Source organism: Schistocerca cancellata, chromosome 5 (genome assembly GCF_023864275.1).
Source record: "Schistocerca cancellata isolate TAMUIC-IGC-003103 chromosome 5, iqSchCanc2.1, whole genome shotgun sequence".
NCBI classification, from domain to species: Eukaryota; Metazoa; Arthropoda; class Insecta; order Orthoptera; family Acrididae; genus Schistocerca; species Schistocerca cancellata.
Genome location: NC_064630.1, coordinates 825,206,961 through 825,351,139, shown reverse-complemented (window position 1 = coordinate 825,351,139; position 144,179 = coordinate 825,206,961). Strand labels below are relative to the sequence as shown.

At 42.7% G+C, this 144,179-nt stretch overlaps 1 protein-coding gene across 1 annotated transcript; it reads right to left on the bottom strand.

The window, feature by feature from the left end:
* Nucleotides 1-23,590: 23,590 nt before the first annotated feature.
* LOC126188820 (axoneme-associated protein mst101(2)-like) lies at nucleotides 23,591-96,625 on the bottom strand. The gene is made up of 4 exons (XM_049930433.1): nucleotides 96,526-96,625; nucleotides 84,498-84,584; nucleotides 67,387-67,466; nucleotides 23,591-25,288 (listed from the first exon to the last, which is right to left on the bottom strand). Exons 1-4 carry the CDS (start codon nucleotides 96,623-96,625, stop codon nucleotides 23,591-23,593), a joined length of 1,965 nt encoding a protein of 654 aa, XP_049786390.1.
* Nucleotides 96,626-144,179: the final 47,554 nt, after the last annotated feature.

The window sequence follows — 144,179 nt, the reverse complement described above, 5'->3', positions numbered from 1 at the left end:
TGAAATGAACTAAAGTATTTGAAGAAAAAGCATTCTATCTCATGAACTATTCTATCTTTCTGCCCATTTCTTATTTGAAATAGGCAAATGTTGCAAAAGAGATACAGATGATCATTATGATAGACTGGGAAATGATTCAGCCATAGAGAAGCCAATATTGTAGCCCCCTGCTAGTTGTAGCTAAAGCTGGGACAAGTGTTAAGATTGTTATTTTATTAATTTTCCTCACTACAATACCAGCCTGTTAGAATCCAACCAGAAAACTTAGATCAACAAATACAGTGGATCCAAGGGATCATATACTTAATTTACATCAATTTGAGTCATGTTGGCAGATACTACTAGATGGACCCTCTCTAAAGCAACCTGTTTTTAATTTTTGTAGGTCATAGCTACCAGTTTAGAATGACACCATATACTCTTGACATGAGTGGTGGTGTGTTTATACCAGCACTAGACTATATATTAGGCCCAGAATTACTGGAAAGAATTATTTAATTTGTGGACAATTTGTTGGCTGCCACACAAACTTCGGAAGAGCACATGGAGATGGTAGAGAAATTAATTTCAGTAGTAAGATGTTATGGGAAATTTGAAAAATCTTATCTGGTAAAGAGGGAATAAATTTCTTGGGCACATTACGATGCCCCAGGATGTCCTAACTGATGAAACAAAAATACAACCCATTCATAGCTTCCCCGTATCCCTGACAAAGAGACAATTAAAAGTATCTTTAGATTTAGGCAACTTCTGTAATCATTTCATTCCAAATTAATTATTAAATGCAGAACCTTTACTAAACTTATGATGAAATGTATAGTATCTGTTTGATCTTTCTGAAAGTAGATTGGCATACTTATTACACAAAGATGTACTAGAGAATACACAATAGTTGTGCCATCTAGATATGTCTCAGGATTTTTTGCTTGACAACTGATGCTTCATTTACCAGATTGGGAGCTTGTTTCTTCCAAATCAGAGGTATTCATGGCAGATGAACTCTGTACAATACCATCTGCTAATGGGCCCACACAGCCACTGAATTGGAAGTTCTCAAAATTGTGTGCACTTTCAGGAACTTTCATCACTGTTTTGTTGGTAATTGCACCATAGTATATTAACAACCTTTAAGTTTTTGTCCTTGATTGGAAATTACTTCATGCATGTTCATTTCAATTCAAGAATACAATTTTCAAATAGTTCACATAAAGGGGGAGAACAGTGAAGTAGGTATTATTGTGTGTGCATGAAGGAATGTCCAGTAACTTGGGATCTAAGGAACAAAGTATGACATATGATGTCTTACTGATGTAAGACAACATTTATCATCTGCATTATACATCTACAGTGACATGTGTAATTCCAAGATGGAGAATCCAGGTGGAGAGAAATCAGAACACAATTTACACTTAACTGACTTGAGGCACTAGTTGTTGTTGTAGTTGTTGTTGTTGTTGTTGTTGTCTTCAGTCCTGAGACAGGTTTGATGCAGCTCTCCATGCTACTCTATCCTGTGCAAGCTTCATCTCCCAGTACCTACTGCAACCTACATCCTTCTGAATGTACATGGTGTATTCATCTCTTGGTCTCCCTCTACGATTTTTACCCTTACGGTGCCCTCCAATGCTAAATTTGTGATCCCTTGATGCCTCAAAACATGTCCTACCAACCGATCCCTTCTTCTGGTCAACTGTTGCCACAAACTTGTCTTCTCCCCAATCCTATTCAATACTTCCTCATTAGTCATGTGATCTACCCATCTAATCTTCAGCATTATTCTGTACCACCACATTCCGAAAGATTCTATTCTCTTCTTGTCCAAACTGGTTATTGTCGATGTTTCACTTCCATACATAGCTACACTCCATACAAATACTTTCAGAAAAGACTTCCTGACACTTAAATCTATACTTGATGTTAACAAATTTCTCTTCTTCAGAAACGATTTCCTTGCCATTGCCAGTCTACATTTTATATCCTCTCTACTTCGGCCATCATCAGTTATTTTACTCCCTAAATAGCAAAACTCCTTTAATACTTTAAGTGTCTCATTTCCTAATCTAATTCCCTCAGCATCACCCGAATTAATTTGACTACATTCCATTTTCTTTTGTTTCCTTTATTGCTTGCTCAATATACAGATTGAATAGCATCGGGGAGAGGCTACAACCCTGTCTTACTCCCTTCCCAACCACTGCTTCCCTTTCATGTCCCTCGACTCTTACAACTGCCATCTGGTTTCTGTACAAATTGTAGATAGCCTTTCGCTCCCTGTATTTTAACCCTGCCACCTTCAGAATTTGAAAGAGAGTATTCCAGTTAACATTGTCAAAAGCTTTCTCTAAGTCTACAAATGCTAAAAACGTAGGTTTGCCTTTTCTTAATCTTTCTTCTTAGATAAGTCGTAAGGTTAGTATTGCCTCACGTGTTCCAACATTTCTACGGAATCCAAACTGATCTTCCCCGAGGTCTGCTTGTACCAGTTTTTCCATTCGTCTGTAAAGAATTCGTGTTTGTATTTTGCAGCTGTGACTTATTTAACTGATAGTTCAGTAATTTTCACATCTGTCGACACCTGCTTTCTTTGGGATTGGAGTTATTATATTCTTCTTGAAGTCTGATGGTATTTTGCCTGTATTGTACGTCTTGCTCACCAGATGGTAGAGTTTTGTCATGACTGGCTCTCCCAAGGCAGTCAGTAGTTCCAATGGCGTGTTGTCTACTCCAGGGGCCTTGTTTCGACTCAGGTCTTTCAGTGCTCTGTCAAACTCTTCATGCAGTATCGTATCTCCCATTTTGTCTTCATCTACATCCTCTTCCATTTCCATAATATTGTCCTCAAGTACATTGCCCTTGTATAAACCCTCTATATACTCCTTCCACCTTTCTGCCTTCTCTTCTTTGCTTAGAACTGGGTTGCCATCTGAGCTGTTGATATTCATACAAGTGGTTCTCTTCTCTCCAAAGGTCTCTTTAATTTCCCTGTAGGCAGTATCTATCTTACCCCTAGTGAGACAAGCCTCTACATCCTTACATTTGTCCTCTAGCCACCCCTGCTTAGCCATTTTGCACTTCCTGTCGATTTTATTTTTGAGACGTTTGTCTTCCTTTTTGCCTGATTCATTTACTGCATTTTTATATTTCCTCCTTTCATCAATTAAATTCAATATTTCTTCTGTTACCCAAGGATTTCTATTAGCCTTCATCTTTTTACCTACTTGACCCTCTGCTGCCTTCACTACTTCATCCCTCAGAGCTACCCATTCTTTTTCTACTGTATTTCTTTCCCACATTCCTGTCAAATGTATTAGCTCATTTAACACCTTCACTCCCTCCTCGGAAGTTTGGAGTCGGCTTCGACGGTTCTCAGGCGCGCCTAGTTTCTCCCCGGTCTCTGGGCTCACTGTCGCGCATGATACATTCGTGGACCCCGTCGCAATTTCTAACTCGTTGGGTCAGCACTTTGCTGCGATTTCGAGCTCTTCCAATTACCCGCCAGCGTTTCTCCCGAAGAAACGTGCAGCGGAAGTGCGACCTCTAGCTTTCTCCTCTCAAAATCGCGAAAGCTATAATACTGTTTTCTCCATACGGGAACTCCAACATGCCCTCTCTTCTTCTCGCTCCTCCGCCCCAGGACCGGATGGTATCCACGTCCAAATGTTGCTGCATTTATCAACCCATAGTCTGCATTACCTCCTTCGCCTTTATAATCGAATTTGGACCGACAGTACTTTTCCCAGACGATGGCGGGAAGCTATCGTCGTTCCCGTTCCGAAACCTGGAAAGGACAGACATCTCCCCTCTAGCTATCGCCCCATTTCTCTCACGAGTAGTGTCTGTAAGGTTTTGGAGCGTATAGTGAATTACCGTCTAGCGTGGTGGCTGGAGTCCCGCAGTCTTTTAACACCTGCCCGATGCGAATTCCGAAAGCATCGTTCTGCCGTTGACCATCTTGTTGCTCTCTCCACTTATATCATGAATAATTTTCTCCGGAAACGCCAAATAGTAGCAATATTTTTTGATCTGGAGAGAGTATACGATACCTGTTGGAGGACAGGTATCCTCCGCACACTGTTCTCTTGGGGCTTTCGAGGTCGGCTGCCCCTTTTTCTTCCCGAATTTATGGCAGAGTGCGTATTTAGAGTGCGGGTGAACACTATTCTCTCCCGTACTTTCTCCTAAGAAAACGGGGTACCCCAGGGCTCCGTGCTGATTGTTGTACTGTTTTCCATTGCCATCAATCCAATTATGGATTGTCTCCTTCCTGATGTCTCGGGCTCCCTCTTTGTGGACGATTTTGCGATCTACTACAGCTCTCAACGGACCAGCCTTCTTGAACGACGTCTTCAAGGTTGTCTCGATCGCTTCCACTCTTGGAGCATCGAAACCGGCTTCCGCTTTTCTCCCAGTAAGACCGTTTGTATTAATTTTTGGCGACGAAAGGAGTTTCTTCCACCCTCCTTACATCTAGGACCTGTCAACCTTCCGTTTTCGGACGTCGCTAAATTCTTGGGTCTTATGTTTGACAGAAAACTGTGCTGGTCCTCCCACGTTTCCTATCTTTCGGCTCGCTGTCTGCGATCCCTCAACACCCTCCGTGTCCTGAATGGTACCTCCTGGGGAGCGGACAGAGTGGTTCTTCTCCGCCTCTATCGCACCTTAGTGCGCTCGAAATTGGACTATGGAAGCATAGTCTACTCCTCTGCTCGCCGTCTATTCTTCGGCGTCTCGACTCTATCCACCACCGTGGCTTACGTTTAGTGTCTGGAGCTTTTTACACCAGTCCTGTGGAAAGCCTTTATGCTGAGACTGCTGAACCTCCGCTGTCAAATGGGCGAGCAGTCCTTCTGAGCCGTTATGCCAGCCATCTGTCTTCCATGCCTGCTAATCCAGCCCATGACATATTTTTCGACGCCTCCTTTGATGTAGGGTATGCAGGCCGCCCCTCCTCCCTACTACCCCCGGGAGTCCGCTTCCGTCAACTGCTCCATTCTCTTTCCTTCCGCTTTCCTAAAACCTTCCTGACAACTTGGGGTACAGCATCGCCTTGGCTCCGTCCCCGGATCTGCCTGCTCCGTGACCTTTGTCGAACTCCCAAGGATAGTACCCCTACACTTGTTTATCGTCGGGCATTTGCTGCTCTATGTGCACAAATGACGGAAGCCACATTTATTTACACCGATGGCTCGAAAACATTGTTAGGTGTAGGGAGTGCCTATGTTGTTGGCGACACCCCAAATCACTTTCGGCTTCCCGACCAGTGTTCGGTCTATACTGCGGAGCTTTACGCTGTTCTCCGGGCTGTCCACTACATCTGCCGCCATCAGTGGATACAGTACGTTATCTGCTCCGATTCTCTCAGCTCTCTCCTCAGTCTCCAAGCTCTTTACCCTGTGCACCCTCTGGTCCACCGGATTCAGGACTGTCTGCGCTTCCTCCACCTGGAGGGCGTCTCGGTGGCGTTCCTCTGGCTCCCGGGACACGTTGGTATCTGCGGAAATGAGGTGGCCGATATTGCAGCCAAGGCTGCAGTCTCTCTTCTTCGGCCAGCTATTGCATAGATTCCCGTCGCCGATCTACGGCGCGTTTTATGTCGTCGTGTTGTTCATTTATGGCACGCGCACTGGTCGACACTTCTCCAAAATAAATTGCGGGATGTGAAAACTCTTCCTTGTACTTGGACCTCTTCCTCCCGTACGCGTCCTCGGGAGGAGGTAATTTTAACTAGACTCCGGATAGGGCACTGTCTTTTTAGCCATAGACATCTTTTAAGCGGTGATCCTCCCCCACTCTGTCCCCACTGCTCTGTTGTGGACGGTAAGACACCTTTTGAGTGCCCCTATTTTACTCCATTACGCGCCCGTCTACAGCTGTCGCCTGATATATAGTCAATTTTAGCAGATGACACGCGATCGGCCGATAGCGTTCTAGAGTTCATTCGTGCCAGTGAAATGTCGTCAGTTATTTGAAGTTCTTTTTGGGACAACCAACCCCCTTCTGTAGTGAATTTTTAAGCCTTCCTTCTGCTTTTAGTTTCTCCAATTTTATGACTGTTGTTCCCATTGCTGCTAGTTTCCATTTTCGTTTTTTTACTGTTTCCTAAGTCATAGACCGGGCGCTAATGACCCTAGCAGTTTTGCTCCCTAAAACCATAAAAAAAAAAGGCACTCATAGTAATTTAAAGTTTGGTGATCATGTTGTCACTGAATGCTAAACATGGCTTGTAGGTCGACTGGGTTCGATAGCCCATGTCACACACCAGCTGAACGACACGAACTGACATTGGGTCTGCTTTGTCAATTTGAGGGCAGCAAAAACAAGTGAAGGTGTTCTAGTGCTCAGTTTCTGTGAGACAATGTCATTGCCCCAGAGGATTATGGGCATTAAACTCCCCAATAACAGGAAGGGGCCAGGGAGTTGTAACACTAACTCAAATGGCTCGTGATAATGAAAAGGTTCACCTGGGGGTAGAGAGACATTACGTACTGTCATCCAAACTTACAGGTAGACACTAATGGCTGTGGCCTCTAGTGTAGTAGTAAGTGGCACTCACTTTCTGAAAATATCAGAATGTGTGAGGGTACAGGCCCCACTGGATGCTCTCTTCAGAGTAACACAATTTTTACAGTGGGGTTAATAGTTTTACAGAGCAGGCATCCTGGAGCTTGTTTACAAAGAAGCCATTAAGTGACGGAGTTCACTCAAATGGCAATAGTACCCATTACAGTTCCATGGAATGAGTGTTAGTGTCAGGTCTGAGAAAGTGGTGAACAGAAGGGATGGGTGTGATTACCAGGTAGTGGTCCACCTGAATGCACAATACATTGTCAATGTGCATAGGCTAGATTGCTGCAGGGCTGGGAAGCAGAAAATTTGAAGCCTCAGAAAGTAGCTTATCTTTCTGCTTATCCTTCTGAGACTGATTTCTGTGAAGATTTCCCCATTTTATCTCCCAGAAGAAGAGCATACTTTCCTTTGGCCATCTGCCTGTGGCGGCTGTGTCTTGTCTTGTGAGGTTGCCACCTTCACAGGTGTCAGTCAAGCAGTAGGTGCCTGTCCACTATGGGGTACTGGGACTCTGGGCAACAGCTACTGTGCCAGGTGGCCTCTGACACAGCAGAGTGGCACTCATGGGGAGAGCCTCTGATGAGAGTGGCACAGGGATAGATAATGTAACTGACATTCCCTCCCCCAAAATGTGGTACAGTCACTGGAATACGACCATGACAAGGTGTCATCCAAGACCTTATCATGTGAGGTGTGGACATCAGTCACAAAATTTGAAGCCATATTAGTCAGGTAAAGTCTTCAAAACTTTTCCTTGCATCTTGGTAAGACAAGTGATCAATGTTTTATGCTCTCAAATTTTCCTCTCCCTCTCGAACACTGACCATTACGGTGAATGAGGAGGGTGCAGTACTGGACAGTTCAAACACTGAGGGTTTGTCACAATGGTTGCCCTCATGGGGGACACATCCACATGCCCTACCAAACCTTTGGCACTTAAAACATTGTATTGGAGGTTGAATACAAGGCCTGACATCACACCTTCAAACTGTGACCATAGCCTTCTCAGGTAAAATGGTCCCACTGAAGGAAAGGATAAAAGCTCCAGTGTCCTTTATTATCCTCCGGTCCCTTCTGGATGTGGCGAACAAAATGGGCTCTGTGCCATGCCAGATTAGTATGCAGCTCATCAATTTATAGCATTAGGTCCCAATGGAAGTCAACATACAGAATTCTATTCAGGTTATTACGAGGAGAAATTGCGACTGGTATCTCTCTTAACTTGAAACAGGCCCTTGACTGTTTGGCAGGTGATGTTTTGATCAGCAAAGGTCCATTTCTCATCTTCTCTATTGCTGCAGCCTCTCCAAACCAATCTTCAATATTTTCAATGAAAAAGATTGGCCTCATCACAGGGATAGAGCTGCCATCAGTTTGGGAACAAACTGAGAACTCGGCATGTTGTCCACTTCCATTTCTCCTTGCTTTGCTCTTGTCTTGAGGCATGGTCAATGATGGACATCCTGTACGATTGTAAAATTATGTATTAAAATCACTGTTAGTGATTGGCGAGAGAGTCACGTTTGCACAGACACCATTAAGTTAGATTCATTCATTGCAGATCATCTGCCCCAATACTGCTCAATGCAGTCAGAGGCTCTCCCCAGGAGTGGCAGACTGCCGAGGCAAAGCCACCTGGCACAGTAGCTGTTGCCCAGAGTCCCAGTACTCTGAAGGGGACAGGCACAGGCACCTACTCCTAGGCTGACATGTGGAGTTCACAGCTCAGACATCTGCAGTGCAATCTGTGTTATCAGGGAGCTACCATTGAGGGGGTACATGACAACCCAACGACGATGGAGTGGCTACCGTGCTGGATTTTGGGTGCAGAGGTAGATCCACTTGATTGGTATGTGCAAAAGACAACAATGCACAGTGGAGAGGTAATGCACCACAGTAAGGCATCCTTCCCCAAATGGCCTGCACATCGGTAAAATTTGGAAAGTGGATGTCAAACCCAAAAAGGTGACCAACCAAAGAATGTGAGGGGGAAAAGTGATAAAAGTGAAAAAGTGAAACATTCAAAAGTCTGAAGAATAATCGCATGCCAAAGGTAAAAAGCTTAAAACAAAATGAAGAAACTTGTAGTAGCCGCCTTTTGTGACAGCCAGGGAAGGGCTGTGGGTCTGACACTGATGATTAGTGAATTGTATAACAGACCTAAATATTCACCTAGAGCTAGTGCTGTTAGTGTAGTACAGTATTATATTTGAGAGCTGTGTTGAAATCATATGTAGTAGTTTAGTGTTCTTTGTGTACGTATCATGTGATTCAAAATCTATTAATGTAAGCCTTACAGTGAATCGGTTATTCTACCATTTTATCACAGTGTCCTTCCCCCTGGCAGATCAAAATGAGAGAGTAATCCAGAATGTTTTGCCAATACTGAGTTCATTACAAACTGTAAATGAATGACCTTCAAAATAGCAAAAACAAAAAATTATTTTAATTACCATCATTCTTTCTCCAATTATCTGTATACAACTTCCAGAATCTTGGAATTCCGTATTTGAATTTCTTTTTAATTTCATTAGGCAAACCTGAAAATGTAAATAGACATACCAATAATTATCAACAACACTCAGAGCTTAATTATGCTTTGTGCCAGACAGACATAAAAAGAAACAAAAGGTGACAAATACTTCAAATACAGAGTTCCCCCATTAGCAAAACAGAGTTGTAGCAGACAAGATACGTACAAATTAATTCAACCAGAATTTCATACTAGTCAGTCCATTCACCAGTTATGAAAATTTGTTCAGAGCAGTAAAAGTGCAAGTGATCTGTATTAAATAAATGAACGAGTAGTCAGTGATCTGGTATAAAACCTTTCATTTAAAAAGTTACCCTCTGTGATTACTTGTCACCTGAAGCAACAACAAAAATTGTCACGTACACCAACTGGGGAATGCATATCAATCCTAGATACCACTGACACTAACAGGACATTAACAAACACAGCTTTTATATTAATACTATTGTCATATCATCATCATCCTCCTCCTCCACTTTGTAACACTGAGACTCGCTTAAGTTTACATTTGGTGGGTGGTGGTGGTGGTTTGTCACAATTGACACACATTTGTCCTTCGGTCAGTGACAATGCCTCAGTTTTGCTGGAGCTACTGTCAACCACCAGTGCTTTGTGAATGTAGTCGCCTTTGCTTGGCAGTACAATAGTGTGCATAGCTGTAAGGAATGAGTGATTTTTGTAATGGTACATTGTAACCAATAAGGGAAGGTAATGTTTGTGCAACTACCTTAGACATAATCTCATTAATCACAGCAGCATAAGATGAATGTGGACAAATGCTGTGAGGTAGGTGAGTGAGGCAGCAGCACCCAGTGCACAAGATCCAACGAGTCAAACATGTGAACAGCTTTACAGAGAAGCCTTAGTGTTGCTATTGCTCTGTTGAAGGCTATCATTCAGATTTTTTAAAAACTGTCCAAAGCATTCCAAACTACAAGAACTTTACTTGTGCTGGACTTTTTTCTTTCATTTTTTTGTGGGTTTAGGGTGCACAACCACAGTGGTCATTAGCGCCCAGACGAAATTATAAATGCACTGCGAGGCACAATGTGAAAACAGCTACTAAAAATGACAACATTATAAAAGGCACATTAACAGGCAAGGGATTAAAAGAAAACGGCACAAACAAATGTCCTTAGACAGGTTTGTCTAAGAGCGGTGAGCCTCCACCTGGACAGGGAACGTGTACAGGAATGTGGCCTCAAGGAGTTTTTGTGCCTGAAAGTTGCTCTCAATTTCCAACAACAAGGCACCTTTATGCATCCTGGTACAAGACTTGACAGGTCCGGCTATGGCATCTACGCCCTTCTGAATAATGAAAGGGTTGACAGGTGAAAAATCCTTTCCGTCCTCAGGTCTAGAAACTACGAGGAACTTTGGGCAGGCAGTAGTACTTTCGTCACTGCTTCTCCGATGGTGCAATCCTTCCTTGTGGGGACCCTCTGAGGATGCTCCCGCCTTAGGTGAATGTTTACACCACAGGTCACACCTCCCGAGAAACGAAGAGACCAATCGGCATGGTCGGAAGGTGTCAGCTCGGGCAATCACCCCTCCCTGGGCCTGGCCTTTACCAGGGGGTATGCACAAGCCCTACTTCTCTACCCAGGGCAGAGAATTACTGTATTTACTCGAATCTAAGCCGCACTCGAATCTAAGCCGCACCTGAAAAATGAGACTCGAATTCCGAGTCTCAAGTTTCAGGTGCGGCTTAGATTCAGGAATTTTTTTTTTTCCTTTATTTCAAGGGGAGAGAAAAGTTTTAGGCCGCACCTCCAAATCGAAACAAAGTTGGTCCATTGTAATATGAGACACAATTTAGGTCGAATGAAAGACGATACAGCTACAGTAGTTTGGTTCGAGTCGTAAGCTTAGCAATTAAGCTTTACCAGGTAGCCGTTGTTATGTGTCAGGCGCTCAGTCCGTACTTATACGGGTACCCTTCCTTTTTCACGTGCATCGTCTGGTTTGAATCGATTGCTTATTTTGCTTTGATCTGATAAGTGCTGTTTTCTTTGTTATAGGTGTTGACGTCACTCTAAGCTGAAAATGCATTACTGTACTGTGTCATGCATTGTTTGTCGCATTTTGATAGTGCGTGTTTACGGCCTGTCGCCGCTCGCGACATGACTTGCTTTTGTGCTACCGCCGCTTAAAAAAAAAAAGGAATCGTCTCATTAGTGAAACAATGGCAAGAGACTGCTATTTGTTGTTACTTACACTGCTGCTTTATTTGATAATGATCAACAAGAACCAAATAATAGGCTGCGTATGATAGATGATGTTCTGAACGAGAGTTTAGCGAAAATTTTTCTCCGTTTGATGTACTAAAGAAGCGGCTGCAAGGATTTTCAAATTCTGCAGTGAAATTTGTCATCTTACATTTAAAATCTAGTCAGTTGCCGTGCTTCATTTCTGACTATCACTATTCAGCATAAGAATAATATGAATATAAACAAGACACGATACGTACATCTTCCGCGTTTGCTGTTGTCTCACTCTAGTTTCGTAGTTTATTAGGCAGACAGGATTTAAATGAGATAGCAGCAAACACGAAAGAATACATGGCAAAATGTTTATATTCGTATTATTCTTATGGTGAAGAGAATACTGCATGTGATTCACATTTCATCAGGTTCCTATTAGCAACCATCTCTTCTCACAGGTAGGAAAAAACTTGGAACGTAGAGTTGGCCATATTGACAAACATCCCTAACAGTCTTGCCAGTCGGATTTTCATAGTACATTGAAGTTCTGCTACATTCGAAGATGAACAATACGGAATTTGTATTTACTTCGTTGGATAATGTATGAAAATGCAGTGGTCGAAACTCGGGGCAGAGAAAAAAAAAGCTTGTCTTCTACCTTTTTTAAATTTATTTACTGATGCAGAGGTTTTGGCGCAAGTATTTATTTTTGTGCCCACAAAGCATGCCTGTGTAGTGCTACATATATTCGACGGCAGAAGTTAGTTGTGGCAGCACCTACCAACATTTTTCAGAACTTCCGCTTGCTTTGCACTTGATTCTAAGCCGCAGGCGCTTTTTTGGATTAGAAAAACCGGAAAAAAAGTGCAGCTTAGATTCGAGTAAATATGGTACACTTTACCCCGTCACCGGATACGCGTGCGAACACATGGGTCGGCCTTCAGGAATGCGCAGGGAGGGAAGAGGAATAGGAAAAAAAGGGAGAGAAAGGACAGACTGTCTCAAAAACTGAGGCGGAGACTATAGGGAGGACAAGAAGAAGAAGAAGAAGAAGGAGGCAAGGTAAAAAGTAAGGAAGACAGTGTGAGAGGGAGAAGGACAAAGGAAGGAAGAAACCAGAATAAGTGAAAGAACAAAATGACCACAAATGTAAGTAGTTGAACCGTCCATCTCCGGATGCAGGCACAAACTACCCCCTTGAGGGGGAGGGACTCCTTTTAGTTGCCTCCTACGACAGGCAGGAATACCTTGGGCCTATTCTTACCCCTTACCCATATCTAAATATATCATTGAAATACACTGCCTTAAGACAACTTTGGTGAAGTTATGTGTTGCACGACATATACCTATTAATGGAATTAGGGGTGTAGACTGGTCAGAAGTTTTGTTATTTTTCATGTATGTAAACTGATAGGGATGGACACCACACTTGTTCAAGACAGAATAGTACTTGCAGCCTCTGCACAACTCACAGCACAGTGCCTGCAGAGCATTACATTATTCTGTGCTACAGCATCCTGTCTTGAAGATGTGTGGCAGGCCAGTCAATTTTAGAACTGTCATTCAACTGTACAACGGAGTTCATGTAATGTCAGATCAGATGTATGAACATTGGTTAAAATCGCTGTATGCAAGGTAACGTAGCTTAAACAAAGGTGCAATTGCAATATATCTCTGTTCACAAGACATTTTTTATTCTCTCTCTCTCTCTCTCTCTCTCTCTCTCTCTCTCTCTCTCTCTCTCTCTCTCTCTCTCTCTCTCTCTCTCTCTCTCACACACACACACACACACACACACACACACACACACACACACACACACACACACACACACACAAATGTACCCCTCCCATGATTACTACTTAGCAGTGAGATCTAGCTTGTCCTCCTCACCTCATTTCTGATCATCATAATAAAAATTTAATAGCATGCTGCACCCTACTTTCTTCTAGAGCTCAATGATGTTCCTGCCCTGAACCAGGTAACAGGCTGTATTCATTCGTTTGCACAACAATAATGGAATTATCCAAAGTGCTGCCTTCCCCTCTTCCTTGATTCTGTTTATCCCCTCCAACAGAACTAATTTTTTTCTACCTCAATCTGAGCTTAAACGACAGAAAGCTTTTATCTTTGCCATTAGTTCTGTGATCTTCGTGTCGTTTATGCATAAGCCCTTAGCCAGTCTCACTGGGAGCCTCTTCTCCTGTCCTAATACAGTTCCCCCTGCGTCTGAAAGAGTTCTGTAGTCGTGTCGTCCAAAAAGTCAGGTCTTAGGTTACAGTTGGTTTCTCAGAACACCCACAAATGAGTTGCAGGTAGAAACACAATTTGCTATGATACACAGGATCAAAAATGGGGAAACGTTCTTTTATTTGACGAAACTGTATGATATAGGTCAAGGAAATCAGTCATTGTAAGGTCCTCATACTGAGAAACGCATTTAATCATCCAATGTAGTAATTGAAATATGAGAGAATAAATATCTTATGGGGCAAACAAATGATCCAAAAAGATTTCTTATAGTCACAGGATGGCAGAGGCACATTCAGGAAGTGACCAAATTTTCTTTTCTTTCAATCACAGAGAATTCTCCTCTGGGTTGTTCATTGATGTAACCAAAGCATTTGATTTGGTTAATAACCAGATATTGTTTCAGAAATTAGGCACATATTGAAACTAAGGAGTATGTAACCAATGCTTTGAATCATACTATCAAACAAGATGCAGGTGGTTGAAGTCTCTTCCACTAGCAGAAAAAGGACTTGCTCCAACAATGCCCTCATTTCCTTGTGATGTGCCAGCAGATTCTGTTCTGGATCCACTTTTTTCTGCTTTTTACTAATGGGCTCCATTGAACCTCCCTAAAACTTCTGCTGTGCTATTTGCTGATATAAATCTGTTGTTCAATGGCACATCAACGCAACAAATGAACGGAATATCAGATAAGTCGGCTGCTTTCCTGACTTCAACGAAGGAAGCGACTGCGTCAGTCCCAATGGACAAAAGGAGACAGCTAAAGGCATGTGATAAAATGACTAAAAAATAGCATACAAAAATGGAGGCCAAAAACTAAAAATTAAATGGCCTTTGCCATATTGCTTTGGTAGACAAAAAATAAAATGCAGTCGACCACCCACAAGGCATTCGCTAAAACGGCTGTAAATCAGATGGCAAACCAGAGCTGGAATGTCAATTGGTAAAAACACATTCCCGCAGGAAGTGGTGGACAGTTAAAATTTGGGCACAATGTGTACAAATTGATGGGGCAGCACCACTGAGCAAATGACAATGACTAGAAAGGCAGTGCCCAATATGCAGCCGAGTTAAAACAATCTCCTCCTGGTGAGAGGGCCGAGAGGAGGTCATCCAAGGTGGTGGGAGAGGCTTAATAAGCCTAAGGTTATTCCCGTGAGGGAGGACCATTGGTGATGCAGTCTGTCATGAGGTGGTGCGCATTTGGCAAGTCAGATCACCGAAGAGAATACAGGTACTCGCAGGCTGAGGTGGTTGGTTGGTTGGTAGAAGAGACCAAACGAGGTCATTGGTCCTTTGGTCCTAATAAATCAATGCCACAGGCGTGAGAGTAAAATGGAGGAAACATATAACACAAAACGAAAAGAAAGGAAAAGGTGCAGGTACCAGGCACAGTGTTGGGAGCTTTTAGCTTGGGGGGCAGGGAGGGAGGGGGCAGAAATGTGCAAGAATGGAGTGGAGCAGGGAAGCGGAAAGACAGCAGGTGCACTGGCAGACAGTAGCACATGAGGGGGTGGGAGATAATAGCGAGGAAATAATATGATAGAGGAGATGGAAATTGTTGGATGGAAGGCTTGAGTACAGTAGATTATCACAGATTGAGGCCAAAAACTTTCAGGAGCTGATAGCCTTTGGAGAGCCATCTACGACAGAACTACTCCATCGGGTGTGCAGGATTTATGGTACTCATGAAATACCCTCAGATTTCAAGAAAAATGCAATACTTTCAATCCCAAAGAAAGTAGGTGCTGACAGTTGTGAGTATTCCTGAACTTTCAGTTTAGTTACTAAATACTAAACAAACAATTTATGAAATAATGGAAAACTTGGTAGAAGCCATTCATGGACATCAGTTTGGATTCCAGGTGAATACACCGATATGCAAGGCTATACTGACACTACAACTTCTCTTAGGAGAGAGGTTAATGAAATACACATCTACATTTACAGCATTTGTAGACTTGGAAAAAGTTTTTTTACAATGTTGACTGGAATACTCTGAAATTCTGAAGGTAGTAGGTGGTAAAACACAAGGGGCAAAAAGCTTATTTAAAATCTGTGCAGAAACAAAATGGCAGTTACAAAATCAATCGTTGAGCAGGGAGTGAGACAGGTTCTACATTTACATCCACATCAACATACATACTCCATAAGCCACCATACTGTGCATGGAAGAGTGTACCCTGTGTCACTACTAGTTGTTTAGATTCCTGTTTCACTCACAGACAGAGGGGGGAATGAATTACTCTACTCTCTATATGCCTTCATATGATGTCTAGTTTCTCATATGGTTTGGTAACCCAAATGAGAATCCCTGGAGGGAAGGACCATGAAAATAACATGTCTGTAACATGTACACTTGCATGTGTTTAAGTCTACTGGTAAGATATCTGGCAGCCAGCCTCTAAACTTCTTTGATGTTACTTCCTATAGTTTGACCTGGTGCAGATCCTGAACACTAGCAGCACTTTATAACCAGTCGCATTAGCACCCTACATGTTATATCCTTGCGTTGCCAGATGCTGTATGCTTTGCCAGAACATCATACCTTTCCTGCAGGAGAGACATACTGAAATCAACAGTTTTAATAAGAGATGTGGCCCCACTGCACATGCCTCATGAAGTTCATCTGCTTCTAAAAAACGCATTTGAAATGATAAAATTATCACCAATTGTTTCCAAATGCTTTGTCGGCTTGATCAGCCGCTCTCACTCCCTGTGATTTATGGTTGTGGGACTACCTGAAGGACAGGGTTTACACATGTGCTGGTCTGAAGCACAGCACATTGAGACAGGTAGCCAGCATACCTAAGAGCATGCTTTGTTCTGCTGTGCAGAATACAATCCTGTGCTTTCAGACTCTTCTGGACACTGAGGGGTGCCATACTGAGCCCCCTTTCATAGCAGTAATGGTGCTGATCTGTAATGGTAGAATGTACCATAGCAGCACATGAAGACTGTCTCAGTTGAATTTATTCTACATTATTTCTCTTCCCCATGTACTTGAAATTAATGCTGCCTAGTTTGGTACTCTTAAATAGGAAATATTTCCTATTTAACACATTATAACATGGAAAATAATTAATTATATCCACCCAGACTAATTTTACAATGCCAAGAAAGCCCAAAATGCATCCCTCATTAAAAAAAACACACACACACACACACACACACACATACACACATACACACACACACACACACACACACACACACACACACACACACACACACACACACACACACTCTCTCTCTCTCTCTCTCTTTAATAAATGAAGTTGCCGTACCACTATGGAAACTACTGCAGAAAAATACAGAAGTCACTAGAGGTCTGTTGCAATCTACAAAAATTATCCCCCAGTGGTGGGTTTAAAAAGCAGACAAAACTGCCCGTATGTGGCATGTCATTTACTAGGAGCAGCTACTCCTGTCAAGTTTGAAATAAAATATCACTGACAAGGCATGATACACACCTCAAGTTTCTGCTGGTTAGGTATTCTTAGAGTCATTGTTCATATGCTGTACTACAGGGCTGTAAATGGTCAGCATACTGTGGACACAAAAGGAGTCTGTCCCCTCTAATAACTACTTTGATTTACAGAAAACTATTTGGTTATTACTTCTCTTTATCTTCTATCAAATATATTTCATAACTATGTATTGATTACTGGACTTGCTCAAATCTGTTTTCACATTTGTCTTAATCCTTCACATCTAATGAAGCAAAGGTATACTACTTGTTTATGTACAACTTGCCACTACTCGAGTTAAATCATTGATTCACATGGAAAATACATTACACAGAAGTGCTCAGCCAGTTCTTTTTGAAGACTGAGGACTTTGAACAATGATTTACAGTGCTTTTCAATGACATTTAACTAGTGCATAGGGTTAGCTGTAATTTCAACATGTATTCATTTATGAGGGCACTAAAGGTTGTGTTCTAAGCCACAATAGATTCTCATTTTTGGTGATGTTTAATTTCATCCTCACCAATCATATGTATAGATTTTTGTGTGGTTCCAAACTGGACAATGTTTATTACTTTTAATCATATATCTCATCACCTTCTTTACAACAATTCTATATCAGCTGCAAGCTGACTACATTATGGTTCCAGCACTATGTCTCCCCCGAAACAGTTTGCCTACCCTCACCCCAAAGGCATCTCTCCACCAGTAAGTACTTATGATGCCCTTGAGGTATTTATATGTTGTGGACATGATACAGTACAAACAGTTTGTTGATATGCTAGTAGGTACAGGCGCGCCCTGGTTGCACCAGTCAGGTTTCCGAGTAGCACAGGCTTCAGGAAAATGGTGGCACTGCTATTGAGGAAGCACGCTCCTTCTGCATGTGACTTTGTAATGTACATACTTCCACCTGATGGATACTTAATTGCATACTGTCACAGGAGCTTGCACTTCACCTTGTTTCCTCAGTTCCAGGCCACAAACAGGCTATGCCTCATAACCATCAATCTCAACTGCCTGGGACCAGCCCAGATGCTCCATTTTACACTGCACCACCACCACCACCACCACCACCACCACCACCACCACCACCACCACCACCACCACCACCACACTACTTCACAGTAAACCACACAGTGTGCTCCAGCACCCCTGCCCCCTGCCCCACCCCGTGGACACCTCACCTAATAGTGACTCAGGATGAGGCTTCCCTCAGAATTCATATTACTCTGAAGTGATTATGAATGATCTTTCACTGGCTATACAAACAAAATTTCATTGTGAAATTGTGCCATGAACAAATCATTCTTAAATTAAACCTGTAAATTCTTATTCACTACTGCATCTATTACCCACAACCAATCTTAGTGATTATCCAATGTAATAAGCTTTTCACAAAAAATAAGCATAAAAGTTACTAGCTGGTTCATTTAGGAACTATACCATTCAACTGAATCTAACATAGCAAAATTTTTACATTATTGTTTGCTATGATATATGTTGACAAACTGTCAATTATATACCGCTATATCTGTACAGTGAATTCAACACATATTGCAAAAACAGCATCCAGAAGCAGTATGTAATGGTGAAATGTTTTTGCTGCAGTGGTTTCTTTTTGTTCCTGATTAGAAAATGGCAAATCAGGGTAAAAAATCTATAATGTAGGACTTAAGAGAAACAAGAACTAATACTGATCATGCTCACTCCTTTCTCTATCCCAAAAATATTATCACATGGCTGTTGATAAAGGAAGACTGATTACTGAAGAACATGCTCTTGTAACAGCAAAGGACTACTGAGTTAGCTTCCAAAATGGAGAGTGCCTCATATCTTTGCCTATTAGTATAGTGCATACATATTACACACAAAGAAGGTAGATTTGAAAATTTCCAGATACAAGAGATCCAATGCGTACCTTAACACTTGCATACACACTATCAAGTCTCCTTGTTCTGTTTCAGTGACGAACAAATGATAATTTCCCTTTGTAGTCAAGTACTGGCAGTTATTGTAAAATCTAAGATATTGCCAAACACTGTAAAATCACACCTGTGTTTTTATCAGTTTAGATGTAAACAGACAAATGGGCACAGTGGAATTCCATATCAACAGACCCTTCTCCTTGCTGTAAGTAAATGTTAGGAAAAATATTTCTAATTTTCTGGAATATTGTGACTTTTTATTTTTCCCCATGTTTTGACCTGAATATCCATAACTAATTATTCAAACATATTCGTTTTGGTATGCGAATTACTTTTTTAATAGGTGGCATCAGTATTCATCATGGAACCCCAACAACGTGTGAGGCTCCTTTTGAAGAGAGATTAAGATTGTGATCAACTCAATTTTATTTTTGTCCACACAGCATCAGTTATTTGTGATCTTTTTGAACATTGAAGCTAATCAGCAAAATGGGATGGAGGTAAGAAGAAAAACAGCAAGCATTTCTAAATACACATCTGTATCTAAGGGGCAAAAATAAAAAAAATAATGGTTATTATCAGATGTAGCATCCTTTAATAATACCTGATTCCTTCCAAATGGAGTTGTCCCTCTATTAGTACTGGGTACCAATCCTGGAGGAGGATTTCGTATCTCTGAAACAAATTGGTTCTATATAAGTTATATGAAAAAAAATAAGAAAACTTACAAAAATTACTTAATATTATGTCACATTCAAAGCAATTTGACAATCATTGCATCACTTCAAAGGTTTACTAACACCTGACAATATTTATGCAGTACATCACAAATAACTCACCAGTGAAAAGACAATGTCTATTAATTTTGTTTCTCTACTCATTACCATAAAATTTGAGGATCCTAACAAATTCCCTTCATGCAAGCCAGAACTTATTTTCTTAAAAATGGTTCAAATGGCTCTGACCACTATGGGACTTAACATGTGAGGTCATCAGTCCCCTAGACATGGAACTACATAAACCTAACTATTGTGAATTGTGATTTATTATTCTCATAACATACACTTACAAATCATGTGATTATGGTACAGGAAACATGTCAAAAATTACAAACTAGAATCTAATATTAATTTTTAAAACTATATTTAGTCTATGTAGCAGTATGTATGTTTTCTTATTTTCCAGTTTGGGTAAATATCTTTCTTGATAATGGACAATTGTTTTTCCCACTATATAATGCTAATTTGTGGATGGATTCTCCTCAAATTGTCGGTTCATCTTCCATGAATTCTTCTAATGAGTAATATCATTTGTGTAAAAGAATTTCATGTAACTTCTTTTTTAGTATTCCTAGTTCCATGGTTAGAATGTTTTTGCATTTAAGTTCGTTGTAGACTTTCATGCCCTTATATCATGGGGTCTGAGCATATAATTTCAATCTATGGGCAGGAAGCATAAAATATCTTTATTCCTTGTACTGTATGGATGATCAAATTGGTTTTTAATGAACAATTCCAGTTTGTGTAAAAATATCATTAGCTGGTATATGTATAGGGAGAGCACAGTCAAAATTTTTACTTTCTGTAATAATGGATGACATGCTACTTTGTGAGTGGACATGTTAGTAGCACTTGATAAGTTACTTTGAATCAGTGATAAGATATGGCATTTTCTGGGAGAGCTCCAATAATATATCTCGTGTACTGAAGCTCCAGAAGAAAATCAGAAATATGTGCACTGCACAGCAAAGAGGATCATATCTAATACATGCATGGCACATGCAAAGCTACCCAGTTTGCTGCACAGGTACTCAATATGTGTGTTCCAGTTTAAATTCTTATTGAGGTGTGGACCTAGAAATTTGGTGGAATGCACTTCTGTTAATTCTTCACTTTTATGATTTATACTAATTTCCTGTTATTTTAACTGTTTGGTTCTGAATTGAATCAAGTTTGTTTTTGATATGTTAAGCTTCAGACCATTTAAATGGAACCATGACTCTAACCTATCTAATGTACCAGTGACTAACAGGAGTTGTTTCTGTTTCTTCACTTTCCATCAAGACAGTTGTGTCATCAGCAAAGAGAATGGATGGTCAATTTACGTTTAATGGTAAGTCATTGACATACAATAGAGAGAGAATTGGACCGAGGATCGAACCTTGCAGGTCACCCTGTGTTGTTGTTTTCCACTCTAAATGATAGTTAACACCATGTGAAGAGATGATTGTTCTTTGTTTTCTATTAGATAGTAAGAAGTAAGCCATTTAAGTACTGCACCCTTACTCCCATATTTTTCTAGTTGGTGGATTAGCAAGGAGTGATTTTCGGAATCAAATGCCTTTCGTAGGTCACAGAAAATTCTGGCTACATTACTGTTTTTGTCTAGAGCTGTGCTAATTTTTCCTATGAAATTATTTATGGCATTTGTTGCATTTTTCCCTTGCGGGCAGCCAAACTAATTGCACAGAATAATCCCCTGTGATACAATAAAGTTTTGGATTTGGATAGCAGCTACTTACATCACACACAACCATGCCTGAGGCAGGATTCAAACCTGCGACCATAGCAGCAGCACAGTTCCTGACTGAAGCACCTAGAACCGCTTGGCTACAATGGCCAGCACTTATTTCCTTATCTACTGCCTTTTTTGCATTGGGGCACAAAAATGACTGAGGTCATAGACACCCATGTCACAACTTTCATACACCAATACATAAAAGAAGTTAAAAGTGACTATATGCTAAGACCAATCAATGGAAGGAAAGACCTAAAAAGGACTTCCCATTTGAGAAAGGTCCATAAAATACAGCAATACTGCAAAGGACATCAAATTTTGGGTTAGGGACCTCTTCTTTCTCTACTGTATGACTGAAGCAGTAAAATGTGATCAACAGCCTTTGATGGTTTGACATTTCTTGAGCTAATGCCATTTTTTGAAGAGCTTACATTTCAGTGCACATTTGTCATCTGTGTTATTGGTCATTTTAGTATACAATTCAAAGGTTGATGACAATAAGCATGAAGTGGTAGGGGATCACTAGTTAAATGGTGATGGCTAATGAGACAGTGCCCAATATGCAAGCTAGCTAAAATTATGTCTTTGAGACAAGAGGGCCAAAAGGAGGTCACAAAAACTATTGGGAGCTATCTAATTTCCCGGAGCTTGTTTCCCATGAAGCAAAGACTAGAAGTGATGCCCAAGTGACACTACTTGCCGACAGACAGCAACACAGAGATCATCGAAAGGAATGACCGATCTAGGAGGATGCAGCCATGGCAGCAGCATCAGCAAGCTCATCTCTCATCTCTCATCCAACTGTCATGACCGGGGTCTCTCATGCAAATCACAGTGCATCCCTCAACAGTGAGCAAATTTAAGCTTTAATGGACTCATTGAACTAAGGCATGGACCATGTGTAGCACAATGAGGCTCTGAATGGTACTGAGAGAATTGGAGCTTATGATACAATTAAAAAACCTGTGTCACCAGGTGTAGTAAGTGGCCTAATAGAGGGTAAAGAGCCCTGCAGTAAAAATTGAGCAGTGTGATGGAAGCTGACCGAAAATGGTCAGTGCCAGTGACTAAGGCACACCCAACACCATGATTATTCTTCAAGCCATCGCAGTATACAAGAAGGTACTATCGATAAGTTGAATGCAAGGATTGAGAAACTTGCAGCAGTACATTGATTCCAGACTAGTGTCCTTGGTAAGCAAATTAAGCCTGAGATATACATGGGCTGCCACATGAAGACAAGGTGGTGACGGCTTCACACCCTTTGGGAAAAACTACAGGTAGCAAGACGTTAAGCTGCCAGAACAGTAGACAGAAGCAAACTCCAAGATATAACAGTGATAAATGCCGAACCCCATACTGGTGGTTGAGGGATCATCAAAAAAGGTAACAGGATGTGTGGCAGGGCATGGCAGAAAAAAACAGCATGAGTATCCCCCTAGGAAGACATTATGCCTGTAAAACAGTGGTTGTACACCAGCTTCTGCAAAGAGACTCTCAACTGGGCTCAGGTAAAGGTCGCCATTGGCCACGTTGGACTGTTTAATGATCATCTAAGATTGAGGGATATGCAGATGAATAAATGAAACACCCAAAGCCTAGTTGCAAACAGATAAGGGATGAGTATAAATGGGTTTATTCATTTTTTTTTCTTTGGGCGCTAATGACCATCATAGTTGTGCGCTCTAGACTAAGTTAGGAATGCACCGCGAGGCACAAGGTTAAAACAGCAACTAAAAGGGACAATACTATAAAAGACAGACAGGCAGAGGATTAAAAACAGCATAATCCCCCCCTGCGGGTCCAGGGATTAGAATAGGCCCGAGGTATTCCTGCCTCTCGTAAGAGGCGACTAAAAGGAGTCCATCCCCCTCACGGGGGTAGTTAGCGCCTGCGTCCGGAGACGGACGGTTTCACGACCTATAATCGTGGTCTTTTTGGTTTTTCACTTCTCGTTTCTCCCTTCCTTTTGTTGGTTCCTTTCTTTGCTCTTCTCCACCTCACTGTCTTCCTTACTCTTTCCCTTGACTTCTCCTTGCCTTCTCATTGCCTTTTTCTCCTTGCCTTCTCATTGCCTTTTTCTCCTTGCCTTCTCATTGCCTTTTTCTCCTTGCCTTCTCATTGCCTTTTTCTCCTTGCCTTCTCATTGCCTTTTTCTCCTTGCCTTTTTCTCCTTGCCTTTTTCTCCTTGCCTTTTTCTCCTTGCCTTTTTCTCCTTGCCTTTTTCTCCTTGCCTTTTTCTCCTTGCCTTTTTCTCCTTGCCTTTTTCTCCTTGCCTTTTTCTCCTTGCCTTTTTCTCCTTGCCTTTTTCTCCTTGCCTTTTTCTCCTTGCCTTTTTCTCCTTGCCTTTTTCTCGTTGCCTTTTTCTCGTTGCCTTTTTCTCGTTGCCTTTTTCTCGTTGCCTTTTTCTCGTTGCCTTTTTCTCGTTGCCTTTTTCTCGTTGCCTTTTTCTCGTTGCCTTTTTCTCGTTGCCTTTTTCTCGTTGCCTTTTTCTCGTTGCCTTTTTCTCGTTGCCTTTTTCTCGTTGCCTTTTTCTCGTTGCCTTTTTCTCGTTGCCTTTTTCTCGTTGCCTTTTTCTCGTTGCCTTTTTCTCGTTGCCTTTTTCTCGTTGCCTTTTTCTCGTTGCCTTTTTCTCCTTGCCTTTTTCTCCTTGCCTTTTTCTCCTTGCCTTTTTCTCCTTGCCTTTTTCTCCTTGCCTTTTTCTCCTTGCCTTTTTCTCCTTGCCTTTTTCTCCTTGCCTTTTTCTCCTTGCCTTTTTCTCCTTGCCTTTTTCTCCTTGCCTTTTTCTCCTTGCCTTTTTCTCCTTGCCTTTTTCTCCTTGCCTTTTTCTCCTTGCCTTTTTCTCCTTGCCTTTTTCTCCTTGCCTTTTTCTCCTTGCCTTTTTCTCCTTGCCTTTTTCTCCTTGCCTTTTTCTCCTTGCCTTTTTCTCCTTGCCTTTTTCTCGTTGCCTTTTTCTCCTTGCCTTTTTCTCGTTGCCTTTTTCTCCTTGCCTTTTTCTCGTTGCCTTTTTCTCGTTGCCTTTTTCTCGTTGCCTTTTTCTCGTTGCCTTTTTCTCGTTGCCTTTTTCTCGTTGCCTTTTTCTCGTTGCCTTTTTCTCGTTGCCTTTTTCTCGTTGCCTTTTTCTCGTTGCCTTTTTCTCGTTGCCTTTTTCTCGTTGCCTTTTTCTCGTTGCCTTTTTCTCGTTGCCTTTTTCTCGTTGCCTTTTTCTCGTTGCCTTTTTCTCGTTGCCTTTTTCTCGTTGCCTTTTTCTCGTTGCCTTTTTCTCGTTGCCTTTTTCTCGTTGCCTTTTTCTCGTTGCCTTTTTCTCGTTGCCTTTTTCTCGTTGCCTTTTTCTCGTTGCCTTTTTCTCGTTGCCTTTTTCTCGTTGCCTTTTTCTCGTTGCCTTTTTCTCGTTGCCTTTTTCTCGTTGCCTTTTTCTCGTTGCCTTTTTCTCGTTGCCTTTTTCTCGTTGCCTTTTTCTCGTTGCCTTTTTCTCGTTGCCTTTTTCTCGTTGCCTTTTTCTCGTTGCCTTTTTCTCGTTGCCTTTTTCTCGTTGCCTTTTTCTCGTTGCCTTTTTCTCGTTGCCTTTTTCTCGTTGCCTTTTTCTCGTTGCCTTTTTCTCGTTGCCTTTTTCTCGTTGCCTTTTTCTCGTTGCCTTTTTCTCGTTGCCTTTTTCTCGTTGCCTTTTTCTCGTTGCCTTTTTCTCGTTGCCTTTTTCTCGTTGCCTTTTTCTCGTTGCCTTTTTCTCGTTGCCTTTTTCTCGTTGCCTTTTTCTCGTTGCCTTTTTCTCGTTGCCTTTTTCTCGTTGCCTTTTTCTCGTTGCCTTTTTCTCGTTGCCTTTTTCTCGTTGCCTTTTTCTCGTTGCCTTTTTCTCGTTGCCTTTTTCTCGTTGCCTTTTTCTCGTTGCCTTTTTCTCGTTGCCTTTTTCTCGTTGCCTTTTTCTCGTTGCCTTTTTCTCGTTGCCTTCTCTGGTCTCCGCTTCGGCGTTTGAGACAGTCTGTCCTCTTTCTCCCTCTCTCTCTTCTTTTTCCTCTTCTTCCTTCCTCCCTGTGCGTGTCTGAAGGCCGACCCACGCGTTCGCACGCGTAGCCGGTGACGGGGTAACGCGTAAGTCCCCGCCCTGGGTAGACATGTAAGGCACGCGCGTACCCCCTGGTAAAGGCCAGGCCCGGGGAGGGGTGATTGCCTGAGCTGATACCTTCTGACCATGCCGATTGGTCCCTCCGTCTGTTTCTCGGGAGGTGTGACCTGAGGTGTAAACATTCACCTAAGGCGGGAGTGCCCTCTGAGAGGGTCCCCACAAGGAAGGAGCGCGCCATCGGAGACGCTGGCAATCATGGGGGATTCCTCCGCAATGGATTCTACTCCATCGCTTTCGACTTCGACCCAAAAACGGAAACGTGACCAGCCACCAGTGACAAAAGTACTACTGCCTGCCCCCCACAGTTCCTCGTAGTTTCTCGCACTGAGGACGGAAAGGATTTTTCCTCTGTCAACCCTTTTGTTATTCAGAAGGGCGTAGATGCCATAGCCGGATCTGTCAAATCTTGTACCAGGTTGCGTAACGGCACCTTATTACTAGAAACTGAGAGTGCCTTTCAGGCACAAAAACTGCTTCGGGCCACCCTCCTGTACACGTTCCCTGTCCGGGTGGAGGCCCACCGAACTTTGAGTTCATCTCGTGGTGTAGTCTATTCTAGCTCCCTCGACGGATTGACTGACGAGGAGCTTCAATCTTTCCTCACTGAGCAGGGCGTGACGGCTGTCCATCGGGTCATGAAAAAGGTCAACAACGACCTTGTACCGACCCGGACACTTTTCTTGACCTTCGATAGTGTTAAGCTGCCATCGCGCATCAAGGCGGGCTATGAGGTTATTTCTGTTCGCCCCTGTGTCCCGACACCTACGCGCTGCTACCAGTGTCAGCGTTTCAGTCACACTTGACAGTCTTGTTCCAATGCGGCTAAATGTGTCACTTGTGGCAGGGATGCCTATGAGGGTGACAGTTCACACAATAAGGAGACGGAGGTGGACAGTCAGGGTGACCATGCCGCATCCTCCCGCGACTGTCCTGTCTATAAGGACGAACGTTGCATCCAAGAAATTCGGGTCAAAGAGAAAGTGTCCACCTCGGCTGCTCGCAAGCTATTGGCTAGTAGGAAGCCCACGCTGCTCCCAGCGGGGAAATATAGTACTGTCCTCGCCTCTCCTCGGACTACCCGGGAGGTAGCAACCCAGACATGCGATCTGACCTTCAGCTCCACGGTCGTCCGTTCGGCCAGTGCAAAGATCGCGCGGTCGACATCTCCTCTTCCTCCCATCACCCCACAGACACCAGCCACTTCCTCAGCTTCTGCTAAGTCGAAGACCCCGAAGTCAGATGCACGGTCCTTCAAGAAGGAACCATCTCGTGTAGACTTCCTCCCTCCCTCGACCTCCCAGCCTTCGACCGGTACTTCCACCAAACGTCCTTCCAAAAAGGCGCATAGGAAGCACAGTTCTCCTTCTCTGCCACGGCGCATTTCTTCTCCTGCACCACCCAGCGGTTGCCGCCCCAGGCCGTCATCCGTTTCGCCTGGCCGCACCGCCGGTAGCCGTACATCTGGCCGTTCACCGGCGGAGGAAGCTCCCCCTCCCGGCCATCCTCCCGAGATGGCCGATGATCCTATAGACCCCATGGACGATGACTGTCCGCCTACTGATAGCGGCGGCAGTGCTCGCTCGAAGCCAGGCCCTAAGCGGCCTTCGAGGTGACCCCTTCTCTCATCTTCCTTTTCTTACGATGGCACTTATTCACTGGAATATTCGCAGCATTCGCTCCAACCGAGAGGACTTGAAGTTGCTGCTCCGCTTGCATCGTCCGCTCGTCGTAGCCCTCCAGAAAACGAAGCTACGCCCGTGCGATCACATTGCCTTGGCACACTACACCTCTGTGCGTTTTGACCTACCCCTGTGGTAGGTATCAAAGCTCATGGAGGGGTTATGTTGCTGGTCCGGGATGATATTTACTACGATCCCATCACGTTGCACACCGGCCTGCAGGCAGTTGCCATCCGCATTACTCTCCCCACTTTTACGTTTTCCTTTTGTACCGTTTACACTCCCTCATCATCTGCCGTTACCAGGGCAGACATGATGCAACTTATTGCTCAGCTACCTGCACTATTTTTGTTAACTGGAGACTTCAATGCCCACCATCCCCTTTGGGGCTCTCCAGCCTCTTGCCCGAGGGGCTCCTTGTTAGCAGACCTTTTCAACCAGCTCAATCTTGTCTGCCTCAATACTGGCGCCCCTACTTTTCTTTCGGACACATCTCATACCTATTCCCATTTAGACCTCTCCATATGTACTCCCCAACTTGCACGCCGTTTTGAGTGGTATGCACTTGCTGATACATATTCGAGCGACCACTTCCCGTGTGTTATCCATCTCCTGCAGCATACTCCCTCTCCGTGCTCCTCTAGTTGGACCATCTCCAAGGCAGACTGGGGGCTCTTCTCTTCCAGGGCGACCTTTCAGGATCAAACCTTCACAAGCTGCGATCGTCAGGTCGCACACCTCACGGAAGTCATTCTCGCTGCTGCTGAATATTCCATCCCTCACCCTACTTCTTCTCCACGTCGCGTACCGGTCCCCTGGTGGACCGCAGCATGTAGAGACGCTTTACGTGCTCGTCGACGTGCTTTACACACCTTTAAACGCCACCCTAATGTGGCGAATTGTATTAATTATAAACGATTACGTGCTCAGTGTCGTTGTATTATTAAAGAAAGCAAGAAAGCCAGCTGGGCTGCTTTCACAAGCACCTTCAACAGTTTTACTCCTTCTGTTGTCTGGGGTAGCCTGCGCCGGCTATCTGGCACTAAGGTCCACTCCCCAGTTTCTGGCTTGAAGGTCGCGAATGAAGTCCTTGTGGCCCCTGAGGCTGTCTCCAATGCCTTCGGCCGCTTTTTCGCCGAAGTTTCGAGCTCCGCTCATTACCACCCTGCCTTCCTCCCCCGCAAACAGGCAGAGGAGGCTAGGCCACCTGACTTTTGCTCCTCGAATTGTGAAAGTTATAATGTCCCGTTCACCATGCGGGAACTCGAAAACGCACTTGGCCGATCACGGTCCTCCGCTCCAGGGCCTGATTCTATTCATATTCAGATGCTGAAGAACCTTTCTCCTGCGGGTAAAGGTTTTCTTCTTCGTACATACAATCGCTTCTGGATTGAGGGACATGTTCCCGCATGCTGGCGCGAGTCTATTGTTGTCCCGATTCCTAAGCCGGGGAAGGACAAGCACTTGCCTTCCAGTTATCGACCTATCTCGCTTACCAGCTGTGTCCGTAAAGTGATGGAGCGAATGGTTAACTCTCGATTGGTTTGGCTGCTCAAGTCTCGACGCCTACTTACCAATGTACAATGTGGATTTCGTAGGCGCCGCTCTGCTGTTGACCATCTGGTTACCTTGTCGACCTTCATTATGAATAACTTCTTGCAGAAGCGCCCGACCGCGGCTGTGTTCTTTGAATTGGAAAAGGCTTGCGACACCTGTGGAGGGCGGGCATTCTCCGCACCATGCATACATGGGGCCTTCGCGGTTGCCTCCCTCTTTTTATTCGTTCCTTTTTATTGGATCGACAGTTCAGGGTACGTGTGGGTTCTGTCCTGTCCGACACCTTTCGCCAGGAGAATGGGATGCCACAGGGCTCAGTTTTGAGCGTCGCTCTCTTCGCCATCGCGATCAATCCAATAATGGATTGCCTCCCAGCTGATGTATCAGGCTCCCTTTTCGTGGACGATTTTACCATCTATTGCAGCGCGCAGTGTGCACGTGTCCACGTGTCCTGGAGCACTGTATTCAGCGTTCTCTTGACCGTCTTTACTCCTGGAGTGTCGCCAATGGCTTCCGTTTTTCTGCCGAGAAGACGGTCTGTATTAATTTCTGGCGCTACAAAGAGTTTCTCGCACCGTCCTTACGACTCAGTCCCGTTGCTCTCCCAATCGTGGAGACAACCAAATTTTTAGGTCTTACATTTGACAGGAAACTTAGCTGGTCTCCACATGTCATATTTGGCCGCCCGTTGTACCCGTTCTTTAAATGTCCTCCGTGTTCTCAGTGGTATGTCGTGGGGAGCGGATCGAACCGACCTACTTAGTCCATATCGGTCGATCGTCCGCTCCAAGCTGGATTATGGGAGCTTCGTCTACTCCTCTGCACGGCCATCCATCTTACGCCGCCTCAACTCCATAGAACATCGGGGTTTACGACTTGCGATCGGAGCATTTTATACCAGTCCCGTAGAGTGTCTTCATGCTGACGCTGGCGAATTGCCACTCACTTACCGGCGCGATATACTGCTTTGTCGGTATGCCTGTCGGCTACTGTCAATGCCCGACCATCCGTCTTATCGTTCCTTTTTTGACGACTCTCTTGACCTTCAATACGGGTTGTATGTCTCTGCCCTGCTACCCCCTGGAGTTCGCTTTCGTCGCCTCCTTCAACACCTTAATTTTTCACTCCCTGCAACCTTTCGAGTGGGCGAGAGCCGCACGCCACCTTGGCTCCAGGCTCAGGTCCGCCTTCACCTTGACCTCAGCTCGCTCCCAAAAGAGGTCACCCCCGGTTCGGTCTACCACTCCCGTTTTTTGGAACTTCGTTCGAAGTTCATCAACATGACTTTCATTTATACAGATGGCTCTAAGACCAATGACGGGGTCGGGTGTTCCTTTATTGTCGGGGCACAAAGTTTCAAATACCGGCTCCATGGCCATTGTTCGGTCTTCACAGCTGAGCTCTTTGCCCTCTACCAGGCTGTTCTTTACATCTGCCGCCACCGACATTCTGCTGATGTCATCTGCTCAGATTCCCTTGAGCGCCATCCAGAGCCTCAGTGATCCGTACCCGGTTCACCCTTTCGTACACCGGATCCAACGCTCTCTTCAGCAGCTGGTGGACGTCGGTACGCCGGTTAGCTTTATGTGGGTTCCTGGCCATGTCGGTATCCCTGGGAACGAAGCTGCAGATGCCGCGGCCAAGGCTGCGGTCCTCCAGCCTCGTACAGCTTCTTGTTGTGTCCCTTCGTCCGATTTTAGCAGGGTCATTTGTCGGCGCGTTGTGTCGCTGTGGCATGCCGATTGGGCTGCACTTACCGACAACAAGCTTCGGGCCTTAAAACCTCTTCCTGTGGCTTGGACGTCCTCCTCACGCCCTTCTCGGCGGGAGGAGGTCGTTTTAGCAAGGTTAAGAATTGGACACTGCCGGTTCAGCCATCGCCATCTGCTGACGGCTGCGCCGGCGCCGTTCTGCCCATGTGGGCACTTGCTGACGGTTAGACACATTTTAATGTCCTGTCCAGATCTTAACACACTGCGCCTCGATCTTAACCTGCCTAATACTTTCGATGCTATTTTAGCGGATGACCCACGAGCAGCTGCTCGTGTTCTTTGTTTTATCAATTTGACAAACCTCGCTAAGGACATTTGATGATGTTGTTTTTTAATCCTATGCCTGTCACTTTTATCGTGTTTTCCCTTTTAGTTGTTGTTGTCAACTTGTGCCTCGCGGTGCATTCTTCGAGTAGTCAGGGCGCTAATGACCATTGAAGTTGTGCGCCCTAAAACCACAAAAAAAAACAAACCAGCATAATCAAATGTCCTTAGACAGGTTTGTCAAGCTGATAAAACGAAGAACGTGAGCAGCTGCTCCTGGGTCATCCACTAAAATGGCATCCAGAGTACATGGCAGGCCAAGATCAAGACGCAGTGTATTAAAATCCGGACAGGACGTTAAAATGTGGCGGACTGTCAGCAATTGCCCACATGGGCAGAACGGCGCCGACGCAGCAGTCAGCAGATGGCGATGGCTGAACCAGCAGTGTCCAATTCATAACCGGGCCAAAACGACCTTCTCCCGCAGAGAAAGGCATGAGGACGTCGTCCAAGCCGCGGGAAGAGGTTTCAAGTCCCGAAGCCTTTTGTCCGTAAGTGCAGCCCAATTGGCATGCCACAGCGATAAAATGCGCCGACAAATGACCCTGCTACAATCTGATGAAGGGACACAACAAGAAGCTGTCCGAGGCTGGAGGACTGCAGCCTTGGCTGCGGCATCTGCAGCATCATTCTCAGCGATACCGACATGGCCAGGAACCCACATAAAGCTAAGCGGAGAACCGTCGTCCACCAGCTGCTGAAGAGAGCATTGGATCCGGTGTACGAAAGGGTGAACCGGGTACGGATCACTGAAGCTCTGGATGGCGCTCAGGGAATCTGAGCAGATGACATAAGCAGAATGTCGGTGGCGGCAGATGTAAAGAACAGCCTGGTAGAGGGCAAAGAGCTCAGCTGTGAAGACCGAACAATGGCCATGGAGCCGGTATTTGAAACTTTGTGCCCCGACAATAAAGGAACACCCGACCCCGTCATTGGTCTTAGAGCCATCTGTATAAATGAAAGTCATGTTGATGAACTTCGAACGAAGTTCCAAAAAACGGGAGTGGTAGACCGAACCGGGGGTGACCTCTTTTGGGAGCGAGCTGAGGTCAAGGTGAACGCGGACCTGAGCCTGGAGCCAAGGTGGCGTGTGGCTCTCGCCCACTCGAAAGGTTGCAGGGAGTGAAAAATTAAGGTGTTGAAGGAGGCGACGAAAGCGAACTCCAGGGGGTAGCAGGGCAGAGACATACAACCCATATTGATGGTCGAGAGAGTCGTCAAAAAAGGAACGATAAGACGGGTGGTCGGGCATTGACAGTAGCTGACAGGCATACCGACAAAGCAGTATATAGCGCCGGTAGGTGAGTGGCAATTCACCGGCTTCAGCATGAAGACTCTCCATGGGACTAGTATAAAACGCCCGATGTTGTATGGAGTTGAGGCGGCAAAAGATGGACGGCTGTGCAGAGGAGTATACGAAGTTCCCATAATCCAGCTTTGAGCAGACGATTGACCAATATAGGCGAAGTAGGACGGTTCGATCCGCTCCCCACAACATACCACTGAGAACACGGAGGACATTTAGAGAACGGGTACAACGGGCAGCCAAATATGACACATGTGGAGACCAGCTAAGTTTCCTGTCAAATGTAAGACCTAAAAATTTTGTCTCCACGAATGGGAGAGCAACGGGACCGAGTCGTAAGGATGGTGGGAGAAACTCTTTGTAGCGCCAGAAGTTAATACAGACCGTCTTCTCGGCAGAAAAACGGAAGCCATTGGCGACACTCCGGGAGTAAAGACGGTCAAGAGAACACTGAAGACAGCGCTCCAGGACACGTGTACACTGTGCGCTGCAATAGATGGTAAAATCGTCCACAAAAAGGGAGCCTGATACATCAGCTGGGAGGCAATCCATTATTGGATTGATCGCTATGGCGAAGAGAGCGACGCTCAAAACTGAGCCCTGTGGCACCCCATTCTCCTGGCGAAAGGTGTTGGACAGGACAGAACCCACACGTACCCTGAACTGTCGATCCATTAAAAAGGAACAAATAAAAAGAGGGAGGCGACCACGCAAGCCCCAGGTATGCATGGTGCGGAGATTGCCCGCCCTCCAACAGGTGTCGTAAGCCTTCTCCAAATCAAAGAACACAGCTGTGGTTGGGCACTTCCACAAGAAGTTATTCATAATGAAGGTCGACAAGGTAATCAGATGGTCAACAGCAGAGCGGGCCTACGAAATCCACATTGTACATTGGTAAGTAGGCGTTGAGACTCGAGCAGCCAAATTAAACGAGAGTTAACCATTCGCTTAATCACTTTACAGACACAGCTCGTAAGCGAGATGGGTCGATAACTGGAAGGCAAGTGCTTGTCCTTCCCCGGCTTAGGAATCAGGACAACAATATAATCGCATCTGGATTGAGGGTCATGTTCCCGCATGCTGGAGCGAGTCTAAGTACGAAGAAGGAAACCTTTACCCACAGGAGAAAGGTGCTTCAGCATCCGAATTGAATAGAATAGAATAAGGGCTCTGGAGCAGAGGACCGTGACCAAGCAAGTGCATTTTAGAGTTCCTGCATGGTGAATGGGTATTATAACTTCCACGATTCGAGGAGGGGAAATTAGGTGGCCTAGCCTCCTCTGCCTTCCTCCCCTGAAAACTGGCAGAGTGGTAATGAGCAGAGCTCGAAAGCTCTGGGAAAAAGCGGCCGAAGGCATTGGAGACATCCTCAGGAACCACAAGGATGTCATTCGCGACCGTCAAGCCAGAAACTGGTGAGTGGACCTTAGTGCCAGATAGCCGGCGCAGGCTACCCCAGACAACAGAAGGAAGAGTAAAACTGCCGAAGGTGCTTGTGAAAGCAGCCCAGCTGGCTTTCTTGCTTTCTTTAATAATACGACACTGCGCACGTAATCGTTTATAATTGATAAAATTTGCCACCATAGGGTGGCGTTTAAAGGTGCGTAAGGCATGTCGATGAGCACGCAAAGCGTCTCTACATGCTGCAGTGCACCAGGGGCCCGGTACGTGATGTGGAGAAGTAGTAGTGTGAGGGATGGAATATTCAGCAGCAGTGAGAATGACTTCCACGAGGTGTGCGACCTGAATATCGCAGCTTGTGAAGGTTTAATCCTGAAAGTTCGCCCTGGAAGAGAAGAGCCCCCAGTCTGCTTTGGAGATGTTCCAATTAGTTGAGCACGGAGAGGGGGTATGCTGCAGGATATGGATAACACACGGAAAGTGGTCGCTTGAATATGTATCAGAAAGGGCATACCACTCAAACCAGCGTGCAAGTTGGGGAGTACATATAGAGAGGTCTAAATGGGAATAGGTGTGAGATGTGTCTGAAAGAAAAGTAGGGGCGCCAGTATTGAGGCAGACAAGATTGAGCTGGTTGAAACGGTCTGCTAACAGGGAGCCCCTCGGGCAGGATGCTGGAGAGCACCAAAGGGGATGGTGGGCATTGAAGTCTCCAGTTAACAAAAATGGTGCAGGTAGCTGAGCAATAAGTTGCATCATGATTGCCCTGGTAACGGCAGATGAAGATGGAGTGTAAACGGTACAAAAGGGAAACGTAAAAGTGGGGAGAGTAATGCGGATGGCAACTGCCTGCAGGCCAGTGTGCAACGTGATGGGATCGTAGTAAATATCATCCCGGACCAGCAACATAACCCCTCCATGAGCCGGAATACCTACCACAGGGGGTAGGTCAAAACGCACAGAGGTGTAGTGTGCCAAGGCAATTTGATCGCATGGGCGTAGCTTCGTTGCCTGGAGGGCTACGACGAGCGGACGGTGCAAGTGGAGCAGCAACTTCAAGTCCTCTCGGTTGGAGTGAATGCTGCGAATGTTCCAGTGAATAAGTGCCATCATGAGAAGAAAAGGAAGATGAAAGAAGGGGTCACCTCGAAGGCCGCTGAGGGCCTGGCTTCATGCGAGCATTGCCGCCACTATCAGTAGGCGGACAGTCATCGTCCATTGGTTCTATAGGTTCATCGGCCATCTTGTTAAGATGGCCGGGAGGGGGAGCTTCCTCCGCCGGTGAACGACCAGATGGTTGGCTACCAGCGGTGGAGCCAGGCGAAACGGATGACGGCCTGGGGTGGCAACTGCTGGGTGGCGCAGGAGAAGAAATGCGCCGTGGCGGAGAAGGAGAACTGTGCTTCCTATGAGCCTTCTTGGAAGGTCGTTTGGTGGATGTACTGGTTGATGGCTGGGAGTTCGAGGTACGTAGGAAGTCTGCACGGGATGGTTCCTTCTTGAAGGCCCAGGCATCCGACTTCTGGGTCTTCGTCTTAGCAGAAGCTGATGAAGGGGCTGGTGTCTGTGGGGTGATGGGAGGAAGAGGAGACGTCGACCGCGCGATCTTAGCACTGGCCGAACGGACGACCGTGGTGCTGAAGGTCAGATCGCATGTCTGGGTTGCCACCTCCCTGGTAGTCCGAGGAGAGGCGAGGACAGTACTGTATTTCCCCGCTGGGAGCAGCGTGGGCTTCCTAGTAGCAAAAAGCTTGCGAGCAGCCGAGGTGGACACTTCCTCTTTGAACCGAATTTCTTGTATACAGCGTTCTTCCTTGTAGATGGGACAGTAGCGGGAGGACGCTGCATGGTCACCCTGACAGTTCACACAACGAGGAGATGGAGGTGGACAGTCACACTCGTGGGCATCCCTGCCACAAGTGACACATTTAGCCACATTGGAATAAGATTGGCGAGTGTGATTAAAACGCTGATACTGGTAGCAGCACGTAGGTGCCGGGACATAGGGGCGAACAGAAATAACCTCATAGCCCGCTTTGATAGTGTTCAGCTGCCATCGCGCATCAAAGGTCAAGAAAAGTGTCCGGGTCAGTACAAGGTCATTGTTGACCTTTTTCATGACCCTATGGACAGCCGTCACGCCCTGCTCAGCGAGGAAAGATTGAATCTCCTTGTCAGTCAATCTGTCGAGGGAGCTAGTATAGACCACACCACAAGACGAATTCAAAGTTCAGTGAGCCTCCACCCGGACAGGGAACATGTACAGGAGTGTGGCCCAAAGCAGTTTTTGTGCCTGAAAGGCACTCTCATTTTCTACTAACAAGGTACCGTTACGAAACCTGGTACAAGACTTGACAGATCTGGCTATGGCATCTATGCCCTTCTGGATAACAAAAGGGTTAACAGAGGAAAAATCCTTTCCGTCCTTAGATTGAGAAACTATGAGGAACTGTGGGGCAGGCGGTAGTACTTTTGTCACTGGTGGCTGGTCAAGTTTCTGTTTTTGGGCAGAAGTAGAGAGAGAAGAAGAGAAATCCATTGTGCCGGAATCCCCCATGATTGCCAGCGTCTCCGATGGTGTGCTCCTTGCTTGTGGGGACCCTCTCAGAGGGCACTCCCACCTTAGGTGAATGTTTACACCTCAGGTCACACCTCCCGAGAAACAGACGGAGGGACCAATCGGCATGGTCAGAAGGTATCAGCTCAGGCAATCACCCCTCCCCGGGCCTGGCCTTTACCAGGGGGTACGTGCTTGTTTTACTTGTCCACCCAGGGTGGGGAATTACGCGTTACCCCGTCACCGGGACTATCCTTGGGAAGCTGACATAGTTTACAGAGAAGTCCAGGGGCAAAGCCTAGGTGCTATTGGACCCCCATTTGTCATGAAAGTTCTAGGGAAATGGAAGGAAAGTGAATGTAGCAGTTGAAGGAAGTGGACTCCTGATGAAAGTAGAGAGGAAGGACTGCCTGCATACCCCAAATCCAAGGAAGCTCAACAGGGCCTGGATGTACGGAAGGCAGAGAGAACTCCCCACAACACCAAAAATTTATGCAGACTATCTTATAGGGAGAAACTATGAATCCAGTGTTAGTGTAGATGATAAAGGTGTATAATACTCCATACGATGCCAAAAATTTACACAGACCGTCTTGATGGGAGAAAATCTGAAGCCAATTTCTACACTCCACAAGTGGAAGCGATCAAGCCATCCTTGAAGACTTCATACAAGAAGGCTGGTCCATTGAGAACTGTAGTAGATTGCAAAATTGTTGACAGCGAGGGAGCCCAAGACATCAGGAAGAAGACAATCCATAATTGGCTTTATGCAAGGGCAAACAGTACAACAGTTAGCATGGAGCCATGGGGCAACCAGTTTTCTTGGGAGAAAGTACAGGATAACGTTCACTGGCATCTTAAATGTGTGCTCTTTCATAAATTCATGGATGAGAAGGGGTGGCCAACCTCAAAAGCCCAAGAGAACAGAGTGTGGAGGATGCCTGTCCTCCAACAGCTATCCTTTGCCCTCTCTAGATTAAAAAATATCGCTACTGTTTGGTGTTACCTGAGAAAATTGTTCATGATATAAGAGTAGAGAGCACAGGTGGTCAACTGCGAAACAATGGTTTCGGAAACCTCATGGCGCAGGTGTTAAAAGGCTTCGGGACTCCAGCCACCAACCTAAATGGCAATTTACCATCCCCTCCAAAACCTTGTGTACATTACTCATGAGAGAGATTGAGCAATGGCTGGAGGGGAGACATTAACCCTTACCAGGTTTCAGAACAGGAATGACAACAGCTTCCCACCATCTCCTGGGAAGGTGCTGCAAACCAAAGTCAATTATAAAGGAAAAACAGGTAACACTGACTAGGGTATGATAGATGCAGCAACATTTAGATGTGAATACCATCCGGTCCTGAAGCAGATGAGTTAGAAAAGGAGAATGCATGTCCGTGTTCCTACACAGCATAAATGGCATTACAGATTTTGCGATTTTGAGAGGAAAAAGCAAGACGTCACTATTCTGCAACCTCTTTCTTTGGGAGAAAGACTGGCGGTTAATTAGAGCTCAAAATCTCAGCACAGTGTCGACCCATTGAGTTAGAGATTGTGACTGGGTACACTAAGGCAGTGTTTTTCAATAGTTTTGAATACGCGACCCCTTTACAAGTGAAAATATTCGTGCGACCCCAAGAACCATAATAAAAGTATGTCAGCAATTTCAAAATCAACACATTTAATTTTCTTTCCATTGATACTATACTGATTGGCAAATCAAGTGTAGTTGTTGGAAAAGGTTGCAGTGCTCTGCGGACAGAGTTTAATTATATTCTTTGCCACGGTAGAGGTGTGGGGGTGAGAAGGTGTTGGCAGGGGCTTAGTTGTGCGTTTTCGGTCACTATGATCAGTTGTCCTAGTTCACCAGCAAGAGTGGACCACTTATTGTCTTCTCCCTTCACTCTTAGTGAGCACAAAATGGAGAAGTTTCTTAACTTTTAAGATTGTCATGAAACACATGTTACCACCCATGCTGCAACTGCTTTCTTCTGTGACTGCAATCCCCTGAGGAAGGCTTTGTGACACCCCAGGGAATCATGACCCACATATTGAAAAACACTGCACTAATGGTATCCAGCATGACAATTAGCCCACAGGTTGGGTAAAACTGGACATTCCAGATAGCCATTGGATTTGACTCCAAACAACTGATTAGGGAGTGGAGGTATTAAAGGAGCTGGTAAAGAAATCCCACCTTGCCCCCTTGCTATTGCATATGATGTGACGGCATCACACACACAACTGCTTATAATGGATACAGTTGGCTAGCAAAGGATGATAGCTGAAAACATGAAGAGAACGTCTCTGCTCGTGTATTGCATCATGGCACACCTTGATCCACCAAGGAACTGGGAGGCACCAGAGCAAATGGGAGGTGTGAGGTTTCCTATGTTCCGCAGCTGTAAGAATAGCTTCCATAACATGAATGACCTGATCATCAATGTTAGGAAACTGATGGGCATTAGATGTTGCTAGAGAGCAGAAAAGTGTCCAATTAGCTTGGGAAAATTTCCAGCGTCTTGGGCCCATAGGTGGCTGTTGTGGCTGTAATCGAAGGACAGGTGGAAAATGGTCACTTGAGTGTGAATGATTCACTCTTGCTGATACAAAGTGCCGAGCTATCTGAACAGTACCAAGTGATAGGTCCAAATGAGAGTAGGTTGATATGGAAGCAGACGAAAATGAAGGTTCCCAGTGTTGAGGCAAACAAGGTCCACTTGGTGGAAGACATCAATCAATAGGGAGCCTCTATGATATGGATACAGAGATCCCCAAAGAGGGTGGTGGACAATTAGTCCTCAACCAGCAAGGGGGGTGGGGGTTAGGGGGTGGGGGGATGGGAGGCTGACCAAGGAGAAGGAGATCGGCTCCTGCCACTGGGTGTGGATGATGGAATGTATATGGTAAAAAGACAGAAGGTGAATCCAGAAAGTGGAAGACTGGAGTGACAGCTTGGAAGGAACTGTGCACGGGGATTGGGTGATACTGGATAGTATCACAAAGAAGAATCATAAGCCCCCATCCTGTGTGCTGGAACACCATCAAGACATGAGAGCAAACTGGACTGACTGGAAATGAGGAAGACAAAGCGATCATGGAGATATATCTTTGTTTCCTGGAGACAAGATGATCGGTGAGTAGGATCGTTAAGAGGATTGACAGTCCACCCTGATTGGAGTGAATTCCGTGGATATTCCAATGGATATTTGAGTTGACAGTAACTGTGGGGTATTTTTAAAATTTATTGCCCCCTATGTCAGTGGCCACTGAGTCAATGGCCGACAGAGTGGAATGGTAATCAGCCTGAGGCAGAAGATTCTGATCCATAGGTTGTTTGGGGGCAGGTCCTGCCACCAGTGATCAACTGGTTCGTCGGCCACCAGCAGTGCATCTCTGTGACAGAGAAGACGGCCAAGGACAGCCACCACTGGGTGGCACTGTAGACATGAAGTGGCAGGGAAGGAGAGGAACTATTTTTCTTATGAGCCTTCTTTGAAGCAGGACGTTGAGATGGAGCAGGAGTTAATGGTTGTGAGTTCTGGGTACGTAAAAAATCTTCCCAAGCATTTTGGAAGTCTGGGCATCAGACTTCAGGGCCCATGATGAGGGGGACCAATGAAGGGTGAGCCCTAAAGTAAGCAGGTGTTGGGGGAGGTTGAGCGCATGATCTTTGAGCTGGCCGATCTGACAACTGTGGCGCTGAAGGTGAGGTCACAAGTCTGTGTGGGTACCTCCTTAGTAGGTCAGGAAGAGGTGAGGACAGTGCTGTATTCACCCGCTGTGAGCAGTGGGCTTTCTACTGGTGAATAACTTACAAGCAGCAAAGATAGACACCTTTTCCTTCACTCTGCCCTACTTTCAAAGACGAATGCATTATTCAGGAAATCTGTCTCTCAAGGAAGCAGCGTGGTCACCCATACAGTTCATGCAATGAGGGGATGTAGGTGGATTTAGAGAGATTAGATTAGCACTTGTTCCATACATAATGAATACGACACTTTGTAATGATGTGGAATGTGTCAGGTTAATAAAAGGTGTCTATACGAGATATTACATTAGAAAAAATATTACATGACACTCCATATTTTTTATTTTTTATTTTTTTTTTGTGGTGGTTGGGAAATTACCCACTTACTATATCCAAAAATTCATCTAATGAGTAGGAGGAGTTGCCATTAAGAAATTCTTTTAATTTCCTTTCAAATGTTATATGGCTATTTGTCAGACTGTTGATGCTATTAGTTAACAGAGACTTTTGTGGCAGCATAATTTTCCCCCTTCTTAGCCAAAGTTAGATTTAACAAGAGTAGTGAAGATCATCCTTTCTCCTAGTCTTGTAGCCATGTACACTGCTATTGCTTCAGAATTCATTCGGATTGTTAATAACAAATTTCATAAGTGAGTGTATATATTGTGAGGCTACAGTGTAGATTTCTAGCTCTTTAAGTAAGTGTGTGCAGGATGATCTTGAATGAGCTCCTGCAATTATTCTGATTGCACGCTTTTGTGCAATGAACACTCTTTTACGCAATGGTGAGTTACCCCAGAATATGATGCCATACGGAAGCAGAGAATGAAAATATGCATGGTAAGCTAATTTACTCAGATGTATATCACCAAAATTTGCAATGACCCTAATAGCATAAGTAGCTGAACTCAAACGTTTCAGCAGATCCTCAGTGTGTTTTTTCCAGTTCAACCCCTCATCAATGCATACACCTAGAAATTTTGAATATTCTACCTTACCTACCGATTTCTGATCAAAGTCTATATTTATTAATTGTGTCATTCCATTTACTGTGTGGAACTGTATATACTGTGTTTTGTCAAAGTTTAATTAGAGCCCATTTGCAGAGAACCACTTAATGATTTTCTGAAAATCATCATTTACAATTTCACCAGTTAATTCTTGTCTGTCGGGTGTGATAGCTATACTTGTATCACCGGCAACAAATACCAGCTTTGCATCTTCATGAATATAGAATGGCAAGTCATTAATATATATTAAGAACAGCAGAGGACCCAAGACTGTACCTTGTGGCACCCCATTCTTGATTGTTCCCCAGTTTGAGAAATCACCAGTTTTTTGCATATTATGTGAACTGTTGTTTCAACTTTCTGCACTCCTCCAGTTTGGTATGATTTAAACCATTTGAGCACTGTCCCATTCATACCACAGTACTTCAGCTTATCTTGAAGTATTCCATGATGTACACAATCAAACACCATTGATACGTCACAAAAAATCCCAACGGGTGACTTCTGGTTACTCAGAGCATTTAATTTTTCCCTTAGTGAAAGTATATATAGCATTTTCCATTGAAAAACCCTTCTGGAAACCAAACTGACATTTTGTTAAAACTTTATTTTTACAAAAGTGTGAAGCTACTCTACAATACATTACTTTTTCAAGAATTCTGGATAAGGCAGTCAGAAGAGAAATTGGGCGGTAGTTGTTGACATCAGACGTATCCCCTCTTTTATGCAGTGGTCTATACTCAATATGGGACTGAATTAACACCTGGTACAGTCGTAGAAGGGTAGACCAATCAGCAGCCCAGCTGGTGTGACTCAACCAACGAAGAGTGTTAAGATGCCACCACCACATTTGTTTAAGCTGACGAATATGAGGCAACTAAGTCAACCGGGTATTGAAAACGAATCCCAAAAACCGATACGTCTCTACCACATCAAGAGGTTCACTGTGAAGATAAAGCCATGGCCCTGGGTGAACAGCGCGTTGCCAGCAGAAATGCGTAACACAGGTCTCGGCAGCCAAAAACTGGAAGCCATGTGTTACAGCCTAAAATTGCGCCTTTTAGATAGCACCCTGCAGCTGCCGTTTAGCAGCTGCAATGCCAGTGGAACTATAGTATAGGCAGAAGTCATCAGCATACAAGGAAGACGAGGCAGACATTCCCACCACCACAGCAAGCCCATTAATTGCAATCAAAAAGAGGCAGACCCTTAAGACAGATCATTGCGGTACCACCTCTCCTGAACTCAGAAGGAACTATGGGAGGCTGCAACTTGCACATGGAAAGAACAAACAGACAGTAAATTTTGTATGAAAATCGGGAGTGGACCCCGAAGACCACAACCATTAAGCATAGAGAGGATTTGATGTTGCCATGTCGTGTCATATGCCTTCTGCATGTCGTGTCATATGCCTTCTGCATGTCGTGTCATATGCCTTCTGCATGTCGTGTCATATGCCTTCTGCATGTCGTGTCATATGCCTTCTGCATGTCGTGTCATATGCCTTCTGCATGTCGTGTCATATGCCTTCTGCATGTCGTGTCATATGCCTTCTGCATGTCGTGTCATATGCCTTCTGCATGTCGTGTCATATGCCTTCTGCATGTCGTGTCATATGCCTTCTGCATGTCGTGTCATATGCCTTCTGCATGTCGTGTCATATGCCTTCTGCATGTCGTGTCATATGCCTTCTGCATGTCGTGTCATATGCCTTCTGCATGTCGTGTCATATGCCTTCTGCATGTCGTGTCATATGCCTTCTGCATGTCGTGTCATATGCCTTCTGCATGTCGTGTCATATGCCTTCTGCATGTCGTGTCATATGCCTTCTGCATGTCGTGTCATATGCCTTCTGCATGTCGTGTCATATGCCTTCTGCATGTCGTGTCATATGCCTTCTGCATGTCGTGTCATATGCCTTCTGCATGTCGTGTCATATGCCTTCTGCATGTCGTGTCATATGCCTTCTGCATGTCGTGTCATATGCCTTCTGCATGTCGTGTCATATGCCTTCTGCATGTCGTGTCATATGCCTTCTGCATGTCGTGTCATATGCCTTCTGCATGTCGTGTCATATGCCTTCTGCATGTCGTGTCATATGCCTTCTGCATGTCGTGTCATATGCCTTCTGCATGTCGTGTCATATGCCTTCTGCATGTCGTGTCATATGCCTTCTGCATGTCGTGTCATATGCCTTCTGCATGTCGTGTCATATGCCTTCTGCATGTCGTGTCATATGCCTTCTGCATGTCGTGTCATATGCCTTCTGCATGTCGTGTCATATGCCTTCTGCATGTCGTGTCATATGCCTTCTGCATGTCGTGTCATATGCCTTCTGCATGTCGTGTCATATGCCTTCTGCATGTCGTGTCATATGCCTTCTGCATGTCGTGTCATATGCCTTCTGCATGTCGTGTCATATGCCTTCTGCATGTCGTGTCATATGCCTTCTGCATGTCGTGTCATATGCCTTCTGCATGTCGTGTCATATGCCTTCTGCATGTCGTGTCATATGCCTTCTGCATGTCGTGTCATATGCCTTCTGCATGTCGTGTCATATGCCTTCTGCATGTCGTGTCATATGCCTTCTGCATGTCGTGTCATATGCCTTCTGCATGTCGTGTCATATGCCTTCTGCATGTCGTGTCATATGCCTTCTGCATGTCGTGTCATATGCCTTCTGCATGTCGTGTCATATGCCTTCTGCATGTCGTGTCATATGCCTTCTGCATGTCGTGTCATATGCCTTCTGCATGTCAAAAAAGATGGTGACCAGATGCTGATGGTGGGCAAAGGCAGTACAGATGGTGGACAACAGCGACAACAGGCCCATCAGATTATCGGCGGCAGAGCAGCCCTAACAGAACCCACCCTGAGACGGAGGCAGAAGGCCCAAGACTCAAATTGTGAACCCAACCTCCGGCTCACCATGGGTTTGAGCAACTTGTAAAGAGCGTTGGTGAGGTTAATGGGGCGGTAGCTGTCCACCTCCAGTGGGTTCTTGCTAGTTTTCAACACGGCGATTATGATGCTTTCCCGCCAGTGCGACATGAACTCACCCTCCACCCCTATACGGTTGATCAGTTCTAGAAGGCATCGCTGGCAGTCCACCGAGAGGTGGTTGCACATCTGACAGTGGACACAATCTGGCCCTGGTGTCCACATCAGGGCAAGGAGCTAGGGCGCTTTGAAATTCTCACAAAGTGAATGGATAATTGCACGATTCAGGTTGGCGGATGTGAAATGAAAGGCTCCGACGTTCCAACTGCTCTTTCAGGGAGCGGAATGCCAGTGGGTAATTCGCAGTATCGGAAATCTGAGCAAAATGCTCTGCTAAGCAGTTTGCAATTGTGTCGGAGACAGTAAAAACCGTTCCATTCAGTGAAAGCGCAGGTACACTGACGGGGGTTTGATAGCCATAGTCGCCTAATCTTGGCCCAAACCTGCAATGGAGAGGTACGGAAGCCAATGGTGGAGACACACCTTTCCCAGCACTCCTGCTTGCATTGGTAAATGAGGCGGTGGGCTCGAACACGGATCCTTTTAATGGCGATGAGGTGTTCCAATAACGGATGCCACTTGTGACGTTGGAGTGGCCGCCTGCAATCTTTAATCGCCTCAGCGATCTCGGGCGACCACCAAGGCACAATCTTCTGCTGAGAGGACCCAGAAGAACATTGAATGGTACATTCTGTGGCAGTAATGATGCCAGTGGTGACTGAGTGAACCACCCCATTAATGGCGTCATCGGAAAGAGGCTCAATAGTGGCAATGGATGTGAAAAAGTCCCAGTCAGCATTTTTCATAGTCCATCTGCAGAGGTGCCCAGAAGAGTGTTGCTGTGGCAGTGACAGAAGGATCGGAAAGTATTCACTACCACCCAAGTCGTCATGCACACCACATAGGACAGACAGTAATAGGCTTGGGCTGCAGATCGGAAGTTCAATGGCTGAGGACGTGCCATGCGCCACACTGAAATGTGTGACGGCACCATTATTTAAGAGAGAAAGGTCTAGCTGTGCCAATACTTGGTCAGCAATGCTACCTTGGCCTGTTGCCGCTGACCCACCCTACAGAGGGTTATGGGCGTTGAAGTTGCCCAGTAACAGAAAAGGTGGTGACAATTGGGCTATGAGTGCATCTAGGACATGTTATGGTACATCACCTTCTGGTGGAAGATAGAGACTGCAGATACTGAGTGTGGATGCCTCAGGTCGTTAAACAGCGACAGCCTCTAAAGGTGGTTTTAGAGGGACAGACTTGCTGTGAAGGGAGTGATGGAAATAGATGCAGACGCCACCAAATACACTATCACAAGTTGCCCCATTCCTATAACAACCCCGATAGCCACGGAGGGCAGGGGTTCACGTCACCAGAAACCAAGTTTCCTGAAGAGCAATGCTGAGGAAAAAGTGAAGGCTGAGAAGGTGTCAGAGCTCAGCAAGATGGCGGAAAAAATCGCTGCAGTTCCATTGGAGGATGACATTGTCCATGGCCGAGAAAGGTGTACAGGACCGAGGAGGCAGATTACGCCACTGGGTCACCTGCTGCCACTGATTGCGTACTTGTGCGAGTGACAGCCATTCCGTCTGAGATTCCAGTGAGTCCTAAGTCCACAGCAGATGCCAGAATCTCTACCTCACCCTCAGATACAGACGCAGTGCTTTTAGGTTGCAGTGGAGTGGGTGCCACTGGAAATTCCTTTCATAGAGGTCTTGTTCTTGGTCTTTTTTCGCTGCTCCTTGGGTTTCATTGGCTTGGAGGACTTTGACAATTCAGTCTCTCAGACGGAGGAAGATCGCGAAGCCCTACGACCAGCTGCTTGTGGGCTCTTATGCCACTGCCGGGCATCATCCTACCCACTTGTGGAACTTGGCAAGGGGGGGACCCAAAGGTTCCCCCCCCCCCCCCCCCCACTTCCCCCTTAGCATTAGTATTGGTCAGTCGGTCCAGGGTCTTATCTTCCATGATTTTCCGCTCTTTCTGTAAGGTCCTGCAGTCTATTGTGCAAGGTGAATGAGGCTCTCTGCAGTTGACACAGATGGGAGGCGGGGCGCATGGAGTATTGGGATGTGATGGGCATCCGCAATCTCGACATGTGAGGCTGGAAGTACAACAGGAAGACATATGGCCGACCTCGCAACACATAAAGCACTTTGTCAGGGGAGGGATATAGGGCTTGACATCACAGTGGCAGACTATCACCTTGACCTTCTCTGGTAATTTATCACCGTTGAATGCCAAGCTGAAGGCACTGGTAGCAATCTGATTATCCTTCAGACCCCAAGGAAAGCGTCAGACGAAAGGAACACCCTGATGCTCTAAATTGTCTCATATCTCGTCATCAGACTGCAAAAGAAAGTCCCTATGGAAAATAATACCCTGCACCATATTTAAACTCTTATGGATTGTGATGGTAACTGAAACATCCCCAATTTGTCACAACTAAGTAACCTTCATGACTGGTCAGAGGATGCTGTTTTTATCAATACTGATCCAGAGCGCATTTTGGACAAGTCCTCCACCTCCCCAAACTTGTCCTCTAAATGCCCTATGAAGAATTTAAGCTTTGCTGACATGAAAGACTCCCCATCAGCTCTTGTACAAACTAAGAGCATGGACGAATAATTGTCACTGCAATCCTGAGCCTTACGCTCCTCCCATGGTGCTGCCAGAGAAGGGAACGATTTGGGATCATATTTCTGAACATTGAATTGAGCTCAAGGATGCTTAGAGACTGCTGGTAGCTGGCCACCAGCAAGAGATGATATACCACCCTTCATTGCAGTTCATCCGCCGTGATGCAACCCACTCTGAACAAGGGCCCTCCCCATGGGTGCCACCCAGCATGAGCTAGGGCCACCTGGCAGGATGGCCATTGCTGAGTGTCTGGATGCCCCAGGGAGATAGGCATCTACTCCTTGGCATATGTTGGGAGTTAACAGCACAAGCATCAGCAGAGTAATCCCTGTGTTGTCAGTGGGCTACAACCAACAGGGCACATTGTGGTCCCACCACAAATGACTGGCTACCATGCTGGATATTAGGTGCAAGGGAGTCCATGATCGTCATCTCTGCAAGCAACACTGCACAGTGCATGGTGAAAATCACATCCAGGAATGCACCCTTGCCCAAGAGATGGTGAACGAGCGGGACTACAATGAGATGACGAGAAAGCTGGCTAAAGGTCTCAATGCACGATGGACACAATGCATCATGAAAGGTGCCCTTCCCCAATTGGCTCGCTCTTTGGAAGTATTTGGAAAAATGAGGGCCAAACCCGAGAGCAGACCATCACATATAGGCCAAAACATTGGAGACTCCTTTTAGTCAGCTCTTACGACAGGCAGGAATACTGCGGGCCTATTCTAACCCTGAACCTGCAGGGGGCATTCCAGTTCTTGGTGGTACTGGGACATGAGGGGAATGCTCCTCTGTGGCTGTACAGTGGGACTTCGGGAACTGGTGAGTGACTGGAGACATCTTCTTTACTACATCTCTTCAGTCACCCACCACCTCTTTGAGTCTCAGGAGCATTCCCCTTTTTACTCAGTACCACACAGGACCAAAACAACTGAGTCACATTCTCCAACATGACCTCCCATGATGGCTTGAAATGAGCTATGTCCTACCCACTATTCTTCCCAGCCCTCTAACAGCGGTATTCTGCCACCCACCAAACCTACAAAATACCTCCATCCATCCCTATGCAACCCCTGGTCCCAAACCCTTGTCTAATGGCCCATATACCTATAATGTAACTGGATGCTAGACGTGTGCCATACATCTTCCCACCACCATCTACTCCAGTCATGTCAGAAACATCACTGGCAAGGCTACCTGTGAACCAAGTACTGTGATATATAAGCTAAACTGCAAGAAATGTGCTGTGTTCTACTTGAGCAAGACAACCAACAAGCTGTCTGTCGGATGACCAACTGTGCCGAAAAACAACTGGATCACATAGTTGTTGAGCATGCTGCCCAACATTGTGTTATTTATTTTAAGGACCGCATCATAGCATTTGACATGTGCTTCATACCAACTCTAGGAATGGCAATCAGATCAGAAGCCACCGGCTGACTGGCCAAGGGTGCAGACAGTGAGGGCCACAAACCCATATGAAGACAGATATGGATGACAACAAGGACAATGACAGCAACCACAGACAGAAATGGCAAATGATAACAACCACCATGAATGCACATGGCAGTAGAAAAGTCTATAGAGTAAACCAGATCGAGAACCGAAATGTGTTGAGGTTCGAGAACAAACAACAGTGCGTAAGGTATACAAGACAATAGCTCAGTCAGAACTCAACTGACATAGAGCCACTGCTGTTTGCGAGCCACGCCTTCCATGCCGTCTATCAATACCTAGAGCGGCCCTGTAATGCTAGCAATGCATTGTGGCAGTGACAGCAGCACTCACTGGTTATAAGGGTGGCCCCTAGTGGATATCATTTATGTCCTTGCCTTCTGACGGGCTGTCCACATTGTCTAAACAGGGCACCATAGGCCCCCTCTCAAAATGGGTGCATAGGGCCCGAAGGGCCCCAGTGAATGCTTTTGGAGGTGAACAGTTGGTGTCCCATCAGTGGAAGCCACCAGCTGGGAGAAGGAACACAAGACATTAAGCACTGCACTGGGGTATTGCAGTGTGGTGGATAACCGAGGTGCAGAGTGATGCAGTGGTGACGTTTTGACCTCCATACTCATGCCTACGAGAGCTGCTAACACTGTCCTGGAGTACAAATAGTACTCATGAGGAGGAGGGATGTGTGAGGGCAGGGACACCAACTCAAAATTATCCTCTGTTGAATGTGTAGGCTGGAGGCAGGGCGAAGATGGTCCATGTGCCAACACACCAAACCTCTCAGGGTAGCAATCATTTCATGGTGCTGGACTGAGTCACCACCACGACTGAGTCACCACCACAGTAGCTGGCATCCATGAGGTATTCGTCCCATAGGAAAATGCCCTAGCAGCTGAACCAGGAGGATATCCTAAAGTATGTCAGGTCTGGGGTTCCTTGGTTTGGAGTGCTACAAGATGGGGGAGTGTACACATACACTCCTGGAAATGGAAAAAAGAACACATTGACACCGGTGTGTCAGACCCACCATACTTGCTCTGGACACTGCGAGAGGGCTGTACAAGCAATGATCACACGCACGACACAGCGGACACACCAGGAACCGCGGTGTTGGCCGTCGAATGGCGCTAGCTGCGCAGCATTTGTGCACCGCCGTCGTCAGTGTCAGCCAGTTTGCCGTGGCATACGGAGCTCCATCGCAGTCTTTAACACTGGTAGCATGCCGCGACAGCGTGGACGTGAACCGTATGTGCAGTTGACGGACTTTGAGCGAGGGCGTATAGTGGGCATGCGGGAGGCCGGGTGGACGTACCGCCGAATTGCTCAACACGTGGGGCGTGAGGTCTTCACAGTACATCGATGTTGTCGCCAGTGGTCGGCGGAAGGTGCACGTGCCCGTCGACCTGGGACCGGACCGCAGCGACGCACGGATGCACGCCAAGACCGTAGGATCCTACGCACTGCCGTAGGGGACCGCACCGCCACTTCCCAGCAAATTAGGGACACTGTTGCTCCTGGGGTATCGGCGAGGACCATTCGCAACCGTCTCCATGAAGCTGGGCTACGGTCCCGCACACCGTTAGGCCGTCTTCCGCTCACGCCCCAACATCGTGCAGCCCGCCTCCAGTGGTGTCGCGACAGGTGTGAATGGAGGGACGAATGGAGACGTGTCGTCTTCAGCGATGAGAGTCGCTTCTGCCTTGGTGCCAATGGTGGTCGTACGCATGTTTGGCGCCGTGCAGGTGAGCGCCACAATCAGGACTGCATACGACCGAGGCACACAGGGCCAACACCCGGCATCATGGTGTGGGGAGCGATCTCCTACACTGGCCGTACACCACTGGTGATCGTCGAGGGGACACTGAATAGTGCACGGTACATCCAAACCGTCATCGAACCCATCGTTCTACCATTCCTAGACCGGCAAGGGAACTTGCTGTTCCAACAGGACAATGCACGTCCGCATGTATCCCGTGCCACCCAACGTGCTCTAGAAGGTGTAAGTCAACTACCCTGGCCAGCAAGATCTCCGGATCTGTCCCCCATTGAGCATGTTTGGGACTGGATGAAGCGTCGTCTCACGCGGTCTGCACGTCCAGCACGAACGCTGGTCCAACTGAGGCGCCAGGTGGAAATGGCATGGCAAGCCGTTCCACAGGACTACATCCAGCATCTCTACGATCGTCTCCATGGGAGAATAGCAGCCTGCATTGCTGCGAAAGGTGGATATACACTGTACTAGTGCCGACATTGTGCATGCTCTGTTGCCTGTGTCTACGTGCCTGTGGTTCTGTCAGTGTGATCATGTGATGTATCTGACCCCAGGAATGTGTCAATAAAGTTTCCCCTTCCTGGGACAATGAATTCACGGTGTTCTTATTTCAATTTCCAGGAGTGTAAGTTGGTTACCCATGCAGAACATATGTATGAAAAACTGCGAGATAGGGTTGTGGTGTGTGTTTGCCACCACATGAGTAGTGGAAATGGGAAACTCTCCCAAGTTACGTTGTTGTTCCATGTTGATGTGAAAACAGGAGGGCACAAGTTGGTCATACACTGGGTCTTATCCTGAGGGCAATTGTAGAGGGCATCTGCATTTGCATGTTGTTCTGTGTACTTGTAGCTGATAATGTAGTTGTAGGAGGCAAGGAAAAGAGCGCAACACTGAAGCCTCTGTGCCATCCACTTGGGAAGCCAAGAGCAAGATCCAAAGAGTTTTTTGAGTGGATTATGGTCTGCAATGAGTGTAAACATGGACCCAAATACAAACACATGGAATTTCTTCACAGTTAAGTTGATTGCCAGTGCCTCTTTCTCAATCTGGCAATTATTGTGTTACGCAAGCATCAGTGTTTTGGATGCATAGGTGATGGATTGCTCCATACAATCATCATTACAGCACTGCACCAATGCCATAGTGAGGAACATACAAAGCCAAAACAAGGGGGCACGACAGAGAAAAAGGCAGGATGTGGAACTTCACACAGCTGAAGCATATGTTAAGGCCTGCTCACAGGATGCTGACAGTGAAACAGAATGCCTTTCTTCCACAACAGGTCGAGAGTGTGCCTGATATGTGCTGCTTGTAGAAGGAACTTTGAATAATAATTCACTTTCCCCAAAAAAGCCTGCAACTACTGGAGGTTTTTTGGATGCAGGAGATAAATGGACATAGTTAACTGTACCAGGTATCTCTGGAAGAGCACTCAAGCAGAATAGATTCTAATAGGTGAACACTTGTAACTGTATAAGTCCAAAGGCTCATTGATGACAATGTATTGCAATTCCTCATCGAGTTGAATCTGTAATCAAGGACCAGAGAGGTTTATTTTAGAGATACATTCACCTCCAACAAGCTTTGAGAAGAGGTCCTGTTGAAGGGGTAGGTTTCAACCAGAGCTTGGGCATTGATTGCCAACGTAAAATCTCCACAAAGCCATAGGGAACCATTTGGTTGCTGGACTACAAGCAAATGTTTGGGCAAAGCACTGGTTTTGACCAATTATATGACCCCAGCATCTTTAGGGCAATGAAACTCTAGCTTAACGGCCGTCCATAAGGAGACAAAGAGAATGGGCATGACAGGATGAGAGCACTGCATCTGGATGTAAAGAAATGTGTGGTGCACTCAAAACCAGACTCAAACATGTGCGAAAGCAACACAAAAGTCACCAAGTTCCTGAAAGGGAACAATGTCAAAGATGATGTGTACTTTACCTGTGATGGAGAACCTGTACACTGAAAAAGCATCCAGGCTAAAAATGTTGCCATCGGAATGAACTTTGACAACTTACAGCATTGGCAGCCATGTAACCATCTTATTTGTGGCTGTAGTGATGAAATGACCATCTGAGGGGCATACAACTGTCACCATACACAACCAACTTGCAAAAGGGTAGGGCCAAAGCCTGGTAGCCCAGATGAGTACATAGGGTATTTCTCTGGTCAATCTCACATTTAGACTTTGAAATCAATGCCCTGAAAAGCAATCCTGAGATCAATAAGAAACTTGGGGGTGCAAGGAAATCCCTGGTGAACCATGGCCCAAAGCTCATACATTGTAATGGCAAACAGTTCAGTAATGTCCATCCTTGCCATAAGGTGTGCAGTGTGCAGAATGATCAGGGTAGTTTGCCCTTTGGTGCTACACAAAACAGGAAGTGCAAGAAGGCAGACCTGCTGGTTGCACTGACGTGGCAAGACTGGCTGCTCAGGTGTTACTGATGCATCTGAAAGTGACCAATCACAACACCGTCATCAAGAAGAAGGGTGACGAGTTTGACTCGACAGTGGTGGTTGAACCACATCGATCAGTGTACAGTGCAGACAGGCTGGTGCAGCAGGTATAGCCAGCACACAGTGCTTTGGTGGTTACAGCCAAGCTTGCACATTGTAAGGGCACTGCCTAGCAACTGTCGTCTGGAAGGCTGTCCAAACTTTCAGACCGGGACACCAGACCAACACCAGTTTTTTGAATTTTACATGTGGGAACTCTCCTTCCACTATAGCCTATGTTCCAATATCCCTCCTGCAATCAACCTTCATTCATTGGTCATTGTCCTTCACATACTTGACTACTCCCCTGTTCCCGCTCCAGCTCCACACAACCTTCTATTTCTCAAGAGCACCCAAAGTATTTGGCCTTCTCTCCTTCCCTGCACCCCCTCCCACCCACCAACTAAACTTCCTACTGCACCTAACTGCCCTACACGCTCATCACCTTATTTTTGTATGCTCCTACAAATAGCACTTTACCATCCATCACCTGTACTCTGCTCTCCCTGCCCCAGCCTCCTCCTCATGCCCACCACCCAGACGATTCTCCCATCACGAGCAGTTCCTCGCAGTATGGTTCAGCAGCCAGAGACATGTGTGACCAGCATTTGCATAAATAGAAATATGCGTGCTTATGCATGTGATCTACTTCACAAGAAGGCCTTCTGGTGGAAGCTTATGCACAAGAAAAAGACTACTAAACACATATCTGTGATTCAGCACCTCAATTGCATGGTGGGTAGCAACCCATCCGTTTCATAACGTAGTTGTTACCCAGTCCTGGATTACCATTGTCTGAAAAAAGTTTTCTACCTATTTTTGTTGCCCTTTGTAGGTTGCTGACCATTGTTTGCGACTACAAGGCAGTAGTACAGAGACCAGTTTCAGTGTAGGTACTGTACAAAGTGTCGATAGTACAAGACACTGAAAATTATTTTTTATTCACTATAACTACAGTGACAAACTTGTCACTGTATCTGTATAACTCAAACCATTGTTACAATGCTTATAACACTTTGGCAAAAATTTATTGTTAACCTTCATAAGATCTCTTCAAGATATCTCGCTCTTTAGCAAAATGAAATGTTAGTATTATATGACACATTCTCTTTCTGTTAGAATAGGTTCCTTTGCATCAGTGTCTCAAACAGTTCAATGTTATCAAAACTGCTCTTTGGGAATCGTTTACAACTGTCAATCTGAAATACCCACAGTTACACAGTAAACATATGTTTTCCACTTTTTGATGTCACTGTCATAGCACACGACATGAATATCACCTTTTCTTTACACACTTTCTTTTCTGTTCAAGATATTTGTATTTCAAATCTTTCAACAGTTCATAATAGGATGAACACTGAGAATCTTCGATAGAAAAATGACTAATGAATAATAAGTGTAAAATACATCGGTGTCATAGATAGTGAGATTCTGATGGGAGCACATCCAGCTCTCAAACTGACAACACATGAAATATACCATGACTTAATATCATCATTTGTCCAACAAATGGTTAGATGCTATTATCCATCATGATCTATCCAGTGCACTCATCCTCATCTCTGTGAAACTTCCACAACCCACATCAGTGGAACCTGCTTACTGCATCTAAACCTTGGATTCCCTCTTGAACTTCTATCCCCTCATACTTTACCTCCATCTGACAATTCTTTGATGTCTTGGAATGTATCCTAGCAACTTACTCCTTTTTTTAAGTCAAATTATACCATAAGTTTCATTTACTCAATGCAATTCAATGCTTCATTTGTTATTCAATCTATCCATCTAATTTTTAGCATGCTTATGTAGCACCACATTTAACAACCTTCTGTTCACTTCTTGTCTTAACTGCCTATCATCCACATTTCCATTTACTCCAGAATATTATCTGCATGGAAGTCTCTAACAGTGAACCTCACATCAGATGTGAATAAATTCCTCTTTTTCACAAATGCTTATCTTGCTATTGCCAGTCTGCATCTTATATCCTGTCTACTATGGTCATTTATTTTTCTGTCAAAATAGCAAAACAAATTCATACTTTTAGTGAATTTTTCCTAATCTGACTCACTCAACATCACCTTATTTCCCTTGTTTAACTTCTTGGATGTTCAACTTTCAATCTCTTTTCAAGGACCTTAATATTCCATTCAACATCATCTCTAAGTTCTTTGCTATCTCCGACACAGTCCATGTTATATGCAAACCTCCAAGCTTTTATTTCTTGTCTCTGCATTTTAATTTCTTTTCCAAATTTCTTGTTGGTTTCCTTCATAATTTGCTCAATGTACAGCCATTTGTCAATCTTAGAACATGTTCTGACTTACATAATAATTATCTCTAATAGAATTATCTCCTCCATGAAAATCAGCACAGATTCCAGAAATAGTGACCATATGAAACACAACTTACAATTTACACAACCAACATACTGCAAGCCAAGGACCAAGAAAGTCAGGTAGATGAAGTATTTCTGAGAAGTTATTGACTCGATACCACATCTAAGCTTAATATCAAAGCATGAACATGTGAGGAAATGAGCAAAATTTATGACTGGATTAGGGATTTTATGGTAGGTACGACACAGGATGTTAGCTCAGGTGAGAGTCATCTAACTTCGGGTGTGTCCCAGGAAATGTTAACAACTTTGAGGTTAATGTTGTATTCTAATGAACAGTCAAGTATTATCAGTAATAACCTCAGATTGTGCATTTATCTATAGTTAAGTAGTCTGAAAGAAGCTGTAGAAGTATTCAGTCATATCCTGAAATCTTTTCAAAATCATGAAACCTTAGGTACATACTTTGAATGTTCAGTAATGTAAAATTGTGCACTAAACAAGTAGGAAAACCATGGTATTCTGTAATATCAATCACTCAGTTGGGATCTGTCAACTCTTCCAGGTACCTGGGTGTAACAATCTGAAGGGATATGAAACAGACAGAACCTTCAGAGGTAAAGCATGTAGCATAATGCAGTTCATTGGTAGAAAAACAGAGAAATTAAATCAGTGCAGAAAGGAGACTGCATACAAGAAACTCATGTAGCCCATCCTAGATTATTCCTCAAATGCATAGGATGAACAGTAAATACGACTACCATAAGATATTGAATGGATATGAAGAAGGGTAGTACAAATAATCACCGGTTTGTTCAACCCGCTGGAGAGTGTCACAAAGATGCTGAAAGAATTGAACTGGATGATGCTTGAAGACATATAAGGACTACAATGAGATTTTCACTCTGCAGCGGAGTGTGCGCTGATATGAAACTTTCTGGCAGATTAAAACTGTGTGCCCGACCGAGACTCAAACTCGGGACGTTTGCCTTTGGCAGAAGTAAAGCTGCGAGTACCGGGCGTGAGTCGTGCTTCGGTAGCTAAGATGGTAGAGCACTTGCCCGTGAAAGCCAAAGGTCCTGAGTTCGAGTCTCGGTCGGGCACACAGTTTTAATCTGCCAGGAAGTTTCATATAAGGACTACCTCATAAAAACCCTCTTAAAATGTTGCTAGAAAAATGTTACAACCTCTTACATATCACTGCTTAAACCATGTGCATTTATTTGTCTTCATGATTTCTATGGTATTCATTCTTCCCAAGATCTATACATGAATGGAACAGGAAAAAGCCCTAAACGTGGTATAATGGAAAGCACCTTCCACCATGCACTACACAGATTTTTGCAGAAAGAGTAACTGTAGATGTATACTGAACAGCATTGGGAGTAGGCTCTCTTATGATGTACAATGCCCCTCTTTATCTCTTCATCTCATAACTACAGTTCGTTTCTGATGTTGCAAATCAGTTTTTGCTTGCTGTATTTTATCCCTGATACCTTCCAAATTTCAAGAAGTCTAGTCCAATCAACATTTTTTAAAGCTTTCTCTAAATCTATTAATGATAAAAATGTAGGTTTGTCTTTCTTCAAGTTACTTTCTGGGTAAGTTCTAAGGCCAGCACTGACATTTATTCAGTAACAAAATGATCCTTTCCAGAGATAATGTTCTATCAGCCTTTGATTCTTCTGTACTGCAACTCAGAGTGATGGTTCAGTATTATTGACATCTGTAAGCACCTGAATTTCTTGGAAGTGGAATTTTTACATTTTGACAGACATCAAGATATTTCCCCCATCCATTATCTTGCACACAAGGAGAAATAATTTTGACATAGCTAGCTCTCCTATGAGTCTCAATAATTTGGGTATTTGGGTTGACTCATCTACTCCAGGAACTTTGTTTCCACTTAGGTCTTTCAAGTGCCTTGTCAAATTCTTCTAGCTTCAGAAATATCCCTCATCATCCTCACCTCCTTTCTTCTCTCTTTCTATAACATTATCCTCAAGTTTCTTCTCTTATGTACACATTCTTTTTGTCCCACCTTCCAGCTTTCCCTCCTTTGCCTATTACTTGCTTGCCATCACAACTCATTATATTCATTCAGATGCTCCCTTTTTTCCGAATGTCACTAATTTCCAACTTGCGGCCTCTGTCGTTCTCATAATTATGCACACTCTCACAGCTTTGCTTTTGTCTTATAGCCATTTAGGCATAGCCATTTTCCACTTTTTCACTATTTTCTACACATTTGTATTAATTTTGCATGCTTTATCTCTTACATTCTAATGCTTCCTCCTTTCATCATGGTCTCGTCTTCACCAAAGTGAGAAGTGAAATGAGAAAAGCAGCAGAGAATCAAAGCTACCCATTCATATTCTGCTCTATTAATTCTGATCCCTTCCCATTCCCCTAGATACATTTCTGTGAATGATAAAAAGTGGTATTGGTGGCTTTTTGAGAGGACACAGTTTCCGGAAAACACAGAATATAGATTGTTGTTGTTGTTATGGTCCTCAGTCCTGAGACTGGTTTGATGCAGCCCTCCATGCTACTCTATCCTGTGCAAGCTTCTTCATCTCCCAGTACCTACTGCAACCTACATCCTTCTGAATCTGTTTAGTGTATTCATCTCTTGGTCTCCCCCTACGATTTTTACCCTCCACGCTGCCCTCCAATACTAAATTGGTGATCCCTTGATGCCTCAGAACATGTCCTACCAACCGATCCCTTCTTCTGGTCAAGTTGTGCCACAAACTTCTCTTCTCCCCAATCCTATTCCTATATAGATTAACTAAAAATAAATTGGGGGTTAATGGGTTACGTCACACAGTAGAGCTACACAGCAACAAGAAAAAGGAATGGTGTAGTTTCACCATGATTTCAGCTGTTCACGGTACCAGCACATCAAGACTGCTTTATTCTTGTAACATCTGCTAATATAGTCTTTTCAGTAGTTGCCACTACAAATACTGGAAAGGAAGCTGCGCTGTTCGAGAACTTCAGGTTAGTCTAACATCTCCACAGATACACTCATGTTGTGGTCCTATGTACAGTACATGTATTTCTGAATCATCCAAGCAACCTTGGCTAGGCACGGCTCACGGGTTTTAGGAGTCGGGCCTTCAGTGACTACCACAGCATGATCTTAGTGCTCATGCATGTGTGTGCATAATGTTTTAATATCTCTGGCTGCTCAGACCAAACAACAAGTTGAACAGTAGGAACAGGATGAACAATCCATGCTGGAGTAGGGCAGAGAGAGGGACAGCCCGGCACAGGTGGAAGAGGCGGAAACAGTGCAAGCTGGCGGAGTGTGCAGGGACCAGAGATGGCAGACGAGGCTATCTGGTGTAGCATCAGGGGGCTGGGCATGGATGGGTGGATGGAAAGAAACTGAGCAGGAAGGAGAGGAGCATAGAAAGGGAGAAGGGACTGGCTGGTGCACTTTCAGAGAGCCATGCACAGTGGGAATGTGGCTCCAGAGGAGATGAATGGACAGTGGGGGGAGGGTGGCAGGGAACTGTTGGGCAGAAGATGTGGGGACAGTAGGTTACCATGGGTTGAGGCAGGGTGGTTTCATGAGCAGATGATGTGTTTTAAGGATAACTCCAGTCTTGTGAGTTCAGAAAAGCTGGTGGTGTATGGGACAACACAGATTGCCTGGGTTGTGAAGCAGCCATTGAAATTGGGCGTGTTATGTTTATCTCCATGTTGTGCAGGGTGTTCCACTTTCCTGTAGGCCATGTGTCACGTTTACAATGAGCAGCAATCCATCGCTTCTGTAACTCTTGACATTGTAAAGCAAGGTACTTAGAGGCCAGTACATTCCGACTGTAACTTAGAAATTCATGGCAATCCTCCTACGGTAGTAGCCAGTCAATTTCTCTCTCTCTCTCTCTCTTTGATGGGGAGAGAAGGTGAATTATGAACTTCTCCGGTATAAATAAGAGTTATTCATCACATGGCCCTTACTTAATGAATACTAATTTCAGTTAGAATTTACAGAGGAAAATAATGATGCAAGCAACAAAAGAAAAAAAAAAGACGAAGGTTCCACATTAAGATGATGATGCAATATTCAACTTTATTTTACAGGTCATCCTCATTATCAGGACAAATGAAGTTGCTGTGTCTTCAGAACATTATAAATCTTGAAATTTCCTACTCCTCTTACTTGGGCACCATTAGGTCCTGGTTGGTTTTCCAAGCAGGTTCTCTCATATAGTCTAGGTTTTTTGTTTCTGTGCTTGGCACATATTTTGCATTTTGCTGCAAACCATATGAGTTTGCTGATGATCCTTTTTATACTAACAAAGACTTCAAAAAAACTTTTGTCCTCTGTATTTTGAGCTGTGCACTGAAGTGGTTTTCTTTTTCATTTTTTGCTATGGTTGTGGAGTAGATACATGTACTAGACACTGGACATTTATCTGTCATTTTTTGGTAGGCCTGGGAGATTACCTGGGGGTATCACTGCTACAACCTTTTGACTGTGGCTAAAAATGGTGGGTGAGATGCAAATACAAGAAATCAACAAGAGAGTTCTCTTAGCCTCTCTCACCTCAATTCTCCACAATCCTACCTACACGTTGTGGCCCTGTAAAGCAGAGCAACCCTGTGGAAGGTTGGGTAACCAACCCTAGTGGTAAACTGGGTCAGCAAGCTGACAGGATGTGGAGGACAGTGGAAGGCAATGGGAAACCACTACTGGAATTACTTCCCTAGATATTCATGGGATGGACCTCTTTGAGGGGAAGCTTTACCTCTGGAATATTGTACAATCAGTTCTCCAGGAGGCAAATACAACGAGGAGTCCAGAGATTAGGGCAAATGGAAAAGGAAGGAAGGAGGAGGAGGAAGACTTATTGAGGATTGGTAATTGGAATGTTTTAACCCTTCTCCAGGAAGGGAAATTAGAAAATGCCAAACATGAAATGACAAGAAACGAATTGGATGTACTCAATGTGTGAGGTGAGATGGGGTGGTTGTGGAAAACTAGAAAGTGATGACTTCTGATTGTACTATTCAGGTGAAGATAAAATTTCAACCTTATTCATTCCATTTTTGACAGGTGAAGGACTGGAGGGCAAGGTTATCATCAATATACTTCCACTAACATATTCAACCTTGATGAGACAGAGAAAAAAAGAAAGACTACTTGTTGGCATATAGACCTGGATGATAAGTAAATCATTCAGATGAAGAGGTAGAAGAATATTGTGAGATGATAGAAAACTTAGCAGGGAGAGAAAAGAAATGCATGTATTGTTATAATGTCCGATTGGAATGTGGTAGTTGATGGACCGGAAGGAGAAGCTCTGGGAAAATTTGGACTGGGAAAAAGAGAGGGTGCAAATATTTTTGGAATACTACAATGAACATTTCATGGTAGTTGGATATCTCAATTTGACAACAAAAGATATCAAATTGAGTATTTCCAAGTATACTGTCATCTTTTGTGGTTACCAAATAGATTACATCATGATACAACAAAGATACCAAAATTGCCTAAAGAGTGTCAAAACATATCCAGGGGCAGATATTTATTCAGCTCGTATATTAATAATAGCTGAGGTTCTAGTTTAATTGTTTCTCAAAGTTCATGTGCTCTCTCTTCTGTCCTTCCCAGGTTCTTTTCAAACGGCAAAGGCAATTGTGAAAAATTAGAGAATGCATATTGTGAAATCATAATGAAGGGTCAGGTAATGGAATGCACAGAAGGAAGGCAGGATCGTTTTAAAAATGGGATCAAAAATGCAGCTAAGGAAACACTGAGTCAAGGAGAGGAAAATAATAAAAAAAGAATTGGTAACACCAGTTATGATAACAAAGATCGATGATCACAGGAAATGGAAAACTGTAAACACAGAAGAAGGGAAGTGCAACTACAGAAGGTTAAATAATAAATTGAGAAGGGGGACAGAAAAAGCAAAGGACAAATGACTGACAGGAGAGTGTGACAAGATAGTGAAATTAGAGAAAGAAGCAATGGATTTGACATTCAGGGAAAAAGAGAAACAACAATGGACTAAAGGAAGTAGAGGCAGCAGATGGTAAAATGGTGAGTGTACCCCAAGAAATTATGATAAGATGGTAAGAATATATAAAATGGCTACATGCTGTAAACAGCCAACCAAGTGAAGAAGACCTTGGGAGAGAAGAAGAAGATAGTATTGCATTTCCTTTGTCATCATCTGCAACTTTAACTAGTGAGATTGAAGAGTCAATAAAGTCATTGGTGAAAGAAGGGAAAATGGAGTTGATTGAATTGTGTAATCAAATATTCATGACAGGAAAATATCCAATGAACTTTACAGAAAGAATCTTAATACCTGTAGAAAAGAAAAAGAACAGCAAAGTGTGAGAAACATAGAACAGTGTGCCTGATATCACATGCAGCAGAAGTCTTGCTGACGATGCTCAACACAAGGCTATGTGGACAGTTGAATTGCATACTAGGAGATGAACAATTTGGTTTCAGGTGAGGAGTGGGGACTACAGATGCCATTGGGCTACTGAGGGTGATAGGGGAAAGGTACATGGAGAAGAAAAGGAAGGTGTATGTTGCGTTCATTGATCTTGAGAAGCTTCTTGACACTGTCAGATGGGACAAACTGATGGAAATCTTAAGGAAACATGGAGCTGACTGAATGGATAGATGGCTAATTAAAGTCTATATTTGAATCAAGGAGCAAGAGTAAAAGTAGGAAGTGTGATGAATGAAGAAATTGAACTGGGAAGAGGTGTAAGACTAGGTGGTTGCTTATCACAAACACTGCTCAGGAAATTATTAGTGAAAGTTTTGATGGAAGGGGAGTTTATATAGGGGGTCAGAGAGTGGAGCGTATAAGATTTGCAGATGACATCGTTGTGATGGCAGAGAGTACAAGAGAGATGGATCTAAACACAAAATTAGAATAATATCAAATGAAAATTAACAAGAAGCATGGTAATTGGAGAAAAGGGGACAAAACTCAGTATGAAAATCGGGGGAGAGGAAACAGAGCAAGTGAATAACTTCAATTACTTGGAAACTGTAATAATGGATGATATGTACTGCTCAACAGAAATTAGGAAAAGAATTGCAATGGCAAACGGAGGATTCAAGAGGAAATAAATTACTTTCTGGACCATTCAACAAATATCTGAGGAAAATACTTGCCAAATGTCACATTTGGAGCATTGCACTATTTGGAGCATTGCACTATTTGGAGCATTGCACTATTTGGAGCATTGCACTATTTGGAGCATTGCACTATTTGGAGCATTGCACTATTTGGAGCATTGCACTATTTGGAGCAAAGACCTGGATATTGAGGAAGAAAGATGAAAGAAGATTGGAAGCACTATAGATGTTGATATGGAGAAGAAAGGAAAAAGTGAACTGGAAAGACCGAGTAAGGGATGAAGAAGTATTAAAGCGAGTTTGAGAAGAAAGAAACATGCTCAAAGTCAGCTGAAAGACACAACGGAACTGGATTGGACACCGTTTAAGGAGGGACTATTTATTGAAGGAAGGAATAGAGAGAATGGTGGGGGGAACAAGGGGAAGAGGAAAAAGAAGATATCAAATGCTGGATAATGTGAAAGGAGGCAAATATTCAGAAATGAAAAGACTGGCTGTGGACAGACAAAAGAGGAAGCGGCTTAATCTATGACAAGAGCTGCTGTAAGACAGAATATCATACTACTACTACTACTACTACTACTACTACTACTACTACTACTTCTTTGGTAGTGTTCCCTGCGTGATTCTAATCGGTACCCCCTACATTAGATCAATAGTTTAGGGAGAACTGTCAACTGCTGAATCATCACACGATAAGTTTGATGCATCGTGGCTGAAATTTGTTTCAATAGGATGCTCAGTAAAAACTCAAGGTGCAAATCTAGACTTGTGAATCACTTAAAGATTGGAAGGAAAGATTTCTGTTTCTTTGAAACAGCAGTCAGCCTCATTTGTGTCATTTCTCTCAGCCAGGCATTTACAAATATCACATCTGTAACTCAACTTTTCCAGATGTCCAGGAATTAGGTCAGCAGTGTCCCAGAATATTCAGGTGTTTTGAAAACACATTTATCAATTGGCATACATTCACATTTAGTTCCTTTATAGGCAATAGAATATTTTGTTTTCTTAAGTAGCAGCAACAATACTAGGCATCTTGAAGTGATTTAGCTCCATTAAGAAGTAGGAAGGTTTTGCAAGGATACTGGCTGTCATTGAGCTTTTTTTGTTATTTCAAAACAGGTGTCATCACGGAACTTTTAATGCTTTTCATCTTTACACAGCTTTCCTCTGAACAGAATTATAGTTGGGATACTTGCAATTACAGCATCTCCACATTCGACTGTTGTTACATTCTCACCATGATCACCAGCAATAGTCTGAACTCTTTTTGTCTCTGAAAAAGGGTCAAGTGGCAATCCACCTTGTCCACACTAAATATATTTTAGTGTTTACCAATAAATCCTTTATTTAATTTGCAACTTGTGCCAACATTTTGGCAATATCAGTGAAATAAACATTATCAGCCATGTCCTGCAAGCTAGTAATTTATCATTTTGAATGTTATTTAAATATTATTCATTTAGGAAAAGCTAAACAATATGCCAAAAGATATGTTCTGGTTCCAAGGTTTATATTGTGGATCTACCCATATTAACCTGCTGACGAGGTGTTCACAGGTGTCAGCAGTCTCAAAAACAATAATTAATTATGGCAGAGCACAATATGAAGAAATCCTCAGTAAAAGAAACATAATTCTTCTTATTACAATGAACCATCGGGGTCTTATTAAAGATCTACATTCAAACAATGAAAATCCAGGGTAGGATGTAATGGTATGAGAGTGGTCTCAGTTGCCCGAGACTGCAGTGAGTGTGTTGTGCCAATGCATATGACAAGGTTCCGTTAGATGGTGGATTTGACTTGAGTACATCGCAAGTACCATCAAGTTGCCCATCACTTAACTGCCACTATTTAATGATGATGTAATGCAGTTCAGGCATTTTTATGACATTTTTGAGTGTTGTTGTAAATAATGAGGAATTAGAGGGCACTACTTAACTAAGCAAATGATAATACTTAGCAATGTGAAGCTCACAATGCCACTGCTCATATTCTTGTGTCTAGCACTTATTGTATCTGCTGCAAACCATATTAAAGGCCACATTAAAATAAGACTAAGCTTCTTACATCAACACATTTCTTGCATCATCATTAGCACTCCCATCAATGACAAGGGCATGTGCAAGTGAACTTCATGCACTGCTTAACAAGGCTCCAAGCAATTGTGCATGCACTGGTGGCATTATAACTAGGTGCATCCCTGAAAGACATGATTGTTAGACTGGCTTCAGATTTTGTTATTACAGTCTGGCCAACCTTTTCCTTCAGTACGTTTGAGTCCCAATTGCTCCCTGTTATCTGAAGAGAGTGTGCTTTCCTCAAAAATAAATGTGAATCATTGTTCCCAGATGTGCTGTGCCATGGTAGTGATTTGCAAACAGGAGTTTCCCTCCACTGCCAAGCACTTGGGTCATTGGAGACAAATATAAGTTGCTATCAGGAGGCAAGGATTGTCTTCATAGGAAGTGATCATCCTATGCTTCAGTATATGTCAGGGCAGTATCAAATGGTAGAGCACATTTCATCAAGGTGTTCAGTCATGTTAAGCTTTGCAAAAACTTACACTGATGCACAAGCTTCCTTCAACAGATTCTTGGAGACAGAAGAACTAAATCATGTTGTAATGATGAGAAGAGCAGCAATGCAAAAGCACACTTTGATAAACACACAAATATAGATTCCAGAGGCAGGTTCATTGTTTGTGTTCTTTTTTGGGAAGAGATGAGTCAGTACTCAACTCTTTTCACACTGAAGCAAAATGCTTCTCTCAGACTGAATAGAAACTAGTGAGACAACCAAAGATTAAAGCAAGCTATGCAGAGTTTGAGGGAGTACAAAGACTGGTTAGTAGTAATTACAGATGTCATTTCGTGTTACATGGCACATAGTACTCTCTCTGTGGAAGCCAGCTCAACTACTGAATGAGAGTAGAGTTTCGTCCTGTCATTAGCAAACTGTTTAGTTACTAATCCATGTTTAATATGACAGAAAAATCAATCATTCAACAGGATTTGCAATCCATAATATTGTGTTTCTGCATGCACTGCATTGCCTTCACAGCAGATATAGAGAAGACATATTGACAAGTTCTGGCAGCAGGTGAAGATCGTGCTTACCAACAAATATTGTGGAAGATTGTCTTCAATTTGTATTCCTGAAGTGTTGCACGTATCAGTCACATGACAAACGGCTTGTGCAACCTTTCTTGTACAATGGTGTCTGTACAACCAGCTCACAAAGAGAGTGACCACAGTGAAGCAGCAAACATTATCACTAATTGTTTCTCTGTGGACAATCTTAGGTTGTGATACAGTAGGGGCAGCAATCAAGCTCCAGCAAGATCTCACAAGGATATTTATGAAAGGTGGATCCTCACTATGGAAATGGTGCAGCAACAGTGTGACTACTCGAAAATATCCCCTCAGTGGTGCAAGAAACACAATTACTTCTACAGCTTGACAACAATGAGGATGTTAATACTTTAGGCTTACTCTAGCATCCAGCATCTTGTGTACAGTGTCAAACCAGCCCCTGATGTCTACAGCTTCACAAAATGCACTGTATTGTCACTTCATCAAATTTTTATTAATTTGGATTAATTAGGCCCAATGTGAGCACATGCAAGATATTTGGCATTGACTATGGCAATGTAAGTTGATGTGGCATGAGGCCTCACCTTAATAGTTGCACTCCTTGTGGCAGACACTATACAGTGTAATTTTTATGACAGACAGCAATTGTGTTGATCAATAGAGTATGCTGAGAGGTGTCCCTCCAGCAATGAAAGAAGTCAGCACAAGAACTGGTGGATTGTCAAAATAATAATCATTTGATTATGTTTCATGTACTAGAGTCCTATCTGAATATTACATAGCTACAAAAGTTACTTTTACATTACACTACGCCAGCTGTGATACATGAGCTTAAGAACATGTCAGTTTTATTGAATTACTAAGCAACATGTGTGTGACTCTCTTGATACCCAGAGACAATAAGTTCTATCTATGAAGTGTGTATGATATTGATTTAAAAACCAGTGAAGTGTTTTAAGAAGATTTTAGGAAGTTCATCCGGCCACTATTGTGTCAAGAGGAGTAGCTCTTCTGACATTTTAGAAAGGTACTTGGATGTGTAATTGCAATACATATAAATATTTTTGTAAACTGTAAGTGGTAACTGGCATGTTTAATGAATACTAACTGTCGTGACTCACACAAACACAACAGTCAGCTACCGCAGCACAGTTAAGTGGTGCCTGCAACTTACTGACGGCACCTTCCACCAGCCAGCACTACAGGCATTCCCACCAAACATTCAATCAGCCGCCAACTATGCATGCGCACGAGCCTTTTCCCGGCGCATGGTCACACTACGATATGACCATCTGCCAGTCAGGGATCGCCAATGGCTGCCAATCATCACTCTGGAATCAGTGGAGGAAGACTGAAGCTGCTGGGTTAAATAGCTGGAAGAAAGGGAAACCGGCGTCTTTCGACCCGCCACAGACTGCGGCCTGGAAGATACTCCAACGCAGCCAGAACATCCAGGTGCCATGCCTTCACTATGCTGGCCATCGACCCCGGACACTGTGCCCCTGTACTTCCTCGGCATCTGCCAGAAAACATCGTGAGAAAACCCCAACAAAGGAACGTAAACTCAGTTCAGTTGCTAATATTTCTATTCAATAAGGCGGCATATTCTTTGGCTTGTTATAAAATTTTGGTAGGAGAAGAAGCCTTTTGTTTTTGAGAAAAGTTTATCTTTCTGTAAAATTAAGTGGTGGCCTAGCTCCACCTAATAAAATTTTTTGTTCGCTCGTGGGTTGTAATCTGTGTATATAACACAAACTGTGATATAGCCTATTATTTTGGGAACATTATGTATTTCACAATGTCTGTAGTATGTATGAAGGACGGTGGCCACCATAAAGTTATTTTTAAGTTCAAATAAAAGATTTACATTTTTATATGCTTTAGTTCTCTCTCTCTCGTGCATTAAATCTGGTGCAGGTGAATGATGGAATAGCTGCTTTATCATGCTTCACTGTACCTGCTGATTTGAGTTGTTTATTCCATGCTGCCTCATCCTGGTTCAGTGATATGCCATGCCCTTAGATCTGTGAGCACGGTGAGAACTGCCATTACATCAGTAGAATGAAGATTAAGTTGAGTGTCATTAAGATTCCGTATACTATGTACAGCCTTTAGTTATTAAGGAGAGTTTCTCTTCTAAATGAAGATGCTGTATGTCAGTATTCTTTGATAAACATTTTGGATTGTTCAACAGAGAATTTAGGCTTGAGGTAATATTTCAGTTACCAGTGCAAAAGAAGTTGCAAAGGTTGTGGGGTCAGGAAACCAACTGGAGTGCAGGACATAATAATACTGAAGCCGTGGTAAATAGGATGTGTACAAAGGAGTTTACTTCATTAAGTAAGTTGAAAGTGTGCAGGGCAGCACACAAAATGAGGAAGTATTTTAATGGCTGAAACCCCCGGGCTAATGAAATTTGTGAGCACCCTGGAAAGAGGCCAGGAAGGAATATGGGGCGAATTATATGCTACAAAATCTAACTTTCTTGCTCCTGGTGAAACTCACATGTGTTCTGCCAGACTCAGGGGTGCTGCCTGAACTTCCCCTCTCCTCCAATTTTGGGGCCAGCTCCTCTTGAAGAGGTCCTGATTGACAGAAAAAGAAATTTTGAGTTAATGTAACAAACATTTTATCTGCAAATGTAAAACAACCAAATAAAATAAGATTGAAATAAATGATTCCATTCTCTTTCATTTTGTGTTGAAACAGTCTTTTCAAATCCCTACTGATAAGTGAATGATCAGCATCTAATCTACTCAATTATGCATGAGAATCAACATTACTAACAAACTTCCAGAAAGCCAGAACTTTACTCCAGTTGGAGGCTGGCTATCTGAAGACCTTCAGGGCAAACAAAAATTTACCATCAACATTTCAAAACATTACTGAACAAATTTTAAAATTTGAAATCCTGTAGTAATCTGCCTATTAAAACATACAACCTTATGTTACAGAGTTAACTTGCTGTGGCAAGTTCTACAGTTACAAACTGTGAATAAGACAATATATGCAGCCTCACTCACTGCAGGCATATACTCACACTATATTAATCAAGTCTCTTGCAAAGAGAGCACATAGCAAGTACCAAAAAGCTTCACCCATAATTTTAAACTATCATGAATTTTTCTCAGGGATACCCAACTCAAAGTTGTCAGAAAAATGTTTATCACTTACAACATTTTTGCTGTTCATGCAGTAAAATTGCCACACCAAACACATACAATGTAACTCTCCTTTCTTTACTTACGGATGAGTACATGCAGCCAGGAGAATGAATGGCAAATGGGTGGGGTACTTCTCAGCTGGATTCTTTGTAGAGGTGGGGCAGGAAGAACAGCTGATGGTTATGGCAACATGATGCAATAGGAGAGACAATAGGATTGAGGTGCAAGTGGGTGATGGGGCATCTGGCTGCTGCCTTAAAATCCATCCTTAGCCCTCTGTTGTGTGGTATGTCTGTTGCTGCCATGTTAAGAAGCCTGAAACCCAAACTCAGTGCATATCATCTTGCCTGTGACAGCCATGGCATAGTTCCCAACCATGAGCCATGTGACACTGGACAACTTTCCAGTATTCCTCCAATGGTCAGTCTTTATAGGTCACTGCAGAGTGGAGCACCACTCAATCCAGGTTCCAGACATGACCCAAATTATCTATTTTGGAGTGTCGTGACTGTCTTGTAACAACTGACAAACACTGATGTAGGCACCATCAGTATATGCTGCACTTTATCTTCCTAGGAGTGCAGAACACAATATTGGTATTTCGAGTGCAGGAATGTAAGCTTCAACAATAGTTCTCACATTAGTGCCAGTCTTTTAGTGGATCAGGACAATGTCTACCTTGCCTTCACTAGAAAGCTGTTTCATTTGTTGAATGTTACCATGTACAATGTGTGTTGCAATGAAGCTCTGTTCTTCTCGGCTACTCAGGAGCATCTCTCTTCTTGTGCATTTTTCTTTACTTTTCTGTCTCTGAAAATTTATCACCAGTGTCTTGTATTCCATCAGGCAGCCTACTTATCTGTGTTCATGTGCTTCCACAAGAAGTTTACACGGTTTTGCTCCATGTTTAAAAAACATTGCTTCTGTTTCCTTTGGGTTGCAGATGACTATACACTTTTGTTCTCTCATGTTCTGTGATTCTTTGCCTCATTCTTACCTGTTTTATCTTGTGTCTGTCTTGTGCCACTTCATCCTTTCATTCTGGTATCTTTCTGCCTGTGTCATTCCACCACATAATCCCTACTTCAAGATGTCCTGGCCTGATTCCTATATTTTTCTTCCAGGTCTGCACCTCCTGGATGGTACTGCCATCTCCTCCATGGGGATAACAGTTTTCAAATTTTTGCTGCTGTTATAGTCACAACTTTTCCTCTGAGTACAGCACACAACATTGGAATCTAGGACATCACCAGTACACCTTGGAGTGATCAACTTGCACCTTCAAGAATGATTTTCATTAGTAACAACCTTACAGCCTGTCAGGACTATTTATATGTTGCTTTCATTATGAAGCTGTTTCACTTGCTGAGTATTATCATGTACCTTCTGTGTTCTAATGGTCATGGCTACCTGAGCACATTTCCTTCTTGTGCATGGATCATCCACAATTTGATATATAGGACCATGAGTGTGGGTGGCAGGTTGGGCAAGGGAGTTCCTGTCTCACCTTTCTATAGGGAGTCCTACAGGGAAGAAAAGCACATTGGTCTGGGAACAGACTGTAGTGAAAGGCTTAATGGGAAAAATTTTATGAGCAAAAACAGTGGCATCCCAGATAAATCAAGAGGACAAGAAGTGTTACTGTATGTACATTATCTTTGGATACTTACTATCAGCCATTCTCTCCTCATGTGTGAACACTTTTATCCTATGTGCATCAGTTGTTACTACTATACTACTTACTCTCAACGTCTTCATTTCAGGTGATCAGCTCTCATTAATCATAAGGTAGATCATAGATATCTTATTTCTTGTGATTTGAATAATGGGTATGGGTTATGAAGAATCCAAAGACTGCTCCATAAAGGACTGTCCAGACTGATGCAATTCCAAGAAACTACCATGACATCCAAGACAAAATAATGGAAAAATACAATTGTCTCCACTACACCATCTCATAAGAAGAAAGAAAAATAGTACATTAGAGTACAGTATCTAGTTTTAGATTAGCACTCACAAATGTACACAGGCTACAAAAACCAAACCGTGTATCTATTAATGAAAACCATGTGAAAATCCTGAGTATTACTGCAATGCCAGATATGTCCAGCCACAGATACTTCATGTTAGCTATGGTAGCTGTGAGAAATGTAGTAACAGTTTAGGATGTAAATAAATTATCAGAATGTTAATTTTTCTGAACAGTCTGGTTACAAGACACAGACATAAGTTCCCTTCCAGAATAAGTCAGTAGTGAACATATACATCCAACACACTAAGTGTAGCAAATAATGTAGTATAATATCTTCACTGACTTTGCCACCCACAAAGAAGTATATTTCTGCTTTATTTCTACAGAACTGAGTACAGTATGTTTTGTGGAAGCAGCTTCTAATCTTTCACATTTCTAACATCAGCTGTCAGCCTCTGTGGTCAAATAGTATTAAAACTCAACAACACATCACAATACCACACAGAAATTGGACATTCCTTCAGATGTGGGGACTCTGAAACAAACATTCTGGCAGGTCCCTTAAGTCCAATGGTTCACAGAAGGGTTAAGGGAGCCTCTGAAAATCTTAGTAGCAAATATTTCATAGGGTAGTACTGAATTTATCAGCTACAGCTTGTGATAAACTAGATTCACTTCCCCAATATTTCATTTCAGTTTCTACCCAAATTAGAATTTCAAAACTGAGTGTTTTTGTACAGCCTATCATCCTCAATGAATGAAAAACGAGTATTTTTCATTCAAGAGCAAACGCCAAATGGAATACTTGCATTTGTAAATAATTTTCATGGAAGAAAAATGACAGTGAAGATATGGTTCAAATGGCTCTGAGTACTATGGGACTTAACATCTGAGGTCATCAGCCCCCTAGAACTTAGAACTACTTAAACCTAACTAACCTAAGGACATCACACACATCCATGCCTGAGGCAGGATTCGAACCTGCGACCATAGCGGACGCACGGTTCCAGACTGAAGCGCCTAGAACGGCTTGGCCACACTGGCCGGCAAAGTGAAGGTATGAAATGACATAAAAGAGTGCTTGGTAGTGGAGAGTTAATGCTTTCTGTTCATCTGTAGAATAGCAAACTTGCATTGGAGCTCTTATGTTACTTGATGTGATATTATTTCTTGGTCGAAGAGGCTTGGCATGCAAAGGTTCAGCTCAGGAAATTGCAGATACAAACAAAGAAAATCTCCTGTGAATATTAGTACTCTTATTTCTACAATAATCCAATACATAAGCAAGGTCAGATACCAACAAGTGTGTGGAAAGTGTTTACATGTGCATTATCTGAAATGTGATGCTCATAATGAACTTATTTTTAATTGCCATGTCACTGGTGCCATATTGGAACAGAGAGAAAATAAAATAATATTTTTCAATTACTGTTGCTGCCACTCCTTATTCAAATCACACTGAAAAACAATATTCACCCTGAATTACCTTTACTGTGACAAGGAGAGTGATAAATGTCAAACACATAACTGAGTTTTGGAATTTGTAGATTGAAATATGTGTGGAACAGCAATTCTTGTTTTCTGATTACAATCAACACTTGTGGAATATTCAATTCCTACTCATGAATGAAACAGACATGATTGTTTTGTTTTGTTTTAGGATGCTTAAATGCCTGAGGTCATAAGCACCCTCGTCAAAACTATGAAACACAAAAACAGAGGAGTTGAATTACTGAACATCAATCCCAAATGACATAGAACAAGACAGCTAAAAGCATGGGCATGGAGAAAGGGCTACAGAAGACACCATACAGAAACAGAGGACCTTCACCATATTGATTTGCTGGATAAAAAGTAAAACTCTGCCATCTGAGTCATTTTAGCAAATGAGGTGCAGGCTATTGACAAACACAAACAGGAACATAAATCGTTCAAAACTTGAAATTCCATCAGCAATTGGGAGATGGCTAAAACAGGGAAGCAATATGTACATAGTGGTGGGGGAGCAGCGCTCATCAGATGATGGCTAAAAAGGCTGTGCCCAATATGAAAAGTAGGAAAGCTAGAGAATGCAAAACAGGAGATGAAAGGAACAGATTAGATGCCCTTGGTTTGTGTGAAATGAGATGGGGAGAGAATGGGGAGATTGGAAGTGCAGATTATAAGTGGAGATTATAAGCGGATATTATAAGCTCTTTTACTCAGGCCAAATCAATAGTGATGAAAAGGAAATAGGAATATTGATAGGACAAAAGGTGAAGAAATAAATTTAATGAAGGTACAATATATTGATGGAAGACTGAAGATGATATGACTGAAGGGTAGTTCAAAAGATTTGGTGTTAATACAGATTTATATATATATATATATATATATATATATATATATATATATATATATATAAAAAAGCGCTGGCAGGTCGATAGACACACAAACATACACACAAAATCTAGCTTTCGCAACCAACGGTTGCCTCGTCAGGAAAGAGGGAAGGAGAAGGAAAGACAAAAGGATATGGGTTTTAAGGGAGAGGGTAAGGATAATATATATATATATATATATATATATATATATATATATATATATATATATATATATATATAATATATTCCAATCAGCCAGCATTAGATGAAGTTGCAGAATATTATGAGGAAATACAAGAACTCATAGATAAAGAAAATAGAAATTCCTGCTCCATCATCATGGAGGACTGGAATGCAGTGGTAGGTGAAGGAAGAGATGAATATACAGTAGGAAAATTTGAATGAGCAATAAGAAATTAGAGGTGAGTGACTAATTAGACCACTGCTAATGAATTTTCTTTACAGAAACTAACATTATTTGAACGCCACAAAAGGAGATGTTACACATGGCTATCAAATTTGAATAGGGAAAGATATCAGTTGGACTACATCCTCACACAAAAAGGTTTAGGAACTGTTTGAAGAATGTCAAAGCTTGTCCAGGAGCGGATACAAATTCAGACCACAACCTAGTAGTGGGAGAAATGCAAGTGTAGTTGATAAATGTCTAGAGAGGTAAAGCAAAAGGAAAAATGAACATAGAAAGATTCAAAGAGGTAAGAAAGGCATCAGATTTAGAAAACAGACTGACGGAAATATATGAAAGAGGTAGTGTTGATGAAAGTGTTAATGACAAATGAACAAAAATGAGGGAAGGACTCATGGACTCTGCCAAAGAAGTACTAGGTATTAGAGCATCCCAAAGCAGCAGGAAAGAATGGATAACAGAAGACATGTTGAAAAAAGATCGAAGAACAGAGAAAGTGGAAAAATGTAGGAACTGAAGTAGGTACAAGAGACTGAATAATGAATTAAGAAGAGAAAGTCAAGAAGCAAGGGAAAAATGGATGACACAGAAATGCTACAAAATAGAGAAAATGGAGAAAGAGGGAAGTATATAATGATGTATAGACTGGCTAGTGAGAGAGGTTTTGAACATAAGAGAAAGAGGAGTAAGATGGAAATAGAAAGAGCAGATGGTACTCTAGCAGAAGAAACACGGAAGCTTTGAACAGATGGCAAGAATATATTGAATGTCTGTATAAGGGGTATGAAATACAAAATGAAATTAAGTTTAAAGAGGAGCAATATGTGCCAGAAGATTGAAAGGGATTCACAGTCTTGGAAGCAGAAGTAGCAAAGGCACTAAAGGAGATGAAGAATAGGAAGGCATATGGAATTGATGATTTGCCAGCAGAACTGTTGAAGAGCCTGGGAAACAAGGCAAGAAAAGAAAAAGGTCACTGAGATTGTCTGAGCAGAGAACAATTGAAAAGGAGGCATAGGATGGGTGGCCACACATGACAAACAAACGCAATGCATACCTGCTGAGGAGAAAGTAATGGGGGTAGAACAGTGGTAGTTCACCAGCTTCAGCATACAGACACAATTGGGCTAGTGTAAAAGCACCACTGGCGAAATGGATGCCATGGTGGTGGATAGTGCTGAGGAGGTGTAAGACAGATGGATGTGCACATGCATAAACAAAACACCCATAGTCAAATTTCGAACAGACAAGGGACCAGAACAAATGGAGGAGGGTGGTTCGATCAGATCCCCCAGGAAGTATCGTAGAGGACTTGTAGGACATTGGGGAACTACACACAGCAGGCTGCCAGGTAAGGCACATGGGAGGACCAAGAGTGTTTCCTATCAAGCATGAGCAACAGGAATTTCATAGTCTCAATGAATGGAAGGACAAGACGCCCAAGATATAAAAATGGAGGGAGAAACCATTTGTGCTGCCAGAAATTCATGCAGACAGTTTTGTCAGTGAAAATTTAAAGCCATTAGCAATACTCCAGGGGTAAAGATGATCAAGACATCACTGAAGAGACCGCAACAGATGGCAAAATCGTCAACAAAAAGTGAGCTGGAGGTGTCCGGTGGGAGGCAGGTGATTATAGGGTTAATAGCGATAGGGTCCCATTCTGTGTGTCATCCAATTTCCTGTCCTGGATAAAGGTGTCCAAGGCAGGACCCAAACTCACCTTGAAAACTGTCCTGTAGGAAAGAGGGCATGTGGCCATGGAAACCCAACCTGTAAATTGTGTGGAACTGTCTTAGGCCTTTTCAAAATCTAAATAAATGGTCACAGTATGAGATTTCTGCAGAAAGTGTTGAGAGAGTGCTTGATACATGCTGCTTGTAGAAGGAACTTTGAATAATAATTTACTTTCCCCGAAAAAGCCTGCAACTGCTGGAGGTTTTTTGGATGCAGGAGATAATTAGCAGCAGAAACATTACCATCAGTGGGCTGAACCCTTCTTTGGTGAGAAAATGGCCCAGGTAGCCCTGGAAAAACTGTGTGATGAAGGGCTGAAGTACAATTTGCACAAATTACAGTGTAGTAAAGAGGGGGAGGCTATAGAGTTGGTCTTGGTGCATAGCACTGGTAACAGTTAAGTCATCCAGGTAATTGGAACAAGCTGAAATGGACATAGTTAACTGTACCTGCTATCTCTGGAAGACCACTCAAGCAGAAGAGATTCCAATAGGTGAACACTTGTAACTGTATAAGTCCATAGGCTCATTGATGACAATGTATTGCAATTCCTCATCGAGTTGAATCTGTAATCAAGGACCAGAGAGGTTTATTTTAGAGAAACATTCACCTCCAACAAGCTTTGAGAAGAGGTCCTGTTGAAGGGGTAGGTTTCAACCAGAGCTTGGGCATTGATTGCCAACGTAAAATCTCCACAAAGCCAGAGGGAACCATTTGGTTGCTGGACTACAAGCAAATGTTTGGGCAAAGCACTGGTTTTGACTAATTATATGACCCCAGCATCTTTAGGGCAATGAAGCTCTAGCTTAACGGCCGTCCATAAGGAGACAAAGAGGATGGGCATGACAGGATGAGGGCACTGCATCTGGGTGTAAAGAAATGTGTGGTGCACTTAAAGCCAGGCTCAAACATGTGCGAAAGAAGCACAAATGTCACCAAGTTCCTGGAATGGAACATTGTCAAAGATGATCTGTAAGTCATCTGTGATGGAGAACCTGTACACTGAAAAAGCATCCAGGCTAAAAATGTTGCTATCGGAATGACCTTCGACAACTTACAGCATTAGTGGCCATGTAACCACCTTATTTGTGGCTGTAGTGATGTATGCCCCTCAGATGGTCAATTCAACTGTCACCATACGCAACCAACTTGCAAAAGGATATGGCCAAAGCATGGTAACCTGGATGAGTGTACATTGTGAGATTACATGGGAGCAGCAGTTTCCCTGGTCAGACTTTTAAATCAATGTCCTGAAAGGCAATCTTGAGATCAATAAGAAACTTCGGGTGCAAGGACTGCCCTAGGGAACCGTGGCGTGAAGCTCATGCACTGTCCTGTGTTGTAAGTTAGGAGTATGGTTAGTCTGACCTGAAGACCAATGACGAACAGTTCAGTGATGTCCATCCTTGCCACAATGTGTGCAGCGTGTAGAATGATAAGGTTAGCTTGCCCATTGGTGCTACACAAAACAGGAAGTGCAAGAAGGCAGACCTGCTGGTTACACTGACATGGCAAGACTGGCTGCTCAGATGTCACTGATGCATCCATAAGTGACCAATCACAACACCACCATCAAGAAGAAGGCTGGCGAGATTCTGATCCCACAGTGGTGGTTGAACCACATCGATCAGTGGATAGTGCAGACAGGCTGGTGCAGCAGGTGTAGCCAGCACACAGTGCTGTGATGGTGACAGCTGTGCGGCGGCACCCACATAACGTGCAAGCTCTGCTGTCGTCTGGAAGACGGTCTGGTGTCCTGGTCTGAAAGTTTGGACAAACACCAATCCAACACCAGTTTTTTGAATTTTACATGTGGGAACACTCCCTCTGCTAAAGCCTCTGTTCCCATAACCCTCCAGCAATCAACCTTCATTCATTGGTCATTGTCCTTCACATGTTAACTGCTTCCCTGTTCCTACTCCAGCACCACACAGCCTTCTATTTCTCAAGAGCACCCAAAGTATTTGTCCTTCTCTCCTTCCCTGCACCCAATCCCCCCCCCTCCCCAATCTAAACTCCCTACTGCACCTAACTGCCCTACCCCCTCATCACCATGTTTCTGATGTTGTTGTTGTTGTGGTCTTCAGTCCTGAGACTGGTTTGATGCAGCTCTCCATGCTACTCTAACCTGTGCAAGCTTCTTCATCTCCCAGTACCTACTGCAACCTACATCCTTCTGAATCTGCTTAGTGTATTCATCTCTTGGTGTCCCTCTATGATTTTTACCCTCCATGCTGCCCTACAATACTAAATTGGTGATCCCTTGATGCCTCAGAACATGTCCCACCTACCGATCCCTTCTTCTGGTCAAGTTGTGCCACAAACTCCTCTTCTCCCCAATCCTATTCAATACCTCCTCATTAGTTATGTGATCTACCCATCTAATCTTCAGCATTCTTCTGTAGCACCACATTTTGAAAGCTTCTATTCTCTTCTTGTCCAAACTATTTACCGTCAATGTTTCACTTCCATACATGGCTACACTCCATACAAATACTTTCAGAAATGACTTCCTGACACTTAAATCTATACTCGATGTTAACAAATTTCTCTTCTTCAGAAATGCTTTTCTTGCCATTGCCAGTTTACATTTTATATCCTCTCTACTTCGACCATCATCAGTTATTTTGCTCCCCAAATAGCAAAACTCCTTTACTACTTTAAGTGTCTCATTTCCTAATCTAATTCCCTCAGCATCAGCCGACTAAATTAGACTACATTCCATTATCCTCGTTTTGCTTTTGTTGATGTTCATCTTATATCCTCCTTTCAAGACGCTATCCATTCCATTCAACTGCTTGTCCAAGTCCTTTGCTGTCTCTGACAGAATTACAATGTCATCGGCGAACCTCAAAGTTTTTATTTCTTCTCCATGAATTTTAATACCTACTCTGAACTTTTCTTTTGTTTCCTTTACTGCTTGCTCAATATACGGATTGAATAACATAGGGGAGAGGCTACAACCCTGTCTCACTCCCTTCCCAACCACTGCTTCCCTTTCATGTCCCTCGACTCTTATTACTGCAATCTGGTTTCTGTACAAATTGTCAATAGCCTTTTTGCTCCCTGTATTTTACCCCTGCCACCTTCAGACTCTGAAAGAGAGTATTCCAGTCAACATTGTCTAAAGCTTTCTCTAAGTCTACAAATGCCAGAAACGTTGATTTGCCTTTCCTTAATCTAGCTTCTAAGATAAGTCGTAGGGTCAGTATTGCCTCACGTGTTCCAATATTTTTACGGAATCCAAACTGATCTTCCCCGAGGTTGGCTTCTACCAGTTTTTCCATTCATCTGTAAAGAATTTGTGTTAGTATTTTACAGCGGTGGCTTATTAAACTGATTGCTCGGTAATTTTCACATCTGTCAACACCTACTTTCTTTGGGATTGGGATTATTATATTCTTCTTGAAGTCTGAGGGTATTTCGCCTGTCTCATACATCTTGCTCACCAGATGGTATAGTTTTGTCAGGAGTGGCTCTCCCAAGGCCGTCAGTAGTTCGAATGGAGTGTTCTCTACTCTGGGGGCCTTGTTTCGACTTAGGTCTTTAAGTGCTCTGTCAAACTCTTCACGCAGTATCGTATCTCCCATTTCATCTTCATCTACATCCTCTTCCATTTCCATAATATTGTCCTCAAGTACATCGCCCTTGTATAGACCCTCTATATACTCCTTCCACCTTTCTGCTTTCCCTTCTTTGCTTAGAACTTGGTTTCCATCTGAGATCTTGGTGTTCATACAAGTTCTTCATTCTTCTCTTATCTCCAAAGGTCTCTTTAATTTTCCTGTAGGCAGTATCTATCTTACCCCTAGTGAGATAAGCCTCTTCATCTTTACATTTGTCCTCTATCCAACCCTGCTTAGCCATTTAGCACTTCCTGTCGATCTCATTTTTGAGACGTTTGTATTCCTTTTTGCCTGCTTCATTTACTGCATTTTTATATTTTCTCCTTTCCGCAATTAAATTCAATATTTCTTCTGTTACCCAAGGATTTCTATTAGCCCTCGTCTTTTTACCTACTTGATCCTCTGCTGCCTTCACTACTTCATCCCTCAAAGCTACCCATTCTCCTTCTACTGTATTTCTTTCCCCCATTCCTGTCAATTGTTCCCTTCTGCTCTCCCTGAAACTCTGTACACCATCTGGTTCTTTCAGTTTATCCAGGTCCCATCTCCTTAAATTCCCACCTTTTTGCAGTTTCTTCAGGTTTAATCTGCAGTTCATAACCAATAGATTGTGGTCAGAGTCCACATCTGCTCCTGGAAATGTCTTACAATTTAAAACCTGGTTCCTAAATCTCTGTCTTACCATTATATAATCTATCTGATACCTTTTAGTATCTCCAGGGTTCTTCCATGTATGATTCTTAAACCAAGTGTTAGCTATGATTAAGTTGTGCTCTGTGCAAAATTCTACCAGGCAGCTTCCTCTTTCATTTCTTCCCCCCAATCCACATTCATCTACTATGTTTCCTTCTCTCCCTTTTCCTACTGTCGAATTCCAGTCACCCATGACTATTAAATTTTCGTCCCCCTTCACTATCTGAATAATTTCTTTTATTTCATCATGCTTTTCATCAATTTCTTCGTCATCTGCAGAGCTAGTTGGCATATGAATTTGTACTACCCTAGTAGACGTGGACTTCGTGTCTATCTTGGCCACAATAATGCGTTCACTATGCTGTTTGTAGTAGCTTACCCGTACTCCTATTTTTTATTCATTATTAAACCTACTCCTGCATTACCCCTATTTGATTTTGTGTTTATAACCCTGTACTCACCTGACCAGAAGTCTTGTCCCTCCTGCCACCAAACTTCACTAATTCCTACTATATATGACTGACTAAGCTATCCATTTCCCTTTTTAAATTTTCCAACCTACCTGCCCGATTAAATGATCTGACATTCCACGCTCCGATCCGTAAAACGTCAGTTTTCTTTCTCCTGATAACGACATCCTCTTGAGTATTCCCCGCCCGGAGATCTGAATGGGGGGACTATTTTACCTCCAGAATATTTTACCCAAGAGGATGCCATCGTCATTTATCCATACAGTAAAGCTGCATGCTCTCGGGAAAAATTACGGCTGTAGTTTCCCCTTGCTTTCAGCCGTTTGCAGTAACAGCACGGCAAGGCCGTTTTGGTTATTGTTACAAGGCCAGATCAGTCAATCATCTAGACTGTTGCCCTTGCAACTACTGAAAAGGCTGCTGCCCCTCTTCAGGAACCACACGTTTGTCTGGCCTCTCAACAGATACCCCTCCGTTGTGGTTGCACGTATGGTACGGCTATCTGTATCGCTGAGGCACGCAAGCCTCCGCACCAACGGCAAGGTCCATGGTGCATGGGGGGGCATATTTCTGTATGCTCCTACAAATAGCAATTTACCATCCACCATCTGTACTCTGCTCTCCCTCTCTCCCTACCTGCCCTAGCCTCCTCCTCATGCCCACCACCCAGACTAATTCTCTCATCATGAGCAGTTGCTTGATGCACACCTGGATGGGGGATGGGGATGCTACCTTGAAACTGGGTGATTTCACAACCTGATAGCTGAATTTCGTGTCTCATGTCTGCCTGGCCACATCCTTCATGGATCAAGTGGTAACAATAACAAACTACAGGTGCCAGGTGGGAGAATGCAGGGTTTTCGATTAGCCGAGAACTTGCAAGCAACTGCGTAAGAGACTTTTTCCTTTACCTGGATCTCCCAGACAGCCCACTCATCAAGATACATTGGACAACATAAAGAGGTGGAGGCATGGGCCACCATTGCAGTTTATATAGTGGGGAGAAAGAGGCAGACAATCACCCTCATGCACATCCCTACCACAGGTTACACATTTGGCTGGGTGTCAACAAGACATTCTAATGCATTTGAAATGATGACACTGGTAGCAGAGCATAAAGTTTTTATGTACTGTTGGACTGCAATAATTTCATAGCCTGCTTTGACAGAGTGGTGCTTCTATCAAATACCAAAGGTGAGAAAGAGTGTGGGTGGTTACTAAGGAGGAATCTACCTTTTTCATCACCCAATGGACAGCTATGATACCTTGATCAGAGAAGTAAGATTGGATTCCAGCCTCCATCAGACCATTGAGCAGCCTAATGTAAATAGAACTCCGAATTCTTCCCATGGTGTTATGGGCCTTGAAACGAACAGTATAGCTGTGGAGAAATGAGGCAGAAGCAATTGTTGTGCTTCAAAATCAGAATTAGTCTCTAAAAGCAAAGTGCCATTCCATAAATGAGAGCAGGTTTCACAGGGCCCACAATTGCACAAACACCCTTATGTATAATGTACAGATTTACCATGGCAAAGGGCTGACTGTCTTCAGTATGAGAGAGCAAGAGGTACCATGGTGCAGCTGGAAAGGTCTTTGAATCATTAGCCTCATTCCGTCTAGGGTTTGTAGGCACTGATTGTGAAGATGACTGGCAATCATTCAGGATTTTCTCACGGTGAGCCAGTGTCTCCAGTGGAAGGCTCCTTCGAACTGGGGGTCACCTTCACAAGGGAGTGAACCCGCCTTAGGTGATTGGTCTGTCTGTAAGGTGTTTGGGAGGTGTGACCTGAGGTGTGACCAATCAGCAATTTGGGAAGGTTGCAGCTCAGGCAATCACCCCTACCTGGACCGGGCCTGTACCAGGGTTTATGTGCGAACCCTGCTTGTCAACCTTGGAATTATGCATTACCCAGTCACCTGTTACACGTCAGATGCATGTGCCAGCCATCAGGAGCACACAGAGAGGAAGAAGAAAAAGATTAACCTCAAAAGCAGAAGCAGGGGAATGAGAGGAGGAGGGGAACGAAGAAAGGAAAAAGAAATGAATAACTGTGGTGAGACGGTTCTTTTGTCAGCGACATGCAATGCGGATCATTCCCAGTAACACCACAGACATGTTCCACGAGGGAGGGTACAAAGAATAGCAAGATGATAGACATGCAGAACAGAAGAGAGAAAGAGACTGCTTAATGCTGGGGCCCCGTGGTAGCCAATCACAAACCCGCCAAAGAGTGGCGAGCCCCCTGGTGTGGTGTGGTGTGGTGTGGTGTGGTGTGGTGTGGTGGTGGTGTGGTGGTGGTGGTGGTGGTGGTGGTGGTGGTGGTGGTGGAGGACATGGTTATGGCAAGGGAAGTAATATTAGAGGATCGTATCAAGTTGCTCTGACATTTTCTTCAGTGAAATCCTCTGGTGAAATTTTCTCCAATGTGCTTTTCTTAACCAGTTGAGTAGCAGTTCACAATATTAGGGAATTCTGAAACACTATATTCCACATCTGATACTCACTGGAATGCTTAGTATGACATGGCAATACCAATTAATGCTCACTTGGGTACACATGCCATTGCTGTTTAATCTCTCAGTAAGTTAAATTTGTCAGCTGAAACATCTTGTGGTATGCAATGTTCTGTGCGAGATCATTCAGGTGTTTGATCATGCCATCTATTTAACTAAAGTTGTTGGCATCAACTGAGTGGAGAGGCGAATTACTGGAAGCTCGAAACATTACCAATGGTGTTGAGGTAAGACACTCAAATCTTAAGTGAATTTCAATATCTTTGTGGAAACTGGGGCACCATTCCCCCTGATCTTAAGTTATTGTGAGTGCAGTTACTATCAGTCCTGAATTACATTAGGTGTGCATTGAGGAAAGGAAATTCTTTCTTGGTGAAACCAGAAACCAATTTATTCAAGATATTTTATGTCATTATTGACAATCTTACCTGAACTCAATATGAAACAGTGAAAACTTTAGTGGTGATAACAGATTTCAGGAAATGTTTCATCTTCTTTTCACACCAATTTATTATTATTCTTTCCGACCCATACTACATGAAGGCATCATGGTGCAAGTATTCTTTGTCACCATATTTAACCTTCGCACGCTCCACATAACTTTTTTGTTTTACTACATTCCAAATAATTATGTCTTGTATAATGTGTTACTACAATCATATCATAATAGCTCTTACTAGTTTTCTCAAATGATAGAGGGCATGAAATTAAACGTTTTGTTTAATAACACAATGTTAAATGAAACTTCCTGGCAGATTAAAACTGTGTGCCTGAGCGAGACTCAAACTCTGGATCTTTGCCTTTTGCGGGCAAGTGCTCTACCATCTGAGCTACCGAAGCACGACTCACGCCCGGTCCTCACAGCTTTCCTTCTGCCAGTATCTCATCTCCTAGCTTCCAAACTTTACAGAAGCTCTCCTGCGAACCTTCTGTAAAGTTTGGAAGCTAGGAGATGAGATACTGGCAGAAGTAAAGCTGTGAGGACCGGGCGTGAGTGGTGCTTCGGTAGCTCAGATGGTGGAGCACTTGCCCATGAAAGGCAAAGGTCCCGAATTCGAGTCTCGGTCGGGCACACAGTTTTAATCTGCCAGGAAGTTTCATATCAGCGCACACTCTGCTGCAGAGTGAAAATCTCATTCTGGCCACAATGTTAAATAGTGGTAATTATTTTTTCTGTTGATAGTGCGAATGGAGCTGTCAACTGCCTGTCTAATCTCTGTAACACTTCTGAAGCAAATGCCATAAAGTGGTTCCTTCATCTTCAGAATAAAGTTAAAGTCACAAGGACTTAAGACTGGGGAGTCTCTAAGTCCTCTCTATACCAACCAATTTGATCTCCTGGTTTTGAGAAAGTGCATAACGTTTCCATTTTTACCCTGTACTGTAGGATAGTTGCAGTATCACAATTCTTCCGACAGGTATACAAATCGTCACTAGAGTGACGTCTATCCAAAACACAGGACCCTTAGTTTTTTGATCAACATAACCTGATATATGACATAAAAAAATTGCATTTTTATACACAGCTTTTTCGAACATATGGGTACCGCACACTGTTGTGCATAAACCGATTGCAATTATAAAGATGTGGTTAGTGTTTAATTGTAATTTCTTAATAACTCTATATTTTATCCCAATGATCACATTTTGTTTATCTCAAATATTCCTCAAACTGTCATGTTTCGTGTCAGACCTTCTTTAAAATAACAATAAAATTGGGTTAGTATAACAATACCATGAAAATCAATTTTTATCTTATGCAAGCTTCCAGAGCCGCACCAAGTATGTTACATTGTCAATAAAATTGGGTTGCTATATTTCCAGTTATAGTCCAGCCATTTATCATTCTCCATGACCAGTCCTCACTCTCAGCAGCCCTGATTACAATGGCTGAGCAGCTTCTGGATACTGCACATTCCTGTTCTTAATATTAAGCAATGATGAAGTTCATGTAATGAGCAATATCCAATCGATAGTGGACAACTGGAAGCTAGGGTTTTGGAGTGAAGTGACAAATTATTCTATACTCCATGGCAATCTGATGGCTGGATTTAGTTTGCAGAACCCTATTTTCACTTTACCTGCCATTATCTTAGTGCCAACAATGACATGCACAGGAGGCACGTCTTACAATATGCCAGTCCTCCTCGTTAACTTGTTCTCCCCTTATTGCAGTTTCAAAAATGCTAAATGCAGAAGGATAAGCATACATTTGACAGTACTGTGTACTGTGTACAGCAGAGGAAAGTTGCAGAGACAATGACCATTTGAATCAGTTCAACAATGCCACCTGTCATGAAGTAGAATTGTGAGGGAATGATTTATGGACACTGACATTCTTGAAGTGTGCCTTTCTGCTCATGTTCCAGCCTGAAAGCAATGGTTCATCTTAGGGATGAGATATAAAGATGGCTTCACTCCAGACCTGATGTCCACTATCTCCATCTTCCCCAGTATCAACTATCAAGGAAGGAAGGATGGATGAAAGTGTCCCCAGAGGAGTTCAAATCATCATAAAGGAGAAGGGTGGACACACCCCATCTTGAAGTCCACTAATAGGTGCCCATATACATTGGAGTCCATAGTGTGTAGAGTAGGGTAAAGTAGAGCAGGAACACCAACCTCTGACTGGGCTCTTACTGTTACTCACCTGGTGAGTCTGCAGCTGGAGACCTGGTACTGGTGCCAGCCTCCGGCTCTAGATCATGCTGACTGGCCTTACCCCCAGTACCTCCAGCTGTAAACACACAGAGAGGAAAACTTCTTTTAATATCTTCATCTACTGCTTTAATGATGTGTTCCTATTATACCTGCAATGACTGGCATATAAGCATATTTTAACATACACAGAAGTGTACTGAGCCTACAACTGATTACAGCAGCAGTTATTAAGAAAAAGAAACCCATGTTCATTGCATGTTTGTAAAACAGAAAGAATGAAATGAAGTAAGTAAGAAAGAAAGATTTCGGCATTGTCCTCTAGGACACAAATTTCATGAACTGTGCTTATACATGACACTCCCAAGGAGTGATGCACAGACCTACGACCTCTTAACAATAAATCAGTTTTTTTTAAATATTATTAGTACAGTATGAAAAGAGTGACATTAAACATCATATCATACATAAATGTACAGATTTCATTCATTAGATTTATTTCTATTTTGTATATGGTGACATATGTCAAGGGACAATATGCACATTCAGCACTGGACACCTATCACAGCAGCTTCGTGTGTGTGTGTGTGTGTGTGTGTGTGTGTGTGTGTGTGTGTGTGTGTGTGTGTTAAATCACAAGTAATGTAGTGAGTTATTTTAAAATTACTTTAAAATTCATAATTAATGTCTTTGCTACATTACATTTTTATAAATAATTGTAAAAGGGTTTCAGGAAAGTATAGAAGGTAAGGTATAGAAGATATTTTGTCATTTGACTAAATAGTTGCATTGCAACACATCTGACTGTAGTGTTAGGGGAACAACTGTCGATATGCACTTGATCGGAGGTCTGGTTTGGGTACCCAAATCTCCAAAGTCAGCATCCTTGCAGGCAACTTGCCCAACTGATCAGCATGTTCATTTCCTGTGATCCCAATGTGTCCAGGGGTCCATACAAAGACGACCAAGCATCCAGTATGGTGAAACTTGTGCCTGACATCCTGTATAGTCACAACTAATGGGTGCTGGAGATAGCACTGGTGACAAGCCTGTAGATTAATCAAGGAGTCACTGCCAATTAAGAATGACTTGCGACCCTGGGAATGAAAGTGGCTGAGAGATCAAGCAATGGCCACCAATCCTGCAGTGAATACACTGCATCTGACTGGCAGGGCACATAGTTTACTGTATCATCCATGTGTGCAGCCAAACCTGGTATGTCAGTTTGCCATTAAGCCATCACCGTATACAAAACGTGTGTGGGAATGCATCAAGAATGTCCAGGAACAGGTGGTGAAAAACCATAGGGTCTACTCTACAACCATAGGATTGAGGCAGATCTGACTGCGGGGTGCACACCATTGGGGTACTTGGGATTACTCCCTGACAAGAGATGATAGTAGGGAAAGATAGAGTTCGGAACAGAGACTCAGCATGGGAACTACAGTCATGACTCCAGACCTTGACCTCTTTTGTAGGTGATGGATATCACTACCAGGATAAAGGACACATTAGTTTGGATGTGTATTACATAGTTGAGCAGCAGTTATTAGCATTGATCTGTATGGTAAGGATGCCAGTTTAAATGAGTACGCTCTTCACATGGCTGATCTGGAAGGCACGTCTCAGGTCGCAACCCACACTGGTGCATCCCATCCAGCATCTACAATGCTGAAGGCTTGTTGAACCATATGCCAGGATTCCATAATAAAGAAGTGACAGGATCAGAGCTTTGTAGAGCTGCAGAAGTCTAGAGTGGTCTGCACCTGAGCTGGTGTTAATGAGTTTGAAATCCAGGCACAACTAGGCCCAGTGCACAGTGTGAACACGTACCAATACCCTTCACTGCCTCAGTGTTTTCCATTGTGGTATTCACACTGGCAGTCAGACCACATAGGAATGGCAAGAGCTGGCTCATGATATACCGTTGATATACAGAATGTTTAATATTGCTGGCAAGAGGTGGTGACCAGTGCAAGCCTTTGAAGCTACACTTCAGATTCTGTAGTAAATGTATAACATGTCTCACGTCTATTCTTATCAGAAATATCACACAAAATGTTAATCAGCCTCTGCCACTGTACCATTTTCATCAATAGGTGTCATTGGGCAATAAACCCACTTCATATTTTATTTTATTTTATTTAAACGACAATTACAAGTATTAGCACATGAAGGAGATTGTATTATATTAGAGAAATTTGTCCAACGAATGATAGCTTCAAACCAAAATACTATCAGTTCAAGATATCAATTTCCTAAAATAAATACTTTCAAATGCAGATTATCTCTACTAATTGTAAGAGCTAAGTCAATCTAAAACATGCAATTGTTAACAACATGTAGAACTACAGTTTCCCAGAACTACAAAACAAAACTGTCAAAAGTGAATGCCCTGTGTATTAATCAGACTTAGATATAGAAACATCTATAAAAGTAATTCAATTTTTCAGCATCTGCTGTTTCTCATCTCCAACTAGACAGGAATTAAGCAGAATGTTGCAAGTTTTTATTGCAGTCAATCCACAGTAGAGTCTCATCTTAAATTAAATTGTTCTTCTCATCTGCATCCAAATACAAAATATATGTTCTCCTAATTGTAGATGTAGACAACAAATAACTGTATGCCTTTTATAATGTAAGGTGTGGCCCACTGTAAAACCATAGCAGATGACTGTCCACTATAATCAGATGTTGCCGAAGAATAAATTTGTACATATTTGGATGTTTCTAGGCATGGTACATTAAAATAACACAAAGGGCTGACTATGCCAAATATTATCAATAGCAATTCACTTATTATATCCTGCACTGTTTGTAAATGGAGACATATGTGTGTCAGTGCCATTTGGAAATTTTTTTGAACTTCTAGCTATCACAAGCTGTGACATAGTTGTTAGTATGAACAGTGATCCAATACTGTCAAATGATTCTTATTCCAGTCTTTGATCATAATATCAGCTCCTTTGATGATGACTGGTTTCAGTCAGTAGTGACAATAGAACAGATCTGAAGATGGTCATTACTGACTGATTACAATATCAATTTCTTTGATGATGACCTATTCCAAAGACTGGAATAAAAATCATTTGACTTCTAGCTATATTTCTGTTGCAATAATGTATGGTCTAAAATGTATCTAACAGTAAGCTATGCAATAACAAACTCCCTCATTACACAGTATGTAAATCAACTGCATGTGGCTGACAGTGTCCTTTCATAATGATCATTATGAATTATGAAAAAGTAAATGGTTTAGTAAGAAGTGAAGCTGCTACACTATCATGTGTAGAATAATCTGATTCCAAAACTGACCAAGAAACATTATAGAACTACAAAAAGACAAATGAAATAAAAGATTTACTTTCCTTGTAAAAAAAAGCTTACAAGGTAATTACTTTTCAAGTTCATCAAATGATGGGCCATAGTCTTATACATCACCAAGAGCTTATACAACACCAAAATCAGGATGTGGATTTTATTCTCTTTTGTTCTCCTAGTCCAGCATACTGTGTGAACACCCAGGACAGCTGCCTGAACCAGCTAGTTGTGGCTGGTCTGGTATACATCAACCAGGCCCAGTGTACAGTGTGAATGCAGCCTCATGGTGTGACCAGCAAGTTTGCTTAAGTTGGCAAAGATGGGATAGCCACATCAGTTGGGCATCATAGACTACCTTGAAAACCAAATACTCAATGTGGTGGTTTGTATCACCTCTTAGGATTAGAGTTCTGCTTAGGGATAGACAATATGATAGTGTGATAGTGACAGAGCTGCATGACATGTATTGCAGGTGTAAACCTGGAAGCGATGGGTGAGAGCCCAGGACTGCACCTTTCCTGTGGCACCATGAAGTTGACATTCAACAACACCCACAGTTGAGGAGCCATAGTAGATGCAAAGTCATCAGCATACAGGGAGGGTTACGTTGTAGACTCCCCTCAGCTGCAGCTAGACCACTTATGGGGCTCTGTAATGAGTGTGACACATTTTGAAGTAATTGTGGACCACCTTGTCTTGCTGTACTTTCTAGGTTAAAGTTGGTACTTCCAACACTACTCACCATATACAAGAAAATAAGGTCTGAACAAAAATTGGGAGTTGGCCCCAGAGACTCCACCACATCCTGGATACCCTCCTCGAGTGATGTCGTGTGGTGTGTTAGACCCTATGAAAGTCAGACAACAGCTACAAGATGTTAATGTCAGGAAAAGCTGACTGAGTAGCAGACTCCAGGCATACCAAATTTTCAGTAGTAGAATGATCTTGGTGAAAACCAACCTTGGACACAGCCAAAAGGCCCCAGGACTCAAGGCACAAACACTGCAGTTGGCTGGAACATGTGGACAGACAGCTAAGATCATAAGTGGGCTAATTCCACAATAGCTGTCCCTATCAAGGGTTTTTTACCAGATTCAGAAAAGAGACAGTCATACTTTCTCACCACTGAGACAGGAACTCAACCTTGCATCAGATATTGTTGAAAATGGCAAGGACATGACATTGTGCAGACACTAATAAGTGTTTGAGCATTTGGCTGTTGGTTCCTACTAGCCATCAGGAACACCACCTCAGACACAGAGGCAGAACATGTGGGATCTGGCAGCATAGTGGTCATCAGAATCTCCCTCTTTTGGATGACATGTTTTCCTTAGGTAATTTAGATTAGGGTTTGTCTGCTCAAGATCCTGAGCCAGAGGAGAAATGTGAAATCCTGTGACCTGCAAACTGTGCCTTCTTCAACCACTGGCTGGCATCTGGTTGCAAGTCAGCAGAGCCCTGGGAAGGGAGTCTCCCGAGGGACACCTTTCTGGTAAGATGTGCTGGATGACAATATTGGTTCTCTGGGTAGAGGTTGGGGAAAGATGTTCCTGGTGGATATGGAGTTGACATTAACAAAATGGGTGTGGGGGAAGCAGCAGTAGGAGGAGAATCCCTTTCCACCATGGGATCAGTTGTAGTCAGACAGCCTAGTAGGCCAGACAAAGGAGACATGGAGGGTGATGGCACAGCCACTGAAGAAGAAGACATAGTTGTAGTAGTAGCGTTTGTAATTACAGTACGCTTAGGATGTAGGAGATTATGTTTCTTCTTGGTCCCTTGATATGTGAGGGGTCTGTATTCCTGATTTTCTTTTCATGTTTGGTGCAGTCTGATGAACAGGAGGAATGGTGATCCCCACAGTTGAAACAGATGGGGGGGGGGGGGGGGGGGGGGGTGTACAACAAAAAAACCACAATCCCTACAGACAAGACTGGCACTTCAGCATGAAGACATGTCTAAATTGCATGCATTTGTTGCACCAAATGGGAGTAGGGACATATGGCCTGACATCACAGTGGTACACCACCACCATGATCTTATTAGTCAATGAGTAAACATCAAAGGTAAAGTTGAAGGCTCCAGTATCCACTGTGTTGTGCATTTTTCTATGGTCTCCCGTGGGAACCAAAAGACATGTCATCACCCCTAATTAGCAAAAAGCTCCTAAATAAGTATCTAAAATGCGATCTAGGTGGAATCCCTGCACCATATTCAGACTTTCATGTGGAGTTAATAGTGAGAGAATAATCCCCTAGCTTATCGCAGGCAAACAGGGCCTGTGACTGAGGAGGGGCAGTTTTAAGCAGAATGGAGCCACTTTTAATTTTTGAAATTACTGCCACTTCCCCAAACATGCCAAGATGTTTAATTTTTGACTACAAAGCCTTTGTTATTCATTGATCATCGCCTGTCATAGAACAAACCAAGTTTTATTTCTTGTCTTGTCTTGTCTCTGAGCCATAAGTTCCTTCCATGCTGTAATCAGGGAAGGAAAAATTTCAGGGCAATACTTCTCTATATCATATTATCTTAGCTTCAGAAGAGACTGCTGGGGCCATGTGACCGACCACTAGCAGAAGGATGTTTGAGTAACTTCATGTGGGAGTCTTTTGTCGTGGTACCACCCATTCACAGTGGGGACTTTGTTGCTGTGGCTGTGGCTGTGTGGCACCCATGGCCAGTTACCTGGCCAGTAAATCATTGACCAGAACTCCCCTCCTCCCCACCCCCCAATAGAATTGCTACCATGCTGGGTTTTGGGGATAGTACCATTGCAAGAAATAAGGGTGCAAAGGGAGAGAGCTTTCTTTTTAACCCCAATCAAAAGAAGGAAAGGAGGAGTCTCCACAAAATATGCTGTATACGCAGCAGAGGTCCCTAATCACAGATTTTATCCACTGAAGCAATTTAGTGAAGGACATATAAAGTGAAACGCAATTGACCACCTGTGCAATGTTTCCTAAAATGGCTGATAACAGCGACATACATTGGAATGTAAGTGGTTTTACAAAGGGCACTGGGACAGGAAATGGCAAACTGTCAAAGGTTGCTGACAATGTGTGTAAAGTGGTGAGGATTGCCACAAACGGTGACGGCTAAAAAGTGTGTGGGGGGGGGGGGGGGTCACCACAATGCCCAATACGCAATCTAGCTAAAATGATCTCCTCATGTGAAGATGGCCACAAGGAAGTTGGCCAAGCCATTGAGAGAGTTTTAATTACCTGGAGCTTATTCCTGTGAAGAGAAGACGGGTGGTGAAGTCAAAAGTGACACCATCCGCCAACAGATGGCAGCACGGAGAGTATCTGAAGGAATGGAAGTGCTGACAAGGTGAGGTGGGAGGACTGCAGCCTAGGGAGCAGTTTCATTCCCTGTTAGACTGACGTGGCCAGGAATCCACATGAACATCATGGTGGCTCCTGAACAATAAGCAAGTCAAAGCTTTCTTGGACCCATTACGGTAAGGGATGGACTGTGTACAGTACACACAGGTTCTGAAGGACACTGAGAGAATCAGACTATGGCACAATTAAAAAGTGTATGTTGCATGTACTGGATGGCCTGATAGAGGGTACAGAGTCCTGCTGTAAAAAGCATTCAGTGTTCTGGAAGCTGTCTTCGGCACTGATGATTTTCAGATTCAAAGGCACATCCAACACCCGGTCATCTTATAACCATCTTAAACATAGAATTTTTATGTTTAAATTTGCATGTGAAGATCAAGAAACTCCCAGTAACAGATCAAATCCAGAGAAGAGTCCTTGGGAAGTGAATGAAGTCAAAAATGAAAATGGGCCACTGCATGAAGCCAAGACGGTGAAGGATTCACACCAATTATGAATGTGACAGGAAGTCTGAAGTTAATCTTAGATTGATTATGTAATGGTAATATAGAGATTTTGGAACCAGATTTTAAATTGTAAGATGTTTGCAGGGGCAGATATGTTTGACAACAATGTATAGGTTATGTACTGCAAATTGAAGCTGCAGGAATGCAGGAAATTAAGGTGATGGGGTGTGTGGATAAATTGAAAGAACCAGACGTGTGTGAAAGCTTTAGGGGAAGCAACAGTTGACTAGAACAGGGGAAAGGAACATACGAGGTGCATTCAAGTTCTAAGGCCTCCGATTTTTTTTCTCTGGACTGTAAAGAGATAGAAACATGTGCATTGTTTTAAAATGAGGCCACGTTCATTGTTAATACGTCCCAGAGACGGCAGATTGAATTTTACCACAAGCGGCGAGAATGAGAACTGTTTTAAATACTTAAAATGGCGAGGTTTTCCTTACTTGAACAGCGTCCAATCATTCGTTTTCTGAATTTGCGTGGTGTGAAACCAATTGAAATTCATCGACAGTTGAAGGAGACATGTGGTGATAGAGTTATGGATGTGTCGAAAGTGCGTTCGTGGGTGCGACAGTTTAATGAAGGCAGAACATCGTGTGACAACAAACCAAAACAACCTCGGGCTCGCACAAGCCGGTCTGATGACATGATTGAGAAAGTGGAGAGAATTGTTTTGGGGGATCGCCAAATGACTGTTGAACAGATCGCCTACAGAGTTGGCATTTCTTTGGGTTCTGTGCACACAATCCTGCATGAAGACCTGAAAATGCGAAAAGTGTCATCCAGGTGGGCGCCACGATTGCTGACGGATGACCACATGGCTGCCCGTGTGGCATGTTGCCAAGCAATGTTGACGCGTAACGACAGCATGAATGGGACTTTCTTTTCATTGGTTGTGACAATGGATGAGACGTGGATGCCATTTTTCAATCCAGAAACAAAGCACCAGTCAGCTCAATGAAAGCACACAGATTCACTGCCACCAAAAAAATTTCGGGTAACCGCCAGTGCTGAAAAAATGATGGTGTCCATGTTCTGGGTCAGCGAGGGTGTAATCCTTACCCATTGCGCTCCAAAGGGCACTATGGTAACAGGTGCATCCTACGAAAATGTTTTGAAGAACAAATTCCTTCCTGCACTGCAACAAAAACGTCTGGGAAGGGCTGCGCGTGTGCTGTTTCACCAAGACAACGCACCCGCACATCGAGCTAACATTACGCAACAGTTTCTTCGTGATAACAACTTTGAAGTGATTCCTCATGCTCCCTACTCACCTGACCTGGCTCCTAGTGACTTTAGGCTTTTTCCAACAATGAAAGACACTCTCCGTGGCCGCACATTCACCAGCCGTGCTGCTATTGCCTCAGCGATTTTCCAGTGGTCAAAACAGACTCCTAAAGAAGCCTTTGCCACTGCCATGGAATCATGGTGTCAGCATTGTGAAAAATGTGTACATCTGCAGGGCTATTACCTCGAGAAGTAACGCCAGTTTCATCGATTTCGGGTGAGTAGTTAATTAGAAAAAAAATCGGAGGCCTTAGAACTTGAATGCACCTTGTAGAAGATGAATGGGTGGCTTTGAGATTTGGAATTGTCAAGGCAGCAGAGGATCAAATAGGTGAAAAGACCAGACCTATTAGAGATCCATGGATAACAGAGGAGATACTGAATTGAACTGATGAGAGGAGGAAATTTAAAAATGCAGCAAAAGGTGAAAGGGAATACAAATGTTTAAGAAAAGAGATTGACAGGAAGTGGAAGATGGTTAAACAGCAAGGGCTCAAAGAGAAATGTGAGGATATAGAAGCATATTCCACTGAGGGAAAGATAGATACCACCTACACAAAAATTAAAGAGGTCTTTGGGGAAAAAAGAAGTAGCTGCATGAATATAAAGACTCAGCGCACGATCACAGTCTGTTCTTCATTTGATTGTGGGAGGTGTCACACAATAGCATTATCAAAAACATCAAAGTACATCGATTGTCTTAATCAGATGTTTATTTGTTTGATAAAGTTTCATTTTGCAACAATTGTCACCTCATTTCCATATTTGCCAATAACAGCACCATCTATCATGAGATGAAAGAAATGTGTCATACAAATGGTACATATTTTTTATGGAGAAGCCAAATCAGAAATCTTAATAGAGATATCCATCTTTTATTTCAAAGTCACCCCCCCCCTCCTCCCCTGGGGATGGTGCACGGGGGTGGATCACTATGTTAATGTATGTCCCTCTTCGAGGTGTACAACATTTATTACTACTTACTTTTTAATCCGATATGTATTTTGTCAATTATTCTGACAAACACATTTAAATGCCACACTGTATATATATAAATGTGGTGCTAGTACATAAAAGTGGTTTTATCTAGCCTTTCCCCTTCCCCACTACATATTTCCATGTTACATATGTAACCTGTTGTGGCCTCACATACCGTTGGTACAAGTAAGCTGTATTTCACCAGCTTTCCAGAATTGTAGGTCATGAAACACTAGCAGCCTCTCTTATCTGCTGCTGCTGGCCACTATAGTGCAGAGACCCCTGGGGCCCATCATCTGCTTGTTAATACCTTACCTGACCAAGGAAGATGATGATACATGCTCTACCTCTTCCCTACTCAACTATCTCACCTGACTGACATCCTTAGTCAAGAGATTCTGCATTCCTCACCATGATTAGAATATAATTCTATTCATTTCTTTAAATGTTCCAGATGTGTAGAATATACATATTTGAACAGTAGTAATCGAACATAATTTCTTTTCAGTTATATATTGTTAAGATACTAACATAACGCTACATTTTATATTTTGCATGAACTGATATGGTGACCCCCTACTCAACAGACCATCTTTTCTTTCACTTGCAGGTTTCTATTTTGTTCAGTTATTTTTCTTATAAATGTTAATCCATGAATTTCTTATTACATGAACATAAAAATAAAAACAGTATGGTAAATAACTGAGGTATTGTCAATGACCTGGTCAAACTAGTGGCAGAAGTCAATATCATTCAGGTGGGAATAAAACACTGGTAATTTTTCTAGGTTTCAAAGTATGAGAAGGAAAGGGAGACCTCAAGTTAACATCTTTCATGTTCTTTAATTAGGATACCACACTTCCCAGGAGAAGGACCGGGGGGGAGGAGGAGATCATCGTCAATGCAGTTAACATAGAATGTTCAGCCATCTCAAGGAAGCTCCTCATACTCATGTTCTATATCAGTCTCAACAAATTGGGTTGTTTGTACAATGGGAAGACAGTGTCCCCATTTAAAGCACCATATACTTCAGTATTGAAATCATTTTCCTTTAATTATCTTCAGAATTTCAACCACCCCCTGTTCCCATCTGATATTATCCAAAGAGAAGTTTCATGTGCATTGGCCTGAGATACACAACTTCAGTTGCTTTTTCTCCCTCTGATAATCTTAAAGAAACTTCTTGTATGATATTTTGCTGTAGTGGTACATACTGAATTTCAAAATCTTACTTTTGAAGTACTAATGCCCAACGGGCTTGTTTGTCATGTTTTATTTGATAATTTTGTAAGAATGAAAGTGTGTTATGATCTGTGACAATGATAGTAAGTCTTCCCTGTAAGTAAAAGTGAAACCTTCACGTGGAAGGGGCAACCTTTTCTGTAACTGTGTACTTTCTCTCCTACTGAATGAAGGACTGACTCACGAATGCAACAGTACAGTGATTGATGAGCCCACTAACCTTCATTAACTGATACATATCTGCACAAGGGATAAATTATTAGAATCATTACCAAGGTAGAAATTTTTGCTTAAGTCAGGATGACAAAGTGCTGTCACCTCACAGAGTTGGTTTTTAATGCATTTAAATTCTTTTTGATTTTCTTTATTCTATTTCCCGACAGTTCCCTTATTTAAAAGTTTCATAAGCACAAGTGAAGACTGTGCAATTTCTATCATTCTTCATGTCCTGGAACTTGTCAAACAGTGAAAAGACTTCACTTGTTCACAGCACTTTATTGCTGTATAATTTCTCACTGCATCCATTTTCATTGTATCGGATTCAATTCCACATGAGGAAATTACATGACCCTGGAATAAGTGATGTGGCAAATTCTGATTTATTGAGGTTGATTGTGAACCCAGCTCTCCTGAACGCATCTATTGTTTGGCATATAGTTTCTAAATGTTCTCTCCCAAGGGAGTGCTAATGACAATATCATCTATAAGTGTTGTGTGTGTCAGTATTTCTTCTCTATAAACTTAATCAAGTTCACTCATAATGGCCACTGATGATAGCGACAGCCAGAAAGTCATTCTTTTAAACTGGTAGCATCTTCTGTTATTAAACTGGTAATATCTCCTGTTATGTAGAAAGGGTGTGTACTTCATCCTCCCTTCATCTGACAATAGCTACCAGTAACTACTTGTCAGGTCAAGACTTCTAAAGTACTTCACTCCTTTAAACTTTTGTTAAAGACACCTAATATTCCAGCTAGTCACTTTGTGCATTGACCTACATAATTTTGCAGCATGTGATGATAACTTAACGCATGCTGCCATTTCTTTTTGTTACATTGTGAACTGAATTATGACATTCATAATTTGAGTGTTCAGCTATCTGATTTTCCAGTCTCCTCTTACTTGCTTTATTAACTGCTTCCCTCTTGGCCAAAAGTATTCCTACTGAATGGCTGATGATTCCTCACTTCATCTTTACGAATGCATCCAATGACCACACGAGGTGTTTTTGAAAATACACTCCTGGAAATGGAAAAAAGAACACATTGACACCGGTGTGTCAGACCCACCATACTTGCTCCGGATACTGCGAGAGGGCTGTACAAGCAATGATCACACGCACGGCGCAGCGGACACACCAGGAACTGCGGTGTTGGCCGTCGAATGGCGCTAGCTGCGCAGCATTTGTGCACCGCCGCCGTCAGTGTCAGCCAGTTTGCCATGGCATACGGAGCTCCATCGCAGTCTTTAACACTGGTAGCATGCCGCGCCAGCGTGGACGTGAACCGTATGTGCAGTTGACGGACTTTGAGCGAGGGCGTATAGTGGGCATGAGGGAGGCCGGGTGGACGTACCGCCGAATTGCTCAACACATGGGGCGTGAGGTCTCCACAGTACATCGATGTTGTTGCCAGTGGTCGGCGGAAGGTGGACGTGCCCGTCGACCTGGGACCGGACCGCAGCGACGCACGGATGCACGCCAAGACCGTAGGATCCTACGCAGTGCCGTAGGGGACCACACCGCAACTTCCCAGCAAATTAGGGACACTGTTGCTCCTGGGGTATCGGCGAGGACCATTCGCAACCGTCTCCATGAAGCTGGGCTACGGTCCCGCACACCGTTAGGCCGTCTTCTGCTCACACCCCAACATCATGCAGCCCGCCTCCAGTGGTGTCGCGACAGGCATGAATGGAGGGACGAATGGAGACATGTCGTCTTCAGCAATGAGAGTCGCTTCTGCCTTGGTGCCAATGATGGCCGTATGCGTGTTTGGCGCCGTGCAGGTGAGCGCCACAATCAGGACTGCATACAACCGAGGCACACAGGGCCAACACCCGGCATCATGGTGTGGGGAGCGATCTCCTACACTGGCCGTACACCACTGGTGATCGTCGAGGGGACACTGAATAGTGCACGGTACATCCAAACCGTCATCGAACCCATCGTTCTACCATTCCTAGACTGGCAAGGGAACTTGCTGTTCCAACAGGACAATGCACGTCCGCATGTATCCCGTGCCACCCAACGTGCTCTAGAAGGTGTAAGTCAACTACCCTGGCCAGCAAGATCTCCGGATCTGTCCCCCATTGAGCATGTTTGGGACTGGATGAAGCGTCGTCTCACGCGGTCTGCATGTCCAGCACGAACGCTGGTCCAACTGAGGCGCCAGGTGGAAATGGAATGGCAAGCCGTTCCACAGGACTACATCCAGCATCTCCCTGGGAGAATAGCAGCCTGCATTGCTGTGAAAGGTGGATATACACTGTACTAGTGCCGACATTGTGCATGCTCTGTTGCCTGTGTCTATGTGCCTGTGGTTCTGTCAGTGTGATCATGTGATGTATCTGACCCCAGGAATGTGTCAATAAAGTTTCCCCTTCCTGGGACAATGAATTCACGGTGTTCTGATTTCAATTTCCAGGAGTGTAGATTGGTGTAACATCTTAATACTTCTACCAGTTATTCTGGTTTAACTTTGGGCATGGCCACTAAGGCTTGAATCTTGTTTTGAATTCTAGTCTCATAATGATGAAGATGCTGTTTCTCCTGGAGCGCAGCATCTTCCTGAGAGCTGTTTAACATTGCAGTTCCCTCCTTTCATTGAAAACAAATCAACCTCATATTGACAAATGCAGCACCCTAATGACCTCCACACACAAATACTTACTATTTCCTCTTCTCTCCACTATTCAGCTATGATGCATTGACAAAGCTCTTCACAATCAAAGAACTAAACCGATGTTATGAAATCCAACTATTAATACACTCTTCCTATATTCACCTTTTTGAATTCCAAAATTTAATAGTGCCTGAACTCTAATTGGTTTACTTTGATTTGATGCACACCACTAACAGGAAATATTGAAAATACAACTGGGTTATTCAGTAGTGAAAGCAGATTTTTCTGATTTAATATTGAATTCACTAATGCACTCATAATAATACTGCATATTTCCATGTATACAAAAGGCATCGAAATTTCTTTATACTTTCTCTCCTTCCTCTCCATATATATATCCTTTCATATCAGTAACATGTTTAAAATTGACAGTGTTTGTTGTGACTTCTCACCCATTTCCAGCTTTAGTTTCAGAGCTCGTCATTTCCAAACCTTAATATAGGTTACCGAATCACAACTTCTCAGATTACAGCCATGACTTCTGACCTATACTTGGGATAGGTTTTGCTCTCCATCTCTGGCTTTGGGTGGAATATTTTATTTTGTATCCTTTGTTTTTCCCAAGACCAAAATGTGAGGATGTGGCTTCGACTTCTTCATTTTTGGAAATCTTTTGGATACACAAATATCTGAGACATGTGCTTCACATTTAATGTAGTTAATGCAAGTATCTTATTTTATCCTGTTCTGTTTAGTGTCTCAGAAATATGTGTTGGGACTGTTTGATTAAGAGCCTGGCATGGAAACCTTGTTTAGGTTCAAGATCTCGAAAATTCTGTGCACTCATTCCATTATCTACAATCATTTGAGTTGTGTTAACAATGTTATCATCAAATTCGGCATGTTGTGGGGTAATCTTATCCAGCAGAAGCTCTTTACTTAGTCAGATGAAATCTTCTGGACCATCATAGATGGAATGAGTGCCCAACTCATTGCACTGCATATGTACACCACCAATTATTTTAAAAAGTGACTCTTTGTTAACACTCGAGGTATTCTTGACTTCATCATTTTGCACCCGAATTTTATCGTGAATCTTTCTAGCTAACATTCTTTTTGCTCTCACTCCACTTTAAGCTGTGTGTTAAATTCATGAATTTCAGTTTGAATTCCTTGTACCTGGTGTGGCACTTATGTTGGAGTTTATAATGCTTTTGATAAAATGTATTAGTAAGATTCACTTGCAAATTACCTGTGGCCTCCAATAACTTACTGTAGTTGGCTTTCATTTTTTTCCAGAATTTTTGTATTTTTTGACTAATTTTTACACGACTGCTGTCCTTCCATTGTGATTTCCCCCTCAGCAAATTCTAATGCTTTGGACAACTTAAAGTGGTGAAGTATTTGTGTAAACTCCCACTTCTTTAACAATACCACTTACTCGAGATTGTCAGCCAACTTTCCTTGCTGGTTAGCTGGCTGCTGCAAACTCCTTTCTCTTCTTCTCTGAAGTATATTTGCTAGGAACAGGAATTTCTCAGAACTCTTTCTGCTCGCAAAAACAAGCAGACGTACACAGTTTCTTTTGCTTCACTCGACGACTTACATTTGTTTATGTGGAGACTGAAATTTGTAAAAGTTTGACGTTCAAATACTATCAAGTAAATCTCTTCACATCTCCAAAGGTTAGAAACAAAGTAGATTTACGTGTAAGGTAAGGTCGGCTCGATAACCTCGTCCTCTCTCAATACGAGTCGGAATATTCATCTTATCCTCGCCGTGTCCAAAACGAACAACAATTAACAACATCTCAACTGTTCTTTTTTTCCTACTACAATAATCAAAGTTATAAAATATCACAGAATAATACAGATGTTTTTCGAGTCACACACGCTTTCATTACAACTTCCTCGGTGCGACCAGCAAACAGTTGTCGGCACCGTTCGACCACTGTGTCTACGGCCTTCTTAATACTACACAGTTCAAACCTGCACACACAGACAGGTGTTGTGCAGTAAATAGGCTCTCTCAGACTTACATTTAAAATATTGTATGTTCTAGATGGTAGAGGGCTGAGTGATTCTAGAAATTATGCACAAATTCTTGAAGCACTAGAAAATGTGTTTGCCATTTGTCTGCCAGATGTAGCCACACATTCTATGCCTTCTTCAGTCACCAGTATAGGGCACATCCCTTTTCTCTGTTACCTCCTTGACATGGTTTTTGGCTCTTGCTCTGCAGTTTAACTTCAAGCAACATGCAACTTCCCCAGTCTGTGTAAACCCTTCACCACCGTGGCTCACGTGGTGGACCACGTTCACCGTGACCTCCATTTGTTTCCTAAGGACACTACTCCAGCCTTAATCTATCACCTTCAGTTTCACAACCTCCACACGAGACTTCGTGATAATACCGTCGTGTACACTGGTGGCAGGAAATGTATCTGCTGCCGAGGCTGCAGTCCTCGTACCTCAGCCCACTAGTTCCTATATTCCCTCCGATGATCTGTGTGTTGCTGTCTGTCGGGAGGTGGTGTCACTTTGGCATCACCACTGGACCTCCCTTCATTGGGATAAGCCCCAGATTATTGAGCCTCTTCCGGTGGCTCGGAAGACCTCCTGTCGGTCCTCCTATCGGGACGATGTCATTTTAAGTAGGTTGCGTATTTGGCACTGCCTTTTTAGCCATCTCCATTTGTTATGTGGTGCTCCCCCACCACTTTGTGCACATTATGCCCAAGTTTTAACTGTCTTAAAAAATGGGCATTACCTCAGGAAATTGCAGTGTTAATGTTCCTGCTTGGGTTTGCTGCCAGAGTTGTCGACCATTTTAGTGAACGACGTGTGGGCTGTCGACCGTGTTTAACTTTTTATCCTTTATAGCAATATGGGGATGGCCATTTAATTTTTATTTCTGGACCTCTGTTCATGCTTTTAGCTGTCTTCTCTTATGCAGGAGTAAGCCTAAGAACTGACATCCTTGTCAGTTATATAGACCTGTGCTGTTTTAGTTTCAGAAAAAGTATTTCTCATAAATTTTTGTGGTTCAAAAGTTTTTAATTAAGATATGATTTCAAGACAACCAATTTTAGACTGTCTTGTTTTTAAAATCTCTGTTGATGAAGCTGCAGCATGAAATTTTCTGAACAGGGTGATATTCTTACTTTCAAATATTTTGCATTTGGACAGATTTATTCAAAGTTTAAACTTTTTTGAAATAAATTGTAAATTGTGACAATGAGGAACCGGAGCAGTTTTGAAGAAACTAAAGTTATATCAACACAGATAAAAATGATTTGGCACATGAAATAATTAGTCCCAAAATCCTGGTCCGTTTTCCTTTATGATATTCTAGTTTTCTGTTATTGATTAATGCATCATTTTCTTGTTATTTTTACAAAAATCAAGGAGTTACAGTTTGGCATCTAATGGAGTGGTACAAACAGTCGGGATCGACACCAGACGAGGTCGATGGGAAGAGTATTCGGGGGAGCACGAACTGTGTCAGTTACAGGGGTGAAATCCTATATGCAAATGTTGAAGTGTATGCTGTAGAATAACTGTACAAGTCATCCAGAACTGTTAATGGAAAGACAGTTGGGGGTGAGCAGTGAAGTACTGATCCATCGGCACTGTATCTGTATGTAACAGAGCAGAGCATAAGCACAAATGTGTATACTATATATTCAAGACTGTTTGCAAATTATATCTGGTGTTATTGATATTATATGTTGTGGGAGTTAACTACCCATGAATAGCAACTTTTTGTGTGTGTGTGTGTGTGTGTGTGTGTGTGTGTGTGTGTGTGTGTGTGTCCCCGCTAAAATCACACACTCACACTCACACTCACACTCACACTCTCTCTCTCTCTCTCTCTCTCTCTCTCTCTCTCTCTCTCTCTCTCTCTCTCTCTCTCTCTCTGTGTGTGTTACAAGTGAAACATTTATTAATGAGAGTAAAACGACATCATATTCATTTGTAAATCAGTTTTAATATAAATACTTCAGTTTAAAGTTCCTGGCATATTAAAACTGTTTGCCAGACCAAGACTCAAGCTCAGAACCTTTGCCTTTCTCAGGCAAGTGCTCTACTGACTGAGCTACCAAAGCAATAATCATGACCTGTCCTCACAGCTTCAATTCTGCCAGTACCTTGTCTCCTACCTTCCAAACTTCACAGAAGCTCTCCTGCAGAACTAGCACTCCTGGAGGAAAGGATACTGTGAAGACATGGCTTAGCCTGGGGGATGTTTTCAGAATGAAATTTTCACTCTTCAGTGGAGTGTGTAGTAACATCAAACTTCCTGGCAGATAAGAAAGGCAAAGGTCCCAAGTTCGAGTCTCAATGTGTCAAGGGCATGGCATGGAAACTTTTTTGGGTTTTGATTTTGAAAATTCCATGCACACATTCCATTATGTACATCTGCTTGAGTGTCCAACCATTTGCAGTGCATATGTACACCACCAATTAATTTAAAAAGTGACTCTTTGTTAAGATTGCAGGTATTCTTGATTTTCAATCTTTCATCATTTTGCACCCGTATTTTATCATGAACCTCTCTACCTAACATTTTTGTTTGTTGGCATTGTATATTAAACTGTGTGTTAAATTCATGAATTTTAGTTTAGAATTCCTCATGTCTGGTTTGGTACTTATTTTGGAGTTCGTGATAATGTTTTGATTAAATGTATTAGTAAGATTAATTTGCAAATTGCCTATGTATTCCAATAACTTACTGTAGTTGACCTTCATTTTCTTCCAGAAGTTTCTATTTATTGATTAATTTTTACACTTTCTTGATAAGATTTTTCTTTTTCTTAACAAGATTTTCAATATTTTGACAAGATTTTTCAGTTTGTTTTGCAATATCTGCAACAGTAAATAATTGCGGAAAATAACCAACCCTGTTTGATGACTAGCTGCGGTGTCAAATTATGCGTTGTTGATTGTAAACTGCCAAGACCATTGTTGTCTGTTGCATTAATTGTGATATCCTCAAGTCTAAAATCTTTTCCTACATTAACTGAGCCATATTATCCCCAACCCATGAACCAAGGACCTTGCCGTTGGTGGGGAGGCTTGCATGCCTCAAGGATACAGATAGCTGTACCGTAGGTCCAACCACAACGGAGGGATATCTGTTGAGAGGCCAGACAAACGTGTGGTTCCTGAAGAGGGGCAGCAGCCTTTTCAGTAGTTGCAGGGGCAACAGTCTGGATGATTGACTGATCTGGCCGTAACACTAACCAAAATGGTCTTGGTGTTCTGGTACTGCGAATGGGTGAAAGCAAGGGGAAACTACAGCCCTAATTTTTCCCGAGGGCATGCAGCTTTACTGTATGATTAAATGATGATGGCATCCTCTTGGGTAAAATATTCTGGAGGTAAAATAGTCCCCTATTCGGATCTCCGGGCGGGAACTACTCAAGAGGACGTTGTTATCAGGAGAAAGAAAAGAAAACTGGCGTTCTATGGATCGGAGCGTGGAATGTCAGATCCCTTAATCGGGCAGGTAGGTTAGAAGATTTAAAAAGGGAAATGATAGGTTAAAGTTAGATATAGTGGGAATTAGTGAAGTTTGGTGGCAGGAGGAAAAAGACTTATGGTCAGGTGAATACAGGGTTATAAATACAAAATCAAATAGGGGTAATGCAGGAGTAGGTTTAATAATGAATAAAAAAATAGGTGAACGCATTATTGTGGCCAAGATAGACACGAAGCCCACGCCTACTAAAGTAGTACAAGTTTATATGCCAAATACCTCTGCAGATGATGAAGAAATTGATAAAATGTATGATGAGATAAAAGAAATTATTTAGGCAGTGAAGGGAGATTAAAATTTAATAGTCGTGAGTGACTGGAATTCATGAGTAGGAAAAGGGAGAGAAGGAAACATAGTAGGTGAATATGGATTGGGGCTAAGAAATGAAAGAGGAAGACGCCTGGTAGAATTTTGCGCAGAGCATAACTGAATCATAGCTAATACTTGGTTTAAGAACCATGAAAGAAGGTTGTATACATGGAAGAATCCTGGAGATACTAAAAGGTTTCAGATAGATTATATAATGGTAAGACAGATATTTAGGAACCGGGTATTAAATTGTAAGACATTTCCAGAGGCAGATGTGGACTCTGACCACAACTTATTGGTTATGAACTGTAGATTAAAACTGAAGAAACTGCAAAAAGGTGGGAATTTAAGGAGATGGGACCTGGATAAACTGAAAGAACCAGAGATTGTACAGAGTTTCAGGGAGAGCATAAGGGAACAATTGACATGAATGGGGGAAATACAGTAGTAGAGGAATGGGTAGCTTTGAGGGATGAAATAGTGAAGGCAGCAGAGGATCAAATAGGTAAAAAGACTAGGGCTAGTAGAAATCCTTGGGTAACAGAAGAAATATTGAATTTAATTGATGAAAGGAGAATATATAAAAATGCAGTGAATGAATCAGGCAAAAAGGAATACAAACGTCTCAAAAATGATATCGACAGGAAGTGCTAAATGGCTAAGCAGGGATGGCTAGAAGACAAATGTAAGGATGTAGAGGCTTATCTCACTAGGGGTAAGATAGATACTGCCTACAGGAAAATTAAAGAGACCTTTGGAGAAAGGAGAACCACTTGCATGAATATCAAGAGCTTTGATGGAAACCCAGTTCTAAGCAAAGAAGGGAAAGCAGAAAGGTGGAAGGAGTATATAGAGGGTCTATACAAGGCTGATGTACTTGAGGACAATATTATAGAAATGGAAGAGGTTGTAGATGAAGATGAAATGGGAGATACGATACTGTGTAAAGAGTTTGATAGAGCACTGAAAGACCTGAGTCGAAACAAGGCCCCGGGAGTAGACAACATTCCATTAGAACTACTGACGGCCTTGGGAGAGCCAGTCCTGACAAAACTCTACCATCTGGTGAGCAAGATGTATGAGACAGGTGAAATACCCTCAGACTTCAAGAAAAATACAGTAATTCCAATCCCAAAGAAAGCAGGAGTCGACAGGTGTGAAAATTACCGAACTATGAAATAAGCCACAGTTGCAAAATACTAACGCGAATTCTTTATAGTCGAATGGAAAAACTAGTAGAAGCCGACCTCGGGGAAGATCAATTTGGATTTCGTAGAAATGCTGGAACACGTGAGGCAATACTGACCTTACGTCTTATCTTAGAAGAAAGATTAAGGAAAGTCAAACCTACACTTCTAGCATTTATAGATGTAGAGAAAGCTTTTGACAATGTTGACTGGAATACTCTCTTTCAAATGCTATGGTGGCAGTGGTAAAATACAGGGAGCGAAAGGCTATTTACAATTTGTACAGAAACCAAATGGCAGTTATAAGAGTTGAGGGACATGAAAGGGAAACAGTGGTTGGGAAGGGAGTGAGACAGGGTTGTAGCCTCTCCCCTATGTTATTCAGTCCGTATATTGAGCAAGCAGTAAAGGAAACAAAAGAAAAGTTCAGAGTAGGTATTAAAATCCACAGAGAAGAAATAAAAACTTTGAGGTTCGCCAATGACATTGTAATTGTCAGAGACAGCAAAGGACTTGGAAGAGCAGTTGAACGGAATGGACAGTGTCTTGAAAGGAGGGTATAAGATGAACATCAACAAAAGCAAAACGAGGATAATGGAATGTAATCGAATTAAGTCGGGTGATGCTGAGGGAATTAGATTAGGAAATGAGACACTCAAAGTAGTAAAGGAGTTTTGCTATTTGGGGAGCAAAATAACTGATGATGGTCGAAGTAGAGGGGATATAAGATGTAGACTGGCAATGGCAAGGAAAGCGTATCTGAAGAAGAGAAATTTGTTAACATCGAGTATAGATTTAAATGTCAGGAAGTCGTTTCTGAAAGCATTTGTATGGAGTTTAGCCATGTATGGAAGTGCAACGTGGACGATAAATAGCTTAGACAAGAAGAGAATAGAAGCTTTCGAAATGTGGTGCTACAGAAGAATGCTGAAGATTAGATGGGTTGATCACATAGCTAATGAGGAGGTATTGAATAGAATTGGGGAGAAGAGGAGCTTGTGGCACAACTTGTCCTACCAACCGATCCCTTCTTCTAGTCATGTTCTGAGACATCAAGGGATCACCAGTTTAGTATTGGAGGGCAGCGTGGAGGGTAAAAATCGTAGAGGGAGACCAAGAGATGCATACACTAAGCAGATTCAGAAGGATGTAGGCTGCAGTAGGTACTGGGAGATGAAGAAGCTTGCACAGGATAGAGTAGCATTGAGAGCTGCATCAAACCAGTCTCATGACTGAAGACCACAACAACAACAACAACAACAACAATAATATTATCCCTCCTCATTAATGTTGGCACTACCATTTTTATCTGTGTCTTCCATATTAAAATGTTTGCAATAATTGCTGTTTGTTATAACAGATGCCTACACATAATTTAATTTTGCAAATAGAATTTTAATAGTTTTTTTAACACTGAGCTTATTAGCTTTTGCACCAGGAATGAAAAGGACTGTGAACAGTCTCTTCTCCATTTGATGCATGTTATGTTCTCAGTGTAGTTTGAAGTCTTGAGTGAGTGCCCAGAGTGTTGGTGCTGTTGGCTCTCCTGACTCCTGGTTGTTGAGGGACACTGAGTATTCCTCTGTATTTTTGTGACTTTTTCTAAACTGGCAAGAAGGGAGTTAACAGTCAACAAGTTAAAGACTTTCGGTAAAATGTTATTGTTGACTGTGTTTTTTACAGATATTCTATTACTATGCTGGTGTCATAAGCAAACATTGTAAACTTGCTCCCAACATTATAAACAGAAGCAGGCAAATAAGCATGGAAAAAAAGATCCCAGGAGGACAAATGATATTTTTGTCCACAAATGCTATTCATTATTTTCCCCCTAACACTATTTCATCTGTAACCTTAAATGTCTAACTTGGTTCATCACACTCAGTACTTGTTGCATGTAGCCTATATGTAATTGCTTCCTTTTATTTTCAATATTTCATATAAATATGAAGTGAATTTAAATTGGTGTCATAAGGTTTACTCATTAAGAGGTCTGTGTTAATCTCTGATATAAATTATACAAGTATTACAGACATAAACTGTGTATCTGTCCTGAGGCTGCCTAGCTTCACCAGACTGATTTCTCCCATGTTTTGTAATGAGACCACTCTGTGGCTTCCCACAAACTTTAACGATTTAGAAAAGGTTTAAAATTATGTCCAGTGTATAAAACAGCTTCAAATTTGTGACTGTTTATGTATTAAACATCTGACATTGGAGTTTGATTCATTAAAGAGATTGTAGACAACTGATGTAGGGAATGTTTATTGTGCATAATTTATTATACAATTCATGTTTATATTGTGTGTACCATAATTTGAAAATATTTTTAAGATGTTGTTACTCGTCACTTGTGCCTGAAATTATCTTATCCAGATGTACCTAATACATACTCTGTAACTTTTTGGGATGTATATTATTGTACTTTCAGTAAGATGTTACCCTTGTAATTGTACTTCACAGGTAAGTAACAGGTTGTTGTTAAGTGGTTGTGGTAGCTGCTAAAATGTCTCTGCGCCATCACCCTAGTAATCTGAATGTCAATTGTGTATGTTAAAATATTACATGCTTTACAACTTGCACAAGCAATGGGAATCAAGTCATCTCATTATATATAAATATTGTTCACTTTTCTGTAATTGGGTCTGTACATTTTGACGGTGAGATAAAAGTTAGATATAGTGCATTTTAGAATATACTACTTAAGTAACAGTAATTGAAATGCCAGTAAACCTTGTAATGTACACTAGCATGTAGTATCAGAACACATGCAGTGTCGGAAGGCTTGCGCGGTGTCGGAAGGCTTGCGGGGTGTTTTTTAGTGTATCTCTGGCAGGAGTTAGAGGAGTTGACTAGAATTTCATTCTGTATGTTGATGCTACTAGTAGATTAGTTGTGGTGTTCACATGTACAGTGTGGGCCTGCAGTGAAAGAACAGAATCTTCACAAAAGATCCATATCTAGTACATTTTACTGGTCTTTCCTTTGTATTCAGTAAGAAGATTCTGTTATTCATGTGTGGCCTTACATGAGGTTTGGTAGCTGGATTTGTGTGTCACATTCCATGTGACATAGTGTACATAGTGTATATTGTTAATACAATTTTAAATGCAGCCTACAATAGATAATGTCTCATACAAAATGCTAATACACATGTCCACAAGCTCCAAATAAGATGCTCAGACTTTGTGAATCGCAGATACAGATTGTTGTCAAAGATGGTGTAGCTACAGTTGGGAATTTGTCTATGACTTTGTACAAATAGGAGTTTCATTATGTTTTAAATTTTATTTCTGTACAAAAATCGTACTTTTTCTGTTAGTTCTATAGAAGAGATATTTTGGAGATCTAAGTCAGTATTTTAGATGATTGAACATTCCAGTGGAACAATTTAAATTTGGTTATGAGGAATATATAATTTTTGTATTACGATTAGGTCTGACATCCTGATAAACTCAATTAGTTGTTATTTTTAGCTAAGGTGTAATGTGCATGTAGCTTTGGTCATGTAAAAACGCACAACTTTCAATGTCTAAACAGACTAATAGAATGTACCATCTAGGAAATGTATTACTATGTTGCAAAAATTATTGTTTCAGTGATTACTTTATCTCTTTTGTTCAGTGAATGTAACAGCACTTTGTGCTGATATTCCATTATGCTCCTACATACGGTATTGTGCAGTTATTCTATTTTGTATTGATCTGGTTTGGTATATGTAGCCACTGTTTAATTGCACTATGACCAAATAATGTACTTCTAATGTAAGTCACCACGGTATTGTGTCAATGAGTTGGCTCAGCATAAACATGTAAATTGTAGCACCACTGCTGATTGGTTTCATATTTCCATGTGCTGATTAGCAGTTATTAGATGGATTGTTGTGTTTTGGATTAGACTATAAGGGTTACTTATTAAATTTGACAATATTTGTATCAAGTCAAATTGTTTTTATAGATAGTCAAATACTAAGACCACCACATTCTGACATTTTGATGAGACGAGAAGCGGTGCAAAACTGGATTGCACTCACAATTCACACCTCCTGCTCATCACTTGACTTACATGATGGGGCTAGCCAATCCTCTTCTCTGGATAATCAGCTACATCGATCTCTCAAAAGCTGCTTCTCTGAAGACTACACCGGTTATAGGAATTTAAAAGACTCTACTTTGAAAGTATTCTACGAGTACCCAATTATTTCACTTCAATCATGGTATATTTTCACTTCAATCATGGTATATTTTCACTTCAATCATGGTATATTTTCACTTCAATCATGGTATATTTTCACTTCAATCATGGTATATTTTCACTTCAATCATGGTATATTTTCACTTCAACAGGAAACCACTTTACCATTTTTTGTATAAACATTTAAACTCTGTTAAGCCAACTGAGTCATCAAACATTGGACTCTATTAATATACATTTATATCATGGTTGGTTCAATAACCACCACAAGTTATTGACATGACTCACCTCTGGCAAGTGCCATACATGAAGTAAGTAAAAGTCTATGGACATCTTCTTTCATTTGTCTCTCTAACAATTATCACAGTACCAAAAACCATGGAATATTACACAGACACTCCTTGTCCTAACAGCAAACACTTGATGGTTCCACTTGTCTGACGCAGCTCCTGTCTACCCATTATAAATGTCAATCCTGCACCCACAGACATGTGTTGCACAGTAGATAGGCTCTCTCTCACACTTATCTTTAAAACATTGCTAGTGAGCTGTTTGCTCTGAGACATGTTGTAGTGCTTCGAGAATTTTGGGGTAAATTATGGAACCACTTGACCTTCTGCCACATCAAACACGCAAAGTCTGACATTACGTCTACTTACTTGTGTCCGATTTATTCTGTTTCCTTTTCTCTTAGTCTCTGTTGGTGAACTCTTGTTCTTTTTGACCCTGATGGTAATAGGTTGCAAGGCCAAAGGTTGTCTCTCATTTTCATTCCCTAATCTTATCTCTCATGGGGGAGGAGGGTCTTGTCAGCATGGTGAAGCCAACCTTCCTAGGGGTGCAAACCCGCAAGACAAATCACATATCCCCCACCCTGGAGAAGCAGGCTAAAGCCCAGCAACCTATCCATGTAAAAATGTTTACACTCACGAGCCTCACTAGAAACATCAGATATGAAGACTGAGGAAGTAGTGATGAGGCCGGAACAGGATAGAAGACCAAGACCTGTGAATTACTATGGGTAGAGGCTATACTCAACAGCCATACAAAAAAAAAAAAAAAAAAAAACTGGCTCCTTCTACCGTCCCCCCCCCCCCCCCCCCCACCCCCGCAACTCAAATGATATAATAGCTGAATGATTCAAAGAAACCTTGAATCTCATTACAAATTTGTTGGCAAAAATACATCTTCAAAGCCAGTGGTAGAAAGAAAACATCTTCCAAAATTGTACTTAATGCTTTCTCTGAGAATTACTTTGAGCAATTAGTTCATGAGCCCACACAAATTGTAAATGGTTGCGAAAACACACTTGACCTTCTAGCCACAAATAATCCTGATATAAACAGAGCGCATCATGAGAGATACCGGGATTAGTGAACACAAGGTCATTGTAGTGAGGCTCAAAACCATATCAACCAAAACGACTACAAATAAGCACAATATATATATATTTATAACAGCAGATAAAAATTTGCTTAATGCCTTACATAATTGGCTCGGAAGGAATGGAGACGCTCTCTTAGTAAGTGTAGACCAGATATGTCTCAAATTCAAACGTACAGTACTGACAGCAGTAGATAGATTCATACTGCATAAGTTAATAAGAGATGGGACTGATCCACCATGGTACACAAAACACATCAGAACAGTGTTGCAGAAGCAACGGAAAAAGCATGCCACATTCAGAAGTACGCAAAATCCCCAAGACCGACAAATTTTCTGGTAAGCTCAAAATTTAGTGTGGACATCGATGCGAGATGCCTTTAATAGTTTTCACAATGAAACATTGTCTCAGAATATGGTAGAAAACCCAAAGAGATTCTGGTTGTATGTAAAGTACACCAGTGGCAAAAACCAGTCAATGCTGTCACTGCGCAATAGTGGTGGAAATGTTACCGACGATGGTGCCACTAAAGCTGAGTTATTAAATACAGTTTTCCATAATTCCTTCACGAAAGAAGACAAAGTAAATATTCCAGAATTCGAAACCAGAACATCTGTTAGCATGAGTAACATAAAAGTAGATATCATAGGTGTTGCGGAACAACTCAAATAACTTAAGAAAGGCAAGTTTTCCAGTCCAAATACAAAATGATCTAGAGAGAATTTCTGTATGGAGCAAAAGGTGAAATTGGCACTAAACAAAGAAAAGTGCAAGGTCATCCACATGGGTACTAAATGAAATCTGATAGATTTGTGTGATTTATCGTATACCCAAAATTTAAGGGCTGTCAATTCAGCTAAATACCTAGGGATTACAATTACGAGTAACTTAAATTGGAAAGACCACATAGATAATATTGTGGGGAAGGCGAAACAAAGACTGTGCATTGTTGCCAGAACACTTTTAAGATGCGACAAACCCACTAAGGAGACAGCCTACATTACATTTGTCCTTCGTATGCTGGAATATTCCTGCGCAGTGTGGGATCTTTCGACGAGTCACTGGAAGAATGGGACTCCTACAAAACCAGACTCCGCGAACATTTCCAAGCGTTTCAGGTATGTGATGCCAAGTTAATGAAATCTCTTTTCCTGTCTCGGTCCAAACCTACAGTATACCGGCTCTTGTGCAAGTTAGCTCTGCTCACGTCTTCTTCGGAACTCTCCTTCAAGAACATGAGAATGATGTTGATAAAACTGCGTTAGCAAGTCACACATGTCATTACGTCCTGCGTTCAGTTTTACCAATGCAAGAAGCAGCCCAAACAGTCTTATAGGGAGTGGGCAGAGGAACTACAGGGCCTCAGTCCGAAATGTCATTTCGTTGCCCCCCCAGAACAAGGAGTCCTATGCCGAGGAAATGATTCGAGACATGATTATACGTGGTGCCCCTGATAAGGAATTCCGAAACAATGCTTTACAACTGGAAAACCCGACACTCGATAAGGTCCTAAAATTAGCCAAAAGCCCAAACATTTGAAGTGTCCAATGCCGCAGGAAAACGGTTAGAAACTTGGGCTGATATTGCCACAGTACATACTCCTGTTTGCGGCCACGAGACCGAGGCACTGCAACGCCATTTCCACATGGAAGACACGATAGGTGTTGATGCTGTTTCAGAAAGGCCGACCTCCTACACGATCTCGTCGCACGGTACAAAAAGCTTCCTATAAGTGGCCGCGCTGGAAACTGCCTTCCTGCCCTGACTGTTTCAAACAACATGATGGAGAAGACTGACCTGACAGGTGGGCCTCCTGTACAAACTGTTCACTAAATGGCCATCTCGCCACTGTCTATCGGGCAGCAAATAAGCGGCAAAACTGATGGACGTGAACGTGGTAGCTTCCATTGAATTCCAAGACCCAGCAAACAAACTGTACATAGACGTTAGCATTAGTAATCATCCGATAAAATTAAAAGTGGATACGGGGACTGCTGTTAGTCTGTTGAATTCAAAAACGTATGCACACCTCGGCTCCCCACCTCTCCAGGAACCCACCAGGCGGCTGGTAGCTTATAATAAGAGGCCAAGTCTACTTGCAAACTACTTATCTTGGTGTGATGCGCACCCTAATTTTCTCATTGTACACAGCGATTCCACTGCCAACCTGTTTGATGGAGAATCCAAAAGCTCTGAACGCATCCAGTCCAAAGACTCGGTTAACTTGATTTCTGATGAAGCACCTTACACAGAATTGGACGACCTATGCACAGAATTTCAGGAATTATTCAAGCCAGAATTGGGAACAGCAAAGAACTTTGAAGCCCACATCACTCTGAAAACTAATGCAGGGCCCCGATTTTTTCACGCTCGCCCAGGGCCTTTGGCACTACGCACTGCAATGCAGGAAGAACTTGACCGTCTCACTTCCATGGGCGTTTTGGAACCAATTTCATACAGTTCCTGAGCAACGCCCATAGTCGTCGTCAAAAAGCCTTCTGGGAAAATCAGATTGTGTGGTGATTTCAAAGTGACCATAAATGCTCAGGCAGAGATCGACACGCATCCCCTGCCTTGCCCAGAAGAATTGCTAACCAAACTCCAAGGTGGTAAATATTTTTCCAAAATTGTCTTGACAGAAACATATCTACAATTGCCTTTGGATTCAGCATCACAGGATTTTATGGTCATTAACACGGCTCATAGGCTGTATTGACTTAAACGCCTCATGTATGGTATCGCCAGCACCCCAGCTATTTACCAGCGGTTCCTTGAACAACTGGTCACTGGCATTGATGTCTGTGTCAACTATCTGGACGATATCATTGTGATGGGACGCACACCGGCAGACCACCCACACAACCTCTGCCACCTGTTTCAAGTAGTATACGATGCTGGTCTTCGCTGCTGTAAAGAGAAATGCTGTTTTTTCCAGCGAGAACTTGAATATCTCGGACACCGTATCTCCCAGGGCGGCATCCAACCTTTGGACAAACACATCAAGGTTATCCTTCAGCTTCCAAGACTGTCAACATTCACTCAACTCCGCTCATTTTTAGGGAAAATTGCGTACTACAGGAAGTTTACACCGGATGCAACAACCAAAACTGCACCTCTATCTCATCTATGCAAAAAGAACATCCCATTTATCTGGTCACCCACTTGTGAGCAGGCCTTCCAGTCTCTAAAAAGTCACCTTCTCACGGCTCCTTGTCTGGCACGGTTTGAGCCAGGCAGATAGGTAGTGTTAGCACCAATGCCAAAGTCTGATGCATCTGTTGCTGTCTCGGCTCACAAATATCCTGATGGTTCCAAGTGTCCTGTCACCTATGCTTTGAAAACTCTCACAGACGCTCAACGCGGATATTCACAAATTGAATAAGAGGCATTGGCGATTATTTTCGCCCTCAAGAAGTTTCACACATTCTTGTACGGAATCAAGTTCCACCTAATTACCGACCACAAACCCTTAATACCCCTTTTCAATCTGGCGTCTAGAGTTCTGGACAGGACTGCGCAACGCCTGCAACGGTGGGCACTGTTTCTAGCTCACTACAATTATTCAATCCACTACCACAAAACCTCAGAACATCCCAACGCTGAATGCCCTGTCGTGACTTTCTTGTGGCCCAGATCAGGATTTCGACTCTGAAGAACTACTTTGCTTTCAGATTGATGAGGAGGCACAGGCTGTGGTGGATGGTTGCAACGGCCACAGGCACCGATGAGGACCTTCAACTAGTCCGCAGCTTGATCATCAGAGGTTGCCAGAGTGGCCACCTCCACACTCTTCTCCTGCTTTCCGCCAATTTTTCTCTGTGAAACATCAGCTGCTCCTAAATGATGGAGTGGTTTTGCTGGCATCGGACGATAGTCATCCGTGGGTTGTGGTTCCCAAATCCATCCGCCTGCAGGTGTTCAAGTTACTTCATGTTGGCCACTGGGGCATAACAAGAACCAAACTCCTTGCTCGTCATTTTGTCTACTGGCCGGGACTAACCACCGCCATCGAAGATTTGGTATGCACCTGCCCCGCCTGACAGGGCCAGCAGGTGGCGCCACAGCAGACGTTCACCTCTTCGCCACCCTGTTCCCAGCCTTGGGAATGCATGCACGCCATTTTTGTGGGACCTTTTTCCAATTAAATGTTTTTGGTACTCATCGATGATTACTACAAGTTTCGTTTGTGGTCCGATGCAGCTCCACGTCCACCTCTGTCACTCTCGCGGCGATGGATAAGCTTTTCGTCATTGAAGACCTGCCGGAAATACTTGTGATAGACAATGGCACACAATTCCGCAGCCATGAGTTCTCTGACTTTTGCCTCGATCATGGTATCCGCCATGTCCCGACACCACCCTTTCCCCCTCAATCTAACGGGAAGGCGGAACGCATGGTGCGAACCTTTAAGCAACAGATGAAGAAGTATGTGACAGAGCATAATACCGCTAATGCACTAACGCTGTTTCTTAGTTCTTATAGATCCACACCCATGGATGACAAGAGCCCAGTGGGTATGCTCCACGGCCGGCAGCCTCGGACACTGCTGAATCTCCTGCTGCCTGCCCTGAAGCCTGTGCCACCACCACAGATGCCACGCTTCCGCCCCGGCACACCTGTCTGGGCCTGGGGGTTCTGCAACCGACCTAACTGGGTGCCGGGCCACGTCTTATAACAACATGGAAGGAAAGTCTTCCAGGTTCAGCTCCAGGACCGGGAGGTGATGCAATACTCTAATCAACTCCACCTCCAGTCCATGCACTCACAGACCACGGACATCAAACAGTGGGAACTCCACACAGCTGTGTCCCAGCCAACTTGCCCGCCTCCACGTATATCTGATCTCTTAGTTCCAGTGGGTGGTCTTCAGGCAACCTCGGAAAGTGCATTGCTGTCGCGGACATCCATTGTGCAGCCCCCTGCCTCTCTGCCACTCCGCACGTCTCCATGGCAAACATCCAACACCATTGACGGGCTCGTTTTGGCAGCGCTTGGGTGGTCTTGAATGCATCCAGCACAGCCTCACGGCGACAGGGGAAGCCGAGGCCGGCCAGCCATCACAACCCCCAGCAGTTGACCCGGCTCCTACACCGCCCCTCGCCGGACCTGCCCGCGTACAGCAGGAAGATCCTCCACATAAGTTTCATCCTCTGATGAGGATATGCCATTACACCCACCTTGTGTTTGTTGGGAAGTAAGGAAGGAAGGAACGAGTCCCTCGACACAAAAAAGGTCATTTCTGACCCTATTCCACAACCCGCCCACATAGCTCTGATGAGAAACCAATGGATGTGTCATTCATACATTCTCGCTGTTTTACAGCTTCTCAAGAGGGGAGGAGTGTTGTATTGGTCGCCACACAGCAGCCGTCAACTCGGCGCGGCATGCTACAACACGCGTGGCACACAGCGAGTACCGCTGGTGCCGTACACTATGTCAACAACTGGCGCAAGTGAACGCATCGGCACGGGATTAGCGGCAGCGTACACACCACTATTGATACGGATTACCCTGGCGGCGCTGCCCTTGCCACCAGAGTGAGCAATCACATAAGGGCGCCATCTACCAACACTCTGATTGGCTGGACATGCGGATTTAAGCGAGCTCCCTGAGCCTGTTTAACCAGTTCGATCTTCGCCGATGACTGTGTTACTACCCCGCTGCTGGATTCATGACGACCGAACAGTACTGTGGCCTCCCTGGCTGGAAACTAGCAACGTGTTGGTATCGACTGGTTGACAGTGGTTTGGACTTGTATTCTCTACTAGTGACTCTGATTTCTCCTTGGCGCTACAGCCAGCGAAGTGTTGTGTAGTCGAACTTAAGTTTTGTTTTGAGTGACACAAGGTCAAATAAAATTGGTTATAACAGAATATTTGTTGTGTTATAGTGCGGACATAAGATTTCTGTTGCTTTGACTGAGAGGAGGCACTGCTCCCAGCCTATTGAATGCAAATGTCACTGTTGATCACACATCTGTTACTTAGACTTCCTGATTGTGGAACTGAGAGCAAACAATTTATCACAAACATTAGATCTTTCTCCACTTTTCACAATTCAAACAACTTTCACAAGACTCAGGCCGACATGCGAAATCCATCACACAACCTTATAACAGTCACTAAGAAGTTCAAAGAAGGAAATGACACATTTTGTAAAAACTCATAACAACCTAAGCATGTTGTTCACTCACTTGGTTGAAGTTATTTCATGTATTTTATGTTGTTTATCTATCTGTGGATCATTTCTCACAATGATATTGGACACTCCATGTTTACATAAAGCTCACATATACATAGAGTCGGACTATAAATGCAGTCGTACACAAATTGATGTATAACACTGTATTTTTTCACTAACATATATTTGCTCGTTACAAAAAGATAGTAAATATACATATATTTTATAGAATTTTCACAAAAATTTTCATCAAAAGTACATTATAGAAGGCACCAATGATAATATAGTTCATCTGTCTGTAAATCTTTCTTCACTCTGCACTACCAAGAAAAAAAAGTCAAAAAGGAGAGAAAAAAGCAGCAGCAGTGTTATGACACAAAATATTATTTTGTACATCAGATATACTTGAAGTGATTCTGTTTTACATTTGTTGCAGTTTCCCTTTGCAATGTATACTGACACACTATTTAATTTTTTATTTCAAGGTATTCCTTTACACTGTAAGGGCAAATATTGATTAGATGGTTTTTTCATTTTCTTTTAATAAGAGAGAAAGTTTCTGTCATCTTTATACACTGTGGTAAACTGTTGTACAGTATGCATCCAGAATTTACAGGTTCTTTATCATATAGAAGGAAGTAGGCTAAAATTAACAGACAGTCATTTTTTATTCTTGTATTATGTTCCTGATATTCTCTGTTTAGCAATGCAGTGCATGTAGTTTTTATGTAAATAATTGTTTCATATACAGAGGGTTATTCTAGTTAAAGTTAAACTTTCATGCCACTGTAGAAATAACACCACTAGTCAGAATGACAGCAAATTGCAATGGAATATCATCGAAGAAGAAAATAAATACTTATAAAATGTAGCAATAGATGGCACTGTAAACATCATAATTTAATAGTGATCAACAGCAAATCACAAATGCATCATACAACAATGCCTAAAGTGTACATCTGACATTAAACAAACAGTACTGCTCAGTGTGCATGGGTGTACAGGTATGATGCTGTTAGTTGTCCATTATAATTATCCAGGCTGTTATGCCGTGATCGGTTGATGGATTCTGTGTCAATTCCCTACATTTTGTCCCCGTCTGTGGGAGACATCTTCAAGGGGTTCTTCAGCTCAATGGATCATTCCGTTTGTCCTCTTCTACAATTGCCCTTGTGCTCTTCCAAGCGTTTTGAAACAGTTCTTTTAGTGGTACCCACATAAACATCTCCACAGCTGCATGGGATCCTATACACTCCAGCTTTTCCAATGGTTTGCCAGTGTTTCAAAATGGTTGGAAGAGCACGAGGGCAATTTTAGAAGAGGAGAAATGGAATGATCAGCTGTTGTGGAGCATGCTTTCCAGCCAGGGAATCACCATATTCGTTTCGAGGAGACGCAAGTACTAGCGGCCACAAGCGGATAGTACGAGAGGCTCTACAGGGAGGCAATCGAAATCTCTAAACTCCTAATAATTTCAGTCAAAAGGAGGAGGGCGTGAAATGTAACGGTATATGGATGCTGGTGTTAAAGATGATGTGTACCACCCATCCACTACTGGGTGATGGCAACGATGACCAATGGCAACGATGACCGACGGCAACGGACAGCAGCCAATTGCACTGACGTTTTCAAAACGTGACATCACGCCGTGGCGTGGTAGCGCACGGGCACGGAATTTAGCAGCAGACAGTAGTGAGCCAGTGGGTGTGTTGGACCTTCCATCGAGCTACAGACCGCCTTGAAGATGTCTCCCGCAGATGGGGACGAAATGATGGGAATTGACACAGAATTCATCAACCGACCACGGCATAACAGCCCAAATAATTATAATGGACAAGACATATCCGGGTGTGGAAGTCTACATTTTAGATGCTGTTAGTTAGGTGATAGGGAAATAAAGCACTCCATCTTCAGGCCACAAGTCGCCCATCGGGACCTTCCGACCGCCGTGTCATCCTAAGATGAGGATGCGGATAGGAGGGGCATGTGGTCAGCACACTGCTCTCCCGGTCATTATGATGGTTTTCTTTGACCGGAGCCACTACTATTCGGTCGAGTAGCTCCTCAGTTGGCATCACAAGGCTGAGTGTACCCCAAAAAATGGCAACAGCACATGGTGGCAAGGATGGCCACCCATCCAAGTGCCGGCCACACCCGACAGCGCTTAATTTCCCTCCGCCACACACCGTTGGGTGGCTTGCGGAGTATAAATGTAGATGAACCGGTGTATCCACTGCAGCAAGGGCATTGCCACTGATAGGGAAATGGCAGCTGATAATTCTAGTATTTCCGAAATGGTGTTTCAGCAGCTGCTTAACTGGATTTGCAATGTGCGGAGGTGCAACATCTTGCATAAAAATTATCCCATCTACACTGTTGGGGAGCTGGAATGACATGGTTGTGCAAAAGAGACTCATAGCACTTACCAGTGATGGTACAGCTAACAGGACTGGAAGCATCTGTCTCTTTAAAAAAAATACGGCCCTATGATAAATGATGCCATAAACCAGCACCACAAAGTTACCTTTTCAGGGTGAAGTAGTATTGGTTGACATGCCTGTGGATTTTCTATTGCCCATATTTGACAATTCTGTGTGTTGACATTTCCTGTCAGATGGAAGTGGGCTTTGGCCGTGAAAGATTTTGTGGACAGCCGATCTTTGTCTTAGAGACCTTTGTCCACTTCCATGCAAGCAATAAATTCTCTTACTGGCAGGTCAACAGGAAGCAACTCGAGCACATGGGTGATTTTGAATGGACAGCAAAGAAGGATGTTTCATTGGATTTTATGCACCATGCTCATGGGTATGTCCAATGTCCAGGCAATTCTCCATACACTACATGTTTGTGCACCACCAGTCATCTCCTGCATTGCTGTGGCCACTGCTTCCTCTACCTGGTTGCACACCAAAAGAACCTGTCTTTTTGAATTTCCAAGTCATTTTCTCCACACCCATGGCAGTCATTGGTCCAATGCCTTTTTTCAAACCCTTCATTGTCCAGAACTACTGCAGAGCAACATGTGCACAGTCATCATTCTTGTAATACAGCTTTAAAAGCAGGGCGTGATCCTGCATTGAGATAGGCATGGACAATGTCAAAGATGCAAATGGAGGAAAGGCCATCTACCCAGCATGTTTATACCAACTTCAGTGGGTCATGTGCATGACATGTTTTCATTTACGTATTCTGGCACATGCAGTACCATTTATTGATCAATTTTCACACTCTTTTTTTTCTTGTGCCATATGTTTTCCCCCTTCTTATCAAATTGCAATGGAATAATATCAGTCATTCTCACCAGTGATCTTATTTCTACAGCGTTTTGAAAGTTTAGCTTTAATTATGATCACCCTGTATATACTGATGCTACTGTTAAAATTTTTAGCTCCCTGAATTTATTTCTGCAGGATTCTCTAGGTGACACTTTTGCAATGCATCATACTGCACTCTTCTGTAATCTTAATACCCTTTGTGTGTGCACATTTGCATCAATTCTTGAAACCAGGATGTCATATTTGAGGTGCAAATGGAGTAGTCCATAGTACATTGCTTGAAGAGTTGGTCTATTTACCAACTTTGACATTCTTCTCATCAGAAATATGCTTGAACCTATTTTGCTGCAAATATTATTTATGTGATTCACCCACATCATATACCTATCCACTGTAACAACTAGAAATTTATTGCTGTCTGTCTCTTTTAGTTGTAGATCTCCAAACCTGACAGTGATCTTGTCCAAAGTGTGTTTTTTGTTTGCATGTATCTGCATATATGTTGTTTTGTTTCCATTTATAGAGAGACTGTTTTCCCTGAAATAATTGTTTCCACTTTTCATTATTAGTGAAGCCTTCTCTTACAGGTCATCTGTTTTAGAACTCGTAATAACAAATGAATGTCACCTGCATGCATGACTACACTATCAGGTTCCGATTTGGTCATATCATTGACATACAGAATGAAAAATAGTGGACCAAGGACAGATTCTTAAGGAATTCCATATTTCACAGTTTCAAAATTTGAAAAGACACTTGTAATTTTATTTTTTACTTTTTGCTTTATTTTTACACATTGCTTTCTATTTTCCAAAAGTGATTTAATGTTGTCTACTACTTTTTGCCTTATACCATAACAATGTAGCTTTTCTAATAGGTTGTCATTGTGTACACAGTCAGATGCTTTGCAGTATGTTCCTGGACCTATGTAGACTCTTTTCTATTCACCAAATGCTTTAGTTACAGGTGTTACGAATTCAGCTACTGCTGTTTTGATAGATTTGCCCTTTTTGAATCCATGTTGTTCATCATTAAGAATACTGCATGTTTGTATAAAATTTAATATTCTATCTTCTATTATGGTTTCTAGTATTTTAGATAGTACAGGTGTAATAGTGATAGGTCTGCAATTTCCTCGATTGTTTGTGCAGCCTCCTTTATGTATAGGGATTACCTTACTCTTTTTCAGTCGCATTGGAAACATTCCTTTTTCTATGAGTACGTTTATCAGACAGGCTAATGACTTTACACCAACTGTAAACAGCATTTAATTAGTTTAGTGGGTATACCATCTAGTCCCTCAATGTTTTTTTGTTTTTTTTTGTTTTCAAACGGTGTATTATTTATACTATTTCTGATTCGTTTGTGAGGGTCAGGAATAAGCATTTTGTCTTGTATGGAATGTTTATTGTGTTTATTTTGGAAGTATTATTTTGAGTCAACCGTAGACAATGGGATACTTCTCCAAGGTCCTTTAGTTTAAGTTGTTCCTTTAGTTGTTGCTTAAATGCAATTTTCTGTTGTATATTGTTACAAAATACATAAACAGCTGCAATTAATAGATCACTTCCTTTGTTTCTGTGATAAACACATGGATCAGCTGAAACCTAGTCAAAAGATAGCTTATGGTTTTTGACATAGCCACAAGCTTCATAATTGTAATGAATTCAAAGATACCTTTTACTTTCCAAGTATTTACCTTTTCTTCAGCAGACATTTTAACAACTACTTTAATATGACTTCAGTATGACTTTCACATTGAAGTCTACAATTCAAAATTTGAATTTAGTGCTGTACACCAAGTTGTCCAAAGAAGAAAATATGGTGTAGATTTAGTCACTGTTAGAATGTTTCGGACTTAATATCTTAAAATAACATACGCAGTTATATCAGATCAGCATTTTCATCTTGGACATAAATCACTACTTGCAAACTACCTCAAAAGTCTTTGGACCCATCAAGTGTGATGGAAAATGCAGTGTAGTCCTGCAATTTACTTATTAATTGCTGGTAATTGATGTACAGTCTGCCAAGGAGGACTGATTATTCCAAATCAATTTGCATTCAGTGGACGCAGAACATCTGCAGCATCATTAATGCATTCTTTTATCAACTCGGCATTAGAAAATGATTTTCCAGCTCTTGCAGTGTCAAGTGCAACTTTATAACTTGCAAGCACCACTGGGCTGTCATTCAGAAAAGTTGAAATCTGTGCTCCTAAAGTACTACATCACTTAGATGAGAGATGTATTAAAAGAAAACTGTAAACCTCTTATGATGCTAGCAAAACACCAGATTCATCAGGTCTCGTCAGACTGCTCTTTTGACTCAATTAATTTTGCCACCCATTTAGAGTTCAAAAGTAAGCAGTACTCATCCATGAGAAATATGTTCCAATTTCATTCTGTATCAAACTGTTACTGTGCACAAAGAAAAACTGGCACTCCTATTACTTTTTAAATGTTGTCACATTTCCAGTTGTCTATCACTTTGATTGATCAGAGGCTAGGCGCAATTTCAATTTCTTACTTTTGCCTGAGAGAGAGAGAGAGAGAGAGAGAGAGAAAGAGAGAGAGAGAGAGAGAGAGAGAGAGAGAGAGAGAGAGAGATAGAGCATGAGCAAGCATGGGTGTGCTAAGGGAGGGGGGAGGGGTGGGGGATGGTGGGTGGGGTGGGAGACTGGACTGAGATGTTCTACTGATTAAGGGTCATGAGAATTGAGTAGAATGAAGTCCAGGCAGAGGCAAGCTAGGAGGTCTGTGTCTACTACTCAGAACATAAGTAGCCATTTTGTTCAGAATATCAGGAGACAGTTTTGAAAGCAGCTCACGGTGCATATTTATGTGTTTGGGCATCAGTCTACTTGGAACATTTCTCAGAAGTTGTCTTCACTGGATAGCCTGAAGATATTGTCTTCTGGATGTACCATAGGCATTCTAGCATATATCCATTCCAGTTCTTTCTTTAAATAGATAAATTTCAGAGATCAGTGTTAAAAACAATGAAGAAAATGCATAACCTTAAACTAAACAAATTTCTTTATTGCTTTAAACAATGTAGCAAGCAGCCACTTTGAGTGACCTTTTATTTGTACCAACATACATTTCAGAATTTAACCCATCTTCAACTGGTGTGATACATGCTTAAATCCTCAGTTGGCACAGCATTACAGAAATTGACTATCTGCTTTTGGTAACGTGTGTTATACGGTCTTTCAGGTGACCGATTATGGGCCGTTAACGGCCACTACAATACTTTAACGTCTGAAGGGACTACCGATTGCATTACAGAATTGAGAATAAACAGAGCATGAATTTCCATTTGATATCTCTTGTGTGTTACTGTGTTCATTGCCATTCTGAACTCTGAATTGTTTTTAGATGGCGGATATTTTCTTGTACTACTATAATGAAATGGATGACTGTTTAGTTTGGGGAATCTGTCACCATTCTTGTAACGGCCTCAACTCGACTTTACAGCATTTAGTAAGATTTATTCAGGAAAGTATATTTAGAATAAGCATTATAATACAGACAGCATACCACTATTCAACAGAACTGGGTGTCTTATTCTATATTAATAAAAACGTTTCCATCTAACGTCTGTAATTTGTTGTTCATTCATCTTTCATTTAGTATTTTTTGGCATTTTATTAATTCGCAGTTGTAGCCAGTGGATGGCCTGTTTGACTGTAGGATCGCAGCTACAGGCAAGTATTTGCAGCGAGTTAGTTGCTGGACATAAAAGCAGATGTGTGCGGCTCGAACCGTACATTATAGGGCATTTCTTTTGTAAAGAGAGCCGTGCATAGCCCACTTACCTAAGATACGAGTAACCACAGGCAAAGTCACAATTGATTTGCTTGTACGGGATGCTGGTTCGAGAAGCTGTGCAGCAAGAACACCAGTGAGAGGTAACGTCGCAGCCATGAGAGAAGTATGTAAGCTGCCAAATTCGCTACTTCGGTGCGCAGCTGGAATAGGCCAGAAAACTGATAAAATTTAGAGAACCGGAGTTCCAGAACCACAGTGTGATAATTCCCGTGTCATCGCCGCGAGTCTCCCATAGGGGCAATGAAGGTAGCTTGCAAGAGATGCGACCGCTTTCAGATAGATATAGGTGTAGTGTTGACCACTTTATGTGGTTTTCTATTCATGAACAGGGCGGGGGGAACACCACAGTCTGTTTCTAAATCCACACTCCACCAATCACTGTGAAGTGCATGGCAAAGGGTACTTCCTGTTGTAGCAGCTATTAGGTCCTCTTCCCTTTCCACGCACGCAAGGAGTGCGGGAGAATGATCACCTGAACGCCTGTGTGCGCACTTTAATAAGTCACATGCTCACGATCGCTACTGGAGCGATACGTAGGATGTTGTAGTATGTTCCTTTAAGATGTTTTCTGAGACTTTGTAAATAGGCTTTCCTGCACAGGTTTGTGTCTCTCTTCAAGCGCCGACCAGTTCATTTCTATTAGCAGCTCCGTGACGCTCTCCCATTCCTGCTGTCCCTCACTGTATACGTTCAATATCCCCTGTTAGTCATATCTGGCACAGCTCCCATACACTTGGCAAATATATAAGGATGGCTTGCAAGAGTGATTTCTAAGCAACCTCCTGTTGTGTTCCTTGGTATTTGATCAATAAGCCAAAGTGTGCTATCTGCTGTACATATGAATGAGCCTGTCTGATAAGTCAATTTGATAATCCTGCAAATTGTTACACCCAGTTGATCAATTACAATTATAATTAGCTGATGCTGTACTCACAGGATACTTGGTTTTTTCGTATTGTGAAGAGCACAATTTAGCATTTCTTAACATTTACAGTAAGTTGTCAATCTTTGTATCAGTTTGAAAACTTATCATGATCCGACTCAATATTTGTGTAGCTTTCTTCAGGCTGTGATTGGTTATAGACTGAAGAATCAAAGAAACCAGTACACTTGCCTAATATCATGTAGGGTCCGCGGGAGCACGCAGAAGTGCCGCAGCACGACATGGCCTGCAGGGCTGTCCATAAATCCATAAGGTACGAGGAGCTGGACAAATCTTCTGAGCAGCACGTTTCAAGGCATCCCAGATATGCTCAATAATGTTCATGTCTGGGCAGTTTGGTGGCCAGCGGAAGTGTTTAAACTCAAAACAATCTTCCTGAAGCCACTCTGTAGAAATTCTGGACATGTGGGGCATCGCATTCTCCTGCTGGGATTGCCGAAGTCCTTGGGAATGCACAATGGACATAATGGATGCAGGTGAGCAGACAGTAAGCTTACGCGCGAGTCACATGTCAATCATATCTAGACATGTCAGGGGTCCCATATTACTCGAACTGCATGCGCTCCACACCATTACAGAGCCTCCACCAGCTCGAACAGTCCATCCACTTAATACAATTTGAAATGAGACTCGACCGACCAAGCAACATGTTTCCAGTCATCAACATCCAGCGTCGATGTTGACAGGCCTGGGTGAGGCATAAAGCTTTTGTGTCGTGCAGTCGTTGAGGGTACACGAGTGGACCTACGGCTCCGAAAGCCCATATCGGTGACGTTTCGTCGAATGGTTTGCACACTGATTCTTGTGGATGGCCCAGCACTGAAATCTGCAGCAATTTGCAAAAGGGTTGCACTTCCGTCATCGTCTATTCAGTCATCGTTGGCCCCGTTCTTGTAGGATCTTCCTCCGACTGCAGCCAGATTCCTGATATTCACGGTACACTCACGAAATGGTCGTATGGGAAAATGCCCACTTCATTGCTACCTCTGAGCTGCTGTGTCCCATCGGTCATGCGGCAACTATAACACCACTTTCAAACTCCCTTAAAACTTGATAACCTGCCATTGTAGCATCAGTAACTGATCTAACAACTGCACCAGACACTTGTTGTCCTATATAAGCATTGCCGACCACAGCACCATATTGTGCCTGTTTACATATCTCTGTATTTGAATAGGCATGCCTACACCAGTTTCTTTGGTGCTTCAGTGTAGAGAACTACATCGTCCGTGAAGTGTATGAAGTTACTATTAATATTGTCCTTAATGTTATTGATATGCAACTTGCACCAACTCGAAGTGTAAGGGCACATTTCGCTAGAAAATGTGTTGTGTCCTCCCTACCGAGAAATTCTCAATCCAGTCACAAATTTCACTCGAGATCCGATATGACTGTACTTACGATAATAATCGTTGCGTCAAATGCTTTTCGGAAGTAAAGTAATACTCCGTCTTCGTGACTGCCTCGATACATGACTTTCAGGATGTCGTGTCATAAAAGAGCAAGTTGGGTAGTTTTTTTGTTCAGTGGTGGTCTATTACTATTAAAATGAGAGGCAGCTCAGCTCCAAATTCTGCGTAGAGTCTGACAGAGATGGTATTCCTCAGACGAAGAATTTTCAGCTGTTTCTCAACGCCACCAACACTAATGGCCGTTGCAGCATCCCTGAATATGGAAGTTAATAGGAATATAAAAAAAGGGAGGAAGGTTTATCTGTTTAGCAAGAGTAATAGAAGGCAGATTTCAGACTACCTAACAGATCAAAACGAAAATTTCTGTTCCGACACTGACAATGTTGAGTGTTTATGGAAAAAGTTCAAGGCAATCGTAAAATGCGTTTTAGACAGGTACATGCCGAGTAAAACTGTGAAGGATGGGAAAAACCCCTTGTGGTTCAACAACAAAGTTAGGAAACTACTGCGAAAGCAAAGAAAGCTTCACTGCAAGTTTAAATGCAGCCAAAACCTCTCAGACAAACAGAAGCTAAACGATGTCAAAGATAGCGTAAGGAGGGCTATGCGTGAAGTGTTCAGTGAATTTGAAAGTAAAATTCTATGTACCAACTTGACAGAAAATCCTAGGAAGTTCTGGTCTTACGCTAAATCAGTAAGTGGTACAAAACAGCATAAGCAGACACTCCGGGATGATGATGGCATTGAAACAGAGGATGACACACATAAAGCTGAAACACTAAACACCTTTTTCCAAAGCTGTTTCACAGAGGAAGACCGCACTGCAGTTCCTTCTCTAAATCCTTGCACCAACGAAAAAATGGCTGACATCGAAATAAGTGTCCAAGGAATAGAAAAGCAACTGGAATCACTCAACAGAGGAAAGTCCACTGGACCTGACGGGATACCAATTCGATTCTACACAGAGTACGCAAAAGAACTTGCACCCCTTCTAACAGCCGTGTACCGCAAGTCTCTAGAGGAACAGAAGGTTCCAAATGATTGGAAAAGAGCACAGGTAGTCCCAGTCTTCAAGAAGGGTCGTCGAGCAGATGCACAAAACTATAGACCTATATCTCTGACGTCGATCTGTTGTAGAATTTTAGAACATGTGTTTTGCTCGAGTATCATGTCGTTTTTGGAAACTCAGAATCTACTATGTAGGAATCAACATGGATTCCGGAAACAGCGATCGTGTGAGACCCAACTCGCTTTATTTGTTCATGAGACCCAGAAAATATTAGATACAGGCTCCCAGGTAGATGCTATTTTTCTTGACTTCCGGAAGGCGTTCGATACAGTTCCGCACTGTCGCCTGATAAACAAAGTAAGAGCCTACGGAATATCAGACCAGCTGTGTGGCTGGATTGAAGAGTTTTTAGCAAACAGAACACAGCATGTTGTTATCAACGGAGAGACGTCTACAGACATTAAAGTAACCTCTGGCGTGCCACAGGGTAGTGTTATGGGACCATTGCTTTTCACAATATATATAAATGACCTAGTAGATAGTGTCGGAAGTTCCATGCGGCTTTTCGCGGATGATGCTGTAGTATACAGAGAAGTTGCAGCATTAGAAAATTGTAGCGAAATGCAGGAAGATCTGCAGCGGATAGGCACTTGGTGCAGGGAGTGGCAACTGACCCTTAACATAGACAAATGTAATGTATTGAGAATACATAGAAAGAAGGATCCTTTATTGTATGATTATATGATAGCGGAACAAACACTGGTAGCAGTTACTTCTGTAAAATATCTGGGAGTATGCGTGCGGAACGATTTGAAGTGGAATGATCATATAAAATTAATTGTTGGTAAGGCGGGTACCAGGTTGAGATTCATTGGGAGAGTCCTTAGAAAATGTAGTCCATCAACAAAGGAGGTGGCTTACAAAACACTCGTTCGAGCTATACTTGAGTATTGCTCATCAGTGTGGGATCCGTACCAGATCGTGTTGACGGAGGAGATAGAGAAGATCCAAAGAAGAGCGGCGCGTTTCGTCACAGGGTTATTTGGTAACCGTGATAGCGTTACGGAGATGTTTAACAAACTCAAGTGGCAGACTCTGCAAGAGAGGCGCTCTGCATCGCGGTGTAGCTTGCTCGCCAGGTTTCGAGAGGGTGCGTTTCTGGATGAGGTATCGAATATATTGCTTCCCCCTACTTATACCTCCCGAGGAGATCACGAATGTAAAATTAGAGAGATTAGAGCGCGCACAGAGGCTTTCAGCAGTCGTTCTTCCCGCGAACCGTACGCGACTGGAACAGGAAAGGGAGGTAATGACAGTGGCACGTAAAGTGCCCTCCGCCACACATCGTTGGGTGGCTTGCGGAGTATAAATGTAGAATGTAGAATGGCAATATGTCTACTCCATGCACGACTGCGAAGATGAAAGTTCAAATGGGGGCAGCACATTTGTATCTCGGTACATTTGGAAAAGGAGTCCAGTAGTTGAGCTTTTGGTTTGCTACCTTATTTTCATTTCTTGTGTCAATCGTGAGTGAACAGAGAGAAATATGGAGCCAGTGGCAGCCTTAACGTGTGGCCAGAATTTCTCAGCATTTTGTGAGAGACTTTTCGATAATATTCTGCAGAACGCATTACCCTCTTGACAGCCATTAGTGCATCACTTGTCTGTCTACAGCCCCTCGCTTTGCTTTGCAGTTATTGCTACGCAGGGGCTGCTGTTAGTGTAGAAGTTTGTTCACAGTGACTGTGTACCACAGAGTGTCCCTGCCGCCGTGTGTCGAGAGCACAGTGTCGGCCGTGAGCCACAGCCGTGGTCCTCTGCTTTCACGGCCCCTGCTCGCTGAGGCGCTGTCGTGTTTTCACTGCTCCGTGTGGTTGCAGCGAAAGTCGTCACTCTCGCAGGCTTCCGCCTGAGCTCGGTGAATCTGCGCGTGTTTTGCAGGAAGGAAAGCACAGGCACCTACCCTCTGCACCCACCCACCTATCTCCCCCAGCTGTGAGCAGTACTGTCACCTGTCTAGTTGGCGGCAGTGACACCTCGAGCACCGAGGGTTTAACATTAGTAAAGATGCAAATGCTGTGGCGCACAGTCTGAACGTCCATTGTACCGTGTCCGAGACACGGGGTGCTCGTAATTAGTGTCACAACTTTCCGCCCGGCGCCGGTGCGTCGTATTTGTATAGCCGAGGGCGAGATGGCAATCGTGAGGGAATGAATGTTATGAGTGTTCTTACTGGGTATAAACATTCCTCAGATTCCAGTATCAGGGTCTATTCCATTTTGGTGTATTTTAGCACGAAAGATTCAACTTACACTAATGGGCACTCCAGGAAACTATGTAATGTGCCTCGGCATACAGTATTAGAAGACTTGCGTACTGTCTTTTAGTGTGCCTTGGCAGACATTGGAACAGCTGATTAATCCTTCATTCTATGAGTTGATGTTGCACTAGATTTGATTAGTTGTGGTTTACAAATTTCCTTCCGTGCAGTGAAAGAACGGAATCTCGGTCCTCGATTTATACTAGGTATGGATCTTTCGATACCTTACTGCTCTGTCCTTTGTATTTGATACAGTTGTTCAATTGTGGCTTTGTGTGTGTGTGTGCTGACAATTTGATCTGTGTGTCACATCTCGTGCAAACGTGGTGCATATTTTTAAGTACTACCTTTAACGGAGGATGTTTTCTTTTAGAGCCTCCAAATAATATTGTCAAACTTGGTAAACGTAGATACAGAAGCAGTTGATCGAGAAGGTGTAACTACAGTTGGGAATTTGTTAATGACCTTGTAAATATATGATTGTCATTACTTTTTGAATTTAATTTATTCATAGAAGACTTACTTTAACATAATTTAGACACACAGAGGAAGTAGTGGAAAGTTATATTTACTTTCTGTTAGGTAACCTTTGTATACAGGCAATTACTATGTTTTGCCTTGGTTAAATTGTCATCTGCTCACATTTATACAGCTATCACAGTGTTTTCCTACAAAATGTCTCTATCGGTTGAAACACACTAATTCCAATATCTCTCAGCTTTGCCATTATGTAGAAAAGCATAATACAACAAATAAAAAATTAAAAAATGCATTTGTAACAGAAGGTAGGAGTGGCATTCAACAAGAAATGCAGTATATTTCTTTTCTCGACCAATGTCAGTTCAGAAAAATGCACACGAAACACCTTGGAACATGATGAAACTATAGGGGCTGAAGTAGAAATACAGAGTGATTCAAAAAGAATACCACAACTTTAAAAATGTGTATTTAATGAAAGAAACATAATATAACCTTCTGTTATACATCATTACAAAGAGTATTTAAAAAGGTTTTTTTTCACTCAAAAACAAGTTCAGAGATGTTCAATATGGCCCCCTCCAGACACTCGAGCAATATTAACCCGATACTCCAACTCGTTCCACACTCTCTGTAGCATATCAGGCGTAACAGTTTGGATAGCTGCTGTTATTTCTCGTTTCAAATCATCAATGGTGGCTGGGAGAGGAGGCCGAAACACCATATCCTTAACATACCCCCTTAAGAAAAAATCGCAGGGGGTAAGATTAGGGCTTCTTGGAGGCCAGTGATGAAGTGCTCTGTCACGGGCTGCCTGGCGGCCGATCCATCGCCTCGGGTAGTTGACATTCCGGTAGTTACGGACAGATAAGTGCCAATGTTGTGGCGTGCCATCCTGCTGAAATATGAATTGTTATGCTTCTTGTTCGAGCTGAGGGAACAGCCAATTCTCTAACATCTCCAGATACTGTTACAGTAGCACCTTCGAAGAAAAAGGGATCAAAAACTTTATTGGCTGAATGGCACAGAAAACGTTCACTAAATGAAACTTTATAGCTCCCTTAATTCGCCGACAGATAGTGCTTAGCTCTGCCTTTTGTCGTTGCAGAGTTTTAAATTCCTAAAGTTGTGGTATTCTTTTTGAATCACCCTGTATTCCACCAAGTCCCAATAAGTGGCAGCACTATATGTGACTTCAAAATGGCATTTGTAACAGAGGTACATTCTAGGGAGGGACCTGTCGAGTTTTCGGTGCAAAACCAGACCGTTGCAGATGCTCATAGGCACTTCTATAATATCTACGGAGGCCTAGTAGTGGAAAAAAGAAGCATGCCAGACGAACACATTTGTGACATCTGCAATGTTGGAACATGGAGGTCCGTTGATCATGACAGATGAAACACCTGGCCGCTCAGCTGGATGTGTCTGTTGTTAGTGCCGACACACTCGTCCACCAGTTGGGGTACTCAAAAGCTGTGCCCCACTGTATTCCTCACCGCCTAAGTGAAGACCGTAAAGAGCAACGAAGGAACATCTGTGTCAAACTGTCTGCATGTTGTTATGCCGACAGTGATAACTTTTTGTAGTACTTTGTCATTTTGCTTCTGGTTCGAAGTGACAAACCCACGTTTCATCTTCTTACAATCTGTGGAGTGGCATCGTAACACCACCTCCAAAGAAAGAGTTCAAAGCCAGATCCTCAACCAGTAAAGTCATATTGGTGGTCTTCTGGGACTGTGAAACTGTGAAGGTGTTACTGTTTTTGATTACCACCATCATTGTGCAACTGTCAACTCTGAAGCGTATTGCGCTACCATCAGGAAATTGGAGAAGAAAAGGTTCATTCAATTTTTTGTGACAATGAACATGCTGAAGTCGTTTCTTCACGACATCGCATGACCTCATACGAGTCTGAACAATCGAGAGGAGCATACAAAACTTCAGATTGAAGCCAGAAGGTGCAAGATCCTGGCTGTCGGGTGGATGAGGAAGAACGGTCCAGTGAAGGATGCACTCTGCAGTCAGCAGTGCGTGGATGACAGGTAGTTTATTGATGCAACAAGGAGTTAGTGCTGATGTTGACTAGTAGAATGGTATCGTGTGAGCATAAAAGCCCTCCCGGTAAAGTGGTATAAGGCCATTACATTGAACAGAAATTATGTTGAAAAGTAGGGTTTTGTAACAAAAATCATAGGTAATATTATGGTGCATTGGAATGCTAAATAAAACCAACCTGCTTTCAGAAAAATTGTCACATTACTTGTTGAATGCCCCTCATAAATTTCAGTCAACACTTTACTAAATTGGAACATTCAGTTGTGTAATGTGGAATATATTATTTTGTGTATTACAATCAGATCAAACAACCTGCATAGTTACTTCAAGTGTAATAGACATAATGAAATTTCTTTTGACAATTAGAATTTAATGTTAGCTGAGGTTTAACCTGTAGGGACTGCAGAGGCTTCTTAGATGTTTTGTAAAAATTACTTTTCAAATATTTGATAAATGTAACAGCACTTTATGCACTACTATATGGTGTTAGATATTCCATCCAAGTAACTGGTACCTTGCAGATATTCAATTTTGTAATGTTGCACTTTGGTATATGTACCCATTGTTGAATTGTGTCATGACCAAAGAATGTACTTCTAATGTTAGAGAACATGGTATTGTGTCAACATGTTGGCTCAGCATAAACATGCAAATCTCACAGTATTAAATTTGATATGATCTTTGTTATGCTTAGGTCAAATAGTGACACACATATGACTGTTTTTAAATATGGCCAAACACTATCAGTGTTCTAGAAATGTCTGACATTGCTTCCACTTACTTGTGTCAGATGTATTGTGTATTCTTTCCTGTCTTTTGTGTCTTGACCAACTATTCATTTTTTCGATCTCAATGATATTAGGTTGCGAGGCCAGAGGGTGTTTTTCATTTCCTTTACTTAATCTTCTCTCTGATAGGGAGGAGGAACTCCTCGGCCATTGAATAACAAGAACAAGAGGAGGTAGTGTCTCCAGATACATAACGGAGATACAAACTAGTATCGCTACTATCAGCAGTGCTTGTATCTGAACAGAGTGACAACTTTTTTGTGGATGAGCATCATTAAATTTCTGTGAAGTTGTGCAGGAGGCTGGACATTCCTGACATGTAAAAGTAATTTGAAGGTTCCATGTGTTTGGAGAAGATTGAAGTGAAAATTAGGACAGGACACTCTGTGGAGGATTGTTGAAAGTATATGAGGTACTGCTGTACCTCCTTCCACATTAGTTTCTTCTTAATAAACAGTCTCCCAGATGCTTCTGTGTTCAGAGTTTTGTCTTTCATCACAGATCACATTGATGTCTGCCTTAATTCTGTTATTTGTATTTTGGTGTCCTATCCTGCCAGAAAGATCATTGTCATTGTGGAAGAATGTTCTGCAAGTCCACTAACAGGAAGATGACATGAGGTCTATCCAGCATTGCCAGATGGCTGAAGTACCTTTACCTGCAACCTGTCATTTGGGAAGGCACAAAACTGTCTCACATCAGAAGCCCTCCTTGTGGAGCAACACACTTCTTTCAGCCATATACGTGCCTCACCATCCCAAAAATGTGCATCAGCATTATGAAAGCCAGGGAACAAATGTTTGAAGGGTAGTTCATGAGTGTCATCGACTAAAAATTGTGGATTTTCCATCACACATTGACATTGTAGCTACCCGCAACTCATCGTGGTATCAGATTAGTATTAGGCTGAATGCAATGTTAAGTAGTGGTGGATATCACTTTTGTCTGGTGTGCAAATAGCCGGCTTAGAGGAAATAAAGTGCAAGATGCCAGCCTTAGCCCAGCACCTCAGATGCGGAATTCCCTTCCTGATGTTTTAAGACACAGCCAGTGACACCTGGTTGAGTTAGTTATGTGTACATGTTATGTGTACATGTGTACATGTTATGTGTACATGTGTACATGTTATGTGTACATGTGAAATAATTCTGGGTTTAGTTTCACTTTAGATGTACTTCACACGGTATTTAAATTTGTTCCTTTTCTGTTGTCTAATTTTTTTCTCCTCATGAGCTGTTGTATGTTTAACCAAAAAATACTACTTATGTAAGTAGTTGTGATTTGAGCATCATTTCCTGCTTCTATTTTGCAACACTATTGCTTCAGAGAAACTGTGGATTTCCAACTGATGCAGGTGGTCCAATGTATTTTAAATCAATATGAAAACAATATAGTTACCATCTGAAGTAATGTAACTTGATTGAATGTAATGTGCCAGTTGAGGTAAATGATGTAGATAAGTGATGCAGTTATTTCTTATATTATAGCTGCCAATTAACTATGAATATTTCACCAATAACAGATAGGTAGCATACCATGGCTTCAGAATGTAATGTTTTTAAAAAGAACATTAATGTCACTATTTTTACCATGTATTTATTTAGTCACAGATACCACACCATTCATGCTCTTGCTTATTTTCAGTGGTGCTACATACATTTAATATAAATTATGTAGTCTGTTGTAAAATTGCCACACCAAGCTGTTAAGTTTTTTATATAAATATGCTGTTAGCCTGGTGTGGTAATTTTGCAACAACATATATCCATGCAAGATGAGATGCAATTTTTAATATGGTTTTAATATAGATTAATTAAGATAGTTACTGTGGTGTTCCCCATCATCATTTTTTGGGTTCCAAACATTGCATTACTCTATGATAAATTGCTAGTTGAATTACGTCACTTCTCTAATCAGTAATTGGCAAAAGATGATTATATGACTGCACAGATGCTATGGTAATGCTTCCTTATAATGCTGGAATCTAGGCACATAATCATGGAAACTCTGTAAAGCCTAGCTTTGTACGCGATTTTTTTAAATCGCTAAAATTTTTTTGGAATATGAACCTTACCTACTCTATTGCTCTTTTTGTTTGTAGCACTGCACTTACATTATTCACTTCAAGATGAATGACTAGCCATGCACAAATATGGGAAGATACTTGTAATAGTAGATCCATAAATCATTCCAGGGTTCATCGAAGTGTACTGAGCATCTATGAAATTTTTGAAGAAAAGCCCATTTGGCAGTTTTATCAGGTCATTAAGGTTTTCTTATTTTTGTTCACTGTTTGAAACCACTTGAGATACTGTGATTGAAATTTCAGTCTGCTCAACACCACAAGCAAAATGTAAAGTGTACTGGTTTCTCTTGCTGTACACAGAGCATGTCACGATTCCCATTACAAACATGTAGGGGATGTAGAAGAAACATTGTACATTTCCAGACATGGGTTCATTAACGGAACCTAGTGGATAAAATTTGCTCTAGAACCTCTCTGTAATAAGAATTGAGAGACACTCTGGCTTCTTTAGCGACCAGGTGAATGGCATGTGTTGAGTGTAGACTATTGAACCTCAGAAAGTCTACGTCCTTTATATCTAGTATGCACATCATTCCACTTGTTACAAAGCAACATATGTCACCAGTATTATTACACAGAAAGAAACTGTATATTAATTTTGTGTGCGAGTTTGTTTCTTGTTATGATGCCAACCGATCACTTTTATTCTTTAGAAGCTTGTTGTTTGCAGTAAAACTTAGTTCCCCATATTGGCATCAAAATAAGTTTTTGTAAAGGCTTTGTAAATTACTGAAACTTTGTTTTGCGAGTAGTTTGTTACCTGGGGGTGAAAAGAAAACTGCTTGCTCGTAAGAAGCTTTGCCTTAGTCTTACTTCATGTATGTAAATATATAATAATATAAATATATTTAAAAAGAAAGATGATGAGACTTACCAAACAAAAGCGCTGGCAGGTTGATAGACACACAAACAAACACAAACATACACACAAAATCTAGCTTTCGCAACCAACGGTTGCCTCGTCAGGAAAGAGGGAAGGAGAAGGAAAGACAAAAGGATATGGGTTTTAAGGGAGAGGGTAAGGAGTCATTCCAATCCCGGGAGCGGAAAGACTTACCTTAGGGGGAAAAAAGGACAGGTATATACTCGCACACACACACATATCCATCCACACATACACAGACATAAGCAGACACTTGTAAAGGCAAAGAGCTTGGGGCAGAGATGTCAGTCGGGACGGAAGTACAGAGGCAAAGATGATGTCGAAAGACAGGCGAGGCACGAGCGGTGGCAGATTGAAATTAGAATCTCAATCTGCCGCCGCCCACACCCCACCCGTCCCCCAACATCATCCCCGCCTCTGCACCCTGCACTGATGTTGGGGGACGGGTGGGGTGTGGGCGGCGGCAGATTGAGATTCTAATTTCAATCTGCCGCCGCTCGTACCTCGCCTGTCTTTTGACATCATCTTTGCCTCTGTACTTCCGTCCCGACTGACATCTCTGCCCCAAGCTCTTTGCCTTTACAAGTGTCTGCTTATGTCTGTGTATGTGTGGATGGATATGTGTGTGTGTGCGAGTGTATACCTGTCCTTTTTTTCCCCTAAGGTAAGTCTTTCCGCTCCCGGGATTGGAATGACTCCTTACCCTCTCCCTTAAAACCCATATCCTTTTGTCTTTCCTTCTCCTTCCCTCTTTCCTGACGAGGCAACCGTTGGTTGCGAAAGCTAGATTTTGTGTGTATGTTTGTGTTTGTTTGTGTGTCTATCGACCTGCCAGCGCTTTTGTTTGGTAAGTCTCATCATCTTTCTTTTTAAATATATTTTTCCCACGTGGAATGTTTCCCTCTATTATATTCATATTAATAATATAAATAAGTTGTTATTCTGAGATGACCATACTATTGTCTGTTTAGAAATTTTTGTAGAAATATTACCCCCAGTCTGGAGTTGTTGATCATGTTTCCTTTATAAATTCGATTTTGCAGTGATGAATAATGTGAGTGAAACACATTAGGTAATATTACAATAGTTTGTTCATAAATATTTTCAGAGTCCTTGTGCCGTTAGTAACAAATCATATATGTTACCCTTGTTCTGTCACAAAAGACATATTTTGTTGTTCACTGATACTATAATGGATGTACATATGATTATCATGATGGCTTTGATATTGTAAATACTAAGACAATATTGCAGTGATATTTCCATGTTCCTGTTGTTCAATACTGTATCATCAATATCTTATAGCTGTACCAGTAAATTGCTGATATTTTACAGTTTCTAACTCGGGTGCATAAAACGGCATCAAAATTCTGACTGCTTTGCAAATGAGCTAATGTGATAAATATTTCATGCAAGGCATAATTTCAAACTTCTGTTTAACATTTTCTTCCTTACATGCTTAAAGTTCATCAAAAGTTTGATCACAGATGCAAATATCCAAATGTTATTCATTGAGTATTTCAACAAGAAACAACTTCGTTTTGTTTCTCCCCTATTTCGCAGCAGCCTTTCTTTGAACCTATTGTTGTCCTCCATCAATCATATCTGATGCGGATCCCACACCACATAGTAATACTTCAGAAGAGGTCAGACAAGCTTGATGTAAGCTGTCTCTCTTTTCGACCTGTGGCACTCTCTAAGTGTTCTGCCAAAAAATCACAGTCGTAGGTTTCATTTTGTCTATATGATTGTTCCAGTTTAATTTGTCCATAATTGTAATTCCCAGGTATTAAGCTGAACTGACAACATTTAGATTCATGTATTGTGAAACAGAAATTTAGCGGGTATCTTTTCGTATTCATGTGGATGATCTCACATCTCTTTATTGAGAGACAATCACCACACTTTGCACCATACAGATATCTTGCCTAAATGATTTTGCAGTTAGTTTTTATTATCTGTCAACTTTACACAATGTTAAATGATGGCATCATCTGCTAACAATCTAAGAGGAATGCTGAGATTGCCTCCTAAATTGTTTGTGTAGATCAGAATCAGCAGAGGGCCTATAACACTCCCTAGGAGATCACCAGATATTACTTCTGTTTTAGTTGATTACCTTCTGTAAATTATAATGATCTATGACCTCTCTGATAGAAAATCACGAATCCAGTGCACAACTAAGATGATAATACATGTTGTTGTTGTTGTTGTTGTTGTTGTGGTCTTCAGTCCTGAGACTGGTTTGATGCAGCTCTCCATGCTACTCTATCCTGTGCAAGCTTCTTCATCTCCCAGTACTTACTGCAACCTACATCCTTCTGAATCTGCTTAGTGTATTCATCTCTTGGTCTCCCTCTACGATTTTTACCCTCCACGCAGCCCTACAATGCTAAATTTGTGATTCCTTGATGCCTCAAAACATGTCTTACCAACCGATCCCTTCTTCTAGTCAAGTTGTGCCACAAACTTCTCTTCTTCCCAATCCTATTCAATACCTCCTCATTAGTTACGTGATCTACCCACCTTATGTTCAGCATTCTTCTGTAGCACCACATTTCAAAAGCTTCTATTCTCTTCTTGTCCAAACTAGTTATCGTCCATGTTTCACTTCCATACATGGCTACACTCCATACAAATACTTTCAGAAACGACTTCCTGACACTTAAATCTATACTCGATGTTAACAAATTTCTCTTCTTCAGAAACGATTTCCTTGCCATTGCCAGTCTACATTTTATATCCTCTCTACTTCGACCATCATCAGTTGTTTTACTCCCTAAATAGCAAAACTCCTTTACTACTATAAGTGTCTCATTTCCTAATCTAATTCCCTCAGCATCACCCGATTTAATTTGACTACATTCCATTATCCTCGTTTTGCTTTTGTTGATGTTCATCTTATACCCTCTTTTCAAGGCACTGTCCATTTCATTCAACTGATCTTCCAAGTCCTTTGCTGTCTCTGACAGAATTACAATGTCATCAGCGAACCTCAAAGTTTTTACTTCTTCTCCATGAATTTTAATACCTACTCCAAATTTTTCTTTTGTTTCCTTTACTGCTTGCTCAATATACAGATTGAATAACATCGGGGAGAGGCTACAACCCTGTCTCACTCCTTTCCCAACCACTGCTTCTGTTTCATGCTCCTTGACTCTTATAACTGCCATTTGGTTTCTGTACAAATTGTAAAGAGCCTTTCACTCCCTGTATTTTACCCCTGCCACTTTCAGAATTTGAAAGAGAGTATTCTAATCATACAGTAAAGCTGCATGTCCTTGGGAAAAAATACGGCTGTAGTTTCCCCTTGCTTTCAGCCATTCGCAGTACCAGCACAGCAAGGCCGTTTTGGTTAATGTTACAAGGCCAGATCAGTCAATCAGCCAGACTGTTGCCCCTGCAACTATTGAAAGGCTGCTGCCCCTCTTCAGGAACCACATGTTTGTCTGGCCTCTCAACAGATACCCCTCCATTGTGGTTGCACCTACGGTATGGCCATCTGTATCGCTGAGGCACACAAGCCTCCCCACCAACGGCAAGGTCCATGGTTCATGGGAGCGATCCATGGTTCATAATACATAGCCATGCAAATTTATTAGTAGTGGCATCTGATGAATAGTGTTGAAAGCTTACTGCAAATCTAAAAATAACAAATCAGTTTGAGATCCCCCTATTGATAGCACTCATTATTTCGTTAAACTAAAGCACTAGTTGTGTTGTGTTGTTTCATGAGAAAGATGTTTTCTGAATCTGTGCTGACTGGGCATTGACAGATAATTTTTCTTGAGGTAACTCATGATGTACGAACACAGTTTGAGTTCCAAAATCCCACTGCAACTCTGATTAGTGATATGGGTCTGTAATTGAGGAAATTACTCCTGTTCCCTTTTTCTGGGTATTGATGTGACTTGTGCAACTTTGCTCTTCAAAAGATCCACACCAGAAGACTGTAAACAGTTGTATATGATTGCTAAATATGGAGTTATTGTATCAGCAAATTCTGAAATGAACCTGACTGGTATATAGTCTTGACCGAAGGCCTTTCTTTTATTAAGTAATGTAAACTGTTCTAAACATGGAGGATACCTACTACTACATTAGTCATGTTGGCAGTCATTCTTGATTTGAATACAGGAATATCTACTTAGTTACCAAACATGGTTTTTCGAAATTCTTTCAGCAAAGAAATCTAAGCTTTAGTGGTACTTTGCCACTGTTGTAATCAATACCTTCACTGCATGATGTCTTGGCACTGTGGTATTTTACATATGACCAGAATCTCTTGGGATTCTGTCATATTTCAGAACAGTTTCACTGTGGAAAGTATTGCAAACCTCTCACACTGAAGTTGGCACTATATTTCCAACTTTTTTTTGCAAGTGTTGGGATTTTACGTTCATTTACATTTGGCATGTGTTTCTTCATAGCTACTGTAATAGTCTTGTGACCTGTTTTGTGTACCATAGGGAATCTATTACTAATTTATTTAGTGTATATCACTCAACTGCCATCGATTTTATGTATATATGAATTCAAAAGACATCTGGTCTAGTCTTACATAGTCAGACTGGAACGAGTTGAGGCTGTCTCAAGTGCTTTTTATCTGTGCCCCCCCCCCCCCCTGCCCTCCACTCACTCACTCACTCTCTCTCTCTCTCTCTCTTCTCTCTCTCTCTCTCTCTCTCTCTCTCCCTCCCTCCCTCCCTCCCTCCCTCCCTCCCTCCCTCCTCCCTCCTCCATCCCTCCCTCTCTCTCTCTCTCTGGGTGTGGATCTTACGATATTTAGACTTGCTACAATGAGCATGTGGACAGTCCATCATGATGCTCCCTGTTTGCTCAGGATTATTTGTTGATAAGATGTCAATTATGTTTTTGCAACAATTTATGCTTAATATGGGCCCCTGAACTAGTAATTATTATTGGGAAATAGTTCTCTGAGAATGCTTTCGGTATGATTTCGGATGACATCTTATGCTACAATCAACTTTGAATACATATTTTAGCCAACATGTGGAGGGTAGATTGAAGTAATCTTCATCTGTTATTGCAGGAGGGAGGTACCTACTTGAAAGACTAAGCTCGTCTTTGAGCTGTTCAGCAGCTTGTTCACGTGGCTGGTAAAATGAACCAATTATTAATTTCTTCCAGTTGTCAAATATAACCTATCCATACTAACTCACAGGAACTATCTACATAAATTTCACAATGTAATTACTACCAACAGCAATAAACGTTCCACCACCAACTGTATTTAATCTATCCTTTATGAACACTGTTTGGTCCTCAGTAAAAGTTTCAGCTGAATTTATTTATGGCTTTAGCCAACTTTCCATACCTGCAATGATTTGAGCTTCAGTGCTTCCTATTAGTGATTGGAGCTCAGGTTCTTTCCCATCACAGCTTTGACAACTTGGAGGTACAATAGCAACTGCAGCTAGAACTACCTTTGTTCTGTTTTTTGCCCTTCACCCTTTTAGACTGATGCCCTTCCTGTAGCTTACTGAGACCCCGTAACCTAAGAAGACGGCCAGTCACCTCTGCCAAAGTAGTCACCTCCTGAGTGTAGTGGACCACTAGTAAGCATAGCCCAGGAAAACCCCACCCAATCTTTACCACTTCATCTAGCCACCCAAAACTGGACACTCACCGATCTGATCGAAAGCAACACACAGTGTTTTGTACCGACATGAGCCATCATCTGCAGTTGGCTGCAACCTCTGCACACCATAGTATCCAGAAGCACCTGTTCCACATCTGGAACAACTACTCCTGGTATGCAAACATACTTCCCTTCCTTCACAGCCAAATCCCTAAGGGAGCCCATAACACACCTACTGTTGGAGCTCCCAACTGCCAGCAATCCCACTGTTGGTGATTCCCAGACCTTGGCAAGTTAAGGGGCTTCCTATAAAACAGTGCAAGTGACAGCATCTGACTCAGGATCTTTGTCAGCCACAGATAATGCCCGAAACCTGTTCATCAATGAACTGGGTTCCCCTCCAATTGGTCCCTTGGAAAGTTTTTCTCAGTCTGCCACACCTCAGGATCACTGCCCAAGAAACAGGGATCTCCACTTCCAGCTCCCTGAAATAATATCTATTGACAACAGCATCAAGCTGTGTGACTGAAGCCAACACCTTCTGGATTCTGTGAGGGAAGAAACATGAACTCGGCTCACATCTGGGCACAGCAATTACAGTTCCTATCTATACTGAAGAAGGTGGACATATATTCCAGACAGTTAATACAAGGTGGGCCTGTTCCTAATAAATAAGGGGAGTTTGTTTAAATATATATATCAACAAAGATGATGTGACTTAACAAACGAAAGTGCTGGCAGGTCGATTGACACACAAACAAACACAAATATACACACAAAATTAAAGCTTTCGCAACCAATGGTTGCTTCATCAGAAAAGAGGGAAAGAGGGAAAGACGAAAGGATGTGGGTTTTAAGGGAGCGGGTAAGGAGTCATTCCAATCCCGGGAGCGGAAAGACTTACCTTAGGGGGAAAAAAGGACAGGTATACACTCGCGCGCACACACACACATATCCATCCGCCGATACACAGACACAAGCAGACATTTGTAAAGGCAAAGCGTTTGGGCACAGATGTCAGTTGAGGCGGACGTACAGAGGCAAAGATGTTGTTGAAAGACAGGTGAGGTATGAGTGGCGGCAACTTGAAATTAGCGGAGGTTGAGGCCAGGCGGATAACGAGAAGAGAGGATATACTGAAGGGCAAGTGCCCATCTCCGGAGTTCTGACAGGTTGGTGTTAGTGGGAAGTATCCAGATAACCCGGACGGTATAACACTGTGCCAAGATGTGCTGGCCTTGCCCCAGTCCGAAACCTCTGTCTTATCCAAAGGCCTCACCTTCAGTCCCACTCCCAGATTAAACCATACAGCCCTCGTCAAAGATTTACTGTCCTACACTCGTACAAAGAAAAATGATCCTAATCCTACTCCTAATGATCCAACTCGCCAAGACACTATCCAAATTGAACCCTGCCTGGAACAGTTCCGTCCTCCGTCACAGTGGGACCCACCTCCTCTTCCTCAAAATGACCCTTTCCAAACCTTCCAGGAATTTCTGACTTCCAGCCTTGCTTCTCAATCCTTGTTAAAAAACCTTAATCCTACCCCCAACATCACCACTGCTGAAGCCCAAGCTATCCGTGATCTGAAGGCTGACCGATCCATCGTCATTCTTCCGGCGGACAAGGGTTCCACGACCGTGGTACTTGATCGTCGGGAGTATGTGGCTGAGGGACTGCGTCAGCTTTCAGATAACACCACATACAAAGTTTGCCAAGGTAGTTCCATTCCTGATGTCTAGGTTGAGCTTCAAGGAATCCTCAGAACCTTAGGCCCCCTACAAAACCTTTCACCTGACTCCATCAACCTCCTGACCCCAATGACACCCCGCACCCCTACCTTCTACCTTCTTCCTAAAATTCACAAACCCAATCATCCTGGCCGCCCCATTGTAGCTGGTTACCAAGCCCCCACAGAACGTATCTCTGCCTACGTATATCAACACCTTCAACCTATTACATGCAGTCTCCCATCCTTCATCAAAGACACCAACCACTTTCTCGAATGCCTAAAATACTTACCCAATCTGTTACCCCCGGAAACCATCCTTGTAACCATTGATGCCACTTCCTTATACACAAATATTCCGCATGTCCAGGGCTCGCTGCGATGGAGCACTTCCTTTCACGCCGATCACCTGCCACCCTACCTAAAACCTCTTTCCTCATTACCTCAGTCGGCTTCATCCTGACCCACAACTTCTTCAGTTTTGAAGGCCAGACATACCAACAATTAAAGGGAACAGCCATGGGTACGAGGATGTGGCTCTCCAGCAGGGATATAACTTCCTCAAATCCTGCCCTGAAATGAGATCCATCCATCATGAAATCCTCTCCACTCCACCAAGAGTGTCTTTCCGCCATCCACCTAACCTTCATAACCTCTTAGTTCATCCCTATGAAATCCCCAAACCACCTTCCTTACCCTCTGGCTCCTACCCTTGTAACCGCCCCAGGTGTAAAACCTGTCCAATGCACCCTCCCACCACCACCTACTCCAGTCCTGTAATCCGGGAGGTGTATACGATCAAAGGCAGAGCCACGTGTGAAAGCACCCACGTGATTTACCAACTGACCTGCCTACACTGTGAAGCTTTCTATGTGGGAATGACCAGCAACAAACTGCCCATTCGCATGAATGGACACAGGCAGACAGTGTTTGTTGGTAATGAGGATCG

Coding starts and splice junctions, on each gene's coding strand:
- LOC126188820 (XM_049930433.1), bottom strand. CDS start 96,625: ATGGCAAACTGGCTGACACTGACGGCGGCGGTGCACAAATGCTGCGCA. Junction 84,585..96,525: donor CCTGGTGTGTCCGCTGCGCC/GTGCGTGTGATC, acceptor GTGTGTTTACAG/CTGGAGGTACTGGGGGTAAG. Junction 67,467..84,497: donor TCCAGCTGCAGACTCACCAG/GTGAGTAACAGT, acceptor TCTGTCAATCAG/GACCTCTTCAAGAGGAGCTG.